The following is a 140,085-nucleotide window of genomic DNA, read 5'->3' as shown; positions in this document are numbered from 1 at the left end:
CCAACGCAGATGAAACGGCCTGCCAGGGCCACAAATGGTACCCAGGCCATGTCCCTGTCAAACTCCTGTAGGCCTAGAGGAGCACAGGGCTCCGGGGTTTGGGAGGTTCAGAGGGATGGTGAGTTGAGGATTAATATAAGACCCAAAGACCACATAAACACTTGACAATTGACAACTGGTCTTTCTGCATCCCAGCTCATCTCTTTCTTAATTCAAAACATCAAAAGAAAAGATGAAGAAAATACCTTTGGGCCTCTTATTCCTTTCCCTTTCTCTTTTCTTCCCCATTCATTCGTCAAATATGACCCCAAATACTCCCCCCTCCCCCCCTCGCAGGGCACTGAAGGCTTTGTGGAACTACCTGAGCCAGAAGGGAGTCAACAGTGATGCCATCTGGGAGAAGATAAAGGATGTTGTTGTCAAAACCATCATCTCGTGAGTCACACTGCCACCCTGGCTGTGGGGTCTGCCACTGAATCCCTTCTTTTCTAATGGGCTTCTGCACTGCTATGTTCCAGACTTAGACCGTGTTTCAATTTCTAAGGACAGGGAATAGGAAGGAGTTGATGGAGTTAAATTCTGCTCTTCTGCTGAACTTCATCCCCAGAAGCTGGCCCTCGATCAGAGGCCTCTCCTGAGAACTGCGTTTCCTAGATTGCTTCTGCTCTCCCATCTCTGGGCTGCTCCGTTGCAGGGGAACTCTGGGTAGGGCCCTCTGGGAGGAGCTGGGCTGAATATTTCCTCCTCCTCTGACCAGGTCAGAACCCTACGTGACCAGCCTGCTGAAGACGTATGTGCGGCGGCCCTACAGCTGCCACGAGCTCTTTGGTTTCGATATCATGCTGGATGAGAACCTCAAGCCCTGGGTCCTGGAAGTCAACATTTCCCCGAGGTGGGTGGTATTCTCCGGGCACTTTGAGGAGAACCCTTCCTGGGTCCTCATGAACCCATTTCCATGCTAGTCTTGAGGACTTTGGGAAGACGTTTCCTCCACTAGAATTCTGTTTTCACAGTCTGTTTGCTTGCTCATTCATTCTTTGCCATTATCTCAAGGTTCTTTGAGAATGGAGAGAGATTGTTAAAATTGTTCTTTTAAACTTGATCCCTACTCCATGCTTTTACCCTAGCAAACCAGGAAACAGTAACCACCCTGAGTGAGGTTATTCACTGTCTGTGGGGCAAAAAGCACCCCATGATGATGCTCATGAGTTTGGGTTTGAGCCCTTTCATCCGAGGGGAGCCAGGGAGTAAATGGGGTAAGCACTGACTTGGACATATGACCGGAGACAGTTTTGGAATCTGCTTTTACCACTCTTTGCATCCTTTCCCTGAAGTCTCCACTCCAACTCTCCACTGGACATCAGCATCAAAGGCCAGATGATCCGTGACCTTCTGAACCTGGCAGGCTTTGTTCTGCCCAACGCAGAGGATATCATTTCCAGCTCCAGCAGCTCCAGCAGCTCCAGCACCAGGTCAGCCTCCTTGCTTGTCTGTGGCTTGGCTGGCAGCACGGGCAGCCCCATCGTGACTCTGGGAAGGAGTGGTGTCTAGGCGCTCCCTCCTGTGTGGTCTCCCTTGCTGCTTGCTCTGCCCCTACAGTCGCCCATGCACCACTGCCACATCAGAGCCCCTGAAAGCATGTTTGGTCGTGTTGCTCCCCTGCTCTGGAATCTCTACAGGGCCTGGGGAGTCAGCTTTAAACTCCTCAGGGGGCCAGCCTCCTTTTCCCAGGCACTCCTCCTTACTCCTCTTCATGGCTCCTATGCTCTGACAAAGCAGATCACTCACAGAACCTCCAGGTTGGAAGGATCCTGAAGGATCAATCAGTCCAGTTCCCTCTCTGAAACATTCGTTGCCTCTCACTCTTCCACATAGTGTCCCCACCTCTGCTCATGGAGTTTCTTCCTCCTGAAATGCCCCTCAGCCAGACCTCCCTGTTGCAACCTCACCCACCCATCAAGGCAACTAAAGCCTAGCTCCAGGCAGCATCTTCATGCAGCCAGCTCAGTGCAGGGCCTCTCCTGCATCCCTCCAAACCGCTCGGGACCACTCTTGAGGGAAGGGAGCTAATATTTAGTCAGGACCTGCTATGTGTGAGGGAAAAACCTCTAATTTATCCCCACAGCAACTCCCTGAGGTTGGTAGTAGTATCCTCAGTTTATAGATAAGGAAAGTGAAAATCGCTGGGATTAAGTAACCCATCCAAGGTCATTCAGCTACAAAGTAGAGGAGCTGGAATTCAAATCCTGATTTTCTGCTAACAAAACTTGCTTTCCCCATTATACCTGCAGACTCGCGTTTAGCTCCATGCTGTGGTTGTCATTTGACACCTGCCATCCTATGAGCTCCTCAGAGGCCATCTTTGTGTCTCTCTTGGTAGTAACCATAGTAATGAGGATGATGAAACTGAGGTGCAGGGAAGTCAAGTGATTTGCCCAGAATCACACAGCCAGTAGGGCCGAGCTGGGTATTTATTAAGTGTTCACTAAATTAAACTAAACTGAAGTGTACAGCAATAATTCCAGGGTCTTCTTTTTTGCCATTCAAATGCAACCTAAAGAGCGTGCTTTGTACTCTTTTAGTTCTTCCATGGCATTGATCTTTGACCCTCAGACAGGCTACTTGAGTGGCGTGCATTGCAGTCTGATCTAGTCCAGTAACGAGCATCTGTCTGTACATCTTGACTTCTCTTGAGAAGGGTGTCTTCCTGGGCTGGCCCTCTCTCCATGTGTCCTCAGGATGTGAGGCTGCTGACCTTCCCCTTTGCTCCTTTTCCACCTGCTTCCTTAGCCTGTCCAGCTCCCCCAGGGACAAATGTCGAATGGCCCCGGAGCACTTCACTGCGCAGAAGATGAAGAAAGCCTATTACTTGACCCAGAAAGTTCCTGATCAGGTAGGAGATTGCCTTCCCCCTGTGCCAGCAGAAAGCTTCCCTGGCCAGACATTTGGGACCTGAGGCCACCACCTACGGCGGGGTTCCTAACCGTGACCCCCTTGGTGTGCAGGGGTTAGTTGGCATGTACGGGAGAGAGTTGATGTCTTTCATCACGTGTTCAAGAAGCACTGCTCTTAGGAAAGTGCTGTACTAGCCCACCCTTGTGGTCAGAGCCATAGACCCGTGGAGTTTCTTTCTCTGAGGTGCAGTGAGCCCCTGGAAGGCTCGACTTTCTCAGAGCAGATGCGGGAGCCAGATGGAAGAGTGGCAGACACAAGGCTGTTGCCAGATCTGAGTTGCGAGATTCTGGTCTTGACTTCATCCAACAAACCACTTAACCTCTGCTCTGGGGGCTTGCCTTACCCTCACCAAGAATGTCTTCATTCCCCAACTAAGCTCAGTAGACTTGAGAACGAAGTGCAGAGCTGGCCCACCAGGCTGCCTTGGCAGTCCCTTGAGAGTCTTGATTCTCTGCCTCTGGCTTACACTCTCTATCACGCCCTCTTCCCGCTGTTCCTTGGGCCATAGGACTTCTATGCATCCGTGCTGGATGTCCTGACACCAGATGACGTTCGGGTTCTGGTCGAGATGGAAGATGAGTTTTCTCGCCGTGGTCAATTTGAACGAATTTTTCCTTCTCGAATCTCCTCTCGCTATCTCCGCTTTTTTGAGCAGCCACGATATTTCAACATTCTCACCACCCAATGGGAACAGAAGTACCATGGCAACAAGCTCAAAGGTGACGTTTACCCCTGCCCACAGGAGGCCATGTTAGTGAGATTAAAGCCCGGTGCAAGAAGCGGGCCTCTGGCAGGAAGAATTGGCCAGTTGGTCTCACTCTGTTAAGCTTACCCTACCAATCTTGTCCTAGGAGTTGATCTACTTCGCAGTTGGTGCTACAAAGGGTTCCACACAGGAGCCGTCTCTGATTCTGTTCCACTGGTGAGTGATGTTGGGAGGGGCCGGGGCAGCTCCATCTCCGGCCCCTCCCTCCTCTGCCTGGGGAATGCAGCATGGGCTGGGTGTAGGTCCAGACCTCACTTTTTCCCCACAAGGTCCTGCCTCTGTGTCTCATGACCCTTACCTTTCAAGGGATTAATTGTCTCCAGGATTACCTGGGTGTCTTTCTTTCAAGGATCAAAAAGTGCTTTGTAGCCTCAGCTGCTTGTCTGAATTGGCAGAGAACCCAGACTTTTTCGCAAATGGCCCATGCCTGCAGGGTAGGGAAGGGGAGAGTCCCATGGTCCCTCAGAGGTAGAGCTGGGAGAGTCCCAAGACCCCAAACACTCCCACCTGACCGCTGCCGAGTCCTCTTGGCCTCACCTCTTCCTTTGCTTTTAGTGGTCTCTCCCAGCATCCCTTCTGACTGTCCCAAAGGATGAAGTGACACCCAGTGCTTTCTCCAAATCGGAGCCTGGCAAGCTGGGGTGAGTGCTGCCTGGGCAGGGAGGGTGGTGGGTGAGTTCAGCGAGTTTCTCTCCTTCCTCTTCCTGGATTACGACGAGAGCAGCAGCATTCTCCAGCTGGGGGTTGGTGGGAGGAATATGCAGCCACGATGTCCTCTTTCTGGTGGCTCTTGGTATGCCCACTGAAGGTGAGATGGAGCATAGAATCATTTGCAGAAGTGGCCACTTTCAGCCGTAGCCACCAGCTATAGGAAATCTTTAGCCCTCCTACTTCACACACATTCAACTTCCACTTAAGTTTTAGAGGCTTCGGATAAATAAAATGTATTTTATGGTTGTTTATATCTCCATATAGCTGTGGTCTGTAACCCCATAATGTTGTGAATGCCTGGTCCAGACTGAAGGCAGATCACAGATTAAGGTGTTAGCTACACAGTGTTTCAGCCATTTCTTTCCCCGCCTGTTCCCTTCAGAAAACACAGCTCCTCTGAGGGAAGCATACTGCTCTCTGAAGACGAGACCACCAAGCCCAAGAAGACCCAAGCTGGCCTTTTCCTTTTCCCCAGGAAACCCAGTTCCTCAAAGGACAGTGAGGACACAAGCAAAGAGGCCAGCCTCTCCACCCAGATGCTGCCTGTGACCAAGTGCTCTGGGAGGACGAGACTCTCTGCTTCCTCTGCCTCCCAGTTAACTGGTGACTCCCTCCTGGCTGCTGTGAGCCCTTGACTGGCCTCTCTCACTAGCCCCTGCCCAGGAGCACCAGCGTTAGCTACCTCATGGGACCCGGCCGGCTGGCCAGCCTGAGACCCCACCCCTCCACCCTACCCCTCCTCAGAGTATTTTTTGAAGTGGTTGAATTGCAGGGCTGGGTATCTGGAGGGCTGGAAGGGTGGTGGGGACAGGGAGAAGGTGAGGAGGATTCACTGGCTGGCACCTCGTATCTCAGTAGAGAAGCCAATGGTGGCCACTCAGCCTTATAAAGCAGGGTTTGGTTTCTACCTTCAGAGAGCCGTGTGTGGTTTGTTTTAGGCCTTGGTGCCATGATTGAGTTCTAGCTCAAGAGGAGAAAATGTACTGAACATATTTGGGCCTGAAATCCTTTGTAAGGGAGGAGGTTCCTCTGAAGGTGCTCATTTCCTCAGGTTTACCTCCCCTCCCCCACCACCTGTCTGGAGGAGCTACTTGCAGAAACCTTCAAACTTCTCAGTAGACAGCAGGGAGAGGCCATTCCGTGCTGAACCCAATTGCTCTCTTTCTAGTGTTGGAGGCTTCGCCAGCTCCAGACCGTTTCTCCGTTCACATGCCCACCCAGCCAGTAGCCCTGGGTCTCCCTCTTCTGACTTCCCATCACTACTCGCTCCACCTCCTAGACCTCTCTCTCGTGGATGTTAACTCTTAGCTCTCTGTGAGTGCGAGGGTCTGTGAGCTTCATGAATTTCCCGTGGCCCCAGTGAAGAAGCCCAGATAATCCTAGTTGCTGTTGTCTATGTCCATTCATCAAAGGGCCCAGTCCGGGGGGCGGGTGGGAGGAGCTGTGATTTCCCCACAAGCAGACGAAGTCTCTTGTTCTGCTTACTCCCTTTACTGTGTAGGTCACTAGGACAATCGGAGTCTGCTGACGTGGCAGGTGGGTTTGAGGAGCGGGCACTGTGGTAGGACGGGTTTCCAGTCAGACTGCTGACTGAACTCTTGTACTCTTAACTGAATCTACCTCCCTCCCCAAGACTCACTAAACAGTGAGTGCTCAATAAATGTTGACTGAGTGGCCTGTACATCTGAAGACCTCAGAGGACACAAGCACCTGGGTTTGGGGCAAAGTGGAGCCTGGGGGAAGCACAAGGTGGGAGGGTTTGGATCCTAAAGGTTGTTTTCCCTTGAACTGTGCTCCTCCCCAGCCCAGCACTCCCCGGTTGTTGCCTGCCCCATCCCCGACCCTGCCAACCCCTTACTTCGTTTTGAGCAGTGGCCCAGTAAGAAGCCGCTGGCCCCGTCTAGACCCAGGTTTGCCCCTTGGCACATCTGGCAGGAAGCTCTGCTCACTCTCCCCCTGGGCTCTCGGAGCTTTGGAAAGATGGAGACTTATGACTTCATGCCTCCGGGTTCTGTGGCAAGCTGGGACGAAGCCGTGGAAAAATCACTGAAAGACCTGACAGGGTTCAAGGCCACACTGTAGATGGCTGCGCTGGCCAGTCCAAAGGCCATGTTGACAGTGAAGAAAGCTTGGTGGCAAAGTCCTGGGGCAGCACCTACTGTGCAGTAGTAGGGACTTCAAAGTCAGGCCCGGGAGGAGAGGTCCTTGACAGTCCTGGTAAATCTCTTGGGATAGAACTGAAGCCAACTGCCTCTTGTCCGGCCTGGATGCAGTATTCTAATGCAAATGTCACAGCAAACCTTGTGACAAGGCCAGTAAGCAGCCTTCCTAAGAAAACAAGCTGCCTGCTGAAGCAGCTTTGTTGTGGCTGGTCCTCTGGTGCAAGGGCTTAGTGTGGAGTCTCGGCAGAGCCGGTTTACTCCTAAGAAACCAACTTCAGTTCTTTGACCTGCCTTCCGAAAATCTACACACAGCACAACCCGTCCGTCTCCATCCCTGTAACTGGAGAGGGGCCCAGCATTGAAACATGCTGGGGATGGAGGGGACAGGAGGCAGGGAAGGACTTAAGAAATTAAAGGAGTCGGGGCCAGCCCCGTGGCCGAGTGGTTAAGTTCGTGCACTCCACTTTGGTGGCCCTGGCTTCACTGGTTCAGATCCTGGGTGCAGACCTAGTGCCACTCATCAAGCCGTGCTTTGGAGGCATCCACACAGAAGAACTAGAATGACCTACAGCTAGGATATATGACTATGTACTGGGGCTTTTAGGAGGAAAAACATAAAGGAAGATTGGCAACAGATGTTAGCTCAAGGTCAATCCTCCTCAAAAAAAAAAAAAAAGCTCTAAGAAAAGAAAATGATAAAAATAGAGCATTAGTGGTTTAAAACACGTTTATACATACATTATACTTAATTGTCATCACATTTGAGCATCTGAGAGGGGTAGGTGTTTGGCTGGGTGGGAGAAAGGAATGGGGCTTAGGTATCATATTTCCCCTTGACCCTTGAGAGAAAGTTAAATCTTGCTTGTTAAGCATTCAGCATACATACTTAGCAATGAATACCCACATATAAGGTGTTCAGTTATATGAGGAATTTGGGGAAAGTAAAGAGATTGTTTGAAAGTTTAAATTGGGGGGTACAGTAGTGTGAATGCTTGTCAGATGTGTCAGTTGTTTTCCTAAGCTGACAACTTACCCAGTCCCCGGAGAAAGGGGAGTGCGTGCTCCTGAGTCAAGGAACGAGGCACAGGGTATTTCTGGAGCCATGGAGGGAGGATTTGGCGTGGGGTGCAAGGAGGGTGGTCCCCAGTCCTGTTTGCTTCAAGTTCAGTCAAGACTGATGAGAAACTAAGTAATTAGAAGGAATACTAATGGAGAGGTGGCACTGTGATAGGAAAAGAGCGTGGGCCTCAGGCTGACCCTGGGCTCAGATTGCAGTTCTGCTGTGTTTCCTTGGGTATGTCATCTAACTTTTTAAAGTCTGTGTTTTAATAGTATGAATATAATATCTACAGTGTAGGGTTGTGAAAATTAAGCAGAACATAGTAAAAGCACGTAGGACCTAGAGGGACTTCATACATGGTTCCTCCTTTCTCCTTTTGCTCTCTAAGCCCTGTTCCTCGGGTGGGGAAAGGCAGGCAAGAGATGTACCAGCCTTTCCACAAGGAGGTGAAGCAGCCATAGAGACACTTGAGAGCGGCAGAAGGCCAGGGCAAGGCTAGATACCTTGTCACCCCCACCTTCACCCTGGTGCACAGGAAACACTGTCATCATCGTTCATTCTACTATTTCCCTCTTCACTGGGGGTTTATTTTCTGGTTAAATACTTAATAGTCAGAATGTAAATTCCTTGGGACAGGAAGCGCAATAAGCGTTAGAGGTATGTGAATTAAAGGAGATGAGTCAGCCCTATCTGGGAGAAGCTTTGATAAGAAAGGGAGAGCAGGGAGCAGTGGGTGCCTGGTACTGGAAAGGGGAGAAGCAGGATACAGGAGATCGAGACCAAGACCGGGAGCTGGAGCCCAGGAACAGATGCACTGGCCTAACAGCTGTGCCAAGGGACAGTGTCGTTATAGGTACGAGTTTAGGGTTTCAGGCTATTAAGAGAGATTGCTCCTCCCTGTCACCTTCGCCAAAGGACGCACCTAATTGCCCTCCGAGCATCCAACACTGGGCCGGTGTAGGAGGCTGGTCATCCTTGTGCACAGTCCGTTCCACTTCCCTCATCAGGTGAATTAGTTACCCAAATGAGGTGGTCGCCAAAAAGGCAACCAGGGGACGCCCCCTCCTGGCTTCCTCTGGATTTGTCCTTTAAGATTGAGGCTCAGTTCTGTCTACTGTTCAAATTCCCCAACTGCTTTGAGACTTAGAAATCCTGACAGTTTTCAGGGAAGTGTGGCTGAGGGAGCTGCATTTCATGCCACTTGTGATTCTGATCCAGCATCTCAGCACTTCTTGGCCTTTTAGATCCTCTCTGTGGTGGAGTTGGCACCCTCGTTAACGTCTGGGGATCTGGACAGGCTCACTTAACCTTTTATCAAGTTTGGAGCAGTGAAAGCTGCAAGCAGTCTTATGTTGCTCTTAGCAGATTTCTCATAGGTGAAAGAATGCAAGAAGGATCAGTAGCAGGGTAGTTGTTTTCTAAAACCCACTGTGCCTTAATTATTACAATGGACTGAGACACGTGGAATGCTACGGACTGTCAAGGGAAAAGCTAACACCATTGTGAAAAGATGTTTAAATTTCAATTAGTAAGGTGGAAAGGCCAAAGCCTATCTCACTGGGTGGTTATGAGGGTTAAATGGAAAAAAAAAATATCTACAGCACCTAGCAAAGTGTCCAATATATATGTAGTGCAGATTTAAAATAGATTCTAAAACAGACAAAATCAAAAACAGTGATCTGGGGCTGAGTGTTGGGCTCGCGTGCTCTGCTTTGGTGGCCCGGGGTTTCGCTGGTTAGAATCCTGGGTGTGGACATGGCACCGCTAATCAAGCCATGCTGAGGCGGCATCCCACATGCCACAACTAGAAGGACCTACAACTTAAAAATACACAACTATGTACCAGGGGGCTTTGGGAGAAAAAGGAAAAACAACTAACAACAAAAACCCAGTAATCCCACGAAAAACATTTCTTCCATAAAGTAATAGTAACATCTTGCTATTAGGATGTTACTACAATACTATCACAATAGCACGTTGCTGTGACAAAACTAAGGTAAAATATGGTTTGGTTCTATCCATGGGATACCAGATCTGAGGATTTAATGAAGATAATTAGCTTAGAATGATGGGTGCCCTTAACATTAGTTGTCAGGGAAGTACAATTAAAACTAATGAGGCACGTTCAGACATTTGGTGCCTATGTTTGCTGAGAAGCCAGTGGGGCAAAGCTATCATCTGTGGGTTCTGACTGATTCTCTGAGTCAGTATCCTGCCAAGGCCCCACGACAGTGATACCTACCCTGATATCAGTTTCCCTACATTAAACCCAGCATATATGGGGTTAAAACCAAAACACTCATTCCCTGCTTACTCCCTGGCTTCCTGGCTCCAGAATCCTCTATCCTCCATGGAGACAGACACAGCCAGGGACAAGCACCTGGATTCATTATCTCCTCCCGGCAAAGAGATACAGGCTGGTGGGAAAGCTGCTGACCAGCAAGGTCACAGGCTTCCTCCTCTCTGCAAGTGTCTCAAGGCCAAAGACAGGCTGGTGGGAAAGCTCCGACCAGCAAGACCATATACTCCTGCTCCCCTACCTAAAACCCCAAATAAAAACCCTTCCTTTTAGCTTTTCAGGGAGTTTGGGATTTCAGCGTTAGCTGCCCTCTCTCCTTGCTCAGTGCTGTGCAACAATAAAATTCCTACTTTCTTCCACTACACCCAGTGTCAGAGATTGGCTTGCTGCGCAATGGGTGAGTGAACTCACTTCAGGTTCGATATCAATAGGGCAGTGAGATTGAGTTCCCTAGTCCGCTGCCACTGTCCCTGCAGGCAGGTGGCCAAGTGCCCCCCTCATGGCGCAAGGGCACACTGGACCCGGTCCTGGACAGGGAGCCTCTCCTCCAGAGAAACGTGGCACAGCTGCAAAGAGGTCTGCCCCCTCGTGTCATGCAGTGCTCGTTTGTGGGGACCCTGGTGCTAAACCCTTCCTAGGCGACCTACTTCTGGGTTGGGATTGCTGTGTAGCAGGGAGCACCCTCATTGCCATCTGCTGAAAGTCAGCCTTCCACAGAGGGGTGGGGAAAAAAAGACTGAAAAACAAAAGGAAAACTGTAAGACACCCCTTACGCAGTGGAATGGCTCAAATGAAAAGACTGGAAATGCTATGTGTCAATGAGAATGTGGAGCAACTGGAACACATACATTACTGGTGGGAATGCAAAGTGGTACGTTGGGGAACAGCTTAGTAGCTTCTTATAACATGAAACATACTCAACATATGACCCAGCAATTCGCTCCTGCACGCAGATGTTCACAGCAGCTTTATTCATAATAGCAGAAACTTGAAACAACCCAAATATCCAGCAACTAGTGAGTGAATAAACAAACTGTGATGCAGCTGTTCAATACTACTTAGGTATAAAAAAAAAGAAGGAAACTGCTACATGCAGCAAGGATGAATCTCAAGAGCGTTGTGCCAAGTGAAGGAAGCCGGAAACAAGACCACATAGTTTATAATTCCATTTATGTAACATTTTAGAAACGGTGAACTGTAGTGACAGCGTATCAGTGGTGGCCAGGGACTAGATCGGGGGGTGGGGGGGTCACAGTTCAGGGGCACAGTGGAAACAGTCTATATCTTGATTGTGGTGTCGGTTACGTGACTACATTTGTTGAAACTCCTTGAATTATGCACTTAAGATGAGTGTGTTCTATTATAAGTAAATAAAGCTGACTTTTAAAAAAACGACAAAAAGATACCGTTTCATGAAGCATATGCAAATTAAACCACAATGAGATAACACTAGAATAGTTAAGATTTAAAAGACAGCCAAGACCAAATGTTGGAGAGGATGCACAACTGGGGCTTTCACATACCGCTGGTGCGAGTGTGTAAAGGCACAACCACCATAGGACACTAGCAGTTTCCGTAAGTTAACGTATATCTACCTATGAGTCAGCAATCCCACTCCTGGTATTCTCCTCCTCCCTCCAAATGAAGTCCTATGTCCACTAAAAGAGTTGATTTTAGCTTTATTCATAATAACAACAAATTGGAAACAACCCAAATACCTCTCAACAGGAGATCAGATAAACAGACCGTAATTTGGAATACTACCCGGCAATAAAAAGAAGCAAACTGCTGATTTATACAACAACATGGATGACTCTTAAAAACGGTATGTTCAGTGAAAGAAACCAGACATAAAAGAGCACATACTGTATCCTTATATGAAGTCCAAGAACAGAAGAAACTAACCTATGAGGATTAAAATCAGAGCCATGGTTCCCTCTGGGAGTTAACAGTATAGTAAGAAAAGGGCACAAGGAAACTTTCTGGAGTGATGGCAATGCTCTATTCTTGATTGGGGTGCTTTTTGCATAGGTAATACTCTAGTTAAAACTCATCAAATACCTGTGCATTTTAAAGATAGCATTTTTTAAAGAGATTGAGGTGAAATTGACATAACGTAAAATTGACCACTGTAAAGTGAACAATTCAGTATTTAGGTCTTTAGTACATTTGTGCAACCACCACTCCATCTAGTTCCAAAACATTTTCATCATCCTAAACGGAAACTCAGCTCCCTACCCCAGCCCCTGCTTTCTGTTTCTATGGATTTACCTACTCTGGATATTTCATGTAAATGGAGTCATACAATATGTGATCTTCTGTGTCTGCCTTCTTTCATTTAGCATGTTTTCAAGGTTCATCCACTTTGTAGCATGTGTTGCTACTTCATTCCTTTCTACGGCTGAATAATATTCCATTGTATGGAATACAATATGAATAAATATGGCTGAATAATATTGTATTATATGTGTATGTTACAATTTGTTTGTCCACTCTTCCATTGATGGGCATTTAGGTGATTTCTATTTTTTGGCTATTGTAAATAGTGCTGTTATAAACATGCATGTGCATGTATTCGAATATCTGTTTTCAATACTTTTGGATATTGTATTAGTTTGCTAGGGCTGCAGTAACAAAGTATCACAAATTGAGTGGCTTAGAACAACAGGAATTTATTGTATCCTAGTTCTGGAGGCTAGAAGCCTGAGATCAAGGTATTGGCAGGGCTTGTTCCTTCTGTGGGCTGTGAGGGAACATCTGTTCTACGCCTCTCTCCTAGCTTCTGGTGGTTTGCTGGCAATCTTTGGCATTCCTTCGCTTGCAGACATATCACCCCAATCTCTGCCCTCATGTCCACATGGCATTCTCCCTGCGTGCATGTATATTATGTCCAAATTTCCCCTTTTCATAAGGACAGTAGTCATACTGGAATAGGAGCCCACCCGACTTCAGTATGATCTCAAATTAACTATATCTGCAATGACCTTTCTCTCAAATAAGGTCACAGTATAAGGTACTGAGGGTCAGAACTTCAACATGTGAATTTGGGGGGCACGCAATTCAACCCATCACAGGTATATACCTAAGAGTGGAGTCGCCAGGTCAGATCAACTACTGATAGTGTTGGGACAATGACATCATCAGTCTTGGTATGCAGCTCTCTGGAATAATCCTGGTAGCCATTGGAGTGCATGGCATATTTAGAATTTGAAAAACTTCGATTGGAACCAGAGGTCTCAAATCTGAATGCTCTTGGGCAGAGGAATATAAATTTTAAGACACATCTCTCTTGTTGGGAAACTGACTCAAAAGCAGGATTCACGGGCTTGGTTAAGTGCCAGTTATCGCAGCAAGCATATCTGAGATGACAGGTGAGATAAATATCACCGATTCCTCTTACCTGTATCTTCCCTCTATTGCCTCTACCAGACGGGACAAGGCTCAAATCCCTGGAGATAAAAGAATTTTTTTCTATAATCCATCTCTATCCTAGACAAATGAGCTTTGTTAGGGGTTGTGATATTAATAGATGAGGTCGTTGACATTGAGAATCTTATCATGATCTATTTCAGAAGCGAAATCATAGTCGCTGGAAGAGCTATTACAGACATTTCGTTAATGTAACTGTAATTCTCTCCCTACATTGGATGCTTAAGCAAAACAAATAGTAGCTACCATTTATGGTGTTTCTATTATGAGTCAGGTGTGGGTTTTGGTGTAGACACAAGTATGTGCACACACGTACTCACACGCTTATTCTTACAAAAAATTCCTTTGGAAAAAAATTCCTTTGATATTCGTATTATTATCTCTATTTTTCAGATTAGAAAAAAGAGGTTCAAAGAGGTTAGACGACTTGTCCAAGCTTATTGAATGAATTAATGAATGCACGTACCACCCAGTTTCCTAGTACTTCATAACAGTTACTGACTTCAGAAATTAATGGGAAGACCTGGGCTCAAGAAAAAGTAGATAATGAAGCCAAAAAAGAGGCAAGGGGCCAGCCCGGTGGTGTAGGGGTTGAGTTCAGGGGCACTCTGCTTCAGCAGCCTGGGGTTCTGAGGTTCAGATCCCAGGCATGGACCTAGCACTGCTTGTCAAGCCACACTGTGGCCGCGTCCCACATAAGATAGAGGAAGACTGGCACAGATGTTAGCTCAGGGCCAATCTTCCTCACACACACACACATACAAAAGAGGCAAGAATACTAAGAGATTGACAAATGTGACAGTGAATTAATTATGATCAAGGGCACCCTGACAGTTCATAAAATGATAATTAAATAATTTATGAATGATTTTTAGTTTTTTCTTGTATAATGTATTTTGTATACATTTTCCCTCACTGAGAATGATGAAATAGCATATGACCAAATAAAGACTTCTGCCAGTAGTCAAATGGGATTTCCAGCACCACAATTCAAGTATTTATGGCACACCCCCAAATTGTGGGTTTGGAAATGGAGGTGGGTCATTTGGTTTTATTCTTAACCTCTCATTTGCTCAGTGAGTACACTTCATCATGGGCCCAGCCAACCCTCTACTATGTGACAACATTTTAGAGTGAGGAATCTTGGGAGCACAAATTATGTGCACAGGCAGGAGCATGGACACAGAATCTAACTTTGCTCAATGGAATGCAGCCCCTAATTCGCTACCTAACTCCCACCTCCTTTAGCCCTGGGCTAGTCTTAGTCTCTTTCTCTCCCTCTTTCTTTCTTTCTCTATCATTTTTTTATGGTGGTAAAGTATATATATAATATAAAATTTGCCATTTTAACCATTTTCAATGTACAAATTTAGTGGTCTTAATTACATTTACAATGTTACACAACCATTATAGCTACCTACTTCCAAATATTTCATCACCCCAAACAGACTCTCTGTACCCATTAAGCAATAATTCCCCATTCCCCGTCTTCCCGCCTCTAGCAACTTCTAATGTTTCTCTCTCTATGAATTTGCCTATTCTAGATATTATGTATAAGTGGAGTCATACAATATTTGTCCTTTTGTGTCTGGCTTATTTCACTCAGCATAATGTTCCCAGTGTTCATGTTGTAGCATGTGTTAGAGCTTCATTTCTTTTTATGGCTAAATAATATTCCATTATATGGATATACTATCTCTTGTTTATCCAATCTTCTGTTGACAGATGCTTAGGTAGTTTCCACCTTTTGGCTATTGTGAGTAATACTGCTACCAATATTGACATACAAGTTTCTGTTTTGAATGCTTTTAGGTGTATACCTAGGAGTGGAGCTGCTGGGTCACATGGTGATTCTATGTTTAATTTTTTGAGGAACTGCCAAACAGTTTTCTACAGCAGCTGCACCATTTTGCATTTCCACCCGCAATGTACAGGGTTGCAATTTCTTCATGTCCTTGCCACTGCTTGTTGTTTTCTGTTTTGTTTGTTTTAAAATCATAGCCATCCTGGTGCAGGCAAAATGGTATCTCACTGTGGTTTTGAATGCATTTCTTCAATGACCAATGATCTTGAACATTTTTTCATGTGCTTATTGGCCCTTTGTATATCTTCTTTGGAGAAGTATCTTCAAGTCCTTTGCCTTTTTTAAAATTTGGTTGTTTGTCTTTTTGTTGTTAAGTTGTAACATTTCTTTATATATTCTGGATATTAAACCCTTATCAAATATATGATTTGCAAATATTTTCTCCAATTCTGTAGACTGTCTTTTCATTCTCTTGATGGTGCCCTCTTGTTAGTGAGCAAGGGCTGTCTTTCCACCTGTGCGCATAGAAGCTGATACTGTGTACACTGGTCTTTGAGTGAAAAAACAGTTTATTATTGTGCAGTTGATTGGTAAAGAGACAGGAGAAGGCGTCTCAAATCAGTCTCCCTGATCCAGGGTATAGGGCAAGGTTTAAGGGATCGGGCAGGGCAGGATGGTATGCAGAAGTGCTGGCAGGATGAGTTTTGATTGGCTCTCTCTTCTGTGCGTGCTCCTGGCTGGCTCCCTGCCCTGAAAAATAGCTTTAACAGTCTGTTGTTGAGATAATGTCAGCACAGAGAACAAGGGTAAAGTTGTTATGTAGATTGAGTCATTCCCTTCTCTACTGATAGGCGTTTCTAGAGATTTGCTCATCCTAACCTTCCTGGCTCAGAGAGAAGGGCACCCTTACAAATGGAGATTTTTCTTATAAATGCCAATTTCCCTTACAAATGGGCAACTTCTACTAGGTTTCCAGAGCTTTCCCTATGTCCATTACTTCTCAAAAATCATCAGTCTAAAATAATTCTTATGCCAAAGAGGCATATTTTGGGGTGACAAATTCTATTCCTGGTCCTGTGGTTACATTTTCCTGGTCCTATGGTTATACTTTCATGAACAACGTTTTTAATTTTTATGACGTCCAATTTATTTTTTTCTTTTGTTGCCTGTACTTTTGGTGTCATATTTAGGAAATCAGTGCCAAATCTAAAGTCATGCACATTTTCCCATTTTCTTCTAAGAGTTTTATAATTTTAGCTCTTAAATTTAAATCTTTGATCCATTTTGAGTTAATTTTTGTTTATGCTGTAAGGTAGGGTCCAACTTCATTCTTTTGCATGTGGATATCCAGTTTTCTCAGCTTCACTGGTTGAAGAGATCATTCTTTCTCCATTCAACGGTTTTGGCAACCTTGTGGAAAAATCAATTGACCATAGATGTGAGGGTTTATTTCTGGGCTCTCAATTCGATGCCATTGGCTTATATGACTGTCCATATGCTAGTACCACACTGTTTTGATTACCATAACTTTGTAGTAAGTTTTGAAATCAGGAGGTGTGACTCTCTGACTTTATTCTTCTTTTTCAAGATTGTTTTGGCTATTCTGGGTCCTTTCAAATTCTATATGAATTTTAGGATAGGTTTTTCTATTTCTGCGAAAGATGCCATTGGAGTTTTGGTAGGGATGGCATTGAACCTGAATATATAGCTTTGGGTATTATTTGCATCTTAATAATTTTGTCTTCCAATCCGTGGAATATGGCAGGTCTTTCCATTTATTTAGGTTTTCTTTAATTTCTTTCAGCAATGTTTTATAGTTTTCAGTGTACAAGTCTTGCACCTCCTTGATTTAATTTACTCCTAAGTATTTTATTCTTGTTGATGCTATTCTAAATGGAATTGTTTTCTTTGTGGATTGTTCATTGCTGGTGAATAGAAATACAACTGATTTTTGTGTGTTGATTTTGTATCACACAACTCTGCCTTGCAATGTTTTCGAGCGATGCCTGCCATTTTTCTGCCCTGATCTGGTTCTGAGATGGGCAAAACAGAGAGGAGCACCTTGCAGCAGTCCTTCAGACACCCCCAGACAGGTTAGAACAGACAAACACAATAATTTGTGAATAGTCTACTCTGCTTCCCCCAGGACTAGGGGCTAGGGTCCCACACAGGCTGCTTTCTTCAAAACTGCCACCCAGCTGGGAAAGGAGGTAAGGACAAGGACAAGTAAAAATGCCACAAAGCTTTCCCACCACTTTTAAGTTGCTTTTTTCTTAATTCAGCATTCACTTGGTTGCTGTAAACTTTTGACTATTTTTCAGAGTTCTGACAAAGTTGGTTCTGATCATTTCTATTTTTGGTTGTTAAAAAATTTTTAATATTTCTGTGGAGGGATGGGCATTTGGAGCTGCCTACTCTGCCATTTTCCTGACATCCTTTTAATTTTTTTAATGTAAACTTTTAATAGAAATATAGCATATACAAAGGTGTACAAATCAGAAGTGTACAGTTTGATGAATTTTTATGAAGTGTACAAAGCCAGGAAACCAACACTCAGAACAATAAATAGGTCTTATCAGAAACTCAGAAGTTCCCTGGTGCTCCCTCCAATTGCTAATCCCTACCTTCCCACTATCTTAACTTCTAGTGCCATTTATTACTTTTATCTGTTTTTAAACTTTATGTAAATGGAATCATGCAGCATATAATCTGTTCTGTCTGCTCTCTTTCAGCCAACATATGCTAATGAGATTCACTCATGTCACATGTAGTTGCAGTTCATTCTCATTGCTGTATCTAATTCCATTGTTTGAGTACAATACAAGTTACTTATTTATTCTCCTGTCATTGTTACCACACAAAATTGGGGTTCTCTTGCCTGATGCACATTAAAAAAGCCAATTAATCATGGCATCAGCTTTTGAGGAAAGAAATCGGCTTTATTCTGCGAGATAGATTTGCAAGGAGACAGGGGGCATGTGCCCTTAGATCTGTCTCCAAAATTCAGGATTTGGGATGAAATTTAAGAGATTAGGGAGAATAGGAAGGCACACAGAAATACTAGTGGGACTGGTTTTGATTGGTGGACTTCAAGCATTTATGGTGAGGCTCTTAACATTTACGTTTAGTCAGGAAAGGAATTTTAGCACAGGATCTTCCTGAATGACAGACCCCTCCCTTCTGATGTGAGTCTGTCTTTTAAGTTCTGGTCAAGTCCTGGTCCTTTTGTTCCGAGGTTGTTTCAGGTCAAGTTTCCTTCTTCTGTGCATGCTCTGGCTGTGTAACTTTGCAAATTTCCTGAAAGACAATTTCTTAATTACTCTGCTGATGAGATGGGGTCGGTTGAACTGGTCCTAGAGGGCCCACGGTTACATCATGAGTCTTTGAGTGCTTCCTAGTTAAGGACTATTACAAACAGTACTGCTAAGAACATTCTTATACACACATCTTTTGGTAAGCACATCTACACATTTCTTTGTTTTTTTTTTTTAAAGATTTTATTTTTTTCCTTTTTCTCCCCAAAGCCCCCTAGTACATAGTTGTATATTCTTCGTTATTGGTCCTTCTAGTTGTGGCATGTGGGACGCTGTCTCAGTGTGGTTTGATGAGCCGTGCCATGTCCGTGCCTAGGATTCGAACCAACGAAACACTGGGCCGCCTGCAGCAGAGTACGCGAACTTAACCACTCGGCCACGGGGCCAGCCCCACATCTACACATTTCTGTTGGATTTATGTCTAGCAGTAGAATTGCGGTGTTGCAGGGTGGGCACAGTCCAGCTTTTGTAGATATGGCTAGATTTCCATAGTACTTGTAGCAGCTGACACTTTCACCAGCCGTGTATGAAGGTCCAATTTGAAGTGGACCAACACTTGATATTTGTATTTTACTGTTTCTAATTTTCCTCATTTGTCTTTGTAATTTTATTCATTCTAGTGGAAGCATAGGGTTATCTCATTGTGGTTTTACAGGGCATTTCCCTGATGCTAATGTGGGAGATGGTTTTTTCCAAAAGTGGTTGCGACAATTTCTTTCAACACACATGCAGGTCTATAACCGACCTTGCTACCGTGAGGGATCAGAATTGGCCACCCCAAAATGTATCTCTTTGCTATTAGGATTATTTTGGGTTGGTTACTTTTAAGAAACTGCAGACAAGGGAGGTGCTCTGAAAAGTAGAAGTTATCCTTTGTAAGAGATGTTTACATTTGTAAGGGAAATTTCCCTGTACCTGGAAGAAGGGGTCATGACCTTATCTCTAGAAATTCTTATCAATGCGGAAGGCAAAGACTTACATCTGTATAATAACCTTACTCTTGTTCACTGTACTTTTCTGATAATCTCCTGTAAATGACTGCCCCCACCCCCAACGTCTTCCTTTGTCTTTAGCTGAAAATGATATTTAAGCTGGCAGCTCCACCATTTTGGTGAGTTACTCAGTTTTCCTGGGTTTCTCCCACGTATACATGTTATAAAGTTTTGTTTGATTTTCTTCTGTCATTCTGTCTTATGTGAATTTAATTCATAGTCTAGCCAGAAGGATCTAGAATGGGTACAGGATTTGTCTTCCTCCCCTACAGTCCAACTTGGATGGGGTAAAATTTCACTTGCTGGACACTGCTCACTCCTGGACTACTGTAGCTGAGAGATCCTGGACTCCTGACAAGAGCCAGCAGGATGTAAGAGTTCTTACCACGTCAGTCTCCCAGATCTCTGCCTGCAGGGTCCAATGGAAGTGAGAGTGGTGAGGTTTTTTTCCTTTTCTAAATTTAGATTAGCAGGAGAAAATATTGGTGAAGCTAGCTTCTTGGACTCAGTGACTCTAGGAAATTTGGTTAAGTACTCATTGGTTAATGATCCTTTTCCTCCCAGAGTTGGTCATATTTTTCCTTGTCACTGACTTTGTGTCATTTGTCATAAAAAGGAAAAACCATAGGGCAATATGCAGGCATCTCTATAAGCCTGTTGTCTGACGGGTTGCGCAGTCTGTGGGTTATGAGGGTTTTCTTTTGTCTTGTTCTGTCTTGAGAGCTTGGCTTTGTGACCTTTCTGGTCCCAACCATCCAGGGGATGCATGTACCTGTACGCATCCTGGTGGCCAGTTGAGTAGACTGGGGTTCCGGGACACACTCTCTTTGTCCGGCTGTGTCAGCTTTCGGGGGAGTTTGTCCTAAGGGGTCCCAGTTGCTTTCATAAGGGGACTTTGTCGTTTCAAACTTCATCGCTTGTTCACTCTGCCTGTGCAACAAAGGCCTTTGCTTTCTCACGCTATTTTTGGGAGTGAATTTTCTGGATCTCTTTTGGGGATGCCTCTTGCGTCTGTGGTTAAGCTTATTGATGTGAGTCGCTGTTAAGATCCTAGTCAATGTGGCCAGATGATGGATCATTTGAATTGGAAAAACGTTAAATTGGAGAAAAAAGTTGTGAGAGCTCTCATCATAATTGTTTTACTGGTACCTATGAAGAGGCCAAATTAAATAAATAAATAAATAAAATAATGACTAGCCTTAAGACACTGACTCGGGCTACAATTGAATTGAGAAAATGTAGAAGTATAAGTGTTGATAACATTATACAGGTTGGCATGTTTGAGCTAATTTTATGTAAACAAGTTACATCAACTTTTCCTGAATCTGTTTTAAAATGTCTGACTGGGAATCCTTCCCCTATCCAATATTATACGACCAAGACCAACTGGTAGAGTTCTAAGGAAAGCTATGATTAAGAGTATAAGAGTTGATGGAATTTAGATGAAATTTTGTAGAAAATGGATATATTTGTGGGCTTTATGTGAAGTGATTGCATCTCTTTTGCCTGATTGTATTACAGTTTGTATTGTGAGGATAGACAATGTGTCTCCCTGGGGAAAGGGAGCGTTTCCCCTGGCTGATTGTAAGACAGCATATAAATCTGCCCTTTAGACAGTGTTAATTAAACATACAAAAGGGCAGTCAATAGGGTTGCCTGAGCCCACACAGTATGAGATAAAAACTAGAGGCTGATGTCAGATGTTAATAAAAAGATAATAAAAGCCCCCACCCCCAGGTAAATTGGTCTAGTGTTGAATTGTACACTTAGAAAGTGGGCCTCTGTTAAACGCTTTGTGCAGACTTTTAAAGGTGCGATACATTATCCTGAAAGTTTTAGAACATAAAAATCTTTTGATTCACCTCTTCAGTTAAAAATTTTCCCTGATATAAAAAAGCTATTGGAAAAAAATGTAACTGGAAGTGTGGGTCAGCCTCTTTTTGTCAATCAAATTGTAATCCCATTCTTTGGGGGAACTGGAAGCAGCTGTCCTTGTCTCGCAAATCTCTGCAAGGCCTGAGGTATGGCTCTAGAAAGCATTTCAAAGTTCACCTGTCTTTTTCTAATCCCAAAGTCTCCTCTGTTCCTCTCAATGCTCTTGGATATTGATTGAAACAAAAGATTGAGATATTAGAAACTGATAAGGCAAATATGCCCCAGAAACTCCATGGTGGAGAAAAACTTGACTGCTTTCTCTGTGTCTTTACAATGTAGATTTTCAGCTCCCATCTTCTCTAGCACCTGAGAGCCATTCTTTGAAATGCAGATGTTTCTCATAAACTAGTGAGTTTTGTGTTACACATGATTCATGACAAAAATTTAATGGTAGCTGTAAGGTCTCTGTCTGTGTCTATCTGCGTGTTCATGTGCGTCTATATGTGTGTTATGTATGTGTGATATTTTACCTTTGGATGGTATGGCCAATATTAAGAGAGCTCTATTTAATGGGCTTAAAATAAGCACTTACATTATTTCTAAATGTAAAAGAAACTAACCCAATGTCTTTCAAGTCAAGGTGATATGAAGCAATCTTTGGTAAATGAAACCTTGTTTAAACTTGTTGGTTTAATTTAAATAGGCGGGTCCTTAAAATTATCAGCATTGGATCTGATACAAACATGCAGCCCCGGTTTAGTCAAGTAAGCTCATGTTATCCCTGTCACAAATTTGTCAGCATAATAACTTAAAATGATAGTTAATTTTGTTCAATGTCTCGTGAAGTTTTCACTGGTAATCTAAACATAATTGTTGGGAACAAATTATTTAGATGTAAATGAAATAAGAGTTTAAACTTTTAGCAATAATTATAGTTTATGGTGTGTGTATTTAAAATAACTTTCAAAATCTCTTTGGTAACTTGAAACTTTGAAGTTTTGCTAGGTTAATTTAAATGATAAAAATTCATTGAGTCTTTAGATCATTTTCAAATAAGATAAGATATTAGACATTAATTCCTAAGTATAAGTTTATCTACTTTTGGCTTCTCATTATAGAAAGACTAAAAGGTGTTTTGGCTCTATTGGTAAATGTGGCTGTGTTTTATTAAAAGATTATACTATAAAGTAATATGTTTCTAGAAATTATGGAAAGTGTTTATAAATTTTCCAAGCCACACAATGCTAACGTAAAAAACAGTTCATAATTGCTTGCTTACTTAGTTTTCACTAAAAATTAAGGTTTCTAAATGTTAAAAATTTTACTATGATTAAAGCTACTAAAAATTAAATATATATATATTTGTATTCAAGGAAAGTAAGATATAAGAGGTGTGTTTTCAGTAAAGAAGGTATAAAGATGGAAATATTTTTGTTTGTTTGGTTAAGAAAAATAAATTTGTCCTAAAGTACTAGAAGGAAAAAAAAAGAAGGATTAGGACAAATTTAAATGTAAAAAGAAAGTTACAGAAGGATTGTGGAGGAGGAACCCTGAGAAAAGAATTGTGCATGGTCAAGTTTGCTAAAATTAAAGCAAATTTAATTAAGTAGTAGCTTATTAATTAATATCAAAAGTAAGCTAGTGCAAAATTGAAATTTGTTTTTTTCCCTCTCTTAAAAGGATAATTTTCTTAAATTTTTAGTCTGCTCTTGATAAAGAAATTATAAAAGGTTTTTTCTTTGAGTAGTCTACCAAAAGGGTAGGAATTTTATGTTTTATCAAAATAAATTTCCTATATTGTTTTTATCAGGTCTTTAGTCACAAGTGCTAAGGTTTTTCTTACAGCTATTTAATTTTCTGCATCTGCCTGAAAATCTTTAATTGTCACTACGGTTAAATGGATAACTAAGCATTGTTTCATAGGGACCTATGATATTATGTGGTAAGATGTATTGGTGTAAGTGTTTAAGAATTGTGTAACATTCCCAAAATTCTGATCTGTCCTGGTTATCAGTCATAATTCTAGTTATTATTTTGGAGTGTTATATGTCACAAAAATGGCCAAGATTCTTTGTCAATTGCCATTTTGAAGTCTTTTGTCATTTGCAGACAGTTATTGTTTTACTCTGATGCTTTTACAAATGGTTGCATCTTCAGAGTGATTCATGGATAGGACTCTGATATTTACTCTGGAACGCAGGTTTCTGATAAGGTTTCAGGTTATAAAACTGAACTGGGTAAGAAATTACAAAACTCTAACAGAAACTGATGACTTCATGAAACTGCTAAAAAAAAGATCAAGATCAATAGTTGATTACACGAGACCAAATGAACTGGTGAAGATGATTATAAATTTTTATGACTTTTGTTTGAAATATTGCTGATTTTTAAAAATGTGTTGTTTTTTTCAGATTTAAGGAAAACTTTTTAGGGCTGGCCCCATGGCTGAGTGGCTGAGTTCATGCATTCCACTTTGGCAGCCCAGGGTTTTGCCGGTTTGGATCCTGGGCATGGACCTAGCACTGTTTGTCAAGCCATGCTGAGGTGGCGTCCCACATAGCAGAGCTAGAAGGACTACAACAAGAATATGCAACTGTGTACTGGGGGGCTTTGGGGAGAAGGAAAAAAAAGAGGAAGATTGGTAACAGATGTTAGCTCAGAGCCAATCTTTAACAACAAAAAGAGGAAAACTTTTTCTCTTTTCTCTTAAGCTAACTATGACTTACAGCAATTTGATAAATTATACTTTTGTAAACAGAGTTGAAACATTTATCTTTTTCTCCTACCTGATCCCTCCAGAATTTGGAAACTCTTAGTGAGTGAGTATTGTTATGTTCATGGGAATATAGTTATTTGCATAAATTCAATGAGAATCTGTACTCTTTATAACAGGACACAATTGGAAACATTGGTTATATTACCAAAGTCTTATAGATTCTGATATGACCAGACAGCTTTTGAGAAACAAAGATTGGACTTTATGAAATAAAGCCACTTGGAAATACTAGCCTGGTGCCTTGTTTACAGAATTCCCAGCAACTTACTGGGTAAGTAAGGTCACTTACCTGGCAGGTGCAAGGAATCTCAGTATTTTGGGGAACCTCAAAAGAAGACAGGAATTCACTAAATCTGTAGATATTGCAGGCAAAGTCTGATGGCCAAGTCCTTGGCTTGGCTTTCCTCATCTTGAGAGGCCTTTAAAGTTCAATTTGAGGTTCCTTGTAAAAAGTTGCAGCAAAGCAGATTTAAAAGAGCCTATATGATCAATTGCTATTCTTGCTCTACTTATGTAAATAATTGGACCAAATTTATTAAAACTAGACATTTTACAAACCAATTAGTCTTAATTTGGCTATCTTCAGTAAAATTGAGGATGATTTTAGAGAGAAAAATTATAATTCGGTAAAAACTATAGTACACATTTGTGGGTAGCAAATTAAATTGTCTTTGAGGTTTTTTTGTTTTCTACCTCTAAGTTGGACTGGATCCTGAATTCTTCTAGTCTCCTGAAATATCTGGTTACAAATCTCCAAACTAATGTTTTCAATTTTTTCCATCATTTTTATTTGAAATCATTGAGAACTGAAACCATGCTTGTCCCTGAAGCCCAGTAAACTGAAACTGGATAACTTGGTATAAGCTGTGTAAAGAGCACCATGATAGCACGCATGTTGCTATGTAAGTCACCCAAAAGGACACCTGAACGCTCAATGACATCATCAGAAACATTTCAGGCTGCAAAAGATGCTTCAACCCTCATGTCTAAAAATCTTCTTGACTGGCTGCCCCCTGGGCTCAGAAACTGGTTTATAATTTGCTCCAACGATTAACCTTCTTTTTCCTTTTGTTTACATAGAAATGCTTCTTATTAAATACCTGATTGCTTGCTTCCACACTATAGGCCCAACTTTGGAAGCCCACCTATATCACTGACTTCTAAATGAATTTAACTGGACTGATCTATTATCAGGACTAAGAATTGTGTTCAATGAGATGGAACAATCTACCACTCAGCTTCTGGACTATGTAACTTCTTAAGGTTTCAAAGGCAGGACTGTGAGGGATCAGAATTGGGCACCCCAAAATGTATCTCTTTACCATTAGGATTACTTTGGGTTGGTTACTTTTAAAAGCTGTAGACAGAGGAGAAGCTCTGAAAAGTAGAAGGTACCCTTTCTAAGAGACATTTACATCTGTAAAGGAAATCTCCAACTGTAAAGTTGTCTCCCTTCCTCTACCAGGAAGGAGGGGGGATGACCTTATCTCTAGAAATTCTTCTCAGTGCGGAAGGCAAGGACTTAAATCTGCATAATAACCTTACCCTTGTTTACTGTGCTTTTCTGGTGACCTCCCATAACTGGCTGCCACCAACCCCAAGATCCTCATTTGTCTTTAGCTGGAGGTGGTATTTAAGCTGGCAGCTCTATCATTTTGGCAAGTTATCAAGTTTCCTCCCCCATATGTGTGTTATAAAGCTTTGTTTGACTTTCTCTTGTTATTCTGTCTCATGTGAATTTAATTCATAGCCCAGCCAGAAGGACCCAGAGAGTAGAGGATTTGTTGTCCCCCCCTACACCACTCTTCCATTAGGAAGTGGAGTCTAATTTCCCTCCCCTTGAATCTGGGAGAGCATGTGACTATTCCAAGTAAAGAGTATAGCAGAAGTGATACAGCCTCACTTTTGAAGCTGAGTCGTGAAAGATCATGAAGCTTCTGCCTTTTTCTTTGGAATATTCAGGCTTGGAGCCCTGAGCTACCATGTAGTAAGTCCTACCACCCTGAGTCTGCCATGCTATGAGAAAGGCAAGCCGCACGGAGAAGCCTTGTGAGGACACTCTGGACAACCATCTGTGTCTCTGAGTCATCAAGTGCTTCCAGATTTTTCCAGCCCTCAGCCTTTGAGTCTTCCAAGCTGAGGTCTCAGACATGGTAGAATAGAAGCAAGGCATCCTCACTCTGCCCACTGCAAATTCCTGAGCCACAGAATCTGTACACATAATAGAATGATGGTTGTTTTAAGTCGTTAAGTATTCGGGCAGTTTGTTGTGCAGTGATAGCAACAGTCTATTATAAATTATCAGTTTCACTGCATAATGCTAGAATGTTAGCACACTTTAGCTCCATATACCCCTTCCTGGCTTTTATGTTATTATTGTGATATTGTGATTTATAAGAAAAATATATTTGCTCATTCAGATGACCAAAATATATTTCTCAAATATATTTGGTCTTTGTCCATGGTTCCTGGCACACAGCTCCCAAAACCCTTGGAATTTCCTGAGCTATAAGAGCAATGGGAGCATCTTTTGTTATAATATTTGGCTTCTTGTCCTCAGTTCCTGAAAATGCTTCAGAGCCATAAAGGTGGAATGAGTGTTGTCTTATAATCATAACAAGACCCTTTCCACCAAAAATTGGGTTTATGTTAATGAGGTGACTACTGGAAAACATCTAAAGATGGGGGCTGGTTTCCAGGGGAACAAGCCATGAATAGAGGGTTGGAACTTTCAGTTATACCCCCTGATTCCCAGGGAAGAGAGAGGGGCAGGAGGTTGAATCAGTCACCAATGACCAATGAGTTAATAGTCATGCTTAGGTAATGAAACCGCCACAAAAACCCAAAAGGAGGGGGTTCAGAGAGCTTCCAGGCTGGGGAACCAGAACGCTTCCACATGCCACAGCGCCAGGCCCAAGCTTCACCGGGACAGAAGCTCCTTTGTTTGGGCCCCCACCCTATATATCTCTTCATCAGGCTGTTGATCATATCCTTTAATATCCTTTGTAATAAACCAGTAATCTAATGAGTAAATGGGTTTCCTGCATTCTGTGAAACATTCTAGTAAATTAATCAAACACAAGGAGGGTTTCATGGGAACCTCCTATCTGTAGGCAGTCAGTCAGTCAGAAGCACAAGTAACGATGTGGGCTTGCGATTGGCATCTGAAATGGGGGGCAGTCTTGTGGGTCTGAACCCCCAACCTATAGAATCTGAAGCTCTCTCCAGATAAATAGTGTCAGAATTGACATGAATTGTCAGACACCGAGTTCGTGTTGGAGCATTGTTTAGGGGCGTGGAAACCCCCCCCCCCCCCCCCCCGCCCCGACAACACATGTTGGAATTGAGTGAGCAGAACCTCTTAACATATGTTTTATTCTACAAATATTGCAAGACTGCTGAAAGCAACACTTTGCTTGTAGGAGCCTTTTCTCCTTAGATTTTCAGTCTCCCACTCTGTGCAACCCCAGAATTTGGCAGGTGTCTTCAGGGGGGAAATCTTTCTGTGTGCTTGAGGTCCCCCATATTTCTGCCAAAATCTTTTCTAGTTTCTCTGTCCCCCATAAATGGCTCTTCTTGAGAGTAAAGCCTGAACTTTCAACCTCCTGCCTGTTCCCAGAATTTCCAAACCCTCCTGGCATGGAAATACCTGTAGTAGTCAGCTACAAGTTCTTACTCGCCAGTGTCTTCACCGCTCTTGACCCTGCTACTCAACGTGTGGTCTGTGGGCCAGATGTCTTGTCATCACCTGGGAGCTCGTTAGAAATACAGAATTTCAAGCCCTTATCCCAGGCCTCCTAAATCAATACTTTCTATCCATTTTTTAAAAGAAGTAAACAAAACAGTGGTTACCGATTAAACAAGACAGCATGGTACATTATAGTACTGACCATTTATGAGGTGATGAACTTTACTTATATTATCTTTCATTCTTACAACAGCCCTATAAATTTGGTATGTATTATTCTTATTTAATTTTTGAGAACTGAGGCTTGCTCAAGAGGTTATATAACTTGCCCAAAGTCTCTCAGCTAGAAAGTAACAAAGCTAGGATGGGAACCTATGTCTGTATGACTGTATGTCCATGCAGCCTATGTTCTTTACTGCGGTGAACATTTTTTCTTATTATAAGGAAATTCATTAAAAAAATTAAGACAACATACAGAAAAGTATAAAGAATAAAAGTCACAGGTTCACCACCATTATTAATTTTGGCACATATATTTCCAATTATGTCTGTGTGTGAGAGAGATACAGAGAGCAGGATCAACTGTTGAAATGGTTTTGTAACTTGTTTTTGTTTCTTCTTAATGAAATATTGTGAGCATTTTAACAAAACCCACGCTCTTTTTCCTATGCATGCTGCCTATTGTTTCAATAAACTCTTTGTTTCAGGATGGGGAGCCCCTTTCAAATGTCAGCATAGCCCCACTGCCCAGGGGCTCTCTTCTAATCAAGTGGCCCTCCCCCATTAAGGAAGCAGTGGTTGGAATGTTTCATCTCATTCCTGACAAATAAAAATGGCAAGCAATAGGATATATTGGAGTATATGAGGAAGCCATTTGGTATAAACCTAATTCGGCCTGACTTTTTTTTTTTTTCAAAAGGGCCTGACTGTGGCTATTGAGCACGCATTGCATATCTACTTAGACATTTCCTATGGCCAGAACAAAGGCCCTTGAGATAAAGGTGCAACTTTCCCCCACATTAGCATTTCCTTAGGGATAAGCATTTTTCCTTAGGCTAGGAACTGATTGCTGCACTCACCTCCCAGCTCACCTGTGACCACCCAGCTGGAGACAACAGACTGCCACCCTGCTGTGTTCACAGAGACAGAAGACCTACCTGCTATTTCCATCAATCGCTGTGCCGACAGAGCAGTCTCACGACTATTGTGGGAGGGACATTTCAATCCTATGTGAAACATCCTCTTTGAGGGTATATAACCACCCTTATACCCCCACTTCTTTGGAGTGCTCTGTTCCTTTGTGGAAAGACTCTCCCGGGTTATAATCCTCAGATTTAAGCTCAGAATAAACTCACCCAAATTTTCATCTATAGATTGGATATGGATTATTTTCGTCGACATTCCCTTCTGGGAAAGAATGACACAGAGAAAAACAAAATGGTTAATTATTTGCTTTGTAAAAGTTGAAGTTCAGACATATGATGAAATATTTAATCATGAGAGCCAGAATTTCCTGTTTTGAAGAGTAGAAGAGTTACGTTAGGTGGCAGAAGCGAAGGCAATGATGCTGAGATTATGGAAAGGAAGTCAGTACAGACCATTCATAAGCACTGGACCCTTGTTTCTGAATTCTGGCTTTGACTTTACTAGCCGTATGACTTGGGCAAATTATTTTTAATCTCTGCACCTCTGTTTTCTAAAATATTAGGATAATAATGTTATTAACTTAGAGTTGATGCCAGAATCAAATGAATTAATATTAGGAAAGTGTTCAGAACAGTGCCTGACACGTATTAAGGACTCAAATGTTAGACTCCTCCTCCTCCCTTCCTCTTCTTGTTCTCTTCCTCTTCCTCCTTCTTCTTCTAGGCTGACGTGTGTCCCTGAGATAGGGGCCTGTGTCTGCACTTCTCCTCTGCCAGTGACTTTGAGAATGTGAGAACAGAAAAAACCCATATCTACTTCCTGGAAGGGAAGTCCCAGTATGAGGACATCTGAGGTATGTCAGCAGATAGGCCTGAGATGACTTCAAAGTTCTCTTTGCCCTGAATTTGGGAAGAGCCAGATGCTCCCAGGAGCCCATGATGTATGTGGAAGTAGGAGAGAGAGAGAGAGAAGAGCAAGTGAGAGCTGGACCTGAGAGCCCTTTGGTCAAGAATGGGGTTAGAGAGTAAAGCCAGGCAGAAATTAAAATGTTTCAGTTAGTGGCAGCGTGGGCTAATAGCAGCTGAGGACCAGGTTGGGACATGCATTGGGCACAATGTAATCCTTCAAAATTGGACCCAACCACAAGGAGAGGAAAGTGCAGGTGTAGCCCTGCAATTCTGACAATTCTACCTGGAGTTAGTGCAGATGCAACAGGTCAAGGGCACAATCCCCGAATAGACTGCCCTCGCTTCAAATGCCAGCTGCAAGTTTGGGGGTCCCCAGGCCACCTGCACTTTTGACCAACTGGCTACAAATTCAAGGGTTCCTACAACCCACTTAGGTTTGATAATTCACTAGAATGACTCACAGAACTCAGGAAAGCTCTATACAATTGCAGTTTTATTATAAAGCATATGAATCAGGACCAGACGAGACCTATAGGATGAGGTCTAAGAGAGTCTTGAATGTGGAGCTTCCATGTCCCCGTGGAATCAGGATATGTCACCCTCCCAGCACACTGATATATTCACCAACCAGGGAGCTCTACTGAACTTTAGTGTCTGGAGTTGACACTGGGGATTCATTACATAGGCAGGATTGATAGAATCATTGGCCGTGTGATTGAACTCAATCTCCTGTCCCACTCTGCTTCCCAGAGGTTGGGCTGATATCACCTGGCTCGAAGCCCCAGTCCTCTAATCACGTGACCAGTCTTTCCAGTATGTCCAGCCTCCATCCTGAAACTATCTAGGGACCCACCCTGAATAACAAAGACACTGCTAACACTCATGCCATTCTAACAGGGGCTCCATCTCAGGAACCTGGGACAAAGACCAGACAAATTCCTTACTATGCAGCAGAAGATATCCCTAAATTTAGTGGGGATAAGTTTCTGAAACAAAATGGAATCCCAAGTAAGAGTCTGCTAGACCCAGAAGACCAGCACATACCCTTGAGATTGTTTCTAGAGACCTCAGCATGGCAGCCCTGGTTGGGAAAACAGTGAGCTACCACCCCCCAGAGATGCTCAAGTCACTAGAGCCAGAGAATCCTGTTTTGCTGCAGGCAGGTATTATGCAAGGTCAGGCAGGGGACTCTACCTTTTTATGGGCCACCACCCAACCTCTGGTTACCAGGGTAATAATGGGCTCCTCTTGACTTCCCATTTCTGCAGTAGAAATGTTTGTAAAGCCTAGTCCTTCCCCTCTCACTGTTGGCGCCACTCAAGTACGCAGAACAAGTTAAACAATAATCTTTATGTCACACATAAACATTAAGCTTTGTTTTTATTATCTTTAAGCTAAATCAGGGTGTAGGACCTTGAAGTCTTGGTCTCTGACACGTGTCTAGTCTCTGGGAAAGCAGGAACATCAGTCGCAAGGGAGGACAAATGGAAGATTATTGAGAACTGAGGCCAGACCATGAGGCCCACCTGGAGGCCAGATGTCTGAAGAAACCACATTCCCAAAATAGTTACCTGCATGCCTTCATATCCTCCCCCTATGTAACTGTTCTGGGAAGATGGGCTTTGAGGATGCTAGTCCGCCATCTTCCATCTTTGCTTGCAAAAACGAATAAACCCTCTCTATTGCACTGACTTGCCTCTGGACTTTTGGCTGGTCTCACAGCAAGCAGAACGAGCCCGTTGCTCACTATCATTACCTCAAATCTAGTGGAAAGAGCATTAAACGCAGTACCTGAAGCCCTGGGTTCAAAGTCTGGCTCTGCCACTCCCTGTTCTTTACCTTTCTGAACTTCATTTTTCTTATTTGGAGAAGAATAATGACCTCTATTCAGGGAGGCTATGGTATTCACATAAATTCCTGAGTGGAAAGTTGTTTTATAAAGAGGTGGTGTATTAGTTTCCTAGGGCCGCCATAGCAAAGGACCACAGGCTTGGAGACTTGAACAACAGAAACTTATTTTCTCACAGTTCTGGAGGCTAGAAGGCCAAGAGCAAGGTGTTGACAGGGTTGGTTTCTTCTAAGATCCCCCTCCTTGGCTTATAGACGTCCTCCTCTGGTGTCTTCACTCAGTCTTCGCTGTGTGTGTGTGTGTGTGTGTGTGTGCATGCATCCAAATCTCTTTTTATAAGGACACCAGTCATATTGGTTTAGGACCCACTCAACCTCATTTTACCTTAATGACCTCTTTAAAGTCCCCGTCTCCAAATATAGCCACATTTTGAGGTACTGGGGGTTAGGACTTCAACATACGAATTTTAGGGGTACACAATTCACCCCACAACACGTAGTATTTCAAACAGGATTGTACTGACACAGGAACAGGCAGGGAGACAAGTGGAACATAATAAAGCAGAGGGAGAAACCTGGCATCAACAGATTTTTTTTGAGCGGATTAATTTATTTTTTAATATTGTCAGCTGTTTTCTCATAAAAATTCTGATTTTTGGCTTCTCTTCCAAAATCCAAAGCTCTAGCCACACCAGGCCTGCATTCCCACGTGGCAACGATTGGCTGGAGCTGGGTGGTAGCTGCCCTGAGGCTGTGTCCATCAGTTCACCCCAATTCCCACCTCTCTCCTCTTCTGGTCTTCTGCCTGGTCTGCTTCATTTATAGCTATTGGGTTTTTGACCTCTGGGATGGAGAGTACAGAAATAGATCAAAATACACATTGGAATTGAAAAAAAAAATGTATGTGGTATTTCAAACCTATAGGGGAGCATTGTGTGGAAGAATTGGCCGTGCCATCTCATCCCCAATCAGAGGACAATTGTTGACTTGAAAGGGTGTAACTGAGGCAGGTGCCTTATCCCTGGCTATCAGAGCATGCAGCCACTACGAGTTCAGTGTAGACCTTCTGTGATGCCTTCAGGTTTCCCATACCCCCAAGGAAAGCAGGAGAGAAACCAGCTGCTTTGTTTTTCAGCAAAATAACAGCTACTCACTAATTCTGTTAATTTTGAGAGGAAATATTCTTGCTTCGATATAGTTTTGGACTGCACAGTCTTGAGGGGGAAGAAAAATAATTTATCCAGAGTGAGATGCTTCTTTTTAAGGTCAAGCAGTAGAGGAACCATACCAGCAGCTCTGCCGCCATGCTCATGGGTGTGAATATTGCAAATAAAACAGGAATTGGAGGTTCTTCTTTCACCGTCTCCCAGGAGCTGGGCGTCCACCCTCTGCACCTGGGGGACCATTAGCTGAAACCCAGGGTTGGATGAAATTACGAAACTGAGACTCAGAACCTTATTTGAAGATAAGAATACAGGCTCCTTGCTGGAAGAAGTGGAATTTTCCTGAGGAAGGGAAGGTAGAGTTTCTCTACTTCGAGACTTGAAGAAGAGGATGCAAGAGGGACATTAACAAACCAAAGTGCCGGAGAACCCAGTTGGAAAGCTGTTGGAGAAGAGGGGTCATGAACGGCTAGGCCACCAGCTGCCTTCCCTCGTGCGACTTGAGGGAGAAGTGAAATTTAACCTGTTTGAGTCTCAAAGAATTCTCCTTATGGAGTGATCCCCCTCTGGAAATGTCCTAACTTTTCCTAAAGGAACATGTGCTGTCTGGTGTGCTTGTCTTGTGAACACTAAGGAGGCAGGGTATCACAAGGTAGAAGGGTCTATTCTTCCCGTCTCCTGGCCTCCAGTGAGATGGAGGGTCACCCCCAGGTGGACTTGACTCTGAGCTCCAGGGGTCATTGCGCTATCAGAAGATGAGCCAGAGCCAGCTCCTGAAAGCTACATGGCACCAAAGGAGTGTTCTGGAGTGAAATGGAAGATCAAATCTTCTGCTAAGTCCTGTAATTTAAAGAATGCTGCTCCCAGATAGGAGATGAGGACACTCAGCAAACTCTTGAGCTATTATTTAAGAAATGATGTTGGAAGACTTAGATATTATTTAATTAAATGTGTTGGAATAATTAGATAATAAGTTAAGACCGTATGTCACACCAAAAACAAAAATTTATTCCAAATGGATTGAATTGCTAGCTGTGAAAAAATATAGCATGTAAAAAAATGAAACTATCAAATATGAGGTAAAATATAAGAGGGTTTTTTCCCCTAATAATCTTGGGGTAGTCCCAAGCAAGATCTGAAACCCAGAAGTCATAAAAGGAAAAAATGCCAGATTGGACCACATAGAAATTCACAAAAGATGCCCTAAAAACAGTCAAGATATAGGCAACACACCCCAGGAGAAAATACTTGTAATATAGATATATAGAGATAAACATATCAGACAAAGATTAATCTCCCTAACAGAAAAAGAATACCAACAAAACAATAAGAAAAGACAACCCAATAGAAAAAAGATCAAAGGATATGACTAAGGACTTCATAGAAGAAAGAGAAATGGTTAAAAAGCATGTTAAAAACAAAATGAAACCATGAGCCTTTATAATGTTTAAACATGATTATAAATATAAAATATTTAAACATGACTTTTTCACCTACGGGTGAAAAAGGCTTCTGAAAATATAGAGCAAAGTCTGGAAGAGTACGCACTAAACTATGAACAGTGCTGCATTTTGAGGGACTATAATGGGGGAAGCAGAGCTGGGGTCTTTCATTTTGTTATTTTACATAAATTTTTTAAGTGGTGGGATTATGGGTGATTTTTAGTTTGGGGATGTTTTGCGGTATAATTTAATTCCTTTGAAAGCAATGCAGTACTTTCAGGCGGTTTGGAAGTTTTTGTCATAATAATGTATGAGTTAATTAAAAGAAAGAATCAGATCATTTTTACCTATTCTCACATCTCAAACCGATTTTTATGCACATTATTTGTCCTTGTACTTAACTCATGGATATCTTCAATTATACATTTTCCTGAACATACTTCTTTCTAGATATCCCCCCACAACCCCCCCAAAAAAGAAAAGAAAGAAGGAAAGTAAAAATAAGGTGCCATATATATGTAAGAATTGAATTATTTTAATATATTATTACTTTCACTAAAGTTCTTGGCTCTGGTGAGGGCCTAAGTGACTAAGTTACTGGACAGCCAGACATCATTTTGGGAAATAAATTTTCAGAAAGATCAAAAGAAAATGCCCTTCTATGTGACTTTTGAATATACCACTTGAAAAGACTAGCTATTATGTGTAAATATTACATAATTCAAAGAGTCCAAAAGGGTGTGCTATAAAATTGTGTCCCTTCCACCTCTGTCCCTGAGACAGATGCTATCAAGTTTCTTGTATATCCTTCCAGAGATATTCCAGGCATGTGCAAACACTGGAATAATTATATGGTAGTCTACCATAATACAGTTCTGCATCTTGCTTTTTTAATTTAAAAAATGTGTCTTGGAAATTATTGTCTATCAGTTCATATAGAGCTATATCAGTGCTTTTTAAAGCTGCAAATGATTCCAATGCATGGATTAACCATAATTTATCTCATTAGTCCCCTACCGAGGAGCATTCATATTGTTTCCAATATTTTCTTTATCTGTACAAACAATGCTGCAATAAATATCCTTGTATGTTTGTGATTTTGCAAATGTGTTAAGTATATTTGTAGAAAAAATCCTTACAGGTAGGATTGCTGGTTCAAAAGGTAAGTGCACTTTAAATTTTGAAAACTCTATAGCAATTTGTAGTCCCTTAAACCACAATAGAAAGTCTATTTCCCTATGCTCTTAACTACATCGAACTTTTGATCTTTGCCAATGTTATAGGTGAAAATTGGTTTCTTATGTAGTTTCAATTTGTCTTTCTTTTATTATAACTAAACTCAAACGTTTTTGTGTATATTTGAGCCATTTATAATTCCTCTTCTATGAATTATCTGTTAATTATGTTTTAATTTTATTTCACTTCATTTATTTATTTTTAAACTTGCACTCAAATTATAAAAATAATTTTTTGCTATTTAAAGATTCTCTTTGCTGGGTAAGAAAATAATCCAGCTACATAGTATTTATGAGAGATACTTCTAAATCAAAATAGAATGATTGAAAATAGAGGGATGAATAAGATATATCAAACAAATGCATAAAAAATAAAGTAAGAATAACAATACTAAAATCAAATAAACTAAATCCAAAGCAATTTAATAGTTCAAATTTATAAAAGGTCCTATCCAAAAAAACAGATAATAGTTATGAACCTTTATAAACCTGATGACAGATCTTCAAACTATAAAACAAAACTGGTGGAAATACAAGAAAATCTGACAAATCCACAATTCCATATTTTTGGGCTACTTGAATGTACCTCTCTCAGAAGTTAACAAATCTAGTAGACAAGAATAAATAAGGCTATAGAGGATTTAAATAACAAAATCAATAAGTTAATAAACAGGGAATACAAATTCTTCAAAAATACACATGGAACCATCAGAAAAGTAAAACAAGTAGTAGACCGTCAAAAGCGTTTCAATAATTCTAAAAAGCGGAAATATAAACTCTGACCACAATGTAATAACATTATAAATTAATAACAAAGGTATAGTCCCTTTCAAAACAAAAACCCAAACTCCAACTATTTACAAGTAAATAAAAACATGTTCCTCTAAGACTGATAAATTAAAAAGGAAATCAAAATGGAAAATTTGATTTTTGATACTGGGAAATAAATGACAATGAGAGAAACTGCGTATTGAACCTTGTTGGATATGGCCCAAAATTAAAGGGGATAATAAAAGATAAAATTAACAATTTTGGTATAAAACTAGAAATATAAACGTGACATAGATTTGAAAAAACTAATCAAAATTGAAAACTGAAAAATACAATAATGAAAATTAAGAATTTAGTGGGTAGATTTAACAGCAGATTAGACACTGCTGAACAGAGAATTAATGGGCTAGAAGAGACAAAAAGAAAAAGACAGAAGAGCGGGTAAAAGGAAGGATACCGTCAGGTCTAACGCGTGTAATTTGAAGTCCTAGAAGGAGAGGAGAAAAGGAAGGGCGTAGAAGCAGTGTTTGAATAGATAATGTCTGAAAAGCTCCCCAAACTGGTGAAAGACATTCAGTCACAGATTGGAGAAACTCTATGATCCCTAACAGGATCAACAAAAAGAAATGCACACCAAGTCACACCACTGTCAGTCTAATTGTTGCCTCTTTGAACTAAATATGCCCATTTCCCCTCTGGCTGCCTATAAATAACCCAACCTTCAAATGCCCTTAGCTTTATCAACCAGCTAGTTCCCTCATGGAGTTGCATAGACTTTGACCCTGTGTTTATTTTATATTTGTATGAGTCATGTTTTTAACTTTTTCAAGATTATACTTTGAAATATATATGAAGCAGAGGATTCATGAAACAGTACTTTTTGTTCTTGCAGTATTTTCTGTACTATTTTATTCTTTTCCATCTTACTAAAAAATGATTCTGGTCACACTCACTACATGTGGTCTCAATCTGCAGTTTGAAAACCCTGCTTCAGGAGATTTGAGAGTGTGCGGGAGGCGGTGAGGGAGCGGGGGTAAAATTGCATTTAAAAACCCCAATACTGAAATTTGTCTGTTTGTCTTTCTCCTCCGGGAATCAGATGACTTTGAACACTGCGCCGTGTTTTTTTGTTTGTTTGTTTTCTGTTTCGCTCTCTGCTCGCTCGGCGCGCAGACTCCCAGACCAGTCCCGGGAGCCATTAGGAAAATCCAGCGGCCAGTTTAATCTCAGCAGCCGCTTCCGTCCCTCCAGGCAGGGAGGACCACTGGGCTCTAGCGCTCTGGCGGGGGGCGAGCCGGCGGGTCGGGGGAGGGCGGGTCGCTCTGGGTGGGGCCTCCCGGCCTTAGAAGCCTCCCAGGCTGGCGAGAACTTTGCTGCATGTCTGCCCGGAGTTAAGACCAAGCGAGCTTCAAGTTCTCCTTGAGAGTTCGCGAAAGTTCGAGGTGAGGAGTCGCAGAACAGGCGCCATCGTCGGAGCTCTGTGGGTCTCCCTAAGTCCCCTTGTGCATCTTATGTCTTTGGTTGGCCAGCCCCTTCCTTGGGCCGGGAGGCGGACGGTTGTAGAAGGTGGCTTCCGTGTGTTTGTTAGGTCCAATTTGGAGGGACTGAGGACTGCGACGAAAAGTGAGCAGTAAGCGGACTGGCTGGCCTTCGACCGCCCCACGCAGGCTACCGGTGCCTTGGAGCCCGCCCCTCCTGATCTCTCTCTCGGCGCGTTCCTGACCCTCTGCACTCGCGACCCAAAGGCGCGGCAGCGCGAACCATGGCTGCGCTATGCTGCGCGAGGATGCGGTGGGCGCTGCTGGGGACGCGAGTGGCACGCTCTGGCCTCGGCCCACAAGGAGCCAGAGCCAAGGCCACCATCCCTGCCGCCCTCCCGGCGGCCCAGGCAGCCGAGGCTCCCGGAACCGGGCCTGGCGATCGGAGGCTGCGGAGCCTGGAGCAGCTTCCAGGGCCAGGGCAGCTGCGCGCCTTGTTCCAGATGTTAGGGCAAGGCTACGTTCTGTACTCGCACGAGCTCCAGGTAACTGAACGAGCGGGGCCTCGCGACCGGGGGATGGGGGTGAGCACGGGGACGGGAAAAAAAAGTGAACTTAGCTCGGGACCGACTCGGGGTATGGTCATAAACTGCAAATGTGCAGGGGTTATTTGCGAAGGGTAGATGGAACCCTTTGAACTGAAATAAGGGGTCGAGGAGTGGCATGAAGCAGGAGGACACCAGGAAGGAAGTGATTTGGGAGGCGAAGTTTAAAGTGAACAGAGGTTGAGAGAGGAGGGAAGTGTCTTAGTACCAGAATGGCAGATGCAAGCGTGTCCGCTGCCAGATGTCACAGCACCGCTGTTTAATTCTGTGGTGTTACTGGCAGCCACAGACTTCTTCCAAAGGAAATGGCTTTGGGAGGATTACAGAGGATTAGCAATTTGCAAGATAAGTTCCACTTAGGGGAAAAAAGATATCACTTCTCAGGGAGTGACAAAAATCATAGATATGAAGGAAAAGGTGCATTTTTGTTATTAAGAAATCAAAATTTTATTATTAAGAAGAGTTTATCCAGTGGGACGCTGAGATGAGGCGGAGGTGAACAATTGCCCTGTCCCGACAGAGACTGGAAAGCCCAGTGCTGGTTTAGTTGGAGAGGTTTTAGGAAATGGACGAAAGAGATTCATGTGGGATCTGTCTTCCTAATTATGAACTCATTATGAACCAATATTAACTAGCCCGCTCTGCCCCAGACTTTTTCCCAGGTGCTGGGATTCCGTGGGATGAGGCCAATGCTTTATAGGGTGTATAAGCTCCTTTGGGGAAGAGGGCGACAAGGGAGTAAACCGATTAATGAACAGCTAATTTGAGGAAGAACTTGGGTGCCCAGGGAGGAGAAGCTGGTCCATGGTTGGGGGAGGGGGAGGCCCTTTGACTCACATGTGTTGTCCGGGCACTTGTGTGCTTATCAGTGATTGACAGGAGGAGCAGGCAAGCCTTGGGCTGGGCTGGTGAACAGACTGGTTACATGCGGCTGTGCTGGGCAGGAGTCAAAAATGAGGAGCTGTGGGGGGTGGGGATGGGACCGGCCTTTGAGGATGGCCTTGAAGGCCAGAATAAGGGCCCTGATTCCACTGAGGGGCCATGGTGGGCTCTTGAGCAGGCCTGGGGTGAAGATGGCCTCCAAGGGACGATGTCGAGGTTAGGGTGTGTGCAGTAGGATAGATGGGACAGGAGAGGTGGAGAGGGCCTCAGGTGACAAAGGGCTGGGTGTGGCAGTCTCCGAGCCACCCTCCAGAGAAAACGGGACTGGGGGTTGAGGACGAGGGAAAAAATGACTCTGAGGGTTTGAAGGTCTAAGCTGACCGCATTTTCCCGGCACCTGCAACCTCTGTGCCTGCCTGAGCTGCTGCTGTTTCCCCCGGAGGCTCCTCTGTTGTGCTCGTGTTTCTGAGACTCGGTGGGCAGGTCACAAGGCACTCAGAGATGGTTAAAAAAATCATTCCCTGTGGGCTCAGCTCCAAGAAACCAAGTCAGTCAAGAAATCGGAGTTCTGTCAACTTCCTCTGCTCGATTTAACTTCTAGAAATGTGAGAGGCCCAGTGAATGCCCCAAAGGTGGGGACTAAGAATTTCTCATTGTTTCTCAGGGGGAGTTTACTGGGAGGTTTTGCTCAGGATTATCTCTAGAGCATTAACTACCAAAGAAATTCTAGACTGCCCTAGGAGGTGGAGGAGGAAGCAGGAGAAAGCCAGGAATGTGTGGCCAGGGCTAGGATTTGGGAGAGCCCCCTCGTTCCACCCCTTGCACCCCAGCTGTCGAGAGCCACGTGAACCTGGGCTGTGCCGTGGGAATATGTTAGCCCTTCCCACTACATATGTGCCTAAGTAAGAGGTGTGAGTTACTAAAGAGCAGAGAGCTGCATATCTATAAACCCCATTTAATACTCCTATTGAGAAAGGGGATGCTTTTCAGTGATCCACTTTGTATCGGTTCAGATTCATTTGGTTGCTGCCCACACTGGCTTAAACTATAAAGCAGCTTTATTGATTGATATAATCGAAAAGTCTAAGAGTTGGTTGGCCTTCAGGCATGGTTTGCTCTAGAGATTCATGAGATCATCAAAGCTACAGTTTTGTTTTTCTGTGGTTCCCTTGGCTGTGCTGTCTTGCAGAAGTTAGTTGGCTGGCCTGGGTTAATTGCCCATCCCTGAACCTATCACAGTGGCCACAGGCACGCTCTGATGAGCTTAGACCCGTGCAGGCTCACCCCTAAAGCTGGGGTTGGAGCCCCTCCCACCTAAACCGCACAGAAGGAGGAGTGGAATTGATGTAAGTGCAGCTGACCATAATGTCTCCTGCACCTTGTCAAAAACTGCAGATCACATATGAAAATATTAAAATCAGCTTGGGGAAGCATAGTAGGACATAAGGGGGTGGAAATTGGGACATGTGAAAATCGTGCTAGTTCGTAAATGCCAGTTCCTTTCTCTTTCTTACTAAAACAATGTCCAGAGTGCTGGAAAAATGAAATGTGAACATATGTTAAATTTGTGTGTAAGTTTATATTAAACTGATATCTTTCAAAAATGTCAACCCTGCGAATGATGAGATCTCTATCTATTCTGTAGCTATTATTGTGGATTGCCTGGGTTAATGACCTCTCTTGTGTCCCCTGCTGCCCCCTGCACATATTTGTCACTTCATGTATCATGTTTCTTTATTTCTAAAGTTATAAATTTTTGTGTGTGTGTGGTAACTTTTCACATCTACTCTCTTAGCAATTTTCAAGTATACAATACAATATTATTAATGATAATCCCTGTGTTGTACATTACATCCCCAGGACTTATTAACTGGAAGTTTGTACCTTTTTACCAGCTTCACCCATTTTGCCCACCCTTTACCCCCCTCCTCTGACAACCACCAACCCATTCTCTGTATCTGTGAGTTTTGTTTTGTTTGTTTTTAGATTCCACATATAAGTGAGATTTCAGTATTTGTCTTTCTGTGTCTGACTTGTGTCACTTAGCATAATGCCCTCAAGCTCCATCCACCTTGTTGTAAATGGCAAGATTTCCCTTTTTTATGGCTGAGTAATATTCCATTGTATATATGTACACCACATTTTCTTTATCCATCCATCCGTAGATGGGCACTTAGGTTGCTTCCATATCTTGGCTGTTGTAAATAATGCTGTGATGAACATGAGGTGCATATATCTTTTTTTTTTAATTGAGTTAATGATAGGTTACAATCTTGTGAAATTTCAGTTGTATATTATTGTTTGTCAGTCGTGTTGTAGGTGCACCCCTTCACCCTTTGTGCCCACCCCCCACCCCACCTTTCCCCTGGTAGCCACTAATCTGTTCTCTTTGTCCACATGTTTAAATTCCTCATATGAGTGGAGTCCTACAGAGATTATCCTTCTCTAACTGGCTTATTTCACTTAACATAATTCATGAGGTGCATGTATCTTTTCAAGTTAGTGTTTTCATTTTCTTTGCATAAATGCCCAGAAGTAGAATTGCTGGATCATATGGTAGTTCTATTTTTAATTTTTTGAGGAACCTCCATACTTTTTTCCATAGTGACTGCACTAATTTACGTTCTTACCAACAGTGCACACGAGTCCCCTTTTCTCCATATCCTTGCCACCAGTTGTTATTTCTTGTCTTCTTGATAACAGCCATTCTAACAGGTGTGAAATGATATCTCCTTGTGGTTTTTATTTGCATTTCCCTGATGATCAATGACGTTGAGCACCTTTTCATGTACCTGTTGGCCATCCGTCTGTCTTCTTTGGAAAAATGTCTGTTCAGATCCTCTGCCAATTTTTTAATCTGATTGGTTTTTTTGCTGTTAAATTGTATGAATTCCTTATATCTTTTGGATATTAGCCCTTATCAGATATATGATTTGCAAATATTTTCTCCCATTTAGTAGATTGCCTCTTCATTTTGTTGATGGTTCCCTTTGCTTTACAGAAGCTTTTTAGTTTGATGTGGTCCCTCTTGTTTATATTTACTTTTGTTACCCTTGTTTTTGGATCAAATCCAAAACATCATTGCCAAGACTGATATCAAGGAGCTTACCTCATATGTTTTCTTCTAGGAGTTTTATGGTTTCAGGTCTTATTTCAAGTCTTTAATCCATTTTGAGTGAAGTTTTGTGTACGGTGTAAAATAGTGGTCCAGTTTCATTCTTTTGCATGCGGCTCTCCAGTTTTCCCAACACCTTTTATTGAAGAGACTGGCCTTTCCCCATTGTGTATTCTTGGCTCCTTTGTTGTAAATTAATTGGCAATATATGCATGGGATTATTTCTGGGCTCTCTATTCTGTTCTGTTCCATTGGTCTATGTGTCTCTTTTTATCCCAATACCATGCTGTTTTGATTACTATAGCTTTGTAGAATAGTTTGAAATCAGGAGGCATGATGCCTCCAGCTGTGTTCTTCTTTCTCAAGATTGCTTTGGATATTTGGGGTCTTTTGTAATTCCATACAAATTTTAGGGTTATTTGTTCTATTTCTGTGAAAAATGCCACTGGAATTTTAATAGAGATTGCATTGAATCTGTAGATGGCTTTGAGTAGTATGGACATTTTAACAATATTAATTCTTCCAATCCATGAGCAGGGAATATCTTTCCATTTATTTGTGTCTTCTTCAGTTTCCTTTTTTTTAAGATTTCTTTTCTTTTATTTTTTTCCTCCTTCTCCCCAAAGCCCCCCAGTACCTAGTTGTATATTTTAGTTGCAGGTCCTTCTAATTGTGGCATATGGGATGCCACCCCAGCATGGCTTGATGACTGGTGCCAAGTCCACACCCAGGATTCGAACTGGTGAGACCCTGGGCTGCCAAAGCAGAGCGCACAAACTTAACCACTCAGCCATGAAGTTGGCCCCCAGTTTCTTTTTTTAATGTCATAGTTTTCAGTGTACAGGTCTTTCATCTCCTTGGTTAAATTTATTCCTAGGTATTTTATTCTTTTTTTTTTAAAGATTTTGTTTTTTCCTTTTTCTCCCCAAAGCCCCCCAGTACATAGTTGTATATTCTTTGTTGTGGGTCCCTCTAGTTGTGGCATGTGGGATGCTGCCTCAGCGTGGTTTGATGAGCAGTGCCATGTCCGCGCCCAGGATTCGAACCAACGAAACACTGGGCCACCTGCAGCGGAGCGCACGAACTTAACCACTCGGCCACGGGGCCAGCCTCTAGGTATTTTACTCTTTAATGCAATTGTAAATGGGACTGTTTTCTTAATTTCTCTTTTTGATAGTTCATTATTAGTGTATAGAAATGTAACTGATTTTTGTATATTGATTTTGTATCCTGCAACTTTACAGAATTCTTTTATTAGTTCTAATAGGTTTTGGTGGAGTCTTTAGGGTTTTCTATATATAATATCATGTCATCTACAAATAGTGACAGTTTTACTTCTTCCTTTGTGATTTGGATGCCTTTTATTTCTTTTTCTTGACTAATTGGTCTGGCTAGGACTTCCAATACTATGTTGAATGAAAGTGATGAGAGTGGGCATCCTTATCTTGTTCCTGATCTTAGGGGAAAAGCCTTTAGCTTTTCACCATTGACTATGATGTGAACCGTGGGCTTGTCATATATAGCCTTTATTATGTTGAAGTATGTTCCCTCTATATCCACTTTTTTGAGAGTTTTTATCATAGATGGATGTTGAATTTTGTCAGATCCTTTTTCTGCGTCTATTGAGATGATCATGTGATTTTTATTCTTCATTTCGTTAATGCGGTGTATCACATTGATTGATTTGTTGATGTTGAACCATCCTTGCGTCCCTGGAATGAGTCCCACTTCATGGCATATGATCCTTTTAATGTGTTGTTGAATTTGGTTTGCTAATATTTTGTTGAGGATTTTTGCATCTCTGTTCATCATGGATATTGATATAATTTCCTCCTCTTGTAGTGTACTTACCTGAGTTTAGTATCAGAAAGTGCTGGTCTTGTAAATGAATTTGGAGGTATTCCCTCCTCTTCTACTTTTTGGTAGATTTTGAGAAAGATAGGTATTAAATCTTCTTTAAATGTTTGGTAGAATTCACCAGTGAAGCCATCTGGTCCTCAACTTTTGTTTGTTGGCAGGTTTTTGATTACTGATTCATTCTCCTTTCTAGCAATTGGTTTGTTTGGATTTTCTATTTCTTCATGATTCAGTCTTGGTAGGTTGTATGCTTTTAGGAATTTATCCATTTCTTCTAGGTTGTCCAGGTCGTTGGTGTATAATTTTTCATGGTAGTCTCTTGTGATCCTTTGTATTTCTGTGGTATCGGTTGTAACATCTTCTCTTTCATTTCTGATTTTATTTATCTGAGTCCTCTTCTCTTTTTTTCTTGTTGAGTCCAGCTAAAGCTTCGTCTATTTTGTGTATCTTTTAAAAAATCCAGCTCTTAGTTTCACTTATCTTTTCTGTTGTCTTTTTAATCTCGATTTCATTTATTTCAGCTGTGATCTTTGTTATTTCCTTCCTCTGTTTACTTTCAGGCTAGTTGTTTTTCTTTTTCTAGTTCCTTGAGGTGTAAAGTTAGGTTGTTTGTTTGAGATCTTTCTTGTTTTTTAATGTAGGCGTTTATTGCCATGAGCTTCCCTTTTAGAACAGCTCTTGCTGCATCCCATAAGTTTTGGCTTTTACTGCTCTTTGCACCCTGAAGCCTCCACTCCAACTCTCCACTGGACATCAGCATCAAAGGCCAGATGATCCGTGACCTTCTGAACCTGGCAGGCTTTGTTCTGCCCAACGCAGAGGATATCATTTCCAGCTCCAGCAGCTCCAGCAGCTCCAGCACCAGGTCAGCCTCCTTGCTTGTCTGTGGCTTGGCTGGCAGCACGGGCAGCCCCATCGTGACTCTGGGAAGGAATGGTGTCTAGGCGCTCCCTCCTGTGTGGTCTCCCTTGCTGCTTGCTCTGCCCCTACAGTCGCCCATGCACCACTGCCACATCAGAGCCCCTGAAAGCATGTTTGGTCGTGTTGCTCCCCTGCTCTGGAATCTCTACAGGGCCTGGGGAGTCAGCTTTAAACTCCTCAGGGGGACATTTGAGGCCTCAACCTCCTTTTCCCAGGCATTCCTCCCTTTAAGTTTTGTTATGTTGTATTTCCATTTTAATTTGTCTTTAGGTGTTTTTTTTTTAATTTCTCTTTTGATTTCTTCTTTGACCTGTGGTTGTTCACTAGCATGTTGTTTAATTTCCACATCTTCATGACTTTTCCAGAATTGATTTCTAGTTTCATTCCATTTTGGTGGGAAAAGATGCTTGATATGATTTCAGTCTTCTTAAGTTTATTAAGACTTGTTTTGTAGCCTAATATATAATCTGTCCTGGAGAAGGTTCCACGTGTGCTTGAGAAGAATGTGTATCCTGTTGCTTTTGGATGGAATGTTCTATATATATAGCTGTTGAGTCTATCTGGTCTAAGGTGTCTTTTAATGCCAACGTTTCCTTATTGACTTTCTGTCTGGATGATCTGTACATTGATGAAGCGGGGTATTAAAGTCCCCTCCTCTTATTGTGTTGCGGTATCTCTCTCTCTAGGTCTGTTAATATTTGCTTTATATGTTTAGATGCACATTTTCTTATCATCGCCTGTCTATACGGCTTAGAGACCGGGTTGTGAAGCTCTGAGGGCTGGGCCTATGTCTTTCCCACCTCCGTGACCCCAGCACCGGGCACGGTCCTGGGCACAGGGGGGAGTCTCAGTAATGTTTGATAAATGAATACATTTCATGTACCAGCCATAGGGCTGTGAGTGGTACTGGGCAGTGGCTCCATCTGGTAGTAAACTTGTCTGTGAGACGTCCCCCAGAGTGAATGTTCCAGGAGATAGAAAGTGGAAGCTGCCAGTTTCTTAAGGCCTGGGCCTGGGAACGGGCACAATGTCATTTCCACTGTTTTCTATCCATCGAAGCAGTTACAGAGCCCACCCAAATTCTAGAGGAGAAGATGTAGACCTCACCTGTGAATGGGAGGGATATCGAAGAATCTGTGTCCATCTTTAATCCACTGCCTCCTTTTCCTAGGATCCAGGTACCCAGGGAGAGAAATTAGTAACTACTTTAGTGGACTGCTTGGCGTGCAGGGACCTCAGAAGTAAAGGAATAGAATTATATTGGAGGGAATTTCATCTTGGCCTTGGAGAAACCTGGTTGAATGTGCTTCTCTGGTGCCTGTCCATTAGATTAAGTATCTCTCTCCTGAGAGATAAATGCTGCCAAATTCTTGCTTTTTGGCTCCCTTCTTCTGGATTTTGTAATGGCCACTCCCATTCTGTTAGCACCTTCTTTCTTCAGTTTGGCTAATACCATTGATTAGATGGGTTTTCTTCCCCTGATACTCACGTTACCATTAAGCCTTCTGGAGATTATCCTCCAGTTACTTTGCCTTGGCTTGATTATTTTTCAGTCTCGTCTGGTGGACATTTACAGGTTGTCCTTGAGGCTATTGCAGAATTGGGTGTACTGCCAATTTGAAACTAGATATTAAGGTAAAAAATGTGAATCATACCAATCTAGCAAGAGCACTGCCAGAATTTTTATCTTACAGATAAAATTCTATGGTCAAAGAGATATTCAAGATAGCAATATTTCTGATTGGGAAAGGTTAGAATGACTTACATATCCCAGTAGGGGGCTAAATAAATAAATCATTGCACATTCTATGTGATGGAATTTTATGCAGCCATGAAAAAGAACAAGGGCAGATCTGTGTGTAGTAATATGAATTGCTTGCCAAGAGACAGGAAGAAAACAAGGTGCAAAACTATATAAGATGCCATCATTTGTGGGTAAAGAAAGTGAGGTATATATGCATATATATGTTTCTGTGGGCATAAAATATCTCTGGGGGGACAACGAGAAACTGGTGATGCTGGTTGCCTCTGTCTAGGTGTCTTCGAGTCTGGAGATGAGAGCTGGGAGGAAGACTGACTGTTTTTGCAGGACTGCTGTGGACTCCACCAGAGCTTCCTCTGGCTTCACCTGCCCAGACATCGTTCAGCATCTGTCAGGTCGTTTTGTACCCTTTTGTTAACAGTGTGCACATATTACCTTTTACAATTTAAAAAAACAAAGCAAAAGAATCGAGAGCAGGAGACAAAAGAATGGCTGACTAAGTGCTTCCTGACCCCGACATCATATTCTGAGGTCTTCTGATTTCTCTTCCTCTTGTGCCCCTGTTGGGCTCTGGGTCCCTGCTTTTGACGCCGGCCTCTGCGTCTACATCCACTTTTCAGTTCTACATCCATCGCTGACCATCCCTCCTTGTTCCTGGAACACTCTCGTCGTTCCTCTGCAGCCCAGCCTGGCTTGTGGGGAAAGGTGTGTTCAGAGGACTGAGGTTTCCTCTGGGTGTGTGAGGGGTGTGGGTGAGGGGTGGGCAGGGCTTCTGTTTTCTTGATGGCCTCGCTGAGGGCATCGTAGGCAATGCCTTTTCTTGGATCACTTTTGGCTTTCCTCTACCCTCAGCCCATTGTTTCTCTAGAGTGCAAAATCAGAGGGAGATTCTTACTGTCGAACTAGCTGGTACATATCTTTGTAACTTATGACAGTTCTACCTTCTTGCATAAAAACCGACATTTTTATGACTGTTGAAGTAATGGCTGCACACATGCACAAAAATTTTTTTCGTAGCTTTGTTTGTAAAATGAAAAATTCAGAAGCATGTTAAATGCCTGGCAGTAGGATAAATAAATTGTGATATATTCACACAGTGGAATATCATACAACAGTCATGATGAATGTGCAAGCTTTTTATGTATCAATATAAAACTCAAAAGCCAGCCCTAGTGGTCTAGCGGTTAAGATTTAGTGCTCTCATCGCTGTGTCCCAGGTTCATGTCCCAGTCAGGGAACACACCCCCCTGTCTGTTTGTTGTCATACTGTGGCGGCCGTGTGTTGTTGTGATGCTGAAGGCTGTGTGACCAGTATTTCAAAGAGCAGCAGGGTCACCCCTGGTGGACAGGTTTCAGCAGAGCTTTCAGACTAAGACAGACCTGGCCACCCACTTCCAAAAACATTGGCCATGAAAACCCTATGAATAGCAGTGGAGCATTGTCTGATACAGCACCAGAAGGGGAGAGGATGCCGCGAAAAGATTCGGCAGGGTTCCACTCCGCTGTCCACAGGGTCACTAGGAGTTGGATCCACTCGACAGCACTAACAGTGAAATAAAACTCAAAAACAAAGTTGTGTATGGAACGATATGTAGAGTAGAATACTATGTCTATAAATTAAAACCACACAAAAATACTGTGGGCTGCCATTGGATACGTATATATGTAGTAAAATTATATAAACATGGACAGAAAGGATACACTTCAAATTCAAGACAGTAGTCACTCTGGGGAGGGAGGGCAAAGGGAAGGAAAAGAAGGGGACTTTGTATCTGGAATGTTTTCATTTAAAAAAAATGTTTGAGGGGCCGGCCTCATGGCCGAGTGGTTAAGTTCGCACGCTCTGCTATGGCGGTCCAGGGTTTCGCTGGTTTAGATCCTGGGCACGGACATGGCACCACTCATCAAGCCGTGCTGAGGCGGTGTCCCATGTGCCACAGCTAGAAGGACCCACAACTAAAATATACACCTATGTACTGGGGGGATTTGGGGAGAAAAAGCAGAAAGAAAAAAGAAAGAAAGAAAGAAAAAAGATTGGCAACAGTTGTTAGCTCAGGTGCCAATCTTTAAAGATTTTATTTTTTTTCCTTTTTCTCCCCAAAGCCCCCCCCAGTACATAGTTGTATATTCTTCGTTGTGGGTCCTTCTAGTTGTGGCATGTGGGATGCTGCCTCAGCATGGTTTGATGAGCAGTGCCCTGTCCGCGCCCAGGATTCGAACCAACGAAACACTGGGCCGCCTGCAGTGGAGTGCGCAAACTTAACCTCTCGGCCACGGGGCCAGCCCCTCAGGTGCCAATCTTTAAAAAAAAAAAACTTGAAGCAAATATGACAATATTAACAGTTCTTAATTCTAGTGTGTGTTTATAGTGTTATTTTCTTTTATTATCCACATTAAAATATTTTTAATAAAAAATACAAGTAATCCTGCTCATCCTGAGTCCAAATGGTGCCCCTGGCTTGGTCTGATCTTGGAGAAGATCACTCGAGCCCAGGTTTGGAGCAGGGAGACCCTGGGAATGCTGTTAATTATTTAGCACCTTCTGTCACTTGGAAATGTGAATTCCACTTATGTGAGAGGGTTGGGGCCGAACTCCCGATGACACTTGGACAGCACTGAGACGTGGCTTCCCAGCTGGATTCCTCTTCCCCTTTGACCCCAGATGGGTCTTCTTTCTGGCATCTGTCAGTGTAGGCAAAAGACTGGCCTGTGCCCGGAGTTACAGCTCTGCTTCTGTTTATCCAGCTGGCGGCTGGCAGCTTTTAGGGGCAGGATTGTTGACACTAGCAAACAGTACTGGTGTTTGTGAGTTCGCTTTTGTCCTCAGGGCTGTTAACTTGCTGTCTTAGCGTGGTTTTGCTGTGCTGGGGGCCTCCTTGAGGAGCCCACTATCAGTAAACTGCATAGGCAGCTAAGTGGGAGAATGGAACATGGCAATGCAGTATCAATTTTGGGGGGGGAGGAGGTTTTAGATGATTTTAATCTTGTTTTCATGTACCGGCTTTATTGAGATGTGATCACATACCATATAATTCATCCATTGAACAATTAATGGTTTTTGGTATATTCACAGAGTTGTGTAACCATCGCATCAACGTTAGAATATTTTCATCACCCCAGAAAGAGTCCTTGTCCTCTGTAGCAGTCACCCCCCCAATTCCCTCCACAGCCCCTGGCAACCACTAATCTACTTTCTGTCTCTATGGATTTGCTTATTATGGACATTTTATATAAATGGACTCATTCAGTCTGTGGGCTGGTGTGAAAGGCTTCTTGCACTTAACACGATGTTTTCAAGGTTCCTCCATGGTGTAGCCTGTGTCAGTATTTTGTTCCTTTTTATGGCTGAATAGTATTCCATTGTAGGGCTATATCACAATTTTTTTATCCATTCATCTGTTGATGACAATTTGGGGTGTTTCTACTTTATGGCTCAGTATTACTTTTTTAGGTTTTCAAGGTGCACACAACTGTCAGAGATAAGCACAGCTGGACATTAGTAAAAGTGGTGAAAACAGATTTTATTCAGTAAGTACTGACAGTAAAGAGAGGAACTCCAGTCCGAGTGGTGCAGAGGTGACTGGGTGTTTAAAGGGAAATTGGGCAAGTGGGGAAGGGTGTGGTGGGGGCTGGAGCAGAGTCAGGAAAGTGAAAAAGTACTGAAAGCGGGAAGTAGGGTTGGTGCATGTGAAATGCACATGGGTTATCTTACTGAAGTTGTGCTCCTCCCCTCCCCCAGAGCCTCGGAGGCAGGGCCCCCAGCTTCAGGTACTGGCTGGAACAAAAAGGAAACTCTTTGGGCAGGCACTTTAAGGGGGGCTTCGTCTGAGGGATGCAGGTCATCCTGGGGAGGCTCCCTTGAGCCCTTGGAAAGTCTGTTTGTGTGTTCAGGTCTTTATAGGCCAAGGTTGAGGCCTGAGAAGAGAAGATCCTGACCAGAATTCGGTTAAGGAGAGACTCTATCATACCCAAAGCTGAGTTTCCTCAGTTTGTTTAGGTTCCCAACCTTTTCTAAATCTGAAAGCTATGGCACTTCTCTACGGCAAAAAATGAGTTTGTGCACTACATATCGCCCAGGATTCAGCTTTCCCTCCCCTCCACCCGCCAGCCCGTCTGCACACCCAGTGACCACCCCTTCCTTGGAGGTAGATTAGGCACGATGCCCGTAGTTTGGGCGATGGCCATCAGAGGCTGCCTTAGTTACCGACCTTAACACATGGGTTAGCCACAGTGCACCTTCAGGATCAACTAAGGGTAGAATTCCCGTGTTTACCTGATGAGGAAATGTCAAGGAAGACCAGGCAAGGCCAAGGCCTGACTGATTTAATCAGTAAAGATACAACAAGCCACTTTTAGATTTAGACATTTTATTGTTGAGGTAGCGAAAGGAAGAATAAGATCATGGGGCAGCGCCCTGTGATCCTGTCCCCCACAGTCCAAAGGACAACACTGAAAGTCTTCCAACCAGATGCCTGCACTGTGAGTGCCCGGGTCCCCTGTTCCTGGGCAGCCCCTTCTAGACTGTAGCTGAGGGGTTTTATGATGTGCGGCTCTTTTCAGAGTAGGGGTGGGCAGAAAGCCCAGAGCTCATCAGGACCGGGAGGTGATGAGAAACTGTCTCATGATGGCCTCCTACGTGCGATAGGGAGGGGAGTGAGGTGGCCTCAGAGCTGCTCCTTAAGGCCCCCCCCTCCCAACTCTTTCATGTTCCAGGATGATCACAAAGGTCTTCTGCCATAACTCAAGTTTTGGGCTCTTGTGCTGTGGCTCAAGTCCGCATGCATGGATATGTGCAGGGCTGCCTTATAACTCCACTCCGACCTTTCACATATCCAACTAAACATTCTCAGGGGCATAGGTCACCCCATCAGATGGATATTCTAATTTTACTGATAGGAGCTCATACTAAACCTGTTCTGTTTGTCTTAGGCAACATCAGATGAGAGTCACCACGACCTTGATTCTCTCTAGTAGATTAGGCCTATTTGGAGTATAGACTGCAGCCACGTTCCCCATTGGAGGGCAACTAGAGGTGTCAGCAATCATGCATCCCCTGCCTCTGCCAGCCCATGGACAGTATGATTGTCTGTTACCACCCAGGCTGAAGAGTTTAGAACGACCTGTGACAAAGGAGCGAAAGAGGCCAACAGTACCAGGATGAACCTAAAGAGACCAGATGAGTGTCCAGAAAGTTCATCTTGTCCTTCATCTTTAGTGGACGCTGATCCTTTCTGAAGTCAATGGCTCTTGGGAAGTTTCTAAGAGTTTTTAGATTCAGATTCTCTTTGGCCGGCGGTCAAGTTGAGGGTGGTGGCAGCAGTCTGGGTTCAATAGGCCAGATGCCCTGTAGACAAGAGCTGAGAGAGAGATGAATAGTTCTTTCCTTCACCCCCAACTTCCTGGGGTTGGCCCCTGATGTCCCACAAGCCAGAGGTGTTCCTCTCCTTCCACAGCCATGTGATCAATGTGCCAAGCCCCTCCAGGGGTCACGTCACTCTTTGCCCCAATCTTCCTGCGTCACTCTCACATGAGCCCTGAGGTGCCTCAGTTGTTTCTTCCTTGTGTATGTCATACTATCCTAGAACATCTTTCGCCCCTGACATATGGGCCACATCAGGACCATCTTAGGAGTTGTCACCTCATATTCATGATCATTATCATCGATATCCGTGATTGCCCAAGTGTAGCAAGCACAGCCAGTGGCAAAAGAAGCACCAAGTTTGAGTAGTTCACGCCCTGACTCTTATTCTAGTTGCAGGTTCCAAGGTGTAGGTGTAGGAAGAAAAATGGTAGAATGGGATGAGTTAGTTATTTGGTTTGGGTTTCTTACAGCCTATCTGAGCCTCTTCCCATCCTCCCAATCTCATAATTAAAAATTCTGTTTAAATGGGAGGAACCCTCCTGATGAACTGCCACATGTATAGTCCAGACTGACTTTCTTAAGTGTGTGATCCACTGGGAGCTGAGCCTTGGTTGTCCAGTTATCTTTTTCCGTTTCTCCTTTAAGAGTCCATTCCATCGTTCAGTGGTACCTGCTACCTGGGGATGATATAGGGCGTGAATGGTACCTGCTGCCTGGGGATGATATAGGGCGTGAATGGTACCTGCTGCCTGGGGATGATATGGAGAGTGGAAGGTTCAGTGAATGTCCCAAGTAGCTGTCCACTGCTGGGTACTTTTTACTACAAAGGTGACACCATTGTCTGATTGAGTGCTCTTGGGAATCTAGATATGTAGCACAGTCTGTCTAAGGGTCTTTGAATAATGTGCCCCCCATATGCTGTGGGGATGGAGGTGGCAGTGCCATACCTTGCAAAGGTGTCTACAGCAGTCAATGCCCAACAGTACCTTTGAGAGGATGGTAGGGGAGCTGTACAGTCTATTTGCCAGGACAGGCTGGGTCTAGTACCCCTTGCTGTGTGCCCCAAAGTTTCCTTTACCACTGGACTGTGCAGCTGGCAGTCTGGGCGTATTTGCAAGACTCCCTTGGCTTGCAAGACTTCCTTGGAGTCACTGGGCCTTGTTTTGGGGCCCGGTACTGAATGGTGGATGGCTTACCAGGCCCTGTATGATGGCGTATCCAGGCAGCTATGGTCCTACATGGGCACCACAGGTCTCATCAACTTGTTGATTCCATCGATGTTCATACAAGGAGACCTTTTTCATGGGCATCCACCTGGGTCACAAGCAAGGGGCGTGGGTCTTGTGTGGTCTACTGCTGTAATTTTCATCACCACAGAGGCTGAGGCTTGATCATCCAGGCATCCCACCGCCAGGCACCAGACCACACTGTCGTGAATCAGTGAAAATGTAACAAGGTACATTTGGGGAGGTCTTTTCCAGGGCAAGTACCATAGCTCACAACTCTGCCCATTGAACAGAATTCTCTTTTCCATGCATAGTTTTAAACAGCTTTCTTTAGGGCTGCACAGCAGCCCAGTATATCCCATGGCCTTAAACTTAGCTGATCTATCATTGTCAAGAACCTCAATATACTGAAGCCGCCCAGAAACCGGAGGTGTTAGCATCAACCCTACATCTGAATCAACACATCTGAAGGGCGACTAACCACTTTAATGCTTGGCTGACTTCTTTCCTGGGCGTACCACTTCTGTGTATAAGGGATGCTTGGCAGGCAATACCCACTCTGTTGATGTTCTCATATCTGACCCATCCCGTGACAGGGACATCCGAGTATAGCAACACTTTGCTCTGTCAGTCTCTCAGTGTCCACCAGTGCTCAATAATAAGCCAGTCATTGTCTCGCAACTGGGGTACTCTGGGTGGTCATGTCAGGCAAGTGCCATGTCCAAAACCCTAGTGAACCATTGCCTGGTGGCCACATAATTTGGCAGCAGGCTCCAGTCTGCATAACCGTCAGTCACTGGCACTTGTGGCTCAAAAAGTTCATGAGGGCTGACTGGCCCAAGAGGAAGGGCAGTCTGTACAGCCTGTTGGATAGTTTCCTTAAGCATGTGTGTCTGTACTCGCTCTTTGATCAAGACCTGATCTCCCTTCCACCCCTTCCTTTTCCCCGGAATCCTATACTACTTTACTGATACCACGTGACTAAGCTGAGGGAACTGGGTGGACTCCTGGTGGTCCACTCAACCCACTACCACTGTTTTACTTGTGGCATTTCCCCAGTGGGAACATCCTTGCAATCTAGAGAAGTATTATATGTCCTTAACACATCTGTTCCCAGACACCTCCAGCTGTATCCGTTACATTGTAACCACTTGACTGTGGATTGGCTCAAAAAGGCTCACCCCCTGTGATCATTAATTTTGTGTGTCAACTTAACTCGGCTATGGAGTTTGGTCAAACAGCAGTCTAGATATTGATGCGAAGCTAGTTTTTAGATGTAATTAACCTTTAATTGATTAGATTTTGAGTAAAGCAGTTTACCCTCCATAACGTGGGGAGGCCTCATCTAATCGGTTGAAAGTCTTAAGTGGAAAGACTAAAGTCCCCGGAAGAGGAAAGAATTCTGCCTCCACACTGCCTTCAGACTCAAGACTGCAAGGTCAGCTCCTGCTGGAATTTCCAGCCTTCTGCTTCACCCTGCGAATTTCACATTTGCCAGCCCCCACAATTTCATGAGCCGATTCCTTAAAATAAATCTTTCTTTATATACACGTGTATCCCATTGATTCTGTTTCTCTGGAGAGGCCTGACTAATACACCCACAAAATCACATGAGTACGTTGTCCAACCTGAGACAGTTAAATCTAATTAAAGTAATTTTTCAGCCATACCCATGGGTATTTCTCGGCACCATAATGACTTGTGCCCCAGTGTCCAAAAAGGCTGAAAAGGTTTGACAATCTTGGTTGTCATCAAATCCCCAGCACACCTTGACCTGTGCCTAAGAACCCCTGTCTTCCTAAGGGAAGGAGGGACTTGGGCCTCCGCCCTAGTTGTGTTTGTTCTTGGAGAGGGTGAGATCTAGGTTGAGAGGGGGCATGAAGGTAATGGATCGATACTGTTGCAAACAGCAGAGACCTCAGCAAGGGGTCTAGCTCCTCTTGGCCTTCGTTCTGTTTGTCCACAGTAACTGCCAAAGCTGACTGGGCATTCTCCCCTCTTACAACCTGGATCTTTCACTTTGGCGGCCCTCTCACAGCCTCATGGTGAGAGAGAATTTCCACGGGCAAACCACAAATCTGCAATTTGGAGACCCCCTGGCATAATAGCCAGGTGTATGTGGTCCTACATTCTGGATCCCTGTATTCCTACATTCTCCCCCTGTGTTAGTTTGCTGAGGCTGCCATGACAAAGTACCACACAGTGGACAGCCTAAACAATGGAAACTTACTGCGCACAGTTCTGGAGGCCAGAAGCCCCAAATTAAGGTGTTGGCAGAATTGGTTCCTTCTGAAAGCTTTGGGGGGAGTGTCTGTCCCAAGCCTCTTTTCTTGTCTTGTAGATGGCTGTCGTCATGTTCACATGTATGCACGTGCGTCTATGTCCAAATTTCCTCTTTTTATGAGGACACCAGTCATATTAGATTTGGGCCCATCCTAATGACCTCATATTAACTGGATTACTTCAGTAAAAACTCTATCTCAAAATAAGGTCACGTTCTGAGGTACTGAGGGTTAGAACTTCAACATAGGAATTTTGGGGGGGGGACACAGTTCACTCCGTAACACCCCCATTAGCCTGAAGGGCATTTATCTTGGTCTGTGTCCAGGCTTCCATTCTGAGAAGTTTGTTGCCCAGACCTAAATAGTTTTCCAGAATCTATCTCTGGAGTGTAAAATGTTTAACTAATCCCAAAAGTCTGATGGTGCCCATTGAACAAACTGCTCACTCTAACCCTGAGTGATGAGCTCATTATCTGCGCACTTGCGTTTCCCACTATAAACCCAGGCTGGGGTTACAGGGGCCCTAAGGAAAGTTCTAGATCCCCCTCTTGTCACCCGTGGGTGGTCATCAGATGATGGTTTTGTTATGGATGTAAAGACCCACTGCAACAAGCCCTGGTCAGTCTTCATCTGTTCTTCCTCCGTGCTCACGTCATCAGCTCAAGGGTTTGTGACCAGGGTGGCTAGGAGTGTGGGGTTGTTGTCAGGTGATGAGTTGGTTTCCATTCCTTCTCATCCAGCAGAACTGGGGTGGCTTTCTCATCTGCCAGCTGGTGCTTCTTGAGTCTCATTAGGCTTTTGCTCCAACCTATCTCTAATTTCTCCCTTCCTGCTCCTTATAAGAAGGGACCTCAGTTTATCTCAGAGGAACTGACCGCCCTTGATGACCAGGGGATATTTTATCTGTGGTCACAGCCACCTGTCCGAGAGAAGCAGTTTTGCTTTCCTGGTGACACGGAAAGGTAAGGAACCACCACGGAATGCCTTTTAACAATGTTATGGGGCCCTCACTCTCAACACCAACACGACAGGGCACTCAGGGACAACGGTCAAGGACGCTTGTCCCCTTGTCACTAAACACATCAGCAACCAGGTCTACTACCGCCCACCAGGATCCTATTTTATACCTTGCTAGTTGGCCTGTGGGGTCTTGCTGTTTTTTGTTCAAAAGGAAGTTATGACCTTAACAGCTTTGGGGAGGAGGGGTAAGACCCCAGGTAGTCAGTCTGTTGGGAACAGTGGGGCAACACCCTCGTAGTGCGATCCCTTTTGCAGGTGCAACTTTTTTATCAGGAAAGTACTGCTGCTTAGTTGGTAAAAGACAGCTGTTTTTCTCTGACAGCCAGCAGAATCCACCGACATTGTTTCCAGAAACCACTTAACAAGCCAACTTGAGCTTTGTTGGGGCTGACCAGTAGTCACTCCTGCTGAGACTTTCAACTTGCTCAGGCGCCATCTTGTTTGTCTTCTCAGACTCCTTGGCCTCAGAATCCACCCAAAGCCATCTTGTGCCCAGGCTCCACCCCCAACACCATCTTCCTCTCCTCCCCTCTGTAAAAACCTGCCCTTTTAAAATCAGGCCCTCTAAGGATTCAAATGCTAGCCCCCTAAATAGTATTTCTAAGATAACTGGAGCAAATAGAAAACTAGAAGGAAAAACTTAAATAGCAGTTACCTTAGACTTTTGATACTAGACAAAATGAGTCCAAAAACAGTTCTAAAAGGATGCTTCCAGCATACAAATATAAATCTTTGCTAAACTTTGGCCACCTGAATAAGTAACCTTACCTTAGTCCATCTGCCAGAAATGCAATTTGGATCCAAGTATGCTTTTGAGTTTTGTGCCTGAGACGTGGCTAAATGTTTTATGACAAAAGCTATGAGATCTCTGTTTCTGGCTGTCTCTGTGTATATTCTAGAGAGGAGATATTTTTGTATTTCTGGACGGTATTGCCAGAATTGATTTGTAAAAAGCTCTATTTAATTGGCTTGAAATTAAGTGCTTATCAATTAGGTATTCCTAAATCTCAGAAATACAATAGAAACTGACTTACATGCTTTTCCGGTTCACGTGATCTAGGATCAATCTTTAATAAATAAAAGCTAGCTTAAGGTTGTTGCTGTAGGTAAAAAACAGACATGTCTTCAGAGTTGGTAGTATTGGTTGTATTGCAAATATATAACTTTTTCTCTGCCTGGCTTTACTAGTCAAGTGGGCTCATGCGGTCTCTGTTATAAAATTTGTCAGCAAGAAAGGAACTTAAGATGATGATGGGCTATTTCATGCCCAATCCAGGCATGATTGTTGAAAGCAAGTAATTAAAATAAGTGTAAATGAGATCAAAGTTTGTACCAAGTTAAACTAAATAATGGATAGTTGTTGAATACCTAAATCTCTTTCCAAACAAGATAAAATACTAATTGCTGATAATAAATTAATTACCGAACATAGGTTTATCTACTTTTGGCTTCCTATTATAAAGAAACTAAGGATAAATTTGGGTCTGTTGGTAAACATGTCTTGTACCACGTTGAAAGATTGTGCTATTCAAAGGGCATATACTCCCAGAAATTATGAAATGTGTTTATAAATCTGCCAATCCATGATTGCTTCCTTCTTAGTTTTTACCAGGAATTGGGGATTCTCAGGGTTGAGAATTCTAATATAAATAACTACAGTTACTAGAAATAAAAGGGAAACATCTCTGTATGCAAGGAAAGTAGGATGTGTGTTTTAGTAAAAGGTTTATGGAAAGGATCTTGGGAAAAGATTTATTTTTATTTCTTTATTTATTTTTGGTGAGGAAGATTGGCCCTGAGCTAACATCCGTGGCAATCTTCCTCTATTTTATGTGGGATGCTGCCACAGCATGGCTTGATGAGGCGTGTGTAGGTCCACACCTGGGATCTGAACCTGTGAACGGCAGACCATTGAAGTGGAGCACGTGAACTTAACCACTATGCCACTGGGCCAGCCCCTGGGAAAAGAATTTTATGAGTGATCAAGACTGGCTAAGATTGAAATGAGTAAACTTTAATATCAAAATCAGCTGACGCAAAATGAAAACTTGTCCTTCTTTTCTGAGAGGACAGGGTTTTCTTGGGCTATTGTTCTGCTGGTGAAATCGATTGTGGAAGCTTCTTTACCTTTAAGCAGTATGCCTGAAAACAGAGATTTTGTGTTTTATCAAAATCATTTCCTTCATTGTTTCTGTTGGGTCTTTAATTACTTAAGGAAACTGAGTCTTCTTGGGATTGAAGGAGAGAAATTTTGCTTACAACTATGTAACCTGTATGTACCTTTGAAACCTTCTCTGTTACTTTGGTCAGATAGATGCTTAAGTATTATTTCGTAATCATCTGTGGTGCTATTTTATCAAATGTCCAAACCTTTTGATGTTTTTAACAAGCTTCCCAAAATATTCAAATTCAAATGACATTTAAAACCAGAATGTAACTTTGGGATTTTTCCAGAGAGCACCTGGGACATTGTGAAAGATTTATTCCCTCTCCTTATAAAAAGAGAGATGTCACACTAATTAGCTTTATTTGGTATGTCAAATTACATGAGAAGCATGGTTGAATAAGCAATAATAAACCTTTTTAGGTTATATTGTAGGGGTAAATGTTACTAAAATGTGTTCTAAAAATTGTATGAAATTCCTAAACATCTGATTTGTCTTAAAATAATGTTATTACCTATAATTCTAGTTACCGTCTAAACTGCATGCCACAAAAATACCCAAATTTCCTCGTCAATTGCCTGTACGCATTGCCTTTTTTAAAAAAAAGTCTTTTGTCAGTTACAGACAGTTATTGTCTTACTCACATGCTTTTACAAGTATGTTTCATTTTCAAATAGATTCATGAAAAAGACTTTGCCAAATATTCTGGAATATAACTTTTGATAACTTTAAGATCATAACACTGAACCGGGTAGAAGTTTCTGGAACTCAAGTGAAAGACTGATTGCTTTAATGTTTTGTTTTTCTGATGTAAAGGACTTCTTTTTTCCTCCTCTCCTTTAAGCTGTCTGTAACTTACAGCAATTTGGTAAAGGGTGTCTTTGCAACGAGGTTGAAACATTTGTCTTTTTCTCTCTACTTGTTCCCTTAAGGATTCTTTTCACGACACTATGTATATTTGCCTGGGTTCAGTGAAGGTCTGTTCTCCTTGTAACAAAACACAGTTGGAAATATTGGCTACATTACCAAGGCTTTGACTAGAATATTATATTTAAAGAAGATGTACATAGATTCAGATACAACCAGACAGCTTTAAGGAACTCCTTGAGAAGTTGGCCTAGTACCTCGCTTACAAGGTTTCAGCAGAGAAATCTTAAAAAAGAGCTTATGTGGTTAATCACTATTCTTGCTGCACTTATGTAAATAAATAGGCCAAGCTTAATCCAAACAGATTAGTTTTACTATGATTATCTTTAATAAAAATGGGGGTTATTATGGAGAGAGAAATTATGCTTGCACCTTTGTGGATATTAAATTCTAGTCCTATTAATTGTCTTTAAGGTTTTGTTGTATACCTGTAAGCTAGACTGGATCCTAAATTCTTCTAGTTTCCTTAAATGTCTGGCTACTCTACTCCAAACTGGTGTTTCCAATTTTGCCGCTCTTGAAATCTCCCTGGAAGTGACCATGCTAGGACCTCCCCACTACCCAGATGGCAGCCCAACTTCAAGAACTCGAACCTGGGGTGCACAACCCACAGCTGAAGAAGGCTTCACCTGACATCTGGTCCTGACCAAACACTGGAGGCCTCCGAGTCAGACTGACCAGGAGGAGATGCCGCTGACGTCCGAGGCAGACAGCTCTCCCAGGATGACCGGACCAGACCTTATACCCTCTTCCCACTGTTGTTGCTTACTTTATCTTCTCCCTTTTTTTCATGGAAGGACGATGCCCTTGTCCGCATTTCCAACCTCTGATTGCTGGATTTGCCATCGGAAACCTCAGTCTATCCAAGAAAGTAATGACCCCTTAGCTCACCCTATAAGGAATTCCACTGGGATTTCAGATACTGTTGTTTGTCTGAATTGCTCTGCTGGCCCATTTTGCCAAGTCAGGGTGCTAAGTCCACCTAAACTCATGCCTTGCTTTAATTTCACCCAGCCTTGGGAGGTGAAAACAAGATCTTTTGAATATTTGCATGAAAAATTCTTTGGAGCCACCACTGTAACCCTGGCCATCTGTAAATTTCTTGATATACCCATATATTTATGCAACCTCTCGATATGTAACAACATAGTGTCTGAACCTTAGTTATATAATGGTGAACCAGTCTATCGATGATATCACCTATGCGGGAACCTTATGTGCACCCCCTGGTTGTGTCTTCATCTGTGGAGGTTTCAGTAATGGCCTTTATGCTTGGGCAACTCATTGCCTTGACAACTGGAGAAAACAAGGATGGCGTGCCCTGGCCGTATTCACTGTCCTGTTCTCTCTACATAACCAGAGGCCTTTCATTGGTCTCTCCCATTGAATCCCCGTATCACTCTCAACGAGAACTTCCACGAGGCGTATATGCCTCTGCGTTTGCCTCCATGAGGAGAGCTTTCTTCCTGGATCAGACTGAGTGCCAACAGACAAATGATCAGGGCTCTCTCCCTGACTCGAGAAGAGCTGGCCGACTCCACAGCCAAAGCAATTTCAGCTCAGCGACAGTCGCTTAACTCACTGGCCGAGGTACTTTGGATAATCATATAGCCCTCGATTACCTACTGCTGAGCAGGGAGGTGTCTGTGCCGTGGCAAACACCTCCTGTTGCACACGGATGAATGCCTCTGAGGAAGTGGAAACCCGGTTACATGAGATTAGAGAGCAAGCACAGTGGTACAACAGATTTCACCTAACAAGCCACTGTCTTTTGATTTGTTTAGCTGGTTACCTTTAGGTCTGGGCTCCTGGTTTAGAAGTGTCCTGCAAACTGGGCTGATAGCTTTGCTTTTAATCTTACTCTGTGTACTTGTTGTGAAGTTCTGTGCCTATTGTGTCGAACCTCTGTAAAAATGACCTAACTAATAAGGGGATGTTAGTTCAACAATTTGAAATGATTTTCGATGCTTATGACCTCGGACAGCTACAGATTTTAAATAAGAAATGCTTGAGAGTTCTCCCTCCTAACCTTCCTTGTTCTTCAAATGTGGCCTAAATGGCTTCCAACCACTATGCACTTTCCTTCCAACGTGGGGCATCACAAGCAGGAAGGGTTCTTCCTGGCACCGAGGGACCAAACCAGTACATGCAGAGAACCTGACTGTTGATCAGTGGTGCTTTCAGAGAAAGATCTTGATCAAACAGGGAAAATAGGGAAATTAATGAAGGAAACCTTAACTAAATTGGAGTTGGGAAGGCCTGTAGGAGGAGCTCTCAGGGCCTATCACACACCATCAGTTGCACTAAATAGGAAGAGAAGCATGCTGGTCTTGGACAGGAAGTAAAACTACTTTGTGACTGAAGGAAGATTTCTCTCCCCACCCAGCAACAGCCCAGCCAATGAGAAGTTATTGCCTCCGTGAACTGTAACTTCCCCCCAATGAACTTTCCTTTAGAACAGCGCCTCCCTACTCCCCCTTTTTCTCTATAAAGGCAGCTCCCCTCCTTTCTCTTCCAGATTTGCCTATGGTTCACCATAGCAGGCACGTCCCCAACTGCAGTTCTTTTGGCTATTCTTGAATAAACTCGTTTTGAGGTAAAATAACAAATTTGGTGTTTAAGTTGACAAAACCAGACTGTGAGTTGTGGGGTCCCCTGTTGTTGAGGAGCCCCTTCGGGACCACAGTGAAGCAGTTTTATGTTCTCCAGCTCTTTCCTAAGGGGAGCAGGGCAGAAAGCTCACAACTCAGCAGAGGCGGTGAGCAACTGTCTCATGACAGCCTCCCAGGCGACACGTAGGGAGGTGAGTGCCAGGTGGTGTCGTGGCAGCTCCTTAAGGCCTCCAGTCCTCTGGTGTTCTGGGAGGATCACAAGCTTTCAGCCCTGAAGACTTAGGGAAGGCTGGGTTTAAGCCTTTGTGCATATGGCTGCATGCAAGGTCAAGAGGGCGCCATGGCGGAGCTGTTCCCCAACCAAGTTACAAAACCTGTTAGTTTTGGAGCTGGAGTGGAGCAAAATCTGCCAAGCAGTCCCTGACCCCCTCAACTGATGACGCTCATGTGGGTGGCCAAGGTGAGATGAAAACACATGAGAATGAGGCAGGCCCTTTTTTTCCTATAAAAATTACCCTTGTTTTTTAAAAAATCACATAAATATGTTACATGCTAATTATTTGTGATTACATACTATATTTAAGAGAGGATGTCATTTTCACTTAGTTGAAATAATTTGTAGAAGTTATGTTTATTGTAGAGAAATAAAAAAAAATATGAAGATCCAAGGGCTGGCCCGGTGGTGCAGCAGTTAAGTTCGCTCGCTCTGCTTTGGTTGCCTAGGATTTACTGGTTCGGATCCCAGGTATGGACCTATGCACCGCTTGTTAAGTCATGCTTTGGCAGGTATCCCACATATAAAGTAGAGGAATATGGGCATGGGTGATAGCTCAGGGCCAATCTTCCTCAGCAAAAAAGAAAAAAAAGAGGAGGATTGGCAGTGGATGTTAGCTCAGGGCTAATATTCTTCCAAAAAAAAAAAATTAAAGATGCAAAAAGAAGAAAATCCAAATCTTCTGTAATCCTAACACCCCGCACAGGTCACAGTGCCTCGTACACACAGGTGCTTAATAAGCATTTGTGAAGTTAATACATAAATACACACGTGATCTTGGGGGTAAGTAAGCATTATCCCCACTTGCTTGTCCTTGGTGAATAGGCTTCCACACTTTCCCCCATGTGTCATCTGCATAAATATATTTTTAAAAATGAAACATATATTACATATATATGTATAGAATATTACATATATATGAAATATATATTACATGCTACAGCATGTATCATACATTCTTTTTATGGCTGAATAATATTCCATTATATGTCTATACCACAATTGGCTTATCCATCCATCAGTTGATGACATTTGGGTTGCTTCCACCTTTTGACTATTGTGATTAATGCTGCTATAAACATTTATGTACAAGTCTCTGTGTGGCATATGTTTTCATTTCTCTTAGATATATACCTACAGGTGGAATTGCTAGGTCATATGGTAATTCTGTGTTTAGCTTTTTGAGGACCTGCCTAATGGTTTTCCCCAGCAGCTGCACCATTTTTTACATTACCATCAGCAACATACAAGAGTACTAATTCCTGCAGTTTTAGCTGTTAGATTTTGGTCGTTGATCCATTTTGAGTTAATTTTTGTGTATGGAGTGAGGTAGGGGTCCACCTTCATTCTTTCACACTTGGTTATTCACTTGTCCCAGCACCACTTGTTGACAAAACTGTTCTTTCCCCATTGAATGGTCTTGGCACTCTTGTCGAAAATCAATTGACCATAGATATTTGGGTTTATTTCTGGACTCTCAATTCTAGTCCACTGATCTATCGTAAGGGTATACATATATCCTTATGCTACTGCCACACTGGTTTGATTACTGTATAAAGTTTTGATGATTAAGATTTAAAATCAGGAAGTATGAATCTTCTAACTTTGTTTTTCTTTTTCAATATTGTTTTGGCTCTTCAGGGCCTCTTGCAGTTCTGTATGAATTTGAGGATTAGTTTTTCTGTTTCTTCAGAAAAGGCCATTGGAATCTTGATGGAAATTGCTTTGAATCAGTACTCCTCTTTGGGGAGTGCTGCCATCTTAACAATGTTAAATCTCCCTATCTATGAACATGGGATGTCTTTCCATTTATTTAGGTCTTTAATTTCTTTCAGCAATGTTTTGTAGTTTTTAGTATACAAGTGTTTCACCTCCTTAGTTAAATTTATTCCTTAGTATTTTATTCTTTGGGATGCTATGTATTAGTCTGCTCCGGCTGCCATAACAAAATACCACAGACTGGGTGCCTTAAACAATAGAAATTTATTTTCTCACAATTCTGGAGCCTGGAAGTCTGAGACCAGGGTGCCAGTATGGTTGGTTTCTGGTGAGAGCTCTCTTCCTGGCTTGTAGACAGCTGCCTTTTCCCTGTGACCTCACATGGCCTTTTCTTGGTGTGTACGTGCAGAGAGAGACAGACAGAGACAGAGACAGAGACAGAGAGAGAGAACGTGCTCTCTGATGTCTCTTCTCATGAGGACACTAATCCTATTGGATCAGGGCCCCACTCTTATTTAATCTTAATTGCTCATTTAATCTTAATTACTTCCTTAGAGGTCCCGTCTCTAAATACAACCACACTGGGGGCTAATACTTCAGCATAAGAATTTTGGGGAGACAGAAACATTCGCTCCATAATAGATGCTGTTGTAAGTGAGATTATTTTCTTAATTTCCTTTTTAGATTATACATCCAGGCCTTTAAAACTAATGCCCACCCCAGTGGAGCCACTGTTACCAGTTTCCTATGTACCTTCTTCCCCACCTCCTTTCTGTGTCTGTCTCTGGTTCTGTCTCATATATTCTCTGCATTGTCTGCAACTTTTTTCATCACTTGATTCATTAACTGCCAAATATTTATGAAGTGTCTATAATGTGCCTGGCAGTGTGTCAAGCAATAGGAGAGGTAATGAAGAAGTATGACCTGGCTCTTTTGCTCGAAGATTTTCAATCTAGTTGAAGAGACAAAACACCTGCAAAATAGTTAGGGGACAATTTATGGGCATAGGTCATCAAATTCCCCACCGTATGGTCCATGCCCTGGGATGCAAACTCTCTAAGGGTAGGTCTTCTCTGCTGTGCTCGCAGCTATACCCCACCCCCTGAATCAGTAAAGGAGAAACAGGATGTGAGCTCAATAAGTGAATGTTGAATGAATTCAACACTCTCCATCTTTGGAGTCTTACCTGATGGAAACTGCCCCTCCCATTCATCCTGGAAGATGATTCCCGGGGCACTCTGTTCTGCAAAGTGGTACATAGATAGGACCTATGTGAGAACCTTGGGGCTCTCTAACTGGCTCGGGTTACAGCCTAATAGTAGGATCACAGACACAGCACACATATCTCAGCAAGTATTCTGGTGTCTTTCTAAAATAAGTTCTTATATAAATAGATCCTTGTTAAGTTTCACCAGGTAAACTAACTGAGAAGAGGAATACGGAGGAGGAGGGAAGAAAGCCTGGCCTGGGCAAAGGGGGAAATGTCCCAGAACCCCCCAGTCTGAGCCAGGAAGCAGTACCAGAGGCTTTTCTCTGATTCTGAGATCATGATAGAAAATTTGAAAAACAAATCACAATATAAAGAAGAAAATTAACTATCTATAAACCATGCCTCAGAGATAACCACTGTTTGCATTTTTATAAAAACGTTACATGTAATTTTACATGAACTTAGCAGAAGGAAAAGAAATCAAACTTCAGATAAACATTTCTTCAAAATGAGATATTTTTTAAACAGAGTCCTCTAAAATTAAAGAATTGAAAGACATATTAAAGGCTTGGGGTTATTGCAGAGGTTCTCAACCTCGGGGCATTTTGGCAATATCTGGAGATAGTTTTGATTGTCACAACCTGGGGGGCCGGGTGGTGCTAGAGGATAAAGGCCCAGGATGCTGCTAAACCTCCTACCATGCACAGGACTGTCCACCGCAACAGAGATTTCTCTAGCCCCAAATGTCAACAGTAATGAGAAACCCTGGGTTATCGCGTAGTTGTGATGGTTTTAAATAGCCCATATTTTTAAAGGGCTTAAGTGCATTTCTAGTTAGTAAGATATCTTATTTAGCCCCGCTTTCTCAGACAAAAGATACCATGCTTTTTCATTTAAAAACATATCTTGGCTAGCTATCTATCTGTCTTTCCGTATTAGTACACAAGGAGCTGCTTCATCCTCTTTTTTTTTTTTCTTCCAATGAAGATAGTCAATGAGAAAATTCTTTCTTTTTTTTTTTAACGATTGGCACCTGAGCTAACACCTGTTGCCAATCTTCTTCTTCTCCCCAAAGCCCCCCGGTACATAGTTGTATATTCTAGTTGTAGGTCCTTCTGGTTGTGCTGTGTGGGACGCTGCCTCAGCGTGGCTTGATGAGCGGTGCTAGGTCTGCGCCCAGCATCCAAACTGGAGAAACCCTGGGCCACCAAAGCAGAGCACGTGAACTTAACCACTCGGCCACGAGGCTAGCCTCTCATCATCTTTTTAAAGGTGATCCAGTATTCCATCATGTAGATGTCTAGACTTTGTTTTTAAATGTGTTTGTAATTCTTATCAATATTAGCAAATTGTCCTCCGTGTGAGGTTGTGTCGATTTAGACCCCCACGTGCAGTGTATGAATATGTCTGTTTCTCCCCAGGAATCACTGTAGTTTACAATCAGCTGTTCAAGTCATACCACGCTGATAGGCATTACCGAGAGGTGGAAGTGGGAAACCAGCCTAATGGATGTTAGGGGTTTGTTGAGGCTGTCTTCCCAGGAACGGGCAGCATCAGCAGTTAATTCAGGGTGGATTCTGGGCAATTGGGTAATATATTGAGGGCAGTCGTGTTGCATTGATCCAGGATAATCTAGTTTTTAATGCCAGGAGTAAGACTGGCATTTTTCTTGACTATGGGTCGGATGAGGTTTCCTCCTATGAGTTGAATGATAGATCTCTTCTCCATAATTTTAATATCTCTTTTACAGTGGCTCTTTGGCCTAATTTCTATTCTAGAATGGATTCTGATCCTGTTAAATTCTCTTCAGTAACAGATTATGAAAGATGAAGTACCTGGGAAACCAGTATGTTTCATTTTCTTTCAGTTTTGTGGGTTTAACTTAGCCAGTAAATTTGGTCTTAGTATTTGTGGGTTCTTTTAAGTTTTACCCCCCAAAACCAAAATATATTTTCTCCCTCATTTTCAGCAACTATAAAAACATTGTAGCAATACCAATTTCAGAGATGCTAGTGGTATCGGTTGTCAAGTGCTTTGGAAATTCTAAGATAAAATATTTGAGAATTATGTTACTTAACACAGCTAATAGTTTTTTAATTAAAAAAAAAAAAATTCGGAGCCAGCCCCGTGGCCGAGTGGTTAAGTTCACGCTCTCTGCTTCGGCGGCCCAGGGTTTTGCCACTTCAGATCCTTGGCGCGGACATGGCACCGCTCATTGGGCCATGATGAGGCGGTGTCCCACATGCCACAACTAGAAGGACCCACAACTAAAATATGCAGCTATGTATGGGAGGATTTGGGGAGAAAAATCAGAAAAAAAAAGAAGATTGGCAACAGCTGTTAGGTCAGGTGCCAATCTTTAAAAAAAAAAAATTCATACCACGGGGGCTGGCCCCATGGCATAGTGGTTAAGTTCAGTATGCTCTGCTTCGGCGGCCTGGGTTCATGGGTTTGGATCCTGGGTGCAGACCCACACCACTTGTCAGCCATACTGTGGCAGTGACCCACATATAAAAGAGTTGAGGAAGATTGGCACAGATGTTAGCTCAGGGCTAATCTTCCTCAGGGGGAAAAAAAAAATTTATACTGCATAGCTTACTTCCTTTTTGGATCTTGACTTTCTCATCCAGCTTCTTGGTTTTCCTGGAGGTTCTAATAGTGTTTCCTTATTCTTGTTGACTATGTGAGATATTCGTCATCTCGTTGACAGCAAGCTGCAGTAGATGTAAATGTTTCTATGAAGGAGCCATGGGCATTCTACTAGACTGCAGAAGAGCTCAGTTTCCCTAAAATCCTGGCCTCCAAATATCTTCACCTCAACTTTCTTCAGTCTGCCACATATTCCACTTTTCCAAAATCTCATTCCTCCAACGACCTCAGTTCCGCCAGGTTCCCCCAACAGTCATCACTCTCAATATTCTAACTCCTGTGTGTCCATTTTTCCCAGCATTCTCCTTTGGAACTGCAGGCCATGCCAGTGCCTCCCTCCTACACGATGTGCTTGTGCCCAGCCTGCTTGCTCTGCTGTGGCCATCAGACACTCCCCCGCGCCATCTCCCCTTCCAGAAGGGCTTGCCTGACTGAGCCGTGGTTATTCAGCTTTGGTTGACCTCCACAGGTGCTGAACAAGGCCAAGTATGGTCCAATATGGATAAGTCACCTAGGGCTTCGAAGCTACATTAACCTGGCCAGTGCCCCGCTCCTGGAGCAAGTGATGCGGCAAGAGGGCAAGTACCCAGTACGTGACTACATGGAACTGTGGAAGGCGCACCGGGATCTGCATGGGCTGGCCTATGGGCCCTTCACCACGTGAGCTGGGGCCTGAAGGGACTGGAACAGGGCCCCAGAGGGTCAAGCCCAAGCACAGTGGCCCTGGGTAGCCAGTGGGTAGTGGGTAGAGTAGGATCTCCCTGCCTCCTCTAAGCCTGATACTTAGTCTCGAAAGCAGTGGTTGGGATGGGCTGAAGCCCAGAGAGCATTCATTGGCTTTTCCATGAATACATTGTGTGACTTTGGACGAATGAATGATTTCCCCCTCCTTGGCCTTACGTTTCTCACACGTAAAATGGGAATTTTGGACTGGAGTATCTCCAAGGTATTGCTAGGACCTTTTCACCTCCATTATTCTACAATATGATTGACAATATACCAACTCAAATCATAAAGGGACATCTCTGTTTATAGTTGAAAAAAATATCGTCACTGTATTAGATGGGAGGGCTCAGTTTAATTTTTAAAAAATAGTTCCCAAATTATGTATTCTATTCTTGTTGTTGGATATAACTTCCGTGGATGCTCTCCACACGCAGAGATGGATGTAGGTTTCAGCTTTGAAGTTATACCTAGAAAAATTACGATGATATTGGCAGCGCCATTTGAGATCAGTAATTGGGCATCATTGGCAATAAACCATTCCTAATGCCACAGTTTGTAGCTGGATGTATTATAGGCTTCTTTTTGCTGTAGTTTGTTAACAGAGCTCGCAAACAATGAGTAGCTATTTATAGTCTCTGGTTGCTTGACTTCCATGTTGTAGTCACTCAAGAGATTAAAGTAGACTCTGGTGGTGGTAACAATGGTAATCATGAACCACGTGCTTATGACATGGCAGGCAATAGGCTAGTCTCTTTACATCTATTGTTTCATTTTATCCTCACAAGTCGTCCATGAAGTAGTGATGATTACTATCCCCATTTTATAGACGAAGAAACTGAGGCCTAGAGAGTTTTTGCGTTACTTACCAGAGGTGACACAGCTAGCAAGTGATGGTATAGATCTCTCTGATTCTGGAATTCAAGAACTTATTGCCTTGATGCTTTTGGAAAGGAAACACACTCTTCTGGAATGTTCATCTCATCTTTTTTTTTTTTTTTTTTTTTTGAGGAAGATTAGCCCTGAGCTAACTGCTACCAATCTTCCTCTTTTTGCTGAGGAAGACTGGCCCTGAGCTAACATCCATGCCCATCTTCCTCTACCTTATACATGGGACGCCTACCCCAGCATGGCGTTTGCCAATCAGTGCCATGTCTGCACCCAGGATCCGAACTGGCGAACCCCAGGCTGCTGAGAAGCAGAACGTGCGCACTTAACCGCTGCGCCACCGGGCCGGCCCCCATCTCATCTGTCTTTGATCACTGTACATTCTTTCTCCCATTGCATGTTTTTCTTTCTTTTTCCTGGCTCCTTCACAGTTTCAGAACTTAAACAACAATTCCTGGGCCCTTTACTCAAAGTTCTGGAGAGATAATAGAGAATGTCTGTCTTTCAAGAGCTCTTTAACTTCCCGTCTGACCTTGACGGCAAGATTTGGGTGCAAGTTTTCGTCAGGTCAGCGCACGCACATCTGGCCTTGATGACTCAGATTTAAGATCAGAGCTGAAAAATATGTCCATCCTTGGTGATCTGTTTACTCTCTTTTCCTCTAAAATCAGTTGCCTAAATATATGATACCATGTGTACGTATTTAAAAGCTATTTTGCTAATCTTTAAATGGCTTTTTTGCTTTAACATATATATTTTTTAAAATCTTATTTTATGAAGCATGGTTCCCCAAGAAATGTTTCAACAACCACAGAAAAGCCCTCATTTCAGTTCTGCAAATCGGATTTCTGCTGTTGGGAGAGTTTTCCTCTTGGAGAACCACCTACAGCCCGAAGTTCCTATAAATGGGTCCTTTCTGGTTTCATCTCTTTTTCAACAACACTTTTACTTTATCTTTTTGCAAGTTTTCCCCAACATATTAAAGAAAACTTCTGGGGTTTGAGGTTCATTTAAATAAATGATTTTTTAAAAATAAAAAATCTGATTCTTTTTTTTTTCCTGCTTTATCTCCCCAAACCCCCCTGTACACAGTTGTATATCTTAGTTGCCGGTTCTTCTAGTTGTGGGATGTGGGACGCCACCTCAACGTGGCCTGACGAGCGGTGCCATGTCCGCGCCCAGGATCCGAACCCTGGGCCACCGCAGCAGAGTGTGCGAACTTAACCACTCAGCCACGGAGCCTGCCCCAAAAATCTGATTCTTGACTTAAGACTTTTTAATGTTTTTTTCTTTTTAAAATACCTTATTGGTTTTTAAAATTCTAAAGTCATACTTAGGGTAAAAATGCCAATAATAGGAAGGGGTGGAGCAAAATGGCGGGGTGAGCTGACCCGGGATTCTCTCCCCTCCAAAATACAACAAAAGATCGGAAGAACTGAATTTCAGAGAATAAACATAATGCCAGCTTGTCAGAGACCTACAATACCAAGAAGGCGGAGATCATAAACCTTGCTTACACCCTCGGAGGCGCTGGAACGGTAGGAGAGAACATCGCTCCCTCCCCTAGAGTCTGCGATCGCTGCGGCGCGGGTCGGGAAGGAGTGGGGGAGGGGCCGCGCGACCAGGGGATCATGCAGGACTCCTGCCGCTGATTCAGTGGAGACACGCTGACGGGGGGAAAACTTCCCTCCACGGGGACCCTATAAATCAAGGGCCTTGGGAGACCAGAGAACAGAACTGATCTGAACCCAGACCGTCGAGTGTGAGTAACAGCCCCTCCGCCCGGCAAAGCCAGTGGGCGCAGCCATCTTGCCCCAAGGCGGAGAGCTAACATGCTGCTCTCGACCCCCATCTAGTGGTGACAGGCTGTAATTGCAACTGAATTCTACCACCATGAGAAAAAAACGCTCCTCTACCATCCAGCAATTTATAAAAGCCCCAGACCAGAAGGAAAACAATAAAAACACAGAATTAAGTCCTGAGGACTTGGAAGTAGGTAAACTAAGTGATAATGAGTTCAGAGCAGCTATAATCAAAAAACTCAATGAGGTAGAGAGAAAGATAGAGAAACAAGCCGAGTTCTGGAGTTACTTCACAAAAGAGATTGAAATCATAAAGAAGAATCAAACAGAATTACTTGAGATGAAAAACACAATGGACCAGATAAAACAGAATACGGATTCCCTGAATGCCCATGTAGACAACATAGAGGAGAAAATTAGCATAATCGAAGATAGACAGGCTGAATGGCGCCAGACAGAGGAAGAAAGAGAACTAAGAATTAAAAAAAAATGAGGAAAATCTCCGAGAGATAATGGATTCAATGAGGAGTAAGAACATAAGGATCATAGGAATTCCCGAGAATATGGAAAAGGAAAATGGAGCAGAAAGTGTGCTTAACGAAATTATTGAAGAGAACTTCCCAAATCTAGGGATCGATGGAGAAATGCGTGTAGAGGAGGGTTTTAGATCTCCTAGATTTGTCATTGTAAAAAGACCTACTGCAAGGCACATAGTAGTAAAGTTGGCAAAAAGGAAAGATAAGGAAAGAATACTCAGGGAAGTAAGAAAAAAAAAAAAAAGAGAATAACCTATAAAGGAGCCCCTATCAGACTGTCAGCGGATTTCTCTACAGAAACCCTACAAGCTAGGAGAGAATGGAGTGACATATTCAAAGCTTTAAAGGATAAAAATCTTCAGCCAAGAATACTCTATCCAGCAAGAATTTCCTTCAGATATGAGGGAGAAATTAAATCTTTTCCAGACAAACAAAAGTGAAGGGAATTTGTAACCAAAAGCCCTCCATTACAAGAAATCCTCAAGAAGGCTCTCATACCTGAAAAAAGAAAAAAGGGAGAAAGGGGACACAATCCACAGACTAGGGAGACCGATGGATAGAACCAGAACAGGATAGCAAATATTCAACTATAGCATTAGGGTAAAGGTGAGGAAACTACCAAAACAAGGACGATCTTAGCACTCTAACTACAAATTAATAAGACGAGTTGGAATAAAAAATGAAAATAATTATTTACGAGGGGAAGAGCAAAGGGTCTAAATCAGTATTGGTCAAGTAAGTAAGAGACCACCAGAGAATAGACTATATTATGCACAAGATTCTAAATACAAACTTCAAGGTAGACACTAAAATAAAGTACAGAACAGAGTCACAAATCACAAATAAGGAAAAATCTAAGAAACCCAGCATAAGAAATTGCAGTATTAAATGGGTAGTCTAAAGCAAACAGGAAAAGAAACGCAGGAAAACAAGATAATGAGCGACAGATTAACAGCATCAATAATCACTCTCAATGTGAACGGATTGAACTCTCCAATAAAAAGACACAGAGTGGCAAAATGGATTAAAGAACATGATCCAACAATTTGTTGCCTCCGGGAAACACACCTCAGCCCCAAGGACAAACACAGACTCAGGGTGAAGGGGTGGAGGACAATACTTCAAGCAAATAGCAAGGAAAAAAAGGCAGGTGTTGCAATTCTCATACCAGACCAAGTGGATTTCAAAATAAGACAGGTAAAGAGAGACACAGAGGGACAATATATAATGATCAAAGGGACACTTCATCAAGAAGAAATAACGCTTATAAATATCTATGCACCCAACACAGGAGCACCAAGATTCATAAAGCAACTATTAACAGACCTAAAGGAAGACGTTAAAAACAACACAATAACAGTAGGGGACCTCAACACCCCACTCACATCAATGGACAGATCATCCAGACAGAAAATCAACAAGGAAATAGTGGAGCTGAATGAAAAACTAAAACAATTGGACTTAATAGACATATATAGATCACTTCACCCTGAAAGAGCTGAATACACATTCTTCTCAAGTGCACGTGGAACATTCTCTAGGATAGACCATATGTTGGGAAACAAGGCAAGCCTCTACAAATTTAAAAAAATTGAAATAATAACAAGCATCTTCTCAGATCATAGTGCTATAAGGCTAGAAATTAATTACAAGAAAAAAGCTGAGAAAGGCACAAAGATGTGGAGACTAAACAACACACTACTGAACAAGCAATGGATCATTGAAGAAATTAAAGAAGAAATAAAAAAATACCTGGAAACAAATGAAAATGATAGCATGCCATACCAACTCATATGGGATACAGCAAAAGCTGTATTAAGAGGAAAATTCATCGCAATACAGGCACATCTTAACAAACAAGAAAAATCCCAAATAAGCAACCTTAAAGCACACCTAACTGAACTAGAGAAAAAAGAACAAATGAAGCCCAAAGTCAGCAGAGAGAAATAATAAAAATCAGAGCAGAAACAAATACTATTGAAACGAAAAAGGCAGTAGAAAGGATCAATGAGACAAAGAGCTGGTTTTTGAGAAGATAAATAAAATTGACAAACCACTAGCCAGACTTACAAAGAAAAAAAAGGGAGAAAGCTCAAATAAACAAAATCAGAAATGAGCGAGGAGAAATAACAACAGACTCTGCAGAAATACAACAGATTATAAGAGAATACTACAAAAAACTATATGCCAACAGAATGGATAACCTAGAGGAAATGGATAAATTCTTGGACTCCTACAATCTCCCAAAGCTCACTCAAGAAGAGGCAGGCAATTTGAACAGACCAATCACAAGGAAAGAGATTGAAACAGCAATCAAAAACATCCCAAAGAATAAAACCCCAGGACCAGATGGCTTTCCTGGGGAATTCTACCAAACTTTCAGAGAGGATTTAATACCTATCCTTTTCAAGCTATTCCAAAAAATTAGGGACGATGGAACACTTCCTAACACATTCTATGAGGCCAACATCACGCTGATACCAAAACCTGACAAGGACACCACGAAAAAAGAGAACTACAGGCCAATATCACTGATGAACATAGAGGCAAAAATTCTAAACAAAATTTTGGCAACCAGAATTCAGCAATTCATCAAAAGAATCATACATCATGATCAGGTGGGATTCATACCAGGGACACAGGGATGGTTCAACATCCACAAATCAATCAACGTGATACACCACATCAACAAACTGAGGAATAAAAACCACATGATCATCTCAATAGATGCAGAGAAGGCATTTGACAAGATCCAACAGCCATTTATGATAAAAACTCTGAACAAAATGGGCATAGAAGGAAACTACCTCAACATAATAAAGGCCATATACGACAAACCCATAGCCAACATCATACTCAATGGGCAAAAACTGAACGCCATCCCCCTGAAAACAGAAACGAGACAAGGATGCCCTCTATCACCACTCTTATTTAACATAGTACTGGAGGTCCTGGCCAGAGCAATCAGGCAAGAAAAAGGAATAAAACGAATCCAAATAGGGAGGGAAGAAGTGAAACTCTCGCTGTTTGCAGACGACGTGATCTTATATATAGAAAACCCCAAAGAATCCATTGGAAAACTGTTAGAAGTAATCAACAACTACAGCAAAGTTGCAGGGTATAAAATCAATTTGCATAAATCAGTAGCATTTCTATACTCCAGTAATGAACCAACAGAAAAAGAACTCAAGAATACAATACCATTCACAATCGCAACAAAAAAGAATAAAATACCTTGGGGTAAATTTAACTAAGGAAGTGAAGGACCTATATAATGAAAATTACAAGGCCTTTCTGAGAGAATTGGATGACAACATAAGGAGATGGAAAGACATTCCATGTACATGGATTGGAAGAATAAACATAGTTAAAATGTCCGTTCTACCTAAAGCAATCTACAGATTCAACGCCATCCCAGTCAGAATCCCAATGACATTCTTTACAGAATTAGAACAAAGAATCCTAAAATTCATATGGGGCAACAAAAGACCCCGAATTTCTAAAGCGATCCTGAGAAAAAAGAATAAAACGGGAGGCATCACAATCCCTGACTTCAAAACATACTACAAAGCTACAGTAATCAAAACAGCATGGTACTGGTACAAAAACAGGCGCACAGATCAATGGAACAGAATTGAAAGCCCAGAAATAAAACCACACATCTATTGACAGCTTATCTTTGACAAAGGAGCTGAGGGCATACAATGGAGAAAAGAAAGTCTTTTCAACAAATGGTGCTGGGAAAACTGGAAAGCCACATGTAAAAGAATGAAAATTGACCATTCTTTTTCACCATTCACTAAAATAAACTCAAAATGGATCAAAGACCTAAAGGTGAGACCTGAAACCATAAGGCTTCTGGAAGAAAACGTAGGCAGTACACTCTTTGACATCAGTATTAAAAGGATCTTTTCGGACACCATGCCTTCTCAGAGAAGGGAAACAATAGAAAGAATAAACAAATGGGACTTCATCAGATTAAAGAGCTTCTTCAAGGCAAATGAAAACAGGATTGAAACAAAAAAACAACCCACTAACTGGGAAAAAATATTTGCAAGTCATATATCTGACAAAGGCTTAATATCCATAATATATAAAGAACTCTCGCAACTCAACAACAAAACATCAAACAACCCACTCAAAAAATGGGCTGGAGACATGAACAGACATTTCTCCAAAGAAGATATACTGATAGGCACATGAAAAGATGCTCATCATCGCTGATCCTCAGGGAAATGCAAATCAAAACTACACTAAGATATCACCTTACACCCGTTAGAACGACAAAAATATCTAAAACTAATAGCAACAAATGTTGGAGAGGTTGCGGAGAAAAAGGAACCCTCATACACTGCTGGTGGGAATGCAAACTGGTGCAGCCACTATGGAAAACAGTATGGAGATTCCTCAAAAAATTAAAAATAGAACTACCATACGATCCAGCCATCCCACTACTGGGTATTTATCCAAAGAGCTTGAAGTCAGCAATCCCAAAAGTCCTATGCACCCCAATGTTTATTGCAGCACTGTTTACAATAGCCAAGACGTGGAAGCAACCTAAGTGTCCAGCAACAGACGAATGGATAAAGAAGATGTGGTACATATATACAATGGAATACTACTCAGCTGCAAAACAGAACAAAATCATTCCATTTGCAATAACATGGATGGACCTTGAGGGAATTATGTTAAGTGAAATAAGCCAGCGAGAGAAGGATAATCTGTGTATGACTCCACTCATACGAGGAATTTAAAATTATGGACTAAGAACAGTTTAGTGGATACCAGGGGAAAGGTGGGGTGGGGGGTGGGCACAAAGGGTGAAGTGGTGCACCTACAACACGACTGACAAACATTAATGTACAACTGAAATTTCACAAGATTGTAACCTATCAATAACTCAATAAAAAAAATGCCGATAATAAAATATTGTTTCCCTACCCCCAACTCCCATCCCATCCCCCTAATAGTCTGGTGTGAATTCTTCCCTACTTTATGTAAAAATATACATATGGATATGTAGGGTTTCCTGTTAAAATTGGACCAAATTGTACTTATTACTCTGCAAATAATTTTTAAAAATTTGACACATACTCAGCTTGCTTAGGAAAGGTCAAAGGTTTGGGGGACAGCTGAGTGTGGCGACAGCCCCTTAACTTGAAGCTTCCTTATGGGAAGCATGTTCCCATTCACACGAGCATCCTTACCTAACCAGGGTGGGGACCCAATTACTGCTGAATGGCCATGGCAAGAGGACCTGGGGCATCGCCTGCTGGGTCTCCCTGTCTCCTTGGCCCACTGAGCCAAGGAGAGCCTGAAGGTCCAGAGTCTGAGCACCTCAGGAACCCTAATTTGCTTCTCCTTTATTCCTTGTCCTCCACGCAGACGGACTAGGACCACTGCAGCTCCTCCTCAGGTCACATCCAGAAGGTTCTTGAGTTGTATCATCCTCAGATAATCGTAGTCAACATTCAAGCATTCACTACATGCCAGGCTACTGATCTAAGCACTTCAGTTATCTGGACAACCCTACTAAGATAGTCACTCTTATTATTCCCATTTTACAGGAGGGGAAACTGAGGCACAGAGGAGTTAAGTCACCTGCCTGTGGTCGCTCAGCCCGTGATCATCAGACCTGTGATTTGACCCCCGGCAGTCTGGTTCTAGACGCCCACGTTGACCACTGCCACTCTCCTGTAGTGAGATTCTGAAGTTTTGTGTCATTTGAAAGTTTGGTGATTCTGTAATTCTAAATCCAGGAGTCTGTGGTTTTCCTAGACTTGGTAGGGGCCTCAGGGTGGGAAGGTACCATGGAATCTACCCCCATCAGATACTTATGTTTGGGTTGCTCCTCCATTCTCCGCAGGGAAGGAGAGTCCTGGTACCGGCTGCGCCAGGCTCTGAACCAGCGGCTACTGAAGCCAACTGAGGCTGCGCTCTACACGGATGCTCTGAACGAGGTGATCGATGACTTCATGGTTCGACTGAGCCAGTTGCGGGCGGAGAGTGCCTCGGGGGACCAGGTGCCTGACATCGCTCACCATTTCTACCACTTTGCCTTGGAAGGTACCCTTGCTGGGAGAGGGGCCGGGGTGGGTGGGCATGGCTCAGGGGTAGGTGTTGCTCCCCCTCCTCAAAACCCCCTGGATTCTGTGTGCCATGGCACCGCCTCCTGTGATGGCCTCTGTGCACCGCCAGCTATTTCCTACATCCTGTTTGAGAAACGTATTGGCTGCTTGGAGCGCTCCATCCCCCAGGACACCAGGACCTTCATCAGATCTATCGATCTCATGTTCAAGAACTCAGTCTATAGCACCATCCTCCCCAAGTGGACCCGTTCTGTGCTCCCTTTCTGGAAGCGATACCTGGATGGCTGGAACACCATCTTCTCTTTTGGTGAGGAGTCCAGGGAAGGAAGTTGGGGGGGGGCGGTCCCAGGGTCCTGCATTAGCAGCCTTTCCTAGGACCTTCTCATGCTCCCAGCTGTTGGAGTTGCTCTCTGTCCTCGGAGATCATGACTTTTGCCTTATCCTCTCCTGTTCTCCGTGGTCCCTGTAGGGAAGAAGCTGATTGATCAGAAACTCGAGGAAATAGAGGCCCAGCTGCAGACAGGGGGCCCAGATGGGGTCCAGATATCTGGCTACCTGCATTTCCTGCTGACCAGCGGACAGCTCAGTCCTCATGAGGCCATGGGCAGCCTGCCTGAGCTGCTCCTGGCTGGAGTAGACACGGTGGGTGAGGGGGGCCGGCGAGGAGACCAGGGACTCCCAGCTCCCATCCTGAGCCAATTCCCCATTGTCCCCCACCTGAGCCTGATCTTCGTCCCTCCAGGTACCTACTTCTCTTTCCGTAACATGGGTGTAGAGCTAGAAGGAAAATGGGGTCATTCGGCCCGGTGGAGGTGGGCAGGGGATGGTCCTTTCTTAAGAGGGAACCCATCACCTCCTGGAGCCTCCCTGGAACGGCTGAGAAGTTTTACCTCACATCTAATATGACTTTCTCGTGCTGTGTTTAAGTGGAGAGTTGAAGAGCTTGCCCACAAGCATCTTCTTTGTAGGACCTCTTCCTAGCCCTATTGTCGTGTTGGGTTTCCCTCTCTGTTAGTCTCCTCTGTTGCTAGAGTGTGGTTCTCCATCATGTTGGTCCTCCCTCCCACTGTGGAGTCACGTTTAGCATGGGGGACCCCATGAACTCCTGTGTCTTATTCTGCCATACTCGTGGCAAATTAATTTTTCTCCCACATTTTGCACACGTCCACTCCCCCACCCTCCCGCTACCAACCTGACCTTTTTCCTAGAAATCCCTCCTCACTTCGTCTCTCACTCAACCTCCCAGACATCCAACACGCTGACGTGGGCCCTGTACCACCTTTCAAAGCACCCAGAGATCCAGGCGGCCTTGCACAAGGAGGTGATGGGCGTGGTGCCAGCTGGGCAGGTGCCTCAGCACAAGGACTTTGCTCACATGCCCCTGCTCAAAGCTGTACTTAAGGAGACCCTGCGGTAGGCTGCTGTTGCCGGGGGCACAGAGTCTGTGTGGGGGAGTACTCAGATACACGAGTGGGAAGTGGGCACTGGTGGGTTGGGTCTAGGGCCGGGATGAGATGGGAAGAGGGGCCTGGGGGACCAGAGAGGTGGGGTCGAACCGGAGGGCCTTCTGCACCTTCTTGGATCCAGGGCAAATTGCACTTTCTTTCCCCTGTAGCCTCTACCCTGTGGTCCCTGTGAATTCCCGGGTCATCACGGAAAAGGAAATTGAAGTTGGTGGCTTCTTCTTCCCCAAGAATGTGAGTGGGACTGGAGAGCCGGGGTCCCAGGGATGCCCCGCAGCCCTAAACTCATGTGCTGCCCATTCTTCCTCTGCAGACCCAGTTTGTGCTGTGCCACTATGTGGCATCCCGGGACCCTAGCATCTTCCCTGAGCCGGAGAGCTTCCGGCCTGAACGCTGGCTGAGGAAGAGCCAGACTGATACCCTCAGGGTCCAACACCCGTTTGGCTCTGTGCCCTTCGGCTATGGGGTCCGAGCTTGCCTGGGCCGCAGGATCGCAGAGCTGGAGATGCAGCTGCTGCTGACAAGGGTGAGTGGGGAAAGGTGGGAGGGGTGTGTGGGCCAGAGAGGGCTGAAGGAGGCCATGAGGAGGAGTGAAGGGAGGCACAGGGTGGGAGCGTGCAGAGGAGGGCAGTGGATGGGGATCAACAGACTCTAATCACTCCGTCTCTGCGTTTTACCTCCCAGCTGATCCAACAGTATGAGGTGGCCCTGGCCCCTGAGACGGGGGAGGTGAAGAGCATGGCCCGCGTCGTCCTGGTTCCCAGTAAGAAGGTGGGCCTGCGTTTCCTGCAGAGACAGTGCTGAGCTGGCCCCCTCCTCTCCCTCCCTGGCACAGAAATTCCTGGCTACTGCTGTGTCTCAGATGAGGAGAGAGAGAAAGGGGCTGCCAGATGCCAAAGGCTGGAGCGACTCAGTGTCCTTCCCACAGAACACTGAGCTTCTGCAACTTTTATCATGTTGAGTGTCTCCTTCTTAGATAAAAGGCCATCCCCTTGTCACATTGCTATGCTTGAGGAAAATATAGAATAAAGGGGCTTTTATTGATGACTGGAGACCTTTGTCATTCTTTTTGATGACCCAGCATCTGAACCCCTTTCTGTGTTTGGAGAACACCCTCTCCCCACTCAGGAGTCTTGGTGAGATGCAGAGCTGCCTCACTCCGTGGAAGCCGAGAACACCGCATGCCTTCCCAGACCTTGCAAAGAGGCCTTAGCTGCACTTGACGTTGGCGGAGGCCCCGCAGGAGCAAGAGCTGCAGAGCGAGTTCCTTGTCACTGAGAGTGGCACCTGCTCTTGAACAGAAAGTGCTTAGCTTTAGGCAGTAGAGTACTGTAAAAATTGTTGGAGGAGTTCTAGGCTAGGCCTGCAGCCGTGACTCCTAGCACACCCCAGGGTGCTGAGCAGCCTGGGAAGCACTGCGTTGGCCAAGAGGATGAGAGTTGGAAAGCTTTCACTACAGCTGTTGGCCCTAGTCCTATTCCCTGTCTCCCAGGTCTGTGCTGGCAAAAAAAAACAAAAACAAAAAAAGATGTCCTCTCACTCTGCTCCCTGCTCCTGATGGCAGAAAGAGCTGGAACAGCAGAAGTGTGGCCCCCTTCCAAATGTCTCTCACCTACAGCCACGAAGGGGAACCCACGTCCCACCTGGAACTCTAGCTGCAAGGGAGTCTGGGGATTGTAGTTTTTAGCTTTCCAGCCTTTTCAGCACAGGAAGCTGACTAGAGGGAAAGGGGCGGGCGTTGAGGTCCAGCGTACCGGCGCACGAGCCTGCAAAGTTAGTGAACCCCAGCCTCAGAGTCCCAGCCCCAGCTGTAAATTTCTTTAGAAAACTAAAGTCAAATTTCTGATGTCTGTCAGGATTTGAGTTTGAGCCCATTAAAAAAGTCACGTCATTGCCCTGATTAAAATCTCTCAGTGGCTCCTCTCTGCCCTGAGGCACAGTCCAAAGTCCTTACCGTGGCTTAGAAGACCCCTTGTGGAAGCTTCCAGGTGGGCGAACACATGGCGGGGCTGGGGAGAGTGTGGCGCCTGGAGAGGGCCCCGAAGCTCCGCGCCCTTTCCCCATGCTTTGCCCTACGCATCTCTTCCATCTGGCTGTTCCTGAGTTGGGATCTCAGAGCTATTTTGCAATCGAAGTCTACATATTTGAGCCCTTTCCAAGGGCCTGAATGCGTTCAAAACAAACAAAAACAAACTAGAAACCCCAAAACAGAACAACAACAAAAGACTCTCTGTGTTCTGGCACCCTACCCTCCACACCCCCCATCCTCCCACCAGGACACCCTTCCACAGCTGAGCCCAAAGTCCTTGTATTTCCCCGAGCACATTGTGCTCTTTCCGGCCTCAATACTTTGTACTTAATGTCCCGTCTCCTTGGAACACCGTCTTCACCAACTGTTATGTCATCCCAGAGAACTTGCTCTTCCTTAGGACTCAGCTCAAATGTCACTGCCTCTGCAAAGCCTTCCCTGACCTCTCTGGGTGAGTGTGAGCACTTCCTCTTGTGCTCTCCTCCATTCCCCCTCCAGAACAAGCACCCCAGCCCGTTCGTTCACCCTGTTGTAGACCCGACTGTCTCCCCCGCCAGCTGTGAGACCCCTGCAGGGCACAAATCAAGCTCCTTTCCGTTTGGATCCCAGTGTCTAACTCTGTGTCAGCACCTAGGAGGCGATTAACAAATGTTTGTTGAATGAGAAGAGACTGGAATCGGAGGAAGGGACAGGAAGGAGAGGGGAGGATGTGGAGCTGTCCATGTTGAGAAGAGAAACATAGAAAGAATTGAGAGGAATTCCTGATGGTGAGGGCACGGCTCTCGACCCCACCCATGCAGGGGCTCACCGGTGAGAGCTGCTTATAAAAGCAGAAGCTGGGGGCTGGGCTTGGAGGTGCCAGGAGCTCTGTCACAAAGTCAACCAGAGGGGACTTCTGCCTTTCCCGGTATGCCCCCCCCTTCAGACCAGCAGGGGTGAGCTGCCCAAGCCACGTGAGCCCCTCAGGGCTGGCGCTTGGGTAGGGGAGTGTGTGTGATGTGGCTTGGGATTGGGGCTTTGTAGTAACTGTCCAGGAGCGTCAGCGTTTGTGTCTGCTGCTCAGTCAGTGAATCGACAGGCTAATCTCACATCAGAATCTATGAAGATCTTGTATATTCATAGGATAGAATATTATTCATCTGTGAAAAAAGAATGAAGTACTGATTCATGCTACATCTTGGATGAACCTTGAAAATGTTATGTCAATAAAGGAAACCAGATACAAAAGACCATGTCTTGGTGGACTCCACTGACGTGAGATGTCCAGAACAGGCAGATCCGTAAAGACGGAATGTAGATTAGTGGTTGCCAGGAGCTAGGGAGAAAGGGAGAGGTTGTTAATGGAGATGGAATTTCTTTTGGGTGATGAACATGTTCTGGAATTACATAGTGGTGACAGTTGCACAGTTTTGTGAATACACTAAACACCATTGAATTATACGCTTGGAAAGAGTGAGTTTAATGGTATGTGAATTATATCTCAATTGAAGGAAAATCTATGAAGATCAGTTTGATCAGATTATTGTAGAAATAGCTGCCAAGATAAGCCATACTTCCAGAGACACCACAGGAAATTCGGAGGCACTGCCTTGCCGTGCATTTATAGGGCCTAAAATCCAGCCTCCAACCAGAAACCAGAAATGCAGAGCCGGAACGAGCTAAGCAGATAGGTGAAGCAATGGTGTCCTTGTGAGGATTAATTCAAGAGCAGGCTATATTCCTTCACATTTTGATGAGGTGGAGGCCGCTTCAGAGGCTCCCTCTGAAAGCTCTTTGCCATCAGGGACAAGAGATAAGAGCCGCAGTGCCATTAACACCACTGTGAAACCTGGCTCGCTGAGGCCGCTGCTGGCAAGCCACAGACACCACTCTGGGAAGAAGAGGCTCAGAGACTCCCACCCCAACAGAGAAAAACAAAATACAGCGTGGCCAAAGAGATGTCTCTTTATACTTGAAGTTCTTATTTTTTTTTAATTTGTGAAAGATTTTTATTGAGATATAATATACCTACAGAAAAATGGATATACTGTAAGTGTACATGAAGTTCTTTTGCTTATCTTGGAGTCGAAATTGACCTCTGTCAGTTTTTATTCTATCGCAATGCCTGGAGAAGACTCATTTCATGTAAATGGAAAAATTCCTTTCTTTGACGGTGATTCCTTGAGACACATGGACTAGCTACAGGATGGATGTGGTGGAATAGCATGGACTCTCTCCCTTGCAACTTTCTCTCTGGAGGGTAGAAGGCCGCGGCCCTGGTTTGAAGGCTGGCACAGAGACCATCAGTGGCCAGTGATAGGGCACACTTCCAGGAACTCTGGGCCGTTCCCATAAGTCACAGTGAACGGATGTCACAGTGCGGCTCCCTGATAACTCACCCTGACCCGATTCTGTAAGGAAAGAAGAACAGGATTTAAAGGAGCCATTAATTCACCACAGCAGATACACCTTTGACTGAAAAGAATGTGCACATCTCATTACTGCTATTCCAGCTAGCTTGAATTTGGCCAAATGTCCTAATTTGGCCTACCATATTTTTGGGTAAAACTTTAAGAAAACAGCTTGTCTTAAACAATGATGCAGCACTACCGGGAATAAAAACAGAGTGTTTGTTGTTTTCTGGCGGTCTGCATGCCCATGTTCTATAGAAGTTTTAGCTCCGAGTGTATTTTGGCTTGATAATATTAGTTTATTTCCAGGTCATCACTTATGATTCCAGTTTTAACATGTGTATCAAGTAAAAGCTTGGACAGTTGTAATCGTGGAAGGGGTATACGTGACATTGCACTGAATTCTTCTGTATTTAAGGATGTTTGGGAGAAGAGTAGTGAGAAGGCTAACGAATCGTGTGTCTTCTGTGTTCTGTGGTTCCTCTTAGCCAGTGCTTCTTGTAGAACTTAGTCATAATAAGTAGTAGATAAACCCAGTGATTTTACTAATTGTGAGAATGAGGCATCCTTAGTTCTCAGCATGCTGTCAGGCTCATCACGCACTATTAATCGTAAAGTCTCTAGTTTCTACAGAAAATAAATGCAGTTGCCCAGGTCCCACGCCCAATCAGGACATTAGCATCCCTAGGGATGGGGCCCCGGAATCTGCATTTTCTGAAGACCTCGGGTGGTCCTGTTGCACATCCACGGTTGAGAACTACTGAGAGGGTTGGGAGAGGAGGGACGGGTTGAGCTAAGGAGTCTGTGGGAGTCCAGCCCCAAGGCCGCAGAGCCTTGGAGGGGCCTCAGAGGGGCCTCAGAGGTGGGGGAAGAGTTGGGGACAAGGAGGCAATGATGCTGGGAAGCTTGGGCAGCCCCAAGTTCACGGGTGTGAGCAGAGGGGACAGCAGGGAGGTTTCACACAAGGGTGCACCTTTGCTCTGAGCTAGTTGCAGTTCCCATGGCAGCTCTCTGCCTCTCCTCTTGCAGCCGTGAAGCTGGAGGGCTGGGTCAGGCGCTGAGGGCTGGCTGTGAGGCAGTGGGTGAGGAGGGCCCCAGGGTGGATCTGCTAGGTCCTTAGATGGCAGGCCCAGAGAGTAGAGACCTATCTGCTCTCAGGGGGAACAGGAGGCGGAAGAGTGCCTTCCTCAGGCTGTCCTTTCCTCCTCAAGCCTGTGCTCGGCCCTCCGAATGTCTGTTCATGCAGCGCCTCAAAACAGTGACGGTGCTGCTCTTTCCCTAGAGCCAGACATGGCTGGAGGCAGCCTCCCCCTGGCTCCCCAAGGACTCTGTCCCTGGAGACAGGCCCAGAGAGCACTCCATCCTATCCTCCCACATGAGCCCAAGACAGAGGACCTTCCCAGGTGGGGCCAGAGCAGAGCCAGCACAGACCAGCGAGTTACGGCAATAGGGAAACAAGCTGACTGTCCAGGAGAAAACGCCTTTGTTTGCTGCCTGACCCATCGAGCTCCAATGTCTCCCCTCTGTGACTCTGTGAGGGCAATGGGGTGGGATTGTGTTTTAGAAATATAACCTACCCCTCCCCACTGGACAGCTAGACCTACAGTGGCCACGGCCCCAGGGGAGGGATGAGACAGCAGAAGCCCAGTCTTGCCTTTGGGATTTCAAACACCTGACCCTCAAGGTGGGTGGCAAGAACTCAGGACACATACAGTGGATTTGGAAGAATATATGATGGCTTAGAGAAAAAGGGCCCCTCTTTCCCGACTGGGTAAAGATTCCAGAGGCTGGTGGGGTTGGGGGAGCTAAGACAGTGTAGACATTTCTGGGGTCCCTGAGAAGGGAGCTGTGTCTGAAGGGAGGCGGGAATATGACAAAAACCCTAGAAAGGTTTGGAGATGGTAAGGGCCCCATGTTTCCTGGGTAGAGGCTGGGAAAACCCTGAGGTGCAGAATAGGACAGGCCACTTGCTATCCATCTCAGCAGACGGGACAGTCCCACAGAGCTTCCTGGAGCCCAGAGGGGTGCAGGGCCAGGAGCTAGAATGTCCTCACGCCCCAGGGGCAGGCAGGCCCAAAGAGGCTTCGTGAGGGAGGGAGCTCCTAGCGGAGGTCACGCCCACCAATGACCAAGTGACAATCACATGGGAGCAGGGATGTTTTAGCAGGTGCTGGCAAGGACAGATGACGCTGACTGAGGAACAAAGCCTTACAGTACTTCAAGCCTGCCCCCCTCACCGAACTTAACCCAAGGAAAAGTGGGAGGGGAACCCCAAACTGACAGATTAATCTCTGCCACCTGGTGAAATAAGGTTCATATTCAGCATTGGAAAACTAAAGTTATGTTTCTTATAGATTAGAGTCTGTGAACTGAGTTGTACCTATGATGTAAGTGACTAATTCATATTTTCTTTATGGTCTTGTTATAAATAAAAGATGAAAAAAATTTTGGTGGAACAATACTCTATGAGGAAATGAAAGGCACTGCAGCGTTTGTCAACGAGAGCTTTTCCTTCGTGTCTTTGAATTCAGAAAGCACAGGGATCTTGCCACAAGCTTAGGTCAAACGACTGTACTGTTTTCTGAGTGAAACTTGTAAAAATCTAAGTTCGTGGGTTGTTCTTTTTGTTTTCTCCATCGTACATCCTCAGTGATCAGAATCCAGACCATGCCTGGGGACTGAGAACACTGTTTGCCGGCGAGAGCTAAGGATGAGAATGGAGGGGGACGCTCACTCCAACAGGCAGCTCCAGAAATAACTGCTGTTCCGTGGTGACCCCCAGCAGCCTTGAAATGACAGTGCTGGGAGAGTAGGAGGGCAGTGGCGAAGTTGTGGGGGACCACTAGGGTTGTTTCCATGGGGGAAGAATAGCTGAGACTGCCAGGAGCTGGGCGCATGAGCAGCAGGTAGTCGAGAAGCCAAGGAACCCGGAGTCCCTGACTAACCCACTGGCTGAGGGCTCACTGCCCCACTCGGCCAGTCAGGACCCAGGTTTCGGGAAAGCGATGTGGGTGGGCGTGGAGCAGTCGGCCCTGGGGTAATGCCAGTGCCTCTGGCTCAGGGACCTCCAGGCTGACAGCTGCTCTTAATTTCATCATCCCATGGTGCACTGGGCCTTCCTGAGGGCTTCTGGGAGCACGGGCAGGGCAAGGGCAGTTAGGGAGGGCTGGAGAAGCCTGTGCGGAGGAGAGAAGGGAAGACGTGACTCAGTGGGGAGGGGAGCTACCATTCCAGTAGGGGAACCTCAGTCTTGCCATCCATTGCCACATAGGTGGAATCTGTGCCCCCACCCTTCTGCAAACCCCGGGCAAACTTGCTACCAGAGAAGAGTCTGGGATCATGTCAAATTTACCCAGATGAGGACTTAGATGGAAATTGCCTCCTTTCAGCCTTAGTTCTTACTGAGCATGGAAATTCCATTCGACAAAGCTTTATTAAGTTGTTTCCTTCCAGGGGAATTCCAAGCAGGCAAGAGGCAGGTCAATCTCCCCAGAGCACCTAAGTCATGTCGCTGCCCTGGCCTTCATTCCAGCCCCTGTCCACCCCTCTCATGAGGGCCTCCAGGACCTCAGCTGAGAATGGGACAAAGCGGTGGCCCCACAGGGAGTCCTGACACTTGTTTCCATGGGGCTGCTCAGCTATGAGCTGGGCCACTCCTGTCCTCAGGGTGTCCCAATCTGAGACCTGGGAGCCCAGAAAAATCGAGGGGCTGATGCTGAGGCCAGTAGCCCAGGGCAGAGCCTACCTGAACCAGAGCCGAACCAGCAGATGGGGGTGGGGGGACAGGAAGGCCGGGTGCCTGGCTCCCTGCGTTGGCTTCTGGATGTGGTAGGTGGCTGGGAGTGAGGACTCCGACTTCCTCAGGCACCGAGAGCATCGATGCCAGCAGGGCTGAGCACCAGTGCCTGAAGGATGTCAGAGAGGGACACCACGCCCAGGAGGTGCTGGGTCTCGTCCACCAGCACCAGCCGGTGTACCTGTGGGGTCACAGAGGGTCAGTGATGGGGCAGAGCCATGCGGCTATGGCAGCCAACGAGCCAAGAATCAGAGGCAACAATTCGACATAACTGGGGGAGCAAGGAAGCATCTCCTAGAAACCAGTTAGGGGTGTCTTGAGACTGCTCTGGGGTGATCAGCTGGTGTGGCCCTTGGCATGAGGGCTCCACGGTCAGGACCAGTTGCAGACCACTGTGGACACCAAGAGCTTGGCCATCAAGTGGGAGGGCGGGGCAGGTGCCCCGTGTCCAGGGACAGCTGCGGTGGCTCAGGGCTAGGCCATCCGTGCTGGGAGCTGTAAGAAGGGCACAGAGTACCTGCTCTCGGGCAATCCGGTCGATGACCTCCCCCAGGCTCTCGTGGGGCTGGCAGGAAAGGACTCCCTCCAGACACACCGTCCTCTGCCTCAGTGCTTCTCCCACGCTCACGTCCAGGTGGTTGTAGGTTTGCTGGGCAGCCAGGTGCTGGGGCAGGGAGGGAAGTGCCGCCCTTAGTCACCCCCTCGGCCAGGCTCCAGCCCCACAGATACCTCTCCCTGTACACTTGCAAGGTCCCCCTGGTCCACAGAAATACTCCCCATCGATCCTCACACCCACAGCCTCCCTGTGGCACCCCCAGATCCTCGTGTTCCCCACAGACACTTACGATCACATCAAAGCGAGAGTAGAGGCCCACGACCTGTCCTGTGGGGAGGGTGGGGAGGCGAGAGAAGGGCAGGGAAGGGTTCAGATCAGAAGCAGGATGTCGTGCAAGGACCCGGGGCAGGCTTTTGGAATGAGCTCTTCCACCTCCACCACCACCCCCCACCCCCGCCCTGTCTGCTGGCTTTATAATGAGGCCTCAGGCTGCCACCACCAGGACCCACGGATCAAAGTTAGCAACACAGCGAGAGAGACAGCGTGACATCATGCCTCCTGATGTGACACGGTGAGTACGCCACGTCACCCATGAAATACCCTAGCCTCAGATGTATAGCCTGCGTCTGATCCAGCCTTGAGGTCTAATTTCTGGTTTCCAGGAAACAGGAAGAGAGGAACAAGGTAAAGCCACCTGTGACAAATCTGGAGGTGAGACAGCCCGTAGGACACCTAACCCCAGCTTCCATCTCCTCAATGTCGGGAAAATTAAGCAAGGGGTGAAATTGTTGAGATTAAAAGAGGCTTAAGAGAAGCTTATAAAAAACATGACCCTTCGTTAGATCCTGGTTTGAACAAATGAACTGTGAAAAAACATATTCTTGGGAGAAAGTGGGGAAATGAGAATAAGGATTAGATATCGATAACATTAATAAATTATTTATAGTTTTGTCAGGTGGTATGGGAAATACACTTATTTTAAGAGATGCAGACCGAAGGGTAAGGGGTGAAATGACACGATATCTGTAATTTACTTTAAACTACTTCAGCAAAAAAACCCCCAAAAACTGGTTATAGTAATATATTAACAGTAGTTAATCCAGGCAATGGAAATGTGGGGTTCATTACATATTTTATATATATGTATATTATACATTTTCCTACCATTTTCATCCATTTGAAGTTTTTTATAATAAAAAATAGATTACAAAACTTCTTGGTATCTAGCTTCGTGGTGGCGATTTTAACTCTGGAATAGTTTACAACCATAGTTCAGCCAAAGAAATTATCTTATAGGCCCTCTCGCCCTGTTTCACAGCAAGAAATTGAAGTCTAGCTGGGTCCCATGGCCCATTTTAGGGTGAATTAAAATTAGAATCCTCATCTGCTGTTTCCTCTCGCCATGGTCGTTTTATTGCACACAGTCCTTTTAAATAACCCTGTGAAGTCAGAGGATGCGTGTTGTTAAGATCCCCATTTCACAAATGAGGAAACTGAGGCACAGAGAGGCTATGTAGCTGGTCCAAGGCTCCAAGCAGGCAGAGACTTCTAGCCCTGAGTCTACCCCGGGCCCCAAGCTGATGCCACATAGACCCCTGCTCCCCACCGCCCCACCCCAGCCAGAGCCCCCGTCCTGGGTGCTAGTACCCTCTTCATTGACCACAGGCAGCGCAGAGACGCGCCGGTCCACAAAGATGTCCAGTGCGGTCAGGAGGGGCGCTGTTTCCAGCACCACGGCCAAGTCTCGGAATGTGCCGATGCCCAAATCCTGGATGGTGCGGGAAAGGAAGGAGGGCCGGGGCAGCAGGGTGCCCTGCTTGGGTGGGGGACAGGCGGCATCAGTGGGGGAGCAGCCCCCAGAGGGGTCCCAGCTGCTCCCTCCCCAACCCCCAACCCCTAGGTCCGAAACTTCTTGGCCCCTCGGGTTGCCCTCCGAGGCTGCGCCCAGGCTCACAAAGATGTGCAGGAACTTGAGCAGCCGCTTGTGTGTGAGGATGTGGAGGACGGCGCCCGAGACCGGGTCCAGGACTGGCAGGCGGTGGATCCGGTTCTTGATGAGGGTGTAGACGGCTTCGAACAGGCTATGGAGGTGGGAGCAATGAGACTGGGGCAGCCTGGGGAAAGATGCCCTCCATCCCAGCCCCCTAGGAAGGAGAACAGGATGCCAAGGCTGCCTGGTCTCCAAGGATGAGGTGGTGAGCTTGGAACTGAAGGGCTGGGGAAGGGACTGTGCCGGTGGGCGGCTGGGGGTGTCTACCTGTCACTGGGAGAGATGGAGACCAGAGGCTTGAAGCAGCCTTGAAGATAGATCTCTGCAGGAAAAGCTGAGTCAGCCCAAGGGAGCTGGCCACCCCGCCTCACCTGGCAGCCCCCAGACTGTCCCACCTCCCTCAGGCCCCCTGGGCTCCCTCTCACCTTCCCCTGCTTCCTCTAGGCTTTCCCCATGCTCACCCACACACCCTCCATCCCTTTCCAGGTCCCCTCTGCCTGCTCACCCCTCCAGGTCTCAATCTTATGTTCTTCAATCTCATAGATCTGGACCTAGAAGCATCGACAGGACTCCAGAAATCAGATGTGGGCCCCTCTGGCAACAGGCTCCATGAACCCCGCCCCCCCGTCCCAGCTGAGATGGGTGCCCCCAGGACTCCCAGCCCTCTCCTCACCAGGGGGGACCTGTAATAGCGATGCAGCACCAGGATGAAGTCCGTGATGGTCAGCATCCCTGCGGGGTTGGGAGGGGGAGGGACAGGGCGTCAGCCTGAGGGCCAGACCCTGCCAGTGTCCTAGCTCTGAGCCAAGAGTGGGAACTGTGGAAAGAGGAGAGAAGGGCTGCCCTCCCATGAGTGAGAAATGGGGTTCTCCTTTGCACACTTCCTCTGTAATTTCTCTCCTTCCCCACCTTTCCCATCCTCCTAATTTCTTCCTCTCCCTTTCCTCTTTTTCTACCTAGCACCTACGACATGGGACCACGGGGTAGTACAGCTGGTCACAGCTCTTCCACAGATGGGGTTTCCCAGCTGGCCACCACCAGATGGGAATCGAACATTCCCCCACTCTGGCCCCTGAATTGGCTCAGCCTGAGGGTCTGCTCAAGCCTGCGGGGCATCAGAGCTTGGCCCCAGAACCGTCTCACAGGGTCCCTCCTTTCCCTTCCCCCCCACCTCCACCTCCCCAGCCCTTCCTCACCCACAAAGCTCTGCTTCTTGCTGTCCCACAGAGGTGCCGCCCGGACGCCGTTGGCCACCAGGGCAAAGAAGGCCTTCTTGATCTGAGGGCCAGGGAGAACAGCGGAGGGTGAGTCCGTCACTGCCCCTCAGTGGTACCCTGTCCCAACCAGCGTCCTTCCATGGGGACTTCCTGGAGTCCTCGACATGAGCGTGCCTACCTTTCTCATCTCATGGCACCCCCTAGACATGATCCTTGTCATGGACATTTGCTACAGAAATGAGGCTGCTGGGGGCCTGAGGCACTGAGCTGACCCCCTCCAGCAGGCACACCAGGGTGTGGGAAACTAACTCAGTATTCCCACTCGGAAGTCATGTGTATACAATACAGACACAACACCATAGTTCTTGCTAATCTAAGTACTAGAGGTACAATTATTCACATTTTTGTTGTTGTTAATGCCATGGAGTCGATTCCGTCTCCTAGCGACCTTGTGTCTGGCAGAGTGGAACCCTGCCTGGTCTTTTTGCGCCACCCTCTCACCTGGCGCTCTATCAGACAGTGTTCTGCTGTATTCACGGGGTTTTCACGGCCAAGTTTTTTCAGAAGTGGGTGGGCAGGTTCTTCTTCCCTGTCTGTCTTAGTCTGGAAGCTCCACTGAAACCTGTCCACCATGGGTAGCCCTGATGATATTTGAAATCCTGGTGGCATAGCTTTCAGCATCATGGCAATATGCAGCCGTCACAAGGTGATAGCCGACAGGTGGGTGGTATGGTTCCCTGACCAGAAATGAACCCGGGCCAGAGCAATGAGAGCGCCGAATCTTAACCACTAGACCACCAGGGCTGGCAATTATTTACGTAATATTTACAAAATCTTTTTCCCTTACATTGACTCATTTTAGCCTCATCCTAAGCAATACTATCTATCCATGCTGGTTGTATTTTTCTAATACATATTAAAATATGTATTAGAGCTCCAAAAAGAAATCATTTGTTCATATGCCACTACCGTCAAATCGTGCGCTGTGGACGATACATAGGCCATGCTTTGGGAAACACTGCTCTGCCATACATGATAAGAACGGAATCAGACATTTCGTAGCTCAGCCTAATGGAAGAGCAGGGACCAGAGGTCATCCTGTTTTTCTCTTACCCAGAGTCCCAAGCTCCTTGGCCTAAGTCACCCTGCAACATCTTCCATGTATTCAGGGCTTCACAAAGTGCTCCCACTTATCCTGGGTTGTCCCAGGAGTCTTCTGAAACTTGTAGGGCAAAGCAGGCATTCCTATCCCCATTTTTGAGATGAGAGAAGTAAAGTAACCCACCCAAGATGCTACACACACTAAGTGGCAGAGCTGCGGTGACAATGACGGGGTGCTCACAGAGAATAGAAGCCCTCCCCACACTGGTATCCATGACGCTAAGGAGGAGTCCTGGAAGGGTCTTGCAGGGAGCCTGGCCTGGCAGGGCGTCCTGGAGGGTGTGAGTGGTGGCTGCAGGGCTGTGAGGATGGAGATGGGGTGGAGCGGCGGCCTCACCTCCAGTGTGGTGTCGAAGATGACCAGCTTGGAGCTGGTTGCCATGGCATCGTAGCAGGTGTGCTCCTGCATGAAGTGCATGTAGACTTGGGCCCCTGGCTTCTGCAGCTCGTCGTCCCAGCCCAGCCTGGGTAAGAGGGCCCGCGGGGACGGGTACCGGGCAGGCGTCTCTTCCACCAGGCCGAGCTCACACCCCCAGCCTGCTGTGGCTGAGAACTCTATGCCCAGGTCCAGATCATCTGTGCTGGAGCCAGTGGATGAGGATGCACAGTCACTGGGGAGGATGTCCCTTTCTGGTGGTGGAGTGTTTACCCCGGTCAAGGGAGCAGCTTGGGCCAAGGGTGTGGCCTCGGGGAATGTGGCCTCCAGCCCGGTGGATTCAGCAGCCGGCCTGGATTGGGGACCTGTTCGGGAGGAGAGGACAGTAACTCCATCTTCCAAATAACTCTCTCATCTACTGTCTTGGTTCATCTTCACAGCAGCCTTGGTAACCTGGATGCTGCGGCCTCCATTTTGCAGCTGAGTCTCAGAGAGTCACACAAGATAGTGGCTCTGTCCCATCTGTCTGAGTTGGCCATGCTGGGTCCCTGGCTCTGCAAGGCAGTTGACCTTTCCCACATGGGGAGACTGAACCTCAAGTCCACAGGATGCAGGTTGGGTCCGACTCTGTATGGAGGGACCCTGTCCCCAAGCTCCTGCTGCCCCTGCTCCCATCTCCCCAGAACTGGCCTTGGTCTTACCTTCCTCCGGGCCTGACAGCTCCTCTGCCTCCACAGCCTTTTGCTTTGTCCAACTCAAGGCCTCGGGCCCCTGTGTTCCATGGCTTCTTTCTGAACTGGCGGTCATGGCTGGTGATGGCCATGAAATGCTATCTCCTTGCTCTAAGAAGCTCATCTCTGGAAGGGGGAATGGGGCCTGTTTGGTTAATAGGGATTGACACAACAAAATCAATTAAAGTGTTATTAATAATAATAATTAATATTTGCAAGCTTCCAAAGGTTTTTTCTCCAACATAATTCTCATTCAAACCTCATAGTGATCTTACAAGGGAGGCATTATTATCATCCCTATTTTGTTATCGAGGGACCTGAGGTCAGAGAGATTAAGAAATTTGCCACAAATTACACAGCTAGTAGGTGATAAAGCCAGGACTAGGGTCCAAGTCTTCAGACTCTAGAGCTCCCCTCTCTTCTCCTGAAAGAGGAAGGAGGAGGAGAGGAGGAAGAAGAAACAAAGAAGGAAAGGAGAGGAAGACAAAAGGCAGGTTCGTGGAGTAGGGGAGATTGGGGGCCCAGAGAGGGGGGACAAAGGAAGTGGGAGAGGAGCTGGGCCTATGAGGAGGAGGCAGCCCCACTTACCTTGATGCTCGGGTCCCCCCAGGTCGCTCCAGGATGGGGTCTGTGGGGAGACGAATGTCTGAAGGGGTGAGGAAAACACCTTCCACTCCCAAACCACAGGTCCTTCTCTCCCCACCGTGCAAACACACACACACACATGCATATATACACACCCCCATAAACACACCCACACCCATACGCACACCCCACAAAAACACATAAACATACACAGCCATACACAAACACTTACACACACTCAGAAACACAGATTCAACCATTAACAGACACACGCAGAACTGCAGACACTCATTTAAAGAATATACACACATAGGCACTCACATGTTCACATACGCAGAGAAAATCCAGACCAAACTCACACACACACGCATGCTTTCACACGGCCTGATGTGCTCTTGATCTGCTGGCCTCGGCTACCCAGCTCCGGCCCCCTGGGACCCCGTACCCTGCATAGTGCGTGCTCCAGCTCGGGCTCCATGCAGCTAACCGGATCCACAGAGAGCAAGTGTGCGATACTGTGGCTGGGCAGCACTATTCTTGGCCCTGCCCCTGGCACCCTGCCCTTCCTGGATCGGTTTCTCTCTGATTGAGTGTCAGACAGCGGGAGGGAGGGTCCAGCCACTCAGCTGCTCCAGACCAGCAGTGGGGGGCAGGGTGGGGTGGGAAGGGGCGCACCTGGCATCTCCATGCCTGGTCCCAGGCTGCCTGCTGGGTCTCTTGGGACAAGTGAGAAGGACCCTGCTGTCGGGGAGGCGGCTTGGAGCTTCGCGAGGGCCCTGGGGTGGGAGCAGGAGCCTCTCAGGGTCCTGGGTTCCTTCTCCGAGGGCTTCTCATCTCCGTCAGGTGCCACAGGAGCCAAAGCGGAGGCAGACCGAGCTTCGGAGTTCACTTTCTTCCCTACCAACTTCAGTTGTGGATGGCGCTGGAGTTAGAAAGGGCGAGTTGCAGCCAGCTAGGAGAGTGAGGAGACGGGGCGTGTGGGTGGTCCTGGGACAGTGGCCAGTGTGTGTCCAGATGTCCCCATTTCAGTCCCAGAAGCATGTCCCTCTCTCTGGTGGAGGAGTTGGGGTGGGATGGTCCAGGCAGGTGGGCAACTGTGAGGGTCACCTTGAAGGTGTGCGGTGGGCTCGAGGCTCGGGGCCTGCACTTGTCCACAAAGATCCACCCGTTTCCACCTGTGGTTTGGAGGCAGGTCCAGGTGTGCAGGAGCCGCAGTTTCCCCACCCCGAGGTGCGTGCCGTCCCAATATCTGCTGGTGCCAACAGGATCCCAGGCCGGCTCCGGAGGCTGCCCACCCCCCTTCCCTGGCATTCTTGGGGCCTGAGTCAGTGTCCAAATCAGGAATGCTGCTGACCCAGCTGCTCCAGCTCCCCTCTCTCTGCCCCTCCCTTCCTCTCCTCCTTCCAGCCTCTTCCATCTCAGGCTCTGGCCCTGGAGTGGACACTCAGTAATGAATTACTGGATTTCTCACTGAATTTATTGAACATATTTTCCATCATCCTCAGAGCCCTTGTCCTGTCTCTGGGGAGGGTGGGAAGGAATTCAGCTTTGCCCTGTGTATCTTGGCTAGTGCGTGGGTGAATGCAGCCCTCCTTCCACAGCATCCCTGTGGCCTGTTCCTGCCTGGTCCCAGATGATGGGCCTTCTAAGGCACAGCTCATGGGACAGTTCAAAGGTGGAAAGATCAAGTGAACCATCCCGGAGACAGGCAATGCGTCAGGCCTGGAAAGCCCCCACCGCCAGACACAGAACAGACTCAGCTCACACATGGCCTTTCCTGAGACGCTCAGTTCTCCCCTCCCCGCCCAGACATGTTCCACCTGCAGGGCCAGCAGCGGGGGCTCCTCTTTCAGAAAGCCTTCCCTGATTGTGTCACCCTCACTGCATGGATCTCACGTTCCGTGCACACGTCTCAGTGTACCCCGGGCTGGCATTTACATAACTATTCACGTTCGAACATGTTTTATCTCTAAGTAAACAGTGGGCACGTTGCTGACCGAAATATGTTGGCCGGATGAGATGGAAAGCCTGTTTAGGGGTCAGTTGGGCCTGATTAAATTCAGGCTCTGAAGTTTGCTTGCCATATGACCTTGGAAAGTGTTGATTGTTTTCTCTGAGCCTGTTTCCAAGAACGTAAAACGAGGATAAAAACATCCTGTGTCAGAGTTTGCCAGTTGCCTCCCGGTATCTATTTTTCTCTCCTTCCTTGAATTGCTTGGAATAGCTGCCTATAATAAAGACTTACATTCCCAATCTTCCTTACAGCTAAATATGGCCCCGTGACTAAATTTGGCTGATGCCACGTGAGGGAGAGTGATGTGAAGAACTTCCACATCAGGCCTTAAAAGAAAGAGGTGTGAGTTCCCCCCTTTCTTTTCCCTTTCTGCTGGCTGGAATGCGAATGTGATGGCAGGAGGTAGAGCAGCTATCTTGTATCTTGTATCTTGTAGCTATCTTGTATCTTGTATCTTGTATCTTGAAGGATGCTTGTTAAGAGTTTCAGAGTCACCCTACCAGGTTTAGACTGTCTACAGAGTGCTGTATGAGAGAGAAATAAACTTTCTTGCTTAAGTCATTCTTAAATTGGGTTTTGTTACAGCAACCAAACAGGCATCCTAACTAACGCAGAATTTGGCTCTGGAAGTGGCTCTGCTTTAAAGGCTTAAACAAGTGGTATTGGTTCAGAGACTGAACAGCAGGTAGCAAAGAAAAATATTGTATGCCGGTAAGCTGGTGGCCAATGTTATGTCATAGCAAAACATAAGGCGCATCTGTCATCTATGGTGTCTTGCTAACAGAGCCTGTACCTCACAGAAAAGGAAGCACTCAGACAGTTGGCGTGACGGCTGCTGCTTCCCGCTACTAGCCAAGTCCTGCAAGCGAATGCGCTCAGGCTGGTGGTAAGACGTGGTTTGCAAGAGGCGGCCTTAGCAAGGGCTGTTCCTGTGGTCCCACACCTTTCTCAAGCACATCTGTTTAGAGACAGTGGGAGCCAAACCAGCGGGCAGAATAGGGGCAGTCCCTTCAAAGCCAAGATTAATTTTTCAGGTGGCTTGAAGAGAACCACCGGCAGTTGGAGGGAGAATAGAAAGGTCACTAAGTCCAGAGTATTCAAGCGTGAAGATTGCGTTTCTACGACACCATTGGCTGTGGTTGCTCAAACATGGGAACAATCAGGAGCCTTCTAAGATTTCGAGGATGTTGTACTGGCAAAGAAACCACAAACCTGGTCCACAAAGCCTGGTTTGGCCCCCGCAGTTACCCCCAGCACCCCAGATCTGCACCAGCAGGAAGAAGGTGGTGAAAGTTGTAAGGTCTGCTAGGACGGATGTGGTCTCTGGTGCAGCCCCAGAGGATCGTGGGTAAGGAATAACTTCCCAGGAGGCCACGACAGAGGTCACATAGGAGAGTAGGAAGGAGAGGTCCCCCCAGAGAGCAGAACCAGGGGTGGCCAGATGTGCAGCCCAAGAACTTACTCCACTGCCGGCAAGAGGCTTTGCAATTCCTGCTCAACTGGGCTTAGTAATTGCTGAGATCCAGTGACTGCCGGGGGATTGCCATGGATTGTAACCAAGTTTATTTATCCTGTTCCTCCTCCACTGGTGTCTATGGGGAGTGGGAGGGCCAGACTACCTGCCTTTTGGCTTATCGGTCTCCAGAGCATGAGGAGCCCACCCACACCTGGTCCCTCAGAGATCCAGGGCTCTGAGCTGTGCTGTGTCTGGATGGAACCCTGACTTGTTCCCCTTTGACAGATGCTAAATGCGTTCCTTGTGAGGGGTGGCCAGACGGTGGGCTCTGGCAGAGCATGTCTGTTCTCTCCTTCTTCCTCTACTGGTAAATCTCCCCATATATTAGCTAAGGGCAAGATTATATTTCCCAGCTTCCTTTGCAGATTGTATGGCCATGTGACTAAGCTTGGCCAATGGGATCTGAACAGCAACATTATATGCAAACTTCAAGGGTGCCCTTACAAGGAAGGGGCAAATCTTCCCCTTCCTACTGACTGGAATTATGATATGATGGCAGGAGCTGGAGCAGCCACTTGAACCTAAGGGTGGGAGATGCAAGTTGAAAATGATAGAAGCTCCCCGACTCGCATGCTGGCCTGCCTACCTCTGGACTGTTATGTTAGAAATAGAAATAAACTTCTAGCTTGCTCAAGTCACTGACAAATCGAACCTTTGCTACAGTAGCCAAACCTCTTGCTAACTAATGTATTTACTTTGCAGCATGGGAGTAGGGTTCGAAATTACATATGTATATGATGATATATTGCTTAATATCTACCAGACACTCCAAAACACGGTGTGTGCAGTATCCCACATGATCCCTCACCACTCTAGCTGTCAATACTTTCATTAGTATAATTTTACAGATGAAAAAATTGAGGCCCAAAGAGATTTAGTAACTCGATCAAAATCTCAAAGCTGGTGAGATGGAGCCGAGAGTCAAACCCAGTGCTTCTGGACTCCAGTGCCACACTCTTAACCACTGAGCTTAACGTCAATAAAGGACAGGCCTGGCATGTGCAATATGCTCAGTAAGTGGTTCCTATAATTGTTACCTTGCCACCTGCTTCCAGGCCCCCTACACCTCCAGCTGCAAGGCCCTGACTCTTCAATAGCCAGCCCATGGTGGCTTCAAGGGTGGGACGGAGGGCAGACACAGGGCTGCTCTCAACACTAAGGCCATTGTGACATTCTAGTCGTAAAAAGGAGCTCTCTGTCCTGCCCTTGCCCTTGGCCTCTCAGAGCTCCGCACCTGCTCTTGCAGCCAGCCCGGCCCTACTCATCCTCTTTGGCAGGGCGAATCAGCAGAAAGTACTGGCTTTGGTTGGGAAATAGATACTCCTTGGGTGTTTGATTTTAGTCTCTGGTTAGGGTATCATATTTCTTGAAACCCTACTTCTTGGCTCGCTCTCAAAACTGGGTTGTAATAAGGACACTGCACCCTGACCCCAGGGTGAACTTGGCTGTCGTCTCTGGTTAGCCAGTTTGTCTCGGACATGGGGTCAGGATCCTGTTTAAGTGTTATTTTTATATCAGAGGGAGAAAAACAGCTTACGGAGGCTGAGGGGGTAGCCTGGAGGAGACCCATGACTGATAAGTCACAAACGGTGTCCCCTATACCAGAGTGGTTGGAGGCTGTGAGAGCAGCCCTCATGTCGGTTACGCAGACATCCAGCTCCCATCGTGTCTGTGTGTGGCTGAAGCTGAGCGGCATCTCTGCCTGTGTCCCGAGGACCTGGACAGAACCAGCACCTTGTTAATGTGAGGTAGTCTGTCCCGAGGCCCCATCACCGAACCTCGTTCTGTGAGCTGTTGGAGATTAAAGTGGACACACGGTGTTTTGTGTACTCAGTATCCATTTTACACCTCTTTTGGAGAACCCTCAAATTTTCTTTCAGAGAACCACAATTCCTCTAATCTCAGAGTACATGATTTTCAGAGAAGCTTAACTGTGGCTTCCAGGAACTATACCTCTGAGTCAGACTTAGTCAATCAGGACGTCAAATTCCTCTGGCCATGGTGAGGACAGCATTAACTGGATGAGTCCAATAGGGGTGAATCTCGAATTTTTGCTGGAGCTCATGGAAACTCTTTCCCACTGAATTTGGAGCTGTGAGGATGTATGTGGAAATTCTGCTACCATGCAGAGTGGAGCTGCCTAAGAATGAAGAGAAAACAGAGGGCAAAAGAACTTTAATATGATGAGAAAGACCAGGTCCTCCTGATAGTCAATGAGCCCCTGGCTCAAACTGTACCTGAAGACTTGCCACTGGGTTTTTCAGTTACATTAACCAATAGAATCTTTTTTTGTTTGTTTGTTTAATGCAGTTTGAATTGAGTCTTCTGTCACCTGCAGCTGAAAGAGTTCTGATAAGAGAGTTGACAAAGAGACAAGACTTAGACACCTTTAAACGCTTCTGGGTGTGAAATGCAGTCACTACACTTTCCCAAGAAAAAGTGCACATTTGAAAAAGCAATTAGAGTAAATCAACAGGGCAAAATGCTACTTGGAGAAAATACAGTAAAAGAAGAATTGGAATGGGATGAGATTAATGAAGGCAAGCTTCCTGTAGAAAGTGAGTTTGGATAGAGAAATAATAATCATGACAACAGCAACTATTTACTATTTACCCTAACTATGTGCTGGGCACCAGGTTAAGCAGTTCCCACATGCAGTGGGATAATACTCTGAAATAATAACCAGATTAAGGGGTACTTCCTTGTACCCTAAAGCCTTGTTCTCACTCAAGCTTGGAGTTTCCTTGTTTGTGGCCTCAGGGAAGAAATGATACAGTGCAAAGAAGAGCATCTTCTGGCTTTTGAGTTTCAAAAGTGAGATATTCTGGGAGGAAAGAGACTACCTTTGGCTTAAACAAAAGCTTTGGGAGTTTTGGCAGGCTAGGTTATTCGGAAAACATATTCCAGTAAAAACAACTAAAAATGCTGGATAAAGTATAAAGAGCATCTTCTTAAAAGCACTGAAAAGGGGCCAGCCTGGTGGCACAGAGGTTAAGTACACACGTTCTGCTTCGGTGGCCTGGGGTTCACTGGTTCGGATCCCGGTTGCAGACATGGCATGCTGTAGTAGGCGTCCCACATATAAAGTGGAGGAAGATGGGCAAAGATGTTAGCTCAGGGCCAGTCTTCCTCAGCAAAAAGAGGAGGATTGGCAGATGTTAGCTCAGGGCTAATCTTCCTCAGGGAAAAAAAACAAACACTGAAAAGACAAGACAGTAAATACTAGGTCCAACTGAAAGGAAAATGGGCACACAGTGAAGTTAGTGAGAAAAGAAGTGGCTTTGATCTAGGGCATCTTCCAATTCTAGCAAGAGCCGTGTGGGGTGATGGGGGCCTAGGACCCACACAGGTTGGGAATATGACGTTGGGAGTATGATAGGAGATCCCATCTACAGAAAGCTGGGATCTCACAGGACCACAGCCTCAGAGTAGGTGTAATCCAGAAGCAAACGAGCTCTTACACAGATTTACAGTGAAGGTTTTCCAACCCGCATGGTTCAGAGAGTGTCAACCTTGAACTTGGCTGAAAGTGGTCCCAAATCAGTAATGACCCCATGTGCCTGGCAGAAGCAAACACAGACGTTCTCTGGAGAAAATCACCTCTTCCAAAGCCATAAATTATCTCAACAGCATCCAGCACATAGAAAATAATTAGATATACAAGGAAACTAGAAATGGTAAGAGTCAGCAGAAAAGATGGGTAGCAGGAATAAACCTGTAAAAACTCCAGAAACTAGAATTATTAGACACTTGATATATAACAAATGCTTATTGTGTTCATAAAATAGGAGAGAAGTTTGAAAAAGAATGGAGCGACTAAGAAACTATAAAAAGTAGCATAAAAGATTTTTTTAAAAAGCAAACAGAACTTCTAGAAATGAAAAATACACAAGTGAAAGTTAAAACTTAATAAATGAATTCAACAACAGATTATATGCAGCTGAAGAGAAAGCTGAATGTTAGCTAAGAAGTTACCCAGAGTGTAACACAGAAAGTTAAAAAACATGTAAAGTACATATGAAAGAGTAAGAGACTTAGAGGTTAGAGCACAAAACTCTAAAACATATTTAAATAGAGTCTCAGAAGGAGAGTAGAGAGACAAGGGGCCAGAAACACCATTTGAAGAGATTGGTGATATTTTCTGGAGTCGATCAATAATAACATTCCCTAAATTCAAGAAGCCTATGAATCCCCAAGAGGATAAACAAAAGAAGCCCACAACAGAGAAACATCGTGCTGAGAAGCAGAGAAAGCCAAAGACAGAGAGAAAATTTGAAAGCAACCGGGAAAAAAAAGAGATTACTTTCAAAGAAATGACCATTTAATAGCTGACTTGTCAATGGAAAATGGAAACCCAGAAGACAGGAGACCATCTTCAGTGTACCGAGAGAAAGTGACTTCCAACTTATAATGTTATAGGCAAAGAAAATTTACAAAGAAGATAAAAAATGTATTTTATGACAAATGAAAACAGACAGTTCATCACCTCAGTAAAGGAAATTTCTAGAGAATACGCTTCAGAAAGAAGGAAAGTGATCTGACGTAGTATATCTGAGACCTGAGAAGGTATAGGCAACAAAGAGAGTGGCAAAAATGTAGACCAGTCTAAATGAATCATAGTTGCAAAACAAACACAAGAATTGTAATGTCCTGTGGGGTTAGAATTAAAATACTGCCAACCATAATATATAAACCAGGGGTGGTGAAAAATGGAGAATTTAAAGTATTTGAAAATCCTTGTATTATCTGGGAAGAGGAAAAGGTTTTGATTAACTTTAGATGTTGACATATTAATCATGCATGCTGTAATGTCTGGAAAAAGTACTAAAAGAATAGAAACAGAATTAGTCATAAAAGAAGGAAGAAATGAGAGAAAAAGAAACAACAGAATAGGTGGGAAAAACAGAAAAGCACAAAAGATTTAGGAGAATAAATATGAATTAGAATGAGACTTCTCCAGCCCTAAGACCCCAAGAGGACATAAAGCTCTCTTGGTTTGGCAGGAAGAGAAGGAACAGTTGGGAAGCAAGAGTGAGCAGATGTGGGTCCCTGAGGAAGGAGAGCCCTGCCCTCTCCCACTGGCTGGTTTGTAGGATCTGAGAGCAGAGGCGGTCTGTGCCTCACTTGCTGGATAGAATCCAGAGTAGAAAGGGTTATATGGTGTATGTGGGGAGATAGGTCCTTAGATCACCTTACAGAGTTTCCCCAGGTCCAGCAAGGTAAGGGAGCAGCAGAATGATCCTGGCACCCAAGAGCAATGCAGGAGGAGACCAAGTCTTTGAAAATCATATGATGTTTCCTTTGACCCAGTATAGCACCCATGCAGCAAGAATGTTTATTGTGTGCCACAAAGTGGGACAGAAGAGAGAGAGAGAGCCGACGGGAATGAAGAACAGCACAAGAACAACCCGTATGGTGCATCAACTGAGGATCACAGGGTTTGATGGTTGCCTGGGTGGAAGTCAGTATGGACGGATGATGACTGAGGAACAAATACCCGCTCTCACACCCCAAACCCAGCCTTATGTAAGTACCCAGGAACTTAGACACAACCCTAGCGAGGGGCCCCTGAATTAACCGAGTTTAAATTTCTCAGAGGACAGGCTGTACGGCCAGGATAATTTCAGGCACCAGTAATAGAAATCAGTTCAAACTGGTTTAAACAAGATGGTGATTGATTGATTCACTTGACAGGACATCCCAGGGCAGGCTGGGCTTCCAGTTGATTTAGTCCAGTGGCTCTGATATATTTTCCCTTGATTCTCCTAGCTGTGATCTCCTCGGGTGCCAGCTCCAAGTACAAAGACAGCAGCAGCAGTTCTGGACCCCTTGTTGATGCCCAACATCCAGGAGAAAAGGGACCATCTTTCCCTGTACTTTCTTCTAAGAAAAAGAAACATCTTCCAGAGCATTTGGCGAATTTCTCCCACACTGAGCCACATGCTCGTTCCAAACCAATCCCAATCACTGGAAGAATACAGGTTTGACTCAGACTAATCAGGGCTCATCTTTGACTGAGGTCAACTCTCCCAATTGCCTGGCTACTACAAAATGAGGAATAGAACGGACATTGCAGAACAACCACAATTACAGTCCTCCCCTTTACTGCCCAATATTCACACACACCCTCTGTGCTATGTTACAATCTCCGAAAAGCCAGTGCCTAATAAGATGCACACATGCCCTCTTAAGAAAGTACCACCCAAACTTCACCCAATCATGTATCCATTGGCAAACCCAGGATCTCTGGGAGGCGTGCAATCCATCAAGTCAATTACGTGCACCTGGATTGAAAAGAAATCAGGCAGGAAATGAGGTGGTTGTTTCTTGTTCATGTATGAGCCTGGAACACTGAGTCTCAGTGCTCTTGTGTATTAAATGAGAATAGTAATGTCTGCTATGCAGGTTGTGATGCTGATTGAAAATAAAATAAAAAACGACAAAAATAAACCAATATGAGCTGTGCATATTCAAACCTCACCTGCTGATCATAGTAAATGCATTGCATTTGCAGCTGATATGCCGAGATCCTGGAGCTCAAAGTGATACCCCTTTGATTAGCACAAAGACCTGCTATTTTCCCATGGGGTAACCTCCTCCCCCTAGTTCCTCCTAGGAGTTTGAGCATGTTCCACACATAGTTAGATCTGTCATGCTGGCTGCAGTCCCAATGTTCTCCTGCCCTGTGCATCTACTTCTTCAGATCAGCATACTAGCTATTTCAAAAGGGGCACCCACAGTTGAGCTGCTGGCCCTTACTGATACCTTTATTCTCTTCTATCACAGCCATCTCCTTCCCAGAGCCTCAGAGTGTGGAGTGGGGACTGGATGATTCTCAAGAACAGCCTCACTTCCCACCTGGATTCACAGCATCCTCCAACATCCCAGCCCTGCTGCCCAGTCCAGTCTCCTCTACCAGATTCCTTTTCTTTCTTTTTTTTTTTTTTTTTGCAGGGAAAGATTCACACTGAGCTAACACCTTTTGCCAATCTTCCTCTTTTTTTCCCCTCCCCAAAGCCCCAGTGCATGGTAGTATATCAGAGTTGTAAGTCGTTCCAGGTCTTCCATGTGAGCCGTTGCCACTGCATGGCAACAGATAGAGGAGTGGTGTCATTCCAGGAACTGCACCTGGGCTGCCGAGCATTGACAGCACTGAATTTTAAGCACTAGGCCATGAGGGCTGGCTCCAGATTTCTTTAACTTTGCCTCAGGGGCCCATTAGGATTCCCACCCATGCCCTTCCCCGTTCTACCTTCTTTAGGAAAGCCCAGTTCACCAGCTGCATATGTTTAAATGCCAATAATAGGCCAAATTCAAGTTTTCTCCTATAACGGCCCTGGGTAGCATGCAAACTTGAGTGGACATCTGTCCTGAGAAGTCCTAGTTCACCTAGAGGCCTCAGAGGACCTTTGAGAAGAGTCTGGGCATCCACAGAGCTCCCGCTCTGTCTAGAGACGGCGCCACACTAGTGGTATGACTTTCAGCAGATCACTTACTTTCTTCGAGCCTTGATTTCCACGTGCCTAAAACAGTTAAAGCTGTGCTGACGGGGAAATTTGTAGCCCTAAATACTTACATTGGAAAAGGGCAGAGGAGGAAGATGGGAAAGATTTTTTTTAGTGAAGATATCCAGGACACATTGTTAAATGGAAAAAGCAAGATGCTATCTTTTGTATAAGAAAGGGGGACTAGAATATACATTTATATTGCTTGATTCTGCACAAAGAAACACTGGCAGGATACATGAAACGATAAAAGCGGTTACCTGTAGGATCTGGCAGAAAATGGGCTGGGGGATGGGGAGGTGAGAGAGTGGGTAGATGGGAACAAGGTGGGACTCAGATTTCATGCATATTTTTTTATATTGTCCTGATTTTTTGAACCTTATAATTTGTATCCATTCAAAATAACCAAGCATTTTTGTTAAAAAAATGTAAAGCATAAAGATAAAGCAAATAAAAATTGTCCATAATCTTCCCACCAGCTAATCTCTGTTAACATTTAAAAAATAATAATACACGTACATTGTTAGAAATTTTCAAAGCAGTATAGAGAGGTATAAAATTGAAAAGTAAATCTCCCTTCTCATTGTCCCAAAGGCAGCAACTTTTAACAGTTTCTTGCGTTTCCTTCCAGAAATTTACTTATTTATAGGATTTATGCTGATGCATGGTTCTTGTTTTCTTCACAAATAGAGTGTCTTGACTCCATCAGTATATGTAGAGAGCTTATATTTTATGATAAGTATTTGCTATGATCTAGGTAATTATTTCTCTATTGATGGATATTCAGGTTGTTTGTAGTTTTTTTTTCTTTTACTATTACCAGTCATGTGCTTAATGAGCTGTCTTGTTTAAACATCTTGAAATGACAAATTAATTTTGAACTTAGGTGAGGTAAAAATAATGCATTTTAGTCAGCTGTAGAACGTGATAGTTTCCCATGATGCTACATTTCTTGAGAGAGAGAGAGGCGGTCTAATCTTCATCCCCCACCACAACGGAGGCCCCCAAGGGAAGGCGGTGCTGCAGTGGAATGTTGCTTTTAAATACAGCTGGTCTCTAATTGCTTTTAGCCCGGAGAGGTAAAGTGCCTCGCCCAGAGCCAGAGCCAGAGCCAGGCTGGGACACCGCCCGCCCTGTCCCTACACGGAGCTCTTTCTCCTGAGTAGTCCCGTCCCTCCAGTCGGTCCCTTGGGTACCCTCTCTCTGTCGGAAGCTATCACTTGTCGGGTCTCACTGGGGCCCTTTGCGCCCTCTACTGGATGGTCTGAAGGTTGCCTCGAATCTGCCGCTTAGGGTCTGGCGCCCTCTGCTGGCTTTGAGGATTCCCCACAATCGTTAAAGGAGTGGGACCTGCGCTGAACTTTAGAGCTCACCCGTTCCCATCCCCGCTGTCATGTGGGGAAACTGAGGCAGCAAGCGGGGAAGTGACCTGCTTAAGAACACAAAACAAATAAGCTCGTCATCCCAGAATTTAGGCCTTCTGACCCTTCTTCCAGCACCGTTGCCAGCACACCCTCGTTGGTTGGAAGGAATGAAGAAGATGAGGGGATGCCAGACGGGAGTCCCAGGCTGGAGGAGTCTCCCTTCCATGCATATCTCCAGGAGCCCTCTGGAACTCCTCACCAGGCAGGGGGTCCCTGGGCTGGAAGGAACGAATGTTCAGCTGGACTCGCCTGCCGCTGTCCTCTGGGGCAGCGGCCCTACTGCCCTCTCTATGCCTCGCTTCTCCCCGCAAAGCATGGATGGGCTCAATAATGTCCCAGGCATAGGCCGTGCTTTCCCCAAAGCCATCATTCCCAGGTTCCTTCACGGATTTTGCCATATCTATGTACCAGCCAGACTACAATTTACTTAATACTTTTCTTTAAATTGTCTCCTTTTATTTATTTTATTTATTTTTTATTTTTAATTATTATTATTATTTTTTAGGAAGATTAACCCTGAGCTAACATCTGCCTCCAATCCTCCTCTTTTTGCTGAGGAAGACTGGCCCTGAGCTAACATCTGTGCTCATCTTCCTCTACTTTATATGTGGGACGCCTGCCACAGCATGGCTTGCCAAGTGGTGCCGTGTCTGCACCAGGGATCCTGGTCAGCAAACCCCGGGCCACGGAAGCAAAACATGCGAATATGACCGCTGTACCACTGGGCCGGCCCCTAAACTGTCTCCTTTTAAACATAAAGGCCCAAGGAAATGCACCCCCTCCCCTGGGTGATGACGCATAGATGCCTCTGGTCCCCTAGGAATTGTCTTTCAGTCCTGGTTGCCTTCATTCACTGCAAGAAGGCTTGATCCTCACCCTGAATTCTTCACTTAAAACTATCATGGCCGTACTGGGGGGTGAGAGCCCGGTATCTTTCAGACACTGACCCTGCTCTGTGTCTTCACCACGCTATTCAATCCTCCTTACAGCTCAGTGGAGTATGTATTCTTATCCTCATGGGAAATCGAGGCACAGACAGGCTAGTATGTGCCCAAAGTCCCACAGTGGGTAAATTGTTGAGCTGAATTTGATCACTTTATTTCCAAAGCCAACTGGTGTGATCTTGCTTGTCTTTTGAGACTAAAAGGAAAATGATGCAAAGCTATAATGAAGAGATGACTGGGGCAGCGCTGGTGCTATGGAGGGACTGATTGTGCAGGGGGAAGGCAGATGGTGGACATGTGAGGACAGTGGGGCAGGCCGTGTTGTGATGGAGGCATGAACCAGGTGTGATATCCTAGCATACAGGGAATATGGGAGCATCAGAGACCCTGTGGGTACAAGTCCTGGGGTGCAGAGGGCAGGATGGAGTGGGTAAGTAGGGGCATTCTGGGTCCTGCCTTTCTGATGCCCCAGCGAATGCCATTGACCCTGATGGGTACGTTTCTGATTGCTTACTGGCCATGTAGTAACATTTTCTCTATGGGAGCTCTTCTCAACGGAGTGGCTCTGCCTGGGGCCTTCTCCTGGGGTAGCACTGGGCCACGGTGGGATGCATAGAGGAAGATGGAGGTAAAGCTGAAGACAGAAGCACAGCTGGACTCCTAGCTCCACCACTCGATGACTGTGACTTTGGCCTCAGTTTCCTCATCTGCCAGATGTCCCGCAGTAAACATGGAGATGCACCACCCAGGGTCCCCTTCGTGGAAAGGCTTGCTGCCTGGCTGTGGGGAGTGGAATCAGCAGACAGCCTCCAACCATCAGCTCCTTCGGAGTCAGCTCCAGAGAACACACTCTTTCCTTCTAGCAGCTGCCCGCATATCTGGAGACTGAGTGAGGCAGGGGGCAAATGTCGGGTCATTTCAACCCAGCAAGGGATCTTCCGGTGGGCAAAACTCCCTCCAGAGCTCGAGGCTCCAGCGCTGACCGAGGCTTTGTCGCGCCTGCATCACAGTCTCGCTTCTCCCTCTGCCCAACCCCGCTTCCATCCCTTTCCTTTCACAGCTGCTGATTGCAAATAAACCCCTTGCACCCCAAACTCTATCTCCGCTTCTGCCTCTGGAGAAGCCAATCTGTGACAGATCTGTTGTTTGCACCCAGGACAAAGGAGCCACCCTGCCAGCTTTGATGAAACGATGCTGGGTATGAATCCAAAATATGAGAACTATCCCTTTCATGGGACCTACCTTCTGGCCTGTCCGAGATTGAGTTTTGGTGGCGGCACTGAAGGCAGTAGGAGGTCAGGCTGTGCGGTTCAGGGGCAGCCTCTCTGTGTGGTCTAGCTTTCGTAGAACCAGAGCAAATAACTTGAAGACCTAAGGGCTAAGGGACTATCAAGGGAGGCTTCTTGAGAGGAGAATGGCCCTGAGGAAGATGGCCAATATTGCAGGCCCTGCATCATTTTCATTTAGTGGCTCCACGGACATTTATTGAACGTATGTCATGTGCAAGACCTTGTGCCAGGGGACGGGAAGTTTGGCACAAAGCCTCAGGGAAGATCTCTGACCACGATGGCCCCAAGTGACATTCCCCAGCCCCATGAGCCTTGGACATTTCTCTAATCAGTTCCCTCATCATTTGATTTCTTTGCACTGAACAGCTGAAGTCTCTATAATAAAAACAAGCTTCAACCAAAGAGAAAATCAATAAGCAAAAAGCTCAAAATGCTTCTTCACCATTGAATAGCATCAAATGCTCCTCTGATCCTTGTTTCTGCATGCAGTTTCTACTCCATAGTCTTTATTATGAAAATAACACTTAGCGTGCTCTTTTTGTCACTTGGCATTATTTTATAGAGACTGTTCCTTGTTTCAGTGAACATATTTGTCATTTTAATGCTTGCACAATATTGTACTGTGTGGTCAAATCATACTTGGTTTATACCCTACCGCCAGCTAGGCATTGCATATGCTTCTAGCTCTTCATTAACATAGAAAATGTATTTATAATTATATTTGCATGCATGGAGCAAGTTCTTTTTTTTCCCTTAAATAACTTACCCTGGGTATCCCTCCAGAAGTAAAATCACACAAAGCATATGGTCAGTTTTGTTGGCATGCCCCCCAGAAAGCAGGGTCAAATTTATAGTGCCACCAAGGGCTTCTAGAACCTTACAGAAACAAGAGTTTCCCCACACCTCTGCCAGTTTTGAGTTTTACACCTCCACAATTTTGGTTGTTAATTTAACAGGTTGGTGTTCTTCCTGGTTCTCATTTCTAATTTGCATTTCTCTGTTTTGGAGACAACCTGTCAGAAAGTTTTTTTCTCCTAAGGAACAGCATCTCATCTTGCCAGGAGATGGCGCTGTGGCTCTGTGCTCCGGCTCCCTGAGAAGAAGCCTTGGTGGTGGTGGTGGTGGGCAGGGCGTGTGCACCAGGAGAGGGGACTTTAAGAAATCCTCTGGTCTCCCTTGGAGCCCCAGTTTCCCACCTGAGTTCAGAAGACCTAGTTTTGGTGAGGAGGTGATGCCACGCCTGCTGGGCCTGCCTTGCCTTGCCCTGCAGCGTATCTTCCACTCTCTTGGAGTTCAACAGAAGCCAAGTTTAGGAAGTGTCCGCTGCAGGCCAGACATACTGCATACCCTCCAAAAAAACTCATAAGCAAATCAAAGGAAAATATACAGACAAAATCAACTCTACATGCTGTACTTCCTAGAAAATGAGTTCAAGGTGCAATGAATTATTGGGAATCGGAGGGCCTGCCTCCAACTGTAAGTATGTGGGATCTTGGGGGCTGAGCTGGGCCTGCTGGGGGTGTGGAGGCAGGTTAGTAGAGAGGAGGGAGTGGGGGCCGGGATTTGGGGCCTGACCAAGAGCCACTGTGAGCCTGGAGCTCTGGTGGAAACAAAAAGGAAGATGAGGCTGGGAAGACAGATAAAGAGACAATCTGTGGTGGGACGTGAATGCCAAGCCAAGCAGTGTGGACTTGACGTTGTAAGGGAAGGTGTGCCAATGAAGGTTCCCAGCAAGAACACGGCGGGGGCAGATCTGTGCTTTGGCAAAATTAGCCCGAGGTTTGACTGATTCGGTGGTTTTCCCTGTGTGTTCTGTGGATGCATTTCCTCCCCATCTGACTGACCCTCAGAAGTGGTTGATATGGGTCTCTCTTCTCAAAGTGCTCTCTTTCCTTGGCTCCTGTGACACCACAATGCTCTTTTTTCCCTCCTGCCTCTGTAGCCCCTCCTCGGTCTCTTTTGCCGCCTCCTTGCCTTCTTCCAGCCCTTAAACACTGTGCTTCATCAAGGCTCCCCTTACTCTGCACTCTCTCCTGGGCGATCTCGGCCGTGCTCTCCGCTTAATTACACCCTACACCGAGATGACTCAGCCCAGGCCTCCCCTCGGAGCTCCAGCCCCATATATCCAACCGCCTGCTCCACGGCTCCTCCTGCATGTTTCGGAAGCATCTTTAACTCATGTCCCAAACTCCCCCACCCAACCTTGCCCAATACTGGTCCTCTTCTGCTGATCCTCAGCTGAGTGGGCACACCACCATTCATACTGTTAGGCAATTAAAAAAATCTCGGAGGCATCCTTACCACCTCCCCTCTCCTCCCCCCATCTCCATCCTGTCCCCAAGTCCACTCGACCCTTCTTGCTCAACATCGGTCAGAACTGTCTGCTTCTTTCTATCTGCTCTGCCATCACCCAGGTCGAAGCTACAATGCCTTTCACCTGGACCACTGTGAGGACTCCTAACTGGTCTTCCTGCGTTTGCTCTAGCTCCTCAACAATCCCTCCTTCACACCCCAGCCAGAGCCATCTTTTCAAAATGCAGAACTAACCGTGTCACTCACTGTCCCCGTGAATCTCCACAGTGGCTTCCCATTGCTTTTTCTTTAACACTTCTATTAAGATAATACAGAAAGGAGCATAGAACAGATGTGCAATCAAACTCTTGAAACCAACTGCCAGGAAAGGAGACAGATCCGTCCAGCCACCCTGCTCCATGTGCCCCCCGAAACAGGACTGCCTCCTTCTTCCACCCCCAGAGCAACGCCTATCTTGACTTTTTATGGGAAGCATCTCCTTATTTTTCTCATCATCCAAGCACACATCCTTACATAGTGTCGTTCACCTTTGCCTGTTTTGTCTTATTATTTGTATGTCTGTTAGTTCTCCTTTAATCTAGAGGTCTCCCTCCATCTCTTTTTCTTCCCTCTTGCAATGTATTTGTCTTGCAGAATTCCCACTGGTTTTAAAATAAGAAAAAACATTCCCTGCCACTCCTGTAAGGCTTTCCTTGGTCTGATCCCCCCAAACCCCTCCAGCCTCATCTCCCACCAGGCAGCTTTCCACTCTCTTTTTAATCCCATGCCCTTGATTTGGTGCTCACACCTTCTCCAAGCCCCGCCAGGGTTTTTACAAGGGCTGTTTCCTCTGCCTGAGATGCTCTTCCGTCCCTTGTGTCTCCCAGTTAACCCCAACTGTTTTTGAATTTCGGTTGGAGCGTTCCCTCCTCAGAGAAGCCTTCTCCACCTGCCCTGACTTGGTCAATCCCCTGAGCAGAGCCTCTCACAGCCACCTCCCTTCCCCTCCACTGCACAGGTCAACGTGGCGGTTTTCCCCTTGTTGGTGGGATGATACGATTCATGACCGTCAGTTCCATGATGGTAGGGGTTGTGTCTGCTTTTGCTCACTGTTGCTTCTCCACTATCTAGCTGGGTGCCTGGCACATAGTAGGTTTTCGATTAAAAATTTGCTGACTGCTGCCACGGGAGAGATAGCCAGCAGATGCCAATGCAACTAGGAGAGAGGCTGTGTCTGGAGACCTGGATAGAGGAGCCCTGACTCCTCAGAGGTGAGAGCTGAAGCCGCAGGGATAAGTGGGGTCCTGGAGAAGAATGGAGCAGTGAGATGTCCCACGCAGCACACGAGGCCATGCCAGGGTCCTTCTGCCCACCCCGCAGTCTATAGTGCAGGAGCCAGGCCTGGACTGGGATGCTGGAGAGGCTCCTGGGTCCAACCACTCCCACTCGGGGCCACTGGGGCTGAGCTAAGTGGAAACAAATGTTCGCTGGCTTCTCCCCAGCCCAGCCCCTCCCTCTCAGCCCCTGCTCGCCCCTCCCCCTCCTCCAAGCTCCCAGGTTCTTTCTCCCTTTGACTGATGGGGTGATGGGAAGGTTGGGATCAAGGATAGGGTTGAGAGATGTGGAAGATGGGAGGCAGGTGGTCTCTGTGGGGAACTGGGGCCTGGGGTGGGAACCCCCACCCACAAAGGCCCAGAGGGAGTCTTGGAGCAAACTTGGCCCGAAAGGCAGGGATAAGGCTGGCTAAAGCTGGGAACCAGGCATTTGCGTTCCCACCCCAGGCTGGAAAGGCACATTCTCATGACTTCAGGTGGCCTAGAAAAAGCTGATGTAGAGTGATCCGGGATACAGAAGGGAGAGAAAAATGTATCTGTCTCTCGCTTTTCTTTTTTCCTTCCCTCCATCTCTCTAGGGGGCTGGCCTTTCCTCTCTCTGTTCTCCTGGGACCCGGGGACCCAGGGCCCTTAGGAATTCTCAAGCCTTGTCACCACCCTAAAGGAATGAGAGTTAGGTCCCATTGCTAGTGAAAGAAGGAGGGAGAGCAGTGGTGGGGGGGAGGGAGGGAGAGAGGGAGGTTATTGGGAGGGGAAGGGTCACAGGCCCAAATTCCTGGGCTCCTGCAGCTTCAGTCTCTCTGAGAAACAAAGAAACAGAGAAAGTGATTTAGAGATGGACACAAGTAGAGGCCGAATTATGGAAATGGGAAAGACGTGAAGACACAAGAAAGACAGCAAGAGAGAATCCAACAGAGACAGAGGGCTCCGCTCTCCCCTGCAGCGATTCTGATCTTATCTATCTCCAGCTGCCTCTCTCCCCTCCACAGTCCCCACCTCTGCCCCTCCTTCCTCTCCAACTCCACAGCCAGACACCCATGTCTCTCTTCCCCCGCCCCCCCACCCCCCGCTCTCATTTGCGCCAGGGCCTGGAAGTAGAGTTGACAGGTTCTCAGGACTCAAGGCAGAGTGGTGGGGGAAGAGAGGGAGGCGGCCCAGCGCTCAGAGGACAGAAAGTGGGGAATCAGAGTGACCCAACCCCATCCACATTGCCTATTTCTGGGTTGCTGTGTTCCCACTCAATCTTTTGTGATTGTTCTTCTATAGGCATGTCTGTACAGAGGTGTGTGTGTGTGTGTGTGTGTGTGTGGTGTGCGCGCATGCATGCGATCTCCAGGGAGGCAGGCATGTGTCTCAACCTGAGCCAGCCCACCTGTGTGTCCATCCATACCTGTGGGTGAAAGTTATCCGGCATTGTGTAGGGGAGGTGAAGGTGTCCTGTGGTTTCTGTGGGCTGATCTGGAAGCCAGAGCCCAGCTGTGGTGTGTGTGAGTGTGCCTGTGTGTGCACGCATCTTGATCTGTCTTTGCGTGCCTCTGTCTCAATCTCCTGGTCCCCCAGCCCTGCTCCGTGGAATGTCTTCTAAGGTGATAGTGGTGAATTGAAGCCTCAGGAATGTCTGAACTCACCTGTCTGAAGGTTTGGAGGGCATAAGGGCAGAAGTCATGCTCTGCCTCTGCCCAGATGCCAGCTACCCCTAGATGGGAGGGGGGCAGAGGCAAGGTTGCCCTTGGAATTGAGGCCCTGGGAATTGGGGGCTCAGGAGGCCTGCCCATCACAGACTGCAGCCCCCCTCTCCACTGCCCCAGTGCTGCTGCAGGCACTACTGGGTGAACTGGTTCTAGAATGGGACTCTGGTGAGGGGAAAGGATGAGGGCTCAGGGAGTCCAGGGATGGCCAAATATTCTGCAAGATCTGGCCAGAGAGAGCACTGCAGGAGGGGTGGGGCGATCTGTGTGTGTTTGTAGGAAAGGTGGGGGGTGGGGGCAGAAAGGCCGCCTGCGGGGGAGAACGCTTCTTGGCAAACGCCCCAGTTTCCTGAGCTGATCCCTGCTCCCTGCCACTGCTCCCAATTCTGTTGTTTCAATAACATCATTTTTATCCACCCCACAGAGAGACTGTGTCTTAGGAGGGGAGGTGAGGAGCAGGGCCAGGGCATGAGGGGGTGGTAATGGAGAGAGGCTGGGGTCTCGAGGCAGCAGGGACTAAACTTGGGGCGCTCCCTCCTCAGGCAGAGGCAGGGCGGTCCCAGAGTCCTGGTCCCCTGACGACAAAGACAAATACATTAAAATTCTTGCCTCGGAGAAGAATGCAGGATAGGGAGAGCATTTCATAATCTGCAATAACAGTAGCAGGGAGGGGGCAGGGGTGGACAGGGGTTCGGAACCCAGGCAGTGGTTCCCAGGGGGCTGCTCACTGGCCACCTGCAGCCTCAAGGGACCCCTAGAGCCCTCCAGCTGCCTGTTCGGCACCATCTGGCCTGAGCGTGTGCCCAACCTGGGCACGTCTTTGAATGTGCAGTGTCCAGAGCTGGCATTGCCTGCAGAAAGAGCAACTGTGTACAAAATTAATAGGTGCAGGGCTGTGCATGGCATCTGGATGCTATTAAAGGCTAAAATGGGGGGGCAGCACTTGGGCCATGCTCCCCTCACTAGCTCCCTCAGCCACTAGGCCCCCCCCCCTCATCCTTTCCCCTTCTCTAGAGTGCCCTAGCCACCACCCACCAGAACTCTCTGTACCTAGTACAAGGGGTTAGACTGACACAGCCTGGACACCAGTGCCCTGGGGTGGGGCTCCCAGCAAACCCCAGGGCTTCCCTAAGTGCTTAGGCTAACGTTTCTCTATCTCTTTTCTCTTCTCCACTTTCTCATCCTTCCTTTCCTGAATCTGTCTCCTCCCCTGGGTTAAGCACCTATGATGTTTTGTCGCATCCCTTTGGTCCCCCAGCCTTATCTTGATCCACTTGTCTCCACTCTCTGGGGGACTCAGGATCTTGCCCTCTCTCTGCTCATCAGGGCTGTGCATCTCTCTTGGTAGTGGCCTCCCTCCCCAAGTCCAGGTGTCCCCACACTCCAGACGACCTGGAAATTTCCCCCGGGAGCCTGAAGTTTCTGCCACACTTACTTGAGGTCCTCAATCTGTCCTCCCCACCCCAGGACACCCTTAAAGGTTGATGGCCACTCTAGATGGTGGTGGTAGAGAGACTGGCCCTTGCTGTGGAATGTCCCGCACCACCTGTCCCTCGACACCCCTGGGGCACGCGGGGCCGGAGGGGAGGAGCAGGGACTGCAGTGGCTGCCAGGCTGCTTAGCGTGATGAATGGAGCTGTCCCTCCTCCCCACGGGGCCTTTGATCTCCCCCGTGGGGAGGGGGCCAGGGGCATCAAAGACATTTTTGCGGCATTAGAGAATCAGATAAACGCCATCTCACCTGCAGCTGGCTCTCCCACCCCTTCTGGCCGGGCCAAGCCGGGGAAGAAACGTGAGGCAGGGACCCGCGGACACGCGAGGCCCGGCTGCGGGGCGTTCTGACCTCTCCCTCTCTGGCAAGTCTGCAACTTCAGCTCTATCGCTCGCTTACACGTGCGAGCGCTTGAGCGCAGGCCATCAAGAGGTTCCTCTTGCTGTCTAATCTCCTCTCCGCACCTCCCTCCCCCGGACGCGGGTTTGAAGAGGCGGGGTGGCTGGGGAGCGAGAGTGGAGGCCTAGGGCTTCCTCCTTTTGGCAAGGAAAGGCTGAGAAAGGAGCGTGCGGCGCGGGGGCGGGGCCCGGTAAGAGATGACCCCTCCAGAGACGGCCCGTTGGGCCATCGAGTTCGACACCCAACCCCGGAGCACCCAGCGCCCCCCGGCCGACTTCCTCTCCTGGCCCCCGCTCCAGCATCTCCCTCCGCACCGCCCCCCCCCCCCCCCCCCCCCCCCCCCCCCCACCCAAACTCCCTCATTCCTGGGAAGTTTTCTCTCTTTACAGTCAACAAACCTGTCAAACGTCTCCCTTCCAGCCCGTCCCCCATTCCTCAGCTCCTCTTCCTTCCCGCTCTTACCCTTCTCCACCCTACTTCCCCGCCCCTCCTTGCCCCCGACTCCGGGCGGCGGCGGGGGGCTCCCAGTCCGCGAGAGGCGAGGTGAGGGGGCGAGGCAGGCGGGTCCCGCAGCCACGAGCGCTCTCGGGCCCCGCCCCGGGACCTCGCTCCCGCCCTCCGCTGAGCTCCGCGCCCGCCGCCCCGGGGCGCACGGCTCCCTCCCCAGAGTCCCGCCGCCTGACTGTCGCAACTGCCACCCCCACGGCCCCCCTGCCCCTCGCCCCCGCTCCCTCCCACCCCCGCCCCCGGCTCTGATTTCTTCTCCCGAGCGAGCTCGGCAGGAGACACAGGCGCTGGCTGCCCCGTCCGCTCTCCGCCTCCGCCGCGCCCTCCTCGCCCGGGATGGGCCCCCCCGCCACCGCCGCCGGAGCCATCGCCTCCCGGCCGCCGCTGCCGTCGCCCCGCGCGCCCTGAAGCCTGGGCCCGCGCGTGCACCGGTTGGCCCCGCAGTCTCGCCCACTGCCCGCACCGGCCGGCCGTAGAGCGGTCACGATGCTGCCGCCCGCGCCCTCCCGCCTCGGGCTGCTGCTGCTGCTGCTCCTGTGTCCGGCGCACGTCGGCGGACTGTGGTGGTGAGTGCTGCACCAGGCTGACCCGGCGCGGCTCCGGACGCTCGAGGGTGGGGACCTCGGGACCCATCGCGGGGCTCCGAACCGCGCTCCACTGCCTCTGAGCTCTACCTGCGCGCGGAGCCCAGCCTCAGGGCAGCTGGAGAGGTGCCCGGGAGGTGCGTGCCGCTCTCCTGCCGGCCTCCGCCAGGGGCACTTCTGATCCGCCACTTAGACGTTCCTAACCCCCCACCCCACCTCGCACAACCTAGCGTATTTCCTCCTCCCGTGTCCCACACCCCCCACCCCACCTTCCCCAGGTTATGCGCTCCATCCAGGTCACCAAGGAATTGGCGGGTGGGTAGGAGAGAGCTACCACGGAGAGAGGGGGTAAGATCGGTAGTCTGAGATCCGAAGAAAAGAGTGTGTGATGGGGGCTCTGCATTTAGGGGAGACAGGCTGGACTTGGGGAAAAGAGAGGAGCAAGGTGGGAAGTACAGGCGAGGCAGGGTCAAACGGCTGCCTCTTCCTCGCCCCACTTTACCCACCAGCTTCTCTCTGGGCTCCTTCAGAGTGGGCAGTAGTGGGCAGGAAAGGGGGAGACTGAGTCAGGACCTTGACTTTCTCTACTTCCTCCTCCCCAAGCAAAGAGGAGGAAAGGCAGGAAAGGGACCCAGACGCCCGGCCCTTCCAGATTTGGGGGTCGTGGATGAGAAGACGTGCAGCTCAGGAGGTCCTGGGAACCGGGGAGAGTCCTAGCGGAAGGGAGAGAGGCCGGGCCAGCAGAGGGATGGGGACGTCTTCCCAGACCTGGCCTCCAGACCTGGCCCAGCTGGAGCAGACACCTAGGCAGCGAAGGTTGCGAGAACTTTGAGTCTTGGGGAGTGGACAGGGGCTGAGAAGGTTGGGTGCCCGCTCAGAGATCCGAATCCCGTAGCCTTTTTTTTTTTTCCTTCCCAGTCTCCAGAACAGCAAAGACCCGCCCGGAATAGCTCAGTGTTTAGAGAGGAGGGACTTGGACAATACCGCTGATGCGTCAGCCAATCCTAAGAGGGCAGGGGCTTGTCTATTTGCATATCTCCATGTCATTGGCTGGATTGCTCTACCCCCGGTCCTCCCCCACCGCCGGATTTGGAAGGAGGCGTGGCGCAGGCAGAGCCCTCTCTTCTAGAGGATCCAGAGCAGGATGCCCACACAGGGAGCTGCTGGCCGCGGTCCCTCTCCCATGATGCGGGAGAGACGTCCCTCGGGAGTGTCATTGAGGGGGCAAATTGAGGATGACCCAGGTCCTGGCTAGGGAACATGCATCTTTTGATCCTGACTTAGCATAAAGCAGTAGCGGCTTTGAAATAGACAGACCTGAGATCTAATCTCGGCCATTTGTTAAGTCTGTGACCTTGGGCAAGTCAATTCTCCCTGCTCCCCAACGTCTCAACTGTAAAATAAGCAAACAGCCCCCCTACTTGGCAGGCTACATAGGAGGATTAGGAGGGATGACCTACAAAATGACCTGACGTTGGAAGGTGCTCCAAAGATTTAAATCCCCTCCTCCACACCCCATGTTCTCCTGGCTGGAGTCCCCACGTGTGAAAAGGGGGATTAATTTAAATTTAAAATCCAGGGCCCCAAGCAAAACTTTTTAAAGGGCTCTCTCTTGTTCCCCAAACACACATTTCCTAACTTTGCCCTTTCTCAAGTATGGGGACAGGGGTCTCTCCCTGGTGGTTGTCGCTTTCCCTTCCTTCCCACTCCGTTTGTCCAAATCATTCTCATCCTTTCAGTTAAAAATACCACTTCCACCATGAAGCTGTCCCTCTGTCTTTCCTCCCTTGCCTTCTCTGTGCTCCCACTGCACCCCATGCATTGGGAAACTATGCCAGTTACCACAATTTACTGACAACCCTCTCCTCTTGGCTCTCTCTTCCCTGCTCCTGGAAGGGACAGCCTTTGTCTTTAGGGCCCTGGGCTAAATGTGCAGGGGACAGTTTTGTGGAGTGTTGCTGAATTGCTTGATTCAGCTTTCTGGGGTTTGTATCTGTGGGGGTTCCTTTGTTCAGGAGGGGCTGCTGGGTGGGAGCCAAGCCAGAGGGAGAGAGACCTGGTCCCTTGGAGACTGACCCTGAAGCTGGGAAGCAGGGAGTGGGGGAGGAGGTAAGGAGGGCAGGTGTGGGAGAACACAGAGGCCTTCATGGCCACAGCTGCAGGGCGAGGCGGGTGAAGAGTGAGGGGCTAGGGTGATAAGGTGGACTGCCTGGCTCAGATGCTTCTCAGAGAGACCCTGCCTCTCCCCGCTGCCTTGCCCCCCCCCCCCCCTCTGTCTGTGTCTGACACTTCATTCCTCTGGTCTGAGCCCAGATTCCCTTTCTCAGGATCTCTGAATCTGCTTGGTTACACTAGTGTCCCCACCTCACCCCTTCCCTCCATTATTGGGAGTGGGCTGGTGGGCCAGACCCAGCATCCCAGGTAGCCTGAGGCTCCTGCCACTCATCCCACCATCACCACCCCCCAACCCCGCAGCTTCATTTTGGCTAAGAGCTTTTTCAGACCAGGAGCCTCCGGGCTGTTCTCTGATGTCTAGGACCGCTTGCTGGCTCTCTTTTCCCTGCTTCTCAGAAAATGCTGGCCAGGCCAGAGCTCCAGCGGGAGGGAAGCAGCTGGACCCACAGCAGCTCACTGCAGCCCACTCTGACATTCCAGCAGCAGCCAGGCTGGGAGCAGAGAGGACCCCAGGAACTCTGAGTGGCTTGACAGTACTGGTTAGGAAAGCAGGGTCCTGGAGGGGAGTGGTCCAGGCCCTGGAATAGGCTCATGGACCTGGCTCCATGTGCCAGAGAAATTTCCTTTCCACCTTCTTCCCCCTCCTCCTTCTTCCCAATGCAATGCATGCTTTCTAAACTCTGCCTCTGGCCTCTCTGTCTGTCTCTCTCCTGTCTGTAACCATATCTTTGTGAATCGCAGAATCCCAGATTCCAGGACATTGGCCAGGCTCCCTTGAGGTCATTTTGTCCAGCCCACTGCCTCCGGGCCACCCAGTCTATGCTCTGGACCTGACAGATACCGTATTGAGAGTGAGCACAGAAGGAGAGGCTATGGCTTCCTGGTCACCAGCTCCCACCCCTCCCACCCTTCCCCAGAAAGTTCTCCTCAATGTTCCACCCATCTTTATTTATACCTTCAATCAATGGATGTAGAAAATAGCCCACTCTCACAGAATAGCCAAATCAATCTCCCTTCTCTCTTCCTCTTTCCTCTGTTTCATATTTTCTATGAACGAAACGAGCCCTCCCCTTGTTCCACTAGGAAAAACACCACCCAGTCTTACTCCCTTCCCCCATCTCATCTTGCAGCCTCATCTCTGGCCCCACAGGGAGGCAGGGAAAGGACCCCAGCTTCTTCCTGATACCCAGGTTTGCAGCTGTGACCCCCACCGCAGGCAGGGCCTGGCCACCCTCTCCCATCCCGGCTTCATCTGAGGCCTCTGACCCCTCATGGGCAGTCCTGTTCCTGGCCCCCGCCAGGCTCAGGGTGGGGTGGGGATGGGGGTGGGGTGGCCATCCAGTCCCCCCCACCTCCAGCCCTCCCGCCTTGGCAGCTTCCCCTGGAGGGAGACAATGAGGCTGTGAGCAGAAAAGGGCAGGGGCAAAGGAGGCTGGCTTGATCTGGCCAGAGCATGCCCTGAGCCCACCAGAGTCCTGGCATGGTGACACTTCCTGGGGGGGGCAGCCCCCTCCTGCCCCGTTCTCATCAGAAGCCAGGAGTTGGTGGGGGGAGGTCAGCGGGAGGTTTGATCACCAGGGCCCAGCAAGGGGGATTCCAGAATGTGTACTTTGAGGGAGAAACACAGCTGTGGAGTAGAAGAGGCGAGGGCGGGGCACTCAGGCTGGCAGCAGGGCGCCCCGCCAGCCAGAGCAGGAGGCGCCTGGGGAACACAGAAGCCTGTCCCTGGAGACTGGGGCCAGTGCCCTCTAGCCTGCCTCCTTCCTGCCTGGGGTGGGGTGGGGAGAGACCTTGGGTGCTTCCCCGGCCTGACTGAGGAGGAGCTGAAGGAAGGAAAGGTCCTCTCCCTTTTCCCACCTGGCTTCTTTGGCTGGTTCCTCCAGCTCTGAGCCCTCCGTTCAATCCAAAAATTAGATCCAGAAAGGTCTTCGAGATCCTCCGGCCCAATCTTCTCACTTATGGTGAGAAGTCCAGCAAAAGCCAGGGACAGAAGGTGACTTGCCTGAGGCCACCCAGAGTGCAGTTAGCTGGGGGCTAGGGCTGGGAGTCCAGCTTCTGCTGAGTACCTCATCCTTGTGTGCAGTAGGGGGTAGGGGTCAGGAAGCGGGTACAGGGCCTTCCACAGGCCCCCTCTGCTCCCCCATCCCCACCCTCACTTGGGTGTTCCCCACCTGAGCATGGGAGAGCAGAAGGCACATGACAGATTCTCCTCAGGACATCCAGTGGATGGTCAATGTGTCTACTCCTTTGCTCCCACGGCTCTGACCAATAAGAAGCCCTCTCGTATGGTGGGATCTGTCAGGGAAGGGCAAGTCCCTGCCTCTCCCCAGAGCAATGAGAAGGACAGAAGTGTAAGGAGCTGGGAAGGGCAGTGTCTAAGACTGGGCAGGAGGCACCAACTGGGGCTGGGGGCAGGGGGGAGCGGTGGAATGGGGTGGCTGGTAGGCGGTGGGGAAGCAGGGGTTAATGGAACCGGGCATCACTGGCTTTGATGTGGCGGTTGGGGTGGGGGCAGGGACTGGGGGAGGGGGAGCAGTAATTACCGAGTTAGGCAGAGCAGGACAGGACAGGCTGGCGGGCACAGGCCCGGGCCCAGCCGCCTCAGCAGCCGTCAGGCAACATTTTTCTGCCCCTTCTCCACCACCCACCTCCCCCACCCCCGTGCAGCCCCCACCCACAGCCCCAGGGCTCAGGGCTCCCTCTGCTGGCTCCTGGGAGGTGGGGGTCAGACTAAGGACCCTGGGGATCAATGTGGGGAAATAGAGGGGGCTGGCTATGAGACCTTTTAGAGGAGGCTGGGCATCCAAGGGGTCTGTGATCCCCTTGGCCTCAATCATCCCTCCAGGAGTGCTTGCTGGGGAAGAAGATGGTCATGGAAGGCGCTTCTGGTCCATAGGCAGGGCTGATAGGGGAGGAGGAGACATAGGGATCCAGGCTGAGAAGTAAGGGCAGAGAGTTGGAGAAAAGAATGTTCTCAGGAACCCACCAACACCATCTGTACTCCGCCTGTTTGCCCCACGCTGTGCAGGCCCAGGAGAAGGATACGGCTGTGAAGGGGAAGACGAAAAACACTTGTGCAAGCCACTCTCTGGACAGGCTCTTTTCATATGTAACCCGAGAAGGAGGCAGGTATTATTATTTACTTCCATCCTACTGCGGAGGAGACTGAGCCTCAGAAGGTTAAGTTCCATCATTCATTCCCCCAATCCTAAGGGTCGACCTCACGTGCTGGAGACCCAGCATCTCAGAACCAGCAGATAGCAGAGCCCAGATCCACAGTCCCATGGGCCTCCAAGCCCGAGCGTGCTCTGCTGACGACACTATGCTTCCTCGTGAGATCTTCATCTTTGATGAGTTTTCTAATTGGAGAGATAAGACAAGAAAATATCACAAAATAATTACATCACTGGCAGGAGAACAAGTGTCCCCCAAATGAGATGAGTGACACCTGGAGTGAGGCAGCGGGGGGAGGTCAGCCAGGCTCCTTAGGGCAAGTGGAATCCCAGGTGAGCTTCGAGAGACGCTAGGGGGGATTTTGATAACTTAGGGGTTGGCTTAGGGGTTGGCTCTGAGTCCAGAAACGTAGTGATGTAATCTGGGATGGAAGCAGAGCTCACCAGCCCTGGTAGGAGTGAGGGCCGTGTGGAGGATGGCGTGTGAGGCCACCTGAGGTCTTCCGATACCACATGTGGCCATATCCCTCCAGCCTCTTTGGTTTCTAAAAGATTCCCCTAACTTTCTTGCAATAAGGATTCCTCTACTGAGTGGCCAGGGTCGGCCACCTCCCTTCTCATATCGCTCACCTGTATACTGGGGGTAAAGTGGGTGGAGTGAACTAATTGGTCACTGGCATTCTCTTTGGCCTTCTAAATCTAGGGGTGGAAAGGTAGGTTAGGCCAGAACCCGGGGCCTCCAGGGCCTAGATCTACGGATGTTGCCAGTAGGATCTGTCTGGCCCCTGATGCCACCTCACTCCACTACTGATTCTACCAACCAAGGTCCCTTCCTGGGAGGAAAATCTTGGCACAGGCCAAGCCAGTTAGGATGGCCAGCCCTAGGCTTGTCCATTCTTGTCTGCATACTGATTTCCTTTGGGGCTAGCCTCCTTTTTTCTATGCCCAGGAATAGCTATTTGATTAGGATCTCTGATCCAACATATTATATATTATATATTTCCTACCACCACTGCGCTCCAGCCCGCAAAACATGCTGATGCTCCCAAATGGGCACATCTTCTCTGGGCTGATCCCAGGCCAGTGCTGACTCAGAGGCCCCAAAAGCAGAGTTCATTCCCTAAGGAAGCAGATGGGAAGGAAGCAGGGTACAGGAAGAGGGGAGATGGGGGAGTTATTTCTTGATGCGGAGTCAAGTATTAAAGTTAGAGGGGATGTGTGAGCCTCTCATGCTAACTCTTCATTTTTCTGAAGCCCAGAGAGGAAACTGACTTGCCCAGAGTGGCTCAGCTCACTCAGTCGACAGAGACCAAAGCTTGGAAGTGAGGCGGTGTTTTACCCAATGCCTCCCTGCCACTCCCCCTCTGGAGTTTCCTTTCCTGGGACTCGAGGATGGGAGCGAGGACAGGAGGGCAGGGAGCAAGCTGGTCTCTTGGGATTCTGGCTGCAATACTGCCCATCCCTCCTCCTGACCAACTCGTAAACAAATCTAGTTCCCAGGCAGCCAGCCAGCTTGAGGAGCCAGACCCAGACCAGGACCTGGCTCTGGGGCAGCCCCTCAACCCTGAGAAGGGCTGGCTCCACCTCCTGAAGGGCCGTGCCCTAATCCCTCCTCTATCTCTAGCCCCTGGGAAGCAGACAAGGGAGGTCGATGGTTTCGCCTTTCGCCCGTGGGTACCCCCACCCTCTCCTCCTTTTCTAGGGCAGTAGAGGGAGAGAAGAGGGATGGGGCAGAGCAACCTTGAGAAGATAAGGCCAGTCAACCTTGGGAAAGTAGGGAGTTAGCAGAGGGCAGGGTTGGGGAGGGGAGACTGGGGAACTTAGCAGCATAGCATAGCGGGGGTGGAAAAGATGAGTTTGCAGAGCCCTAAGCTCCTGGGCGGTGGAGCCTCGGACATGCAGGTGGCAGGGGCGGCGCTGGACAGCTGTGGGGAGGCCTGGTTCCCTGCCTCTGAATCCAGTGGGGAAAAGAAAAGAATCGAGGAAGCTAATTAGGAGTCATGAGTCACCTGTAGACTGGGGCCTGGGCTCAAGTGAGGACCTTCTCCTTAAATGACTCGTTCATCCATTCACTCAAAAACACGTGTTAAATGGTATTCATTGTAGTACGATGGTAATTGTTCATAATATGCAAATTTCCCTAATTGGGGGGAAATATGAATTAAGCACCTAATAATCTGCCATGGGAGGCAAAAGAAAATGGCAGTCCTAACTCTCAAGGCACTCAAGGTCTTACCTACCGACACTGCACAACCAAACTGGAAGCTGCCCCGAATCCTTTTCGTAATGAAGTGGGATAAGCGGATGGAGAGGGGCCAGATAAATAGATAGACAGTGAATGACTTTTGAAGGTCACTGGGCCACTGGGAGCCATCTTGGGCTGACCTACCCTTGGCCCAGTCCCCACTACTCCATCTGTCACTTCTCCAGGATTGGGAAGGGATGGGGCTGGACCTTCCCAGGAGACACTTCCAGTGATTGGCAGGTCCTAAGCACGGAGGAAGGAAGGTCTGGACTATAAGCCTCTCCACTGAGGAGAGAACCTTGGCTCCTGGACTACTCGGTAGGGATGACGACCATGACCTGTTAGGGTGGGGGGCTGTGTGTGGTAGGAGACCTTAAAGGACTCAGCTTACACATCTTCCTGCAACCGCCTCTTCCAGCATCTCACTCCTTGGTGTTGAGAAGTTCTACCTTAAGACCTAAATTCCTCTTGCTGCTCTTTAAGCACGTTGCATCTCATGGTTGTGGGGCCAGAACATGCCTGGGCAGCTTGTACTTGTGGAGCCAATGGGGACAGTGGGGTGGATGTGTACCAAAGCCAAACTGAAAAGTAGGCCACTTTGACCTGTGGCACACATCTGCCACCATTTTCTTCTGCATTTTCTATCTCCTGCTGCCATTTCTCCCCTCCCAGAGTCTTTTTCTGCCCTCTGCTGAAAGGTTTTTGAGTGGTCTCAAATTACCCTTGGCTCCCATTCATTCCTACAACACAGGGATCCTAGCCAAGCGTTCGAATGAGAGCAATCTGATTACAGGGGTTCCACGCAGATGTGAATACCCAGCTGACTTTACCTGCAGGGGTCTGGTATATGGAAACCAAACGGCAGCTCTCTCCTCAGGTGGAATGAAGGCTGGAAATGGAGGGATTTCTGAAAGTGGGTGGAACTTCCTGTGAGGTCTTTATTCACCAAGCCAAACAGCACCCCCTTCCCCAGTCAGCTGTGTCATCCCAGGGCACAGCGCTTGGCTTGCTACTGTCCTGCTCTGGAAAGGTCACAGACCCTGGAGCAGAAGAGTCAGTGTCACCTACTTGACAACAATGCTCCAGACACTCAATCCCCAGCCCCTCGCTCCTGCTCTCCAGTTCAGGGAAACAGAGGATGTCAGGGTGGGAGGGCCCACCTTAGAGACCAAAGCCCAGCCGGATTTTACAGACAGACAAACTTGGGCTATAGAGAGGGTGTGTGTGTGACTTTCCTCAGAACCTCCATTCCCTCGTCACTCTACCATCCCGTGGCTATCTAGATCCCCAGGATGGCCCCTGCCTTTCTAGCAACACTTATTAAGCTGACACATATCCAGTTTGTCGTCCACTGAGACCAGATCCTTCTCTGATAGTACCTACTTCTCTTTGCTATCTCTTTATGATACACACTTTCTTTTCTTTGATAGCCTTCTTTATTTCCCTTCTGTTAATTTCTTCCTTGTCTCCCTTTGGGCCAGGCCTGTTGAATTTTAACCTCGGCCTACCTGGTGCCAGCTGCCTTCACCTTGAGTCAAATTCGCATAGGAAATTATTAGTGAAGGTATGCACAGAAGGGTAATACTGAATCCTTGCTCGACATCAATTTCAGTCTAGAATCTAGTTAAGAGGGAACACAGGCATGGAAGAGAACCAGACAGGACAATCTCAATCTCAGTTGGTGGGGGTGGGGTGGGGAGGAGGCGCGTGCCAGCTCCTGGCTGTGGGGTGAACAGAGCTCGTCTCCCTCCCCTCACCCCAAACCCTTTGGGTTATACCCTCCTTCTGTTCTTTGCTCCCCAGGGCCGTGGGCAGCCCCTTGGTCATGGACCCTACCAGCATCTGCAGGAAGGCACGGCGGCTGGCAGGTCGGCAGGCTGAGTTGTGCCAGGCCGAGCCAGAAGTGGTGGCTGAGCTGGCCCGGGGCGCCCGACTAGGGGTGCGAGAGTGCCAGTTCCAGTTCCGGTTCCGCCGCTGGAACTGCTCCAGCCACAGCAAGGCCTTCGGGCGCATCCTGCAGCAGGGTCAGTGCCGGGAGGGGAGCTGGGGGACCAGAGAAGAGGGTGGGCGTTTGGGGATGCTTTTCCACAGGTCTCTGGGCACCCTGCCCTGACCTTGTCTCCCAGCCCCAGGTCACACTGCCTCGCCCACCGCAGTCCCCCAGGAGCCAGCTTTGGTCCTGCCGGCTGACTGCTCTCCCTGCCCTCGCAGACATCCGGGAGACGGCCTTCGTGTTCGCCATAACGGCGGCGGGTGCCAGCCACGCGGTCACGCAGGCCTGCTCCATGGGCGAGCTGCTGCAATGCGGCTGCCAGGCGCCCCGGGGGCGCGCCCCACCCCGCCCCCCTGGCCTGCCAGGCACCCCGGGGCCCCCTGGCCCTGCGGGCTCCCCGGATGGCAGCGCCGCCTGGGAGTGGGGAGGCTGCGGCGACGACGTGGACTTCGGGGATGAGAAGTCGAGGCTCTTTATGGATGCGCGGCACAAGCGGGGACGCGGAGACATCCGTGCATTGGTGCAGCTTCACAACAACGAGGCAGGCCGGCTGGTGGGTATGCGCAGGAATGTGTAAGAGTGTGGAAATGTGTGTGTGGAAACGCGTGTGAGTGTGCAAGTGTGGGAATGTGTGAGTTGGTGTGAGTGGATGTGGGAGAGAGGTATGTGTGTTGGAGTGAGTGAGTGAAAATGTGTGAGGAAGTGAGGTGTGTATGTGTAGGAGTACGTTAATGGGTGTGCAACCAGGAGGTGGGAGGGGACCACTTAGGAAGATTGGCTCCAGGGGTGGACTGGCATGTGGGAGGTGAGGTGGCCAGCATAGAAGAGGGAGTCATTTGGGCCTGGGAGGGCCCAAGGCTGGTGGTCCAGTGGGTAGGGTGGGGAGGGGACACTCAGAGCAGAGGACTCAGGCCCTTTAGGGACCCCAGGTAGGGAGGGCATCCCTCTGAGACAGGACAGGTGGGGCAAAGCTGGGGGTGGGTGGAGCTCCGGCTGCCAGGGCAGGGCAGAGGAGGGAGCCAAAGGCTGGGATGGAAGAAAGGAGAGAAGCTGGGGCAAAGGTTTGGGCTCTGGAGGTAGGGGAGCCAGGAGAAGTGAGAGAGGCCTGGAAAGGGGAAGAACAGGCCCAAGGGGCAAAGAGCTTGGAAGGGAGTGAAGGACACAGAGTAGATCCTGGGGGAGGTAGGGGGGGCCAGGCAGAGGCCAGGAGAGCCGTGACAAAACCTGGGCACTTTGCTGGCTGCCCAGCAACCCCAGAGCAGGCCCTGCCCAGAACCCTGCAGCTTGCCCCTTTTCTCTGCAATGAGGACCCTAGGAGCTCCTGTTTAGGGACAAGAAGCTGTCCCATGAGATGCTTCCAGGAGGCGGTGGAGGGAAGGAGAGGGGCCCTGCAGGGGGAGGGAAACACACAAGTCTGCAGATCAGGTTGGCCCCTGAACTCTGAGCTTCCTGAGATGATCTTCCTGGGTCATCGGACCCCATAAATCTCTGGTCACGTTGTGATTCTTAGACCCCTGCTTCAGACCCAAGTACCAAATAAGGGGCAGGGTTCCTGGGTTCTGGTTCTCGGAAGCGGGTCACCAGGGGCCCTCCTGCACCCTATGCCTCAGTTCTGGAGTGCTCCAGCGACACCCACATACACATCCTGTGTCCTGTAGGGTTCGGGCCTGAGGCATCGGGCAGGGGGGTGCGAGGGACCGGAGAGGAATGTCCGGACAGGCCCACATACCTGTTGGAGAGGGTTGGGGAGGAGTGGTGGAGACAGACGCCCAGGCGGCCAGTTCTGCGTCTCTGCTTAGCGCTGCCTGGGGCCGTGAGGGGCAGGAAAGAGGGGGCCGGGTTGGCAAGAGGAATGGGGCGCGACAGCTGCCACCTCCCCCACTCCTCCAGGGAGACTCTCACCCTTGCCTTCCATTTTCCTTTCTCCCCCATCCCCTGGCTTTGTATCCGGGAATCTCTGCACCACATACTGTCCCCCACTCCCCATTTCTCCCACTCCTCCACCCTTATCATTCTTATTCCTCCTCGGGGCTGTGGCTGCCTTGATTTACTCCTTCCCACCTCGTGCTCTCCTTTTTTCTGGTCTGCTCTTTCCCCTCTTCCGTCCACCGTCCCCATCTTATTTTCTGATGGTCCTCTGGGGCTTTCCGCGCCCTGCGTCCCCCATCTGTCCCCATACGCTGCTCCTCTGCTCCCCGCAGGCTGTGCGGAGCCATACGCGCACCGAGTGCAAGTGCCACGGGCTGTCGGGCTCGTGCGCGCTGCGCACCTGCTGGCAGAAGCTGCCCCCGTTCCGCGAGGTGGGCGCGCGGCTGCTCGAGCGCTTCCACGGTGCCTCGCGTGTCATGGGCACCAACGACGGCAAGGCTCTGCTGCCCGCCGTCCGCACTCTCAAGCCGCCGGGCCGCGCCGACCTGCTCTACGCCGCCGACTCGCCCGACTTCTGCGCCCCCAACCGGCGCACCGGCTCGCCCGGCACGCGCGGCCGCGCCTGCAACAGCAGTGCCCCGGACCTCAGCGGCTGCGACCTGCTGTGCTGCGGCCGCGGGCACCGCCAGGAGAGTGTGCAGCTCGAGGAGAACTGCCTGTGTCGCTTCCACTGGTGCTGCGTAGTGCAGTGCCACCGCTGCCGCGTGCACAAGGAGCTCAGCCTCTGCCTCTGACCCGCCGCGCGGCTCTCCAAACGGCGCGCGCCGCCGCCTCTCGGCACCTGCGGGACCTCTGGTCTCCAGCAGGGGACGCTGCCCCGGCCCAGCTTCCCCTTGCGAAAGTCCCTCTCCCGGGCCTCTGTAAACTGTGAGGCAGGGGGGCTTGAGATACACGCCCCTCTTTGAAGGCCCAGGGCATGGGAGGGGTCCCCGAGAGGCGTTCTGGGGGCTCTTGAGGGAGACTATACTGCCCCTGTGTTTCCTTGGCCCTCAGATGGAAACCAAAGAGCCAGTCTCTAGGCCTCTGGATGCCGGATGCCTCAGAACTGCTGGCCACGGGGTGGGTGGGTAAGTTTAGTATCAATAAAGATATTTAAACCAAAAGGACTGGGCCCACAGTTTTGGAGGGGCTCTGGTCTCCTGCGGGCTGCCATGGGGCCAGGCTCTGGAAAGAGTGTGTGAAGGGAGATGGTTTTGATAGAACTAGCATCTCAGGGGTCATCATCTGGAGTCCTTATCTCCCCCCCCCCCCCCCAACTAGATCCAGCTTTCCTGACAACCTTAGTAAAGAGTGCCAAATCTCTCCCTTGGCATTCTTGTTCACTCTTGTCACACATCTCGGGCCTGGATCTGCAAGCTGGGGAAGAACTAGCAATCCTCCTTTAAAGGAGCAGACTGAAAGCGGCCAGGGAGAGAAGACGAGAAGTCTCTGGACGTGTACTCAGCTCTCAGTTCACCCCTCATCTCAATTCTGGGGGAGTGTGACACCTTCATCTGCTCTTCTGTGTCTGTGACCCCTGGAGAATTTGAGGGGGTAGACTTTTAGGGCCACCCAAGCCCATAGGATTAAAGTCCTTTATTAACTATAGAATGTGATGAAAATATGTTCTTAGTAACATCAGACTTTGTTACCACTGAAACTAACTTTGCCCCCATTAACATTGAAAAGGCTGCCCAGAACAGCATTTCTAATCACACTTGGAGGAAGACCATGCAGAGTTGTCCCAAGGTTTGTCTTGGCACCTAACCACAGTTCCTTCCTTCTGGTTCTTTCTCGGGAAGCTGATGGTGAGGATGAAGGGACAGAGAGGAAGAGTTTGGGGTTCTAGGTTCTCCAGAGCTGAACATCATGTTACCATCCTCCTCCAAAGAGAATGGGGGAAGGTGTGGCCCCACGGCTGGGTCTCAGAGCCCCCAGTCCTCCCACAGTCTACATCCTGCAGTGGGGAATGCCTCCCCATCAGGCATGGAGGGCAAGGCATCAGCTTTGGATTCAGGAGCTCTGGGTTTGAAGCTGGTGCTACTGCTTAGAGGTTTACAGTATAGGTGGTGTGAGCCTCATTTTTTTAATCTATACAATGGGAATATCATTCCGTTTCAGTTATCCATTGCTGCATAGCAAACAACCCCGAACTACTTCTCATGAGTCCTTCAGCTCAGGAATTTGTCAGAATTCAGCTTGGTGGTTCTGCTCCTTATGGCAGAACTGTTGCCTATGGTCACTCACTGGGCTGCATTCTTCTGGGGGCTGGGCTGGGCTGGACAGGCCAAGGGGCTTCATTCATATGTCTAGTGCCTCAGTTTCTCCGGTGGCCTCCTTCTCTCCACGCGGCTAGCTTGGACCTCCTCACAGTGTGGTGGCCTCAGGGTAGTTGGACTTCTCACATAAGGCTGGCTTTCAAAATAGACTGTGCCAAACCTGAAGGCAGAAGCTGCAAGTCTCTTCTTCAGGTCCAGCCCTGGAAGTTACACGGCATCGCTGTCACTCCCCATGGGTTGACACAAGTCACAGAACCACCCAAAATTCAAGGGAGGGGGAAATAGACTCCACCGCTCAGCAGGAGAGTGGCAAAGAATTTGTAGCCATCATAAACATCCCGCATCCTCATAGAATGGTGGGGAGGACTTTTTTAAGCTATGAGAAAATGCAATAATTTATGTTTAATAAATGGTGGCTACTGTGAGAAAGGGGAGAGAGCTGATGATTTGCAGGTGTTGGGCAGGCCCTGATTGCAAATGAAGGTACCCAACTCAAACTAAGTTAGGTCGAAGGAATTAATTAACGCTATTATACCTGGGAAATCCAGGGCTAAGTCTTAATTCAGGCACAGCTGAACCCAGGGACTGAAATCACGCCATAGGTCTCTTTCTCTCTCTCTCATCTCCTTCCCTCCCCGCTCCTCGATCTATTGTTTCTGTGTATCTCTGCCTCTCTTTTCATACAGACTTCATTCTCTCCTGCTGCAGATAGACTTTCTCTATGTAGCAGCCCTATGCTTACATTCTTAGAGCTAGTGATCCAAAAAAGAATGGCCTTTCCAGCAGAAGTCCTAAGGAAGACCCTGGTTGGGTCAGCTTGGGTCACTTGCCTGAACCAGTAACAGTGTCCAGGGAGATGTACGACCATGCCTGGGATTTGCCACCTGCCTAAGACCGCAGGGGATGGGGGCAAGGGAGGAGAGCAGACTTCTTCAAATGAAACGAGGAAGGAGGATGTGACAGACCCTAATCTTGGCTTCCAGTGCATCTGTCCTGCCCCCCACAATCCCCCTGCATCCACCTCTATGACCTAGCCTCAGGGATCATGTCAGAGCCCCAGAGTGAGGCTTGTATGGAGAGGGGGTTCCAGGCTGCAGTGGGAAGGAAGTGGCATTTGGGTTTTCCTTCCTGCCTCCTCCTGGCTCCCTCAGGTCACATGCCTGAGCTTCAGGGAAGTGTCATGGAGAATTTGGACTCAGAACCTCTCGATCCAAGGGGGCTTGGCTAACTTAGTGTGTGTGGGGGGGTGCTTTTAACTGGCATCGCGGGCCACATGGAGGAGAAATGAAGATCCCTAAGGGAGGGTTTATATTCACATCTTTGCTGTCCCCACAGCTCTGCGCTGGGTACAAGATTTAAAAAAAAAAAACTTCTGCATTTCTCCCAGGGACCACCAGAGGGCGCACAGAGTCCAGCTTCCTATTAATAGGATTGACAGGACCTGCAAGACATCTGGCGAACTGAGAGAGTGGTGGGCTGGAGAGGGTGGGATGAAAGGAAGCAGGGAGACCCGGGTGGACAGTTTGGGGCAGGCTGCTAGGGTTCCAGACTGTCTGGGACCTCTGGGCTGGCCCACACCTAGGCTGTGATGCCTGCCTCCTAGTCTCTACTACCAGCTCCTGGGGGTGTGGGATACGGTGGGTGATGCTGGATATATTCTCCCATGATGCCAGAGACAGAAACTGAGGCAGTGGCATGAACTGACACCACTCCAAGCAGGTTAAAAGGATTTCAGAAGAAGTCGTATGATACGGTGAAAAAAGGCCTAGTTTGCAAGCTTGACCTTGGTCAAGTCAGTTAATCTCTCTGAGCCTGTTTCCCCATCATGAAATGGGGGTGCCTGATAGCTTTTTAGTATATTGTAAGAGCGCATTGCAATCTGTAAACTGCCAGGCATATGGTGGTGGTCCGTCTTCTGCGGCGAAGTCCATCAGGAGTCTGGGAGCTGCCTTCTGTGAAGGGTCAGAGTGATGACGGCCAGAACACCCCTCTTGACCATTATCCTGGCCCTCATCAAGCTCCAGGATGGCTCTGCACTCCTGCACTGCTGCCTGGGAAGGGGGCTGGAAGCAGAGCTCTGAACTGTCCCCTCCCAGCCTGCCCCCCTTGCTCACCCAGCTGCTCAGCCCCAGGCAGTCTAAGCTATCAAGGTCCCCCGCTGGCTGAGTGGTGGGGCACATATGGAACTGGGGAGAGGGGGGAAGAGCACAGAGGCGCCCCAGATGTGTGCGTGACCACATCAGGAACAGCCGGAACTCAAGCAGATGGGTGGGGAGCCTGGCTGGAAGGCCCAGGATCAGCCTGAGGCTGAGGGCTCCGGAAGCATTTCTCCTTCCCTTGGATGACCAAACATATTAGGAGTTCGGGAGGCTGAAGCCCCACGCTATGCCCCCTTACCTTGCTGAGGGGTGCTGGTCCCTGAGACCTGGACAATAGGACAAAGCTCCCTTATCAGTCTGGGCTCCCTCCCTCTCTCCTGGGCTGGGCTGGGGCTGTGAGGGTCCCACCTGTTCTCACCCTGGTGACTCCCCCAGCCCTCCCTGCCCTGCAACGTCCTCCAGAGCTGCCACAGCTGGAACCATTCTCCAAGCAGCCTTTCATCCTCGGTGCTCCCCCCACCTCCAGTGGCCCCTGTAATTGTGGTCTCAGGCGGCGGCTGCGGGGGCTGGGGCTGGGCTGAGGGCCAGAGCCCAGGGCAGGGCCAGGGCGGGGCCTGGGGGCTGCTGATAGGGGCTTGCCCATGGCATGGGTCATATGGGGCTGGGCCTCATCTCTACCCATGCCAAGGCCCTGTGCCTGTGTCACCTCCCTGGGCTGAGGAGAAGTGCCCCAGACTTGGGCACTCCTGGACCCTCAAGACAGCAGGCCAGACCACGCCTGAGTGCAAGCAAATCTTGGGAATCGTTATTTGCTTCCTGGGGTTTTCAAAGAAAGGGTCTTCTCTCTCTCTCCTTTACACCTCTACATTTCATGAACAGTGGAGGGTGGGGGAACAAAGGGACCCTCCCTCATGAGAGGGAGGCCAAAGGAAAAAAGCCCAGCCGCTCAACCAGATCAGCAGCATTTCCCAAATGCAGTCCTCATGAAAATCACCTGGGACACTGGTGGGAAATGCAGAGCCCCAGGCCTTTCAGCTGTGTGGGGCCCGGAATCAGTGTTTCCCACATGGCCTACCGAGCACGGGAACTGCTGCTGCGTGCACTAGATGAGGAGGAAGGGGTCCGTGACCTGGGTTACGAACCATTCCCTGTGTCACGTTGGGCCTGTCTCTAATCCTTTCTGGGTCTCAGTTTCCCCAAGAGCTAAGGGGAACAGGACTCCCCAGCCCAGCTTGTCCTTGCTGATGCCCTCTCCACCCAGGCTCATGCCTCCTTCCTGTGATGAGTCTGGTCCTGCCCTGTCCCTCCGCATACCCTTCCTAAACTCTAGTCCCAAGGTGTCCCTGGCCCTACAGCACGGTGGGAAGAGTGGGGAGGGCAGGGGGTGGCTGGGGTCAAATAAGGCTCTGGCTGACGCAGACTGCTTCCTGCCCCCGGCTGTTTTCCTCCTGTCCGGCCAGACTGCTCCCCCCACTCCCCACCCCCACCCCCAGCAGCCTCAAGCCCTTAATTCCTGGCAGCTGCGGTGGCTGCCGGCAGAGATGGGGGAAAGGAGGGGGACTATGCCGTCAGCCTGCTGTTGCTCAGGCAGCCCCCACCACCTGACAGTCTGGGGACAAGGAAGGCCCCACCCTGCTCCCCCAGTTCCCCAGGGATGGGTAATTCCAGGAATGGGCCCCTTTTGTCTCTGAGCCCAGAGGCTCGGGGAGTTTTGTCCTTAAACCAGGAGCGGCTCTCCTCAGAGAGAGGGGGCAGTGAGGGTGGGAGGGAGGCGTGTATATAGAGGGGGAGACCTGTGCCCATTTTACAGAGGAGGATGCTAAGGCCACAGGGGGAGTAGGATTCACTATCAGGGCCCAAGCTAAAATCAGAAACAGAAGCCAGAGCCTCTGTCCCCTAACCCTCCAGCTCTCAGGCCCTTGCTGGGGTCCAGCACACTCCCCACAGACTGAGGCGGGCCCGGGGTTCGGCTGGGGCAGGGGGACAGAAAGGGAGCCTAGAGAGGCATGGGCCTGAGCCAGGAGGCTGGTGTTGGGGAGTTCCCAGTGGACCAAGTACAGGTGGCAGGGCCCAGGCAAGCCCTGGAGCATCCGCAGGAGGTCCAGAGCAAGTGGTATTCGGAGTTGGGCTCTGCTGTTGTGCTCAGAGAACTCGGTTCAGTTCCAGCTCTTTTGCTAACTTGCTGTGTCACCTTGAGTAAGTCATGACCTTCTCTGAGCCTCAATATTTTCTTGTGAAGTAAAAGGGGGCAAAATAAGATGACCTCAAAGCACAGTTTTAGGATTAAAAGACCCTCTAATCCTTTCTCCCAGAATATGCCACCCCACCGTGCTTTCTCCCAGACAAGCATTTCCTGGAGTCCCAGCACGTCTACCTTCATAGGCTCACTGACGATGAGGTGGGCCTCACTAACCTCCTTCCACAAAGGGCCAGAGGGTGGCACCTGTTTAAGGTCACACTGCAAAGGAGAGCAAGATTCAGAGGCTGGCAAAGCTCTTTGCAGGACCCCACACCTGTCTTACCAGCCAAGCCCGGGAAGTCCCTTCTGAGGTGGGGGAGGCGAGCAGAGGGGCCAACCCCTCCCCTGAGCCCCTGCAGGTGTGTATATTGGGGGGGACGGCTCCCCAGCAGCTGCGTCTCAGCCAGGCACACACACCTCGCAGTAATACAAACCGTCCCACACAGACCAGCGATCCCAGCGCACTGGCACCTCCCCGTGCACGCGCGCACAGACCCCCACACCTCTCCTTCCCCCGCCCTCCGCGCGGCCGCCCCCACCCCGAGTCCAGAGCGGACGCAGTGGCCTCGGGATGCGTCCACGCCTCCACACCCCCCGCGTCGTGACGTCACGTGGGGTAGAGCCCTAAGACACTCTACTGGGGGGGCAGGAAAGGGGAGGCGGCAGAGCTCCCTGAGCCGGGACAGTCACTCTCTCTCTGGGCGGTGGGGCCGGGCACAGACAGCGCCGCCCCCCCCCACCCCCTGGCCCGCCTCGCCCGCCCTCGGAAGCGCAGGCTCACGGCGCTGCGCTGGGGGGGGCTCCCTGGCACCCCAGCCTCTCGTTCCCAGCCCGCAGCACCTCCGGGCCCCCCTTACCCTCGAGAGGCACCGGGAGTTGTCGCAGGGGGGGCCTTGGGAAATTCCCCGGACCCCTGTGCCAGGAGGTGCCCGGTGCGCCTGCCCGCCCCCCCACCCCGAGGGCGGTGCCCGGGGGCGCTGCCCCATGGAGCGGGGAGGCGGGCGCCGTCTGCTCTTGGAGCCGTGACCCGAGTCGGAGCTGTGTGTCGCAGCCGCCCCGACCCCCGCGGATCATGCGCCGTCGCCCCTGGCTCGCTGGTCCAGCCGGGCTGTGAGCCCCCCACTCCCGGCCCGTCACGGCCCGCGCGCCATGGGCAGCACCCACCCTTGCCCCAGGCTGCGGCTCCGACCTCGGCCCCAGCCGCGGCCCGCGCTCTGCGCGCTCCTGTTCTTCCTCCTGCTGCTGGCTGCCACCGTGCCCAGGTGAGCCCTCACCTTATGCCCCGCCCTCCTGGAGAGCTGGGACCCCCAGCTAAAGGAGCCGCTGGCGCTTCTGCTGGGCCAGGGGACCCTGGAAGGAGGGAGGGACAGTGTTGCAGGAGAGTGCTGGTGCCCAGTGAAAGACAGTGCCCTCGTGGGAGGGGGTTGAACTGGTGACAGAATATGGGCATTTCAGGGAGACAGTGCAGTGCCCAGGAGAGTAATGGCTACTAGAAGGGAAAGGTGTGTGTGTGTGTGGGGAGCACTTGCTGACCTGGAGTCCCTGCCATGCCCCGGGGCATGCACTCCCACCCTGGGAGTAAGCTCCCACTACCTTTCTCCCCTTGGTGATCCAGGGGGCAGGGGCAGGGGAGCTGGAAGGGAATAGCCCAGGTGGGGTCAATGAGAGACTGCAGCTGGAGGGTGTGTGTGTGTGTGTGTGTGTGTGTGTGTGATCAAGTCAGCCCAGTGAGCTGTATTGTAAACAGCAGTCTGTTTGTGCACATGTGTGTGAATGTGAGAGCTCATGGATCAATGTATGATGATCAAGATGAACACGTGTGTGTACCTGTGTCTTTGTGTGTATGTGTAACTATGTGTGACGAAGTGTGCATGTGTGTAAGTGTTCTTAAGGCTGTGTGCACCTCAATGTGCGCAGAAGTGTGTCTGCGAGAATGTGACCGTCTGAGACATGCCTTTGGGAGTGTCTCCTGGGGACACCGCATCTGTGAGCATTGACACCTGGGAATGTGCTTATGGAATACTTTGTGAGGGGGCATCCCGGATGTGTGCGCATTTGCACGTTTACCTGTATAGCTGTGCAGCTGGGTGGGTTGTGTTGGACTGGATGACGGCGAGAAGGTCAAGTTAATGAGAATGCTTTAGGGGTATACTGATGGGCCCAACCTTCGAAAGCAGGGGTTAGCACACAGGGATTATGGCCTTTGGGACAGAGTGTGTATTGTTAGATGGGGCCCTCCTAGCCCCCCAAAACACTCACCCACCCCCACCCCTATCCCCACCCCCACCCCACACACCTGCAGGTCGGCACCCAACGACATCCTGGGCCTCCGCCTTCCCCCGGAGCCCGTGCTCAACGCCAACACGGTGTGCCTGACCCTGCCGGGCCTGAGCAGGCGGCAGATGGAGGTGTGTGTGCGCCACCCTGATGTGGCTGCCTCAGCCATCCAGGGCATCCAGATCGCCATCCATGAGTGCCAGCACCAGTTCCGGGACCAGCGCTGGAACTGCTCTAGTCTCGAGACTCGCAACAAGATCCCCTACGAGAGTCCTATCTTCAGCAGAGGTAGCTGCTCCTCACCCTAGCCCCTGTGCCCGCCTCTTCCAGCACCCCCACCCCAGAACCTATCTGCCAGCCATCCCCAACACACTCCCTCATGCTGGCAACCTCTCCAGGGGCCCATCTGCCAGCCATGTTGCTCTCCTGCCGCTTTCTGGTCTCAGAAAGGCCAAGGGGGTCAAACAGGACAGATGTGGCCCCAGGTTGGGCTGTGTGGGCTGAGGGCGGCAGGTTCTGTGCCTGAGAGCTGGACTCCTGGGTTATCCTGCCCTGTCATCGACACAGCAGATCTCAGGCCCAGGAAATAGGCATATCTGTCACTTGCCTCAGTTTACCCTCTACCTAGTAAACAGCGTTTAGGATGGAAAGCCTATGATAAAGTACCCAGAATCATCATGAAAAGGGGTCAGGGACTTTTGCCAAATGGTATAGGTGACGGAAGGTAAAGCCATCTGTATGTCCTCAGACACTCTTCCCAGTGGGTATACCACCAGCCTCCCTGTCATCCTCTCCACCCGGAAAAACCATCTCTGAATCAGAGGCACTGAGTGTGTGCCTGCCTCCTGCCCAGCAGGCCTGGGGGCCCTGCCAACCCTTCCTCCCCTCACTCAGAGAGGCCCCAGCCCACTCCCTATCCTTCCTCCCCAACTTCTGGGTGACCCAGGGCCCACTCTGACAATCCCTGGAGTGGCTTGGGCTGGAGACGGCAGGAGGTTTTGTCACTCATTTCCGCTCACACCCACCTCCTGCCCTGGTATCCTAGGCCTTGACTTCGGTCTTTTGGGAAAGATGGCGGTCCAGTCTCCTGGCTGGGCCTTAGCTGGGTATCTGTGTTTGCTTCTCTCAGCTGCTTGAGTGGGACAGTGCAGGGACCCGGTGTGGGACAGTGTGGGGGCCTGGCTCCTTGGGACTAGTCCAATTCTGAGTTGACAGTGGAGGAGGAAGGAGACCTCTATACTCTGGCATTGGGGCGCGAGGCTTCTGGGAGAGTCAGACTCTAATGTACCCCAACTTCAGAAAGAACTCACAAAGCTGGGGCCTTTCCCTTTTCCCCAGGACCCCTCTTTGCATCCCCCGGGCCCCCAAGTCAGGGGCCAGCCGGCCTCCTGCAGCCCAGCCCTCGGCCGCCCGCCCCGCCCCCGCGCTCCCCCGCCTACCTCCCCCGCGCGCCCGGGGCGCTGTTTCTCCCCGGCCGAGCCCAGCCCGACGCGTGTGGCGGCATGCAGCCGCGAACTAATCCCCGCGGGCCGCGGCAGACGGCTCCCGGCCCCAGCCGCGCGGCTCTCCGAGAGGGCGCCCCCGCCCCGGCCCCGCGCTCCCGCGCCGCCGCATCCCAGCGCGCCAGCGGTCCAAGGGCGGCTGCCTGGGACCCCGGGCGGCCAGCCCCGCTCGCCGACACGCAGTGACAGGCCCCCACATCGTTCATGCCGCGGCCGGGCCGGGCCGGCGCTCGCCGCCGCCGCGCGCCCGCTCCCACGCCGGGTTCCAGGGCGCCCGCGCTCCCCGCAGCCCCATTTTCCCTCCCGCGCTCGGACCCCGGCGCTGACGCCGAAGCCCTTGCTTCGGGGGCGCTCCCTGGGGCTCGGGCAGGCGCTGAGGTTCTCACCCCGGCCGCTTGGGGTGAGGCGAGGCAAGCCAAAGCAAGCTCTTCATCCCTCTCCCCGGCCTCGATGTCCCCTCTTCCC

The 140,085-nt window shown here is 47.7% G+C and overlaps 5 protein-coding genes and 3 long non-coding RNA genes across 15 annotated transcripts in view; 5 read left to right on the top strand and 3 right to left on the bottom strand.

The window, feature by feature from the left end:
* The window catches only part of TTLL4 (tubulin tyrosine ligase like 4), a 32,033-nt gene extending 25,920 nt beyond the window's left edge, over positions 1-6,113 (top strand). For 2 of the 3 annotated variants that reach the window (XM_046644396.1, XM_046644395.1), the window contains exons 11-19: positions 1-37; positions 337-435; positions 758-892; positions 1,335-1,472; positions 2,791-2,893; positions 3,464-3,674; positions 3,807-3,877; positions 4,277-4,362; positions 4,815-6,113. The exon at positions 1-37 is cut by the window's left edge and continues 86 nt beyond it. In XM_046644396.1, coding sequence (XP_046500352.1) covers positions 1-37; positions 337-435; positions 758-892; positions 1,335-1,472; positions 2,791-2,893; positions 3,464-3,674; positions 3,807-3,877; positions 4,277-4,362; positions 4,815-5,067 — 1,133 coding nt within the window. In that variant the 3' untranslated portion in view covers positions 5,068-6,113. The remainder of the gene's footprint in view (positions 38-336; positions 436-757; positions 893-1,334; positions 1,473-2,790; positions 2,894-3,463; positions 3,675-3,806; positions 3,878-4,276; positions 4,363-4,814) is intronic. The other variant, XM_046644397.1, reaches the window with a different exon arrangement.
* Positions 1-7,018, bottom strand: part of LOC124229264 (uncharacterized) — a 7,914-nt gene extending 896 nt beyond the window's left edge. The window contains exons 1-2 of the long non-coding RNA XR_006885841.1: positions 6,291-7,018; positions 4,259-4,523 (exon numbers count right to left, since the gene is read on the bottom strand). This is a non-coding gene — a long non-coding RNA (uncharacterized LOC124229264). The remainder of the gene's footprint in view (positions 1-4,258; positions 4,524-6,290) is intronic.
* Positions 7,019-37,533: 30,515 nt separating this feature from the next.
* On the top strand, positions 37,534-80,958 carry LOC124229261 (sterol 26-hydroxylase, mitochondrial). Of its 2 annotated transcripts, none has more exons than XM_046644398.1 (10): positions 37,534-37,786; positions 37,933-38,367; positions 68,880-69,070; positions 78,226-78,425; positions 78,558-78,755; positions 78,918-79,090; positions 79,695-79,861; positions 80,064-80,145; positions 80,225-80,437; positions 80,596-80,958. In XM_046644398.1, the coding sequence occupies exons 2-10, from the start codon at positions 38,107-38,109 to the stop codon at positions 80,713-80,715; spliced, it is 1,605 nt and encodes a 534-aa protein (XP_046500354.1). In that variant the 5' UTR covers positions 37,534-37,786; positions 37,933-38,106; the 3' UTR covers positions 80,716-80,958. The 2 variants fall into 2 exon arrangements, with proteins under 2 accessions (XP_046500354.1, XP_046500355.1); XM_046644399.1 differs by having other exon boundaries at positions 37,534-37,824.
* Positions 80,959-86,821: 5,863 nt separating this feature from the next.
* Positions 86,822-96,064, bottom strand: PRKAG3 (protein kinase AMP-activated non-catalytic subunit gamma 3). Of its 4 annotated transcripts, none has more exons than XM_046645001.1 (15): positions 95,850-96,064; positions 95,418-95,694; positions 94,746-94,785; positions 94,128-94,283; positions 93,388-93,791; positions 91,869-91,950; positions 91,346-91,404; positions 91,178-91,223; positions 90,940-90,994; positions 90,637-90,763; positions 90,330-90,498; positions 88,972-89,009; positions 88,644-88,790; positions 88,076-88,307; positions 86,822-87,506 (listed from the first exon to the last, which is right to left on the bottom strand). In XM_046645001.1, exons 4-14 carry the CDS (start codon positions 94,279-94,281, stop codon positions 88,191-88,193), a joined length of 1,398 nt encoding a protein of 465 aa, XP_046500957.1. In that variant the 5' UTR covers positions 94,282-94,283; positions 94,746-94,785; positions 95,418-95,694; positions 95,850-96,064; the 3' UTR covers positions 86,822-87,506; positions 88,076-88,190. The 4 variants fall into 4 exon arrangements, with proteins under 4 accessions (XP_046500957.1, XP_046500959.1, XP_046500955.1 ...); XM_046645003.1 differs by having other exon boundaries at positions 95,918-95,938; XM_046644999.1 differs by lacking the exons at positions 95,418-95,694; positions 95,850-96,064 and adding an exon at positions 95,188-95,311.
* Positions 96,065-97,006: 942 nt separating this feature from the next.
* Positions 97,007-104,628, top strand: LOC124228598 (uncharacterized). Its single transcript, XR_006885740.1, has 3 exons — positions 97,007-97,096; positions 103,583-103,798; positions 104,042-104,628. It is a non-coding gene; the product is annotated as an uncharacterized LOC124228598 (long non-coding RNA).
* A 12,806-nt stretch (positions 104,629-117,434) lies between these two features.
* WNT6 (Wnt family member 6) lies at positions 117,435-130,484 on the top strand. 2 transcript variants are annotated; one of them, XM_046643068.1, is made up of 4 exons: positions 117,435-117,712; positions 127,127-127,347; positions 127,535-127,869; positions 129,518-130,484. In XM_046643068.1, exons 1-4 carry the CDS (start codon positions 117,633-117,635, stop codon positions 129,977-129,979), a joined length of 1,098 nt encoding a protein of 365 aa, XP_046499024.1. In that variant the 5' UTR covers positions 117,435-117,632; the 3' UTR covers positions 129,980-130,484. The 2 variants fall into 2 exon arrangements, with proteins under 2 accessions (XP_046499024.1, XP_046499025.1); XM_046643069.1 differs by lacking the exon at positions 117,435-117,712 and adding an exon at positions 126,813-126,887.
* Positions 122,993-126,697, bottom strand: LOC124228510 (uncharacterized). Its single transcript, XR_006885732.1, has 2 exons — positions 126,154-126,697; positions 122,993-123,264 (listed from the first exon to the last, which is right to left on the bottom strand). It is a non-coding gene; the product is annotated as an uncharacterized LOC124228510 (long non-coding RNA).
* Positions 130,485-136,696: 6,212 nt separating the features above from the next.
* The window catches only part of WNT10A (Wnt family member 10A), a 12,577-nt gene continuing 9,188 nt past the window's right edge, over positions 136,697-140,085 (top strand). Inside the window, exons 1-2 of the mRNA XM_046643996.1 lie at positions 136,697-137,103; positions 138,144-138,406. Of these exons, the coding sequence (XP_046499952.1) occupies positions 136,991-137,103; positions 138,144-138,406 (376 nt within the window). The 5' untranslated portion in view covers positions 136,697-136,990. The remainder of the gene's footprint in view (positions 137,104-138,143; positions 138,407-140,085) is intronic.

Source organism: Equus quagga, chromosome 17 (genome assembly GCF_021613505.1).
Source record: "Equus quagga isolate Etosha38 chromosome 17, UCLA_HA_Equagga_1.0, whole genome shotgun sequence".
NCBI classification, from domain to species: Eukaryota; Metazoa; Chordata; class Mammalia; order Perissodactyla; family Equidae; genus Equus; species Equus quagga.
The sequence above is the reverse complement of the archived record's forward strand: the minus strand, read 5'-3'. Positions and strand labels throughout refer to the sequence as shown.

Excerpts from the sequence above, each read along its gene's own strand:
- PRKAG3 (XM_046644999.1), bottom strand. The coding sequence starts at position 95,220 with ATGGAGCCCGAGCTGGAGCACGCACTATGCAGG. Across the intron at positions 91,951-93,387 it reads TCTTCGACACCACACTGGAG|ATCAAGAAGGCCTTCTTTGC; the intron begins GTGAGGCCGCCG and ends CCTGGCCCTCAG. Across the intron at positions 91,224-91,345 it reads GCTATTACAGGTCCCCCCTG|GTCCAGATCTATGAGATTGA; the intron begins GTGAGGAGAGGG and ends CGATGCTTCTAG.
- LOC124229261 (XM_046644398.1), top strand. The coding sequence starts at position 38,107 with ATGGCTGCGCTATGCTGCGCGAGGATGCGGTGGGCGCTGCTGGGGACG. Across the intron at positions 69,071-78,225 it reads GCCTATGGGCCCTTCACCAC|GGAAGGAGAGTCCTGGTACC; the intron begins GTGAGCTGGGGC and ends CATTCTCCGCAG. Across the intron at positions 79,091-79,694 it reads TCCTGGCTGGAGTAGACACG|ACATCCAACACGCTGACGTG; the intron begins GTGGGTGAGGGG and ends TCAACCTCCCAG.
- WNT6 (XM_046643068.1), top strand. The coding sequence starts at position 117,633 with ATGCTGCCGCCCGCGCCCTCCCGCCTCGGGCTGCTGCTGCTGCTGCTC. Across the intron at positions 117,713-127,126 it reads CACGTCGGCGGACTGTGGTG|GGCCGTGGGCAGCCCCTTGG; the intron begins GTGAGTGCTGCA and ends TTTGCTCCCCAG. Across the intron at positions 127,870-129,517 it reads ACAACGAGGCAGGCCGGCTG|GCTGTGCGGAGCCATACGCG; the intron begins GTGGGTATGCGC and ends TGCTCCCCGCAG.